Source organism: Miscanthus floridulus, chromosome 17 (assembly GCF_019320115.1).
Source record: "Miscanthus floridulus cultivar M001 chromosome 17, ASM1932011v1, whole genome shotgun sequence".
Taxonomy (NCBI): domain Eukaryota; kingdom Viridiplantae; phylum Streptophyta; class Magnoliopsida; order Poales; family Poaceae; genus Miscanthus; species Miscanthus floridulus.
Window position 1 is genome coordinate 76,748,293 of NC_089596.1, and position 142,671 is coordinate 76,890,963.

Here is a 142,671-nt window from a genome sequence, read left to right on the forward strand (position 1 = left end):
AGTGGTAGTAGAGACAACGACAATTTGTCAGAATCAGAGAGGGGAGGGAAACGGCGTGGATGTGTTTTGTCGCCATTTTTGTGGATGAGGAGTGAAGGACAGGCTGGAGGGAGAAAGAGAGAACAATGAGGAAACATAGAAATCTACGATGCCATCAATTACTTCAAGAGGTAAGGACGACTCCACACAGGGATGGTGCAACCGCATCTTTGTCTGCCATTTGTCACTGTCATATTGGCCAACGATAGTAAACAATATCTAAGAAGCCAGGGGACACAAATTCTCCCACGGTTTGGTATCCAACTATATATACTCATATTGTGTACAATCAATAGCCCATAGTTAGTTGTATGTTTCTCATGGGTGTAAGCATTTCGCTCTACTGAGGGCTCTTTTTTGAACCTTTTGTCATGGGTTGGCGAGTTTTTATCGTTGTGGTACCATAGTCCATCTTTGTACGGCGACCCTCTAAGTGTTTTTTTAATATAATGGGCAGCTCCCTTGCCAATTCTTTGAGATAAAAAGTTGGTTGAACGAGCACGGAGTAGACTTTATGGTTCTATAATTCAACCTTTCCGACTATAGTTATTGGTTACTAGTTGATACAACAGTATGTTTTCCTGAAAGTTTCCGTTCCATCTCTATATATGTTAGTGTATTTGAATCGTTTCGATTCCACTCTAATTTTCCGCTTTATTGTTACTGAGATTGTTTATGAGAAAAGAATAAATAATGTGATTCAAGAAATGATATCGAAAAAATATTGTTATCGTTCCTGAACATTTTCATGTTTCAGTCCTAGAGTAGTAGATATAACTCCGAATTCATTTGTCCTGAATCCTGATAATACATGGCAATGAAGTAATCTGGCAACGAATTCATAACAGTTGATGCTCGTCAGCATGACTGCTTCCCAGCCCAGATGAAATGGATGGGAAATAAATATATATGTACATTCCTTCTGCACAAAAGTTCAACGGGTAGTCAATATGAGAATTGAAGTCCTGTTACTGTTAGCATATATTGTGCACGTTTGGTCCGCCTTTAACAACATAATAAGACGTCAAAATCACTGCAAAACGGGACCTCAAGACCCGATCGAAGACAAAAGGACGACACATGGAATAATGAAAAGATTCTTCGTGTGCATGCATGGCCAAAACACGTTTTGGTCTCTCGCTGCATCAAAAGGAAAAGTTCAGCAAAAAGCCCAAGAGTTGACTAGCTTATCTGAAGTCTAGTCCACATTTTGAGTTCAAAAAATGTTCTTGTAAGTTGTATGTAAGTTTAGATTACAACAGGTGATCCACAGTTTAAGGTAGTATCTCCTAAAATTAATACCCAACGACTAGTCTATATTTTGGCAGTCGATCGGGTAAAAAATTCTTTAAAAAAAAATCTTCTTGTTGTAACAGAAATATCGCAAAATAAGAGCTCGAGCATGTTTTTACTCGTAGCGCGACGACCCAAAGTATCAAATCCAGTCGTCCAAGAACTCTAACCAGTCGGCCATGTCGTCCTCGATGAGCCCCTCACCGTCACCGGTCCCTCTCTGTGCCAGCCGCAGCCGCTGCTGGGTGGAGGCGTCGTCGCCGTCGTCGTAACTCGAATATGTGTCGTCGTCGCTCGGCGCAGCCCTTTTCCTCTTCTGTCCCGTTTGGTCACCGTTTGGCAACGCAGCCGACGACGGCGCCGGGTTCTCGCCGCCGCCGCCGCCGCCACCCGCCGCGGCTGGTACAGTGCTAGGCCGGCGGTCGAACTGCCGCGGGCACCCGGGCTTGGTGTAGAGCCGGCACAGGCTGTACTCGCTCCTCGTCTGCAGAGACAAACAGAAACAGCAATGCATGCACCTTTCAGCATCGCACGACGCTAGTCGCGCACCCTTGTGCGTACCCTCACGACTCGTGTGACTACAGTAGTCCAGTAGCTAGCAGGCATTAAGGCAAGTTGCGTGTTGGGGACTCTAGCTTATCGGCTGGATGGAGCCATCAGTTACCTGGGGAGCATGGCTCGGCGGCGGCGCCGGAGCTGTATCGTCCTCGTACTCGTACTCGAAAGCCTTGTACTCGTTTAGCTTCCACTTGGTCTTGGCCCCCGCCGGTGCGCGGCCGCGGTAGAACACCATAGTCTTCTTGGTCCCGATGGGGCGGCCGTCGGCGGCGTAGACCAACCCCGGGGTGCCCGCTGCCTTCCAGTAGCCCGACGGCGTGGTCCGGCTCGGGCGCCCGCCCCGCGCCTCGCGCTCCTGCCGCGGACAGAAGTAGAACCACGGCTCCTCGTTGCCGGAGTACGCGCCACGGTGCGCCGCATCTGCATGGATGCAATAATCGAACCATCGTTATTAGCTACCTAACTAACCAAAGAAATGCACTCGATCGATGGACTGCGCTTGTGCCATGCCTGAGAGCTCCCATGGGTCAAGGGCGCAGACGTCGGCGACGGGGATGACGCGCTCGATGTCGCCGCGGCGGGTGCCGCTGAGCTTGTTCCGGAGGTAGAAGCAGATGAGCTCCTCCTCCGTTGGGTAGAAGCGGAACCCGGGGGCTAACTCGGCCATGACGGAGGGAGTGACTCTCTCTTCTCTTCAGGGTATGTAGGCTTCGAAAAAGGTGTGTCTGCTGCTACAAGAACAGAGAGTGAGAACACAGGTAGGTAACGTCAGGTTTTATATAGGATGGCAGCAGGCTGGATGCGCGTTATTGTTGTCGAGATTTGACATGGTGTTGCATGGTTTAGTTTCACGCTTTATTGCCAAAGAATTTTATTTTTCTTGTTGTGGAAAAAAAAAGAAGGGAGTGGAGGTTGCATGGTGCGGTACTGCGACGTGCGTTGTATGGTGGGGAGGACCGGGTCAGTCTTCTTATCCTTCTTTCTTTACGCTCACCTAGCTTTTGCTTAGCATCTATTATATTAGCCAGTTGTGTTTATTCCGTCCTCATTTTTCCTATTACTTTATTAGGCTACTACGAGTAACTCGGTTGCTTTGATGATCATCTGAAAGCATGTGAGGATTGATATGCCCTCGGTGCTGAAGGATAACTCGGTATGTGAGAATCAAACATCATATCTGAAGGACCTTGCTGCAGAAAAATGGTTCCAAAAGTCAGTCAGTAGCTGCGGACAGCAGCATCCGGTTAGTTGTAATGGCCGCTTAGCTTCTTAGTGCCTAACGTCCGGCGACCCGGCCCTTTAGATTAGTTGCGGCTGCTAACAGGTTGATATAGTTAGAATCTGAACGACCTTGTTTATCTATTTGTTTATCATCTACTAGCGCAGGTCAAGGATGATCTTGTGTCCCTAACAGGTTTTTCCTTCATTTTTTATCAGTTCGACCTTGTTTATCTATTTGTTTATCATCTACTAGCGCAAGTCAAGGATGATCATGTGTCCCTAACAGGTTTTTCCTTCATTTTTTATCAGCGTTTTTGCGAAGTGGTCAAGGATGATCTTGTGTCCCTAGTGCGAGAGTTTGAGCACCAAACTTAAATCTCTCTAGGATCGAGTTATGTTGTTATTATATTGCACCCTAATTCCAACGGAATTTGATGCTAAAAACTTGGAAAAAAAATCAGATCCATCAGTCTTACTAGCCGTAGCTTAAGAATTATTTTCCTTCAAAAGACCTGAATTACATGTTGATCAAGATTTGACATAGGTTGGTTTCTCAAAATCAAACTGCTTTTATGAAATGCAGATATATTTTGGAAAACCTTGTTGCAGCTTGCGAGATTATTCATGGGGTTGCTAGGAATAAGGAGAAAGAAATCTCTATCTCTACTTTAATATTAAAGAGCGAATAGTTTCTTTCTATCTGTTCTTTTTACTCTCAAAATACCCTTGCGCTCTCCATGTCACATATGTCATGACCCGTGCTCGTATGAGTTAGAACGAGTCACATCCAGTGATGGTACAAAATCCGAATCCAAAACGTATTGCGTCCCATTGCAGCGTATGGACATATTTGCCATTATTTAGAAGTTAGATCACGAGAAGGCTTGTCACAGACTCTACTAGTTAGGAGATTCTTATTATATCTAGAAGTTGTGGGTTCAAATGGATCTCTTGGATCCAACAAGTAATATATTAAGTATGGTTCCATTTGCATTCAGATCAATGATCAGAATAGCCCCTTTTAAAACAGGAAAAAGCTTGAGGCAAGGAGGTCCTCTATCTCCTTTCTTTTGAAATTTGGTGGCAGATGCTTTAGCAAAAATAGTAAGTAAAGCTACAGACAATGGTTTAATTATTGGTTTGTTACATGATATATTTCCCTTAGCATCATCAGCCCCTATGCTGATGATACCATCTTACTTCTGAATTCATATGAAGAGAATGCTAGGTATTTAAAGTGGTCGTTAGCCTATTTAGAACAGCTTTCTAGGATGAAGATTAACTATGATCAGAGTGACTTAATGATTATTTGCTTAGATGACAATCTAGCGAATTATTTGGCTAGCCCTTTTCTCTAAAAGGGGATAATTTCCTTTCAAATGTTTAGCAGTGCCTTGCATTATGCAAAAAAATATATTGTGAATGATCCTATCTATTTTGTTGCCCTGAGCTGAGTACTTCTTCTTTTTATAAATGAGTTTTATGGGCTACTAATGCAACAAAAATGGGCTACATTTGGAAAGTGGGATATGGTAGAAATATTAGTTTTTTTTTGGAAGATTTTTGGTTTTAGAATTCTAGTTTAGCTGTTACTGAGGCCTAGGATGATATAGTAACTTGAAATCTACTTTTGGGGGGACTATGTCCCAAAATATGATGAATGTGTGGTTAGAATTAAGAGATTGCTAGTTCTAGTTCTTTCGCATATGACTACAATATGTTGTACTCCCTCCGACGTATGTGTCTGCACCTAATTTTCCAATCAGACGCTATCAATAGTGTGATTAATGAAGATTGTTTGGTAAATGGCAAGTATTGATATAATACTACCAAATTTATGCGACTATTTAATGCAAAATAGCTCTTGTCTCATAAATTCCTTATATTTTAATATAGTTTTTAATGCTAGAATACATTATATTACAAGTTGGAGGGTGTGGTAACATTTAAAAGTATTCAACCTGTGTATAGCACAATGATGTGGAAACTATCTGTTCCTCCTATGTTGCACATCTTTCTTTGGCTATTAAGAAACAATAATTATTAACCATGGATAACATGAGTAGATGAAGACTTGTAGTAGATAACACTTGCTTATTTTTGCAATGAGAAAGAGTATGTTTCCCATCTGTTATTCGAATGTTGCCTGTAGCATTTCGGCATAGTTCTAGTATTTTGGAGATTGATTTGGGCAAAAACTTTTAATATTTGGATGAATGATGGATTTCTAAGAAGGAAAAATGTTAGGAACGATTATAGTTTTATAACTATGTAGAGCTTATCGAAATGAAAAATGGTTTATATGCTTTAGGAATAGAGTTGGACAAACACAAAGATCCTGATAATTGCGACAAGATGATGAGAAGATGGAATGTGTTGATCAAGGGTGGAATAGGATAAACCGGAGTTGGTCATAAAAAGAATAGAATCAAGGGTGATGCAAACAAAGGGAATTTTATTGGTTGCCAACAGATTTTCAAGTTCAAAAGTTACAAAAACACACTAGAACTGATGGATGAGAGTCATCTATCTCTTCCTTTGCACTATGATAGTGCAGTAGATGAAGAGTTTGACCAGGCTATTTGGTTAGAAGTTGATCGTGTTGTGGTTCAAGATCATGTTAGGAGTGCATGCCTTGAACTCGCATAATGCTTGACTTATATGAACCTTCGCACTATGTTCGCATTATTAAAGTAGTAGTTGGGGGATATTTTATCTAAAAAAAAACTGTTTTCATCTAGTCACTACTACAAGAAGGTCATCACTGTCGGGTCGGAACCCTCATTACTGTTAGTTTCAGACCTCGGCGGTGAAATGTTGATAGTGATAGTCATGGTCATCACTGCTGGTTATGAACCAGCGGTGATAATCTGCTATTGCCGATGATTCGCCATTTGATCCAGTATCACAACTGCAAGGTCACCGTCGGTTCGAAGTTTGAACCGACGTTGCTGATCCAATAATAGTTGTCGATTTACAACATGATCCGGTGGTGATGATTATTCGATCACCGCCGGTCAGAGGTGCACTCCGACAGTGATGAGAATTTTGTCACCACCAGCCAATGGTTCAATCCGGCGGTGATGAGCGTTTGGTTATGTAAGTGCAATCAAGCCTTATTGTGGGTTTTGATGATGATGACCACATATTAGAGGACTAATGAGATTTATCGAGTTGACAAGCAGGTAAAATGAAAAGCAGGATAATACATGTGTTGGTAGAACCCCCAATTACAAAAGGATGTGGTAATCGACTCAATGGCGTTTAATTTGATTTTTATTTTGAAATTGAGTTTATGAAAAGCCGCACTATAAAGAGGATGCAATGTACAAGCTTCAATGTGCAACCATGTTACCAAATTCCCACCAAATATCCTAAAACCATAGCCAAGACAGCAAGCTTTGCAATCCCATCTTTTGAGCTGTCTAGGCAGGGCGGCACTGCTGGGGACTCCACGGCACTGCCGTGACTTAAAGTGACCATTGGGGTTGATGGGGTACTTTACCTCTCCCTCATCCCCTCCAACGGTTACCTTGTCCATTTCACGACTCAGCAACCAGAGCAGCTCCTCTCTCTCCATTGCAAGGCTCCCAAGCTCCCAAGCTTCTCTCCCTTGATTCCCTTCCAAATCTTTGAGAGATTGAGCTGCTCCAACTGATCTTCAACTCTTAGAGCACGTGGTTCGCGTTCAAGTCGGTGGATTGCATCTATTACTCTTGGAGCAAGGCTTCTAGCTGGCTAGAGCGTCGCCCATGGAGCTTGTCAACTTGTATGACAGCCCCGGGAGGTTTGTAATCATCCCAATCATCTAGTGAAATCACCCCTCATTTCAAGAGTTCATTCTCTTGACTTGAGAACGAGAATAGGGTTCCACGAAACCCAAGCCTTAGTGGCTTCCTCAACAACGTGGACTTAGGCAAGCCTTAGTGGCGAGCTAAACCACGGGATAAATCGGTGTCTCACTTGTGTTCTTGTGATTTGCTTTGTAATATTTGTATTTGTGGTGATTCTAGGGTTTGATCCTGATCTACTCGTGTGGGCACTTCCGCATTCATTCAAATAGTGAAACAGGCTCTACTCTATCCTAGGAAGCTGAGGAATTTTTCCGATCTAAATTTCGTTAGGTAGATTTTGAATTGTGATATATTTGTGTTTGTGTGAGCGACAGTGCCGCACGAGCGAGCCGCAGTGCTGCTGTGTCGAGTGGCAGTGCCGCGCAGAATTTGACAGCAATTTTCAAGTTTTTATTTTAACAGGCCTATTCACCCTCATCTAGACCTCCTAGTGATCCTACAGGTTACCACCGGTTAGTAGTTCAATATGGGGTGATGAGTAATTGATCAATGTTGGGTCATGCATTAACCCGATGGGGATCACTATTAGTTCACAGCCCGTAAATAGTTTGATCCGACGATAGACCTTTCACCGCTATAATGTTATTGCATCCAGCTATGATATTGCATTTCCACAATATTTACTGAGACGAAGCTTAGTAGCATATTGAACAAACCAAAATCATCAAATCCACACATCGTATCCAAGACCAACTTTAAGCTTTATAAGAACAACCCATGCTAACAAAGAATGCAAGGAAGGACTTGCCCGCTATGAGCTGATGTACTACCCAAGCTACTCTTGATTGCATAATAAGGCAGTGATCTCTATACATGGACTTACATGATGAAATGAGGTAGTTGTACTTCACCGGACAACTCCCCGGTATGTGTCCCTACTGGCTACAACGCAGAGTCAATATAACAAGTTCCAAACTGAATTGAAGCATTTAAATAAAAGTGATTTGCTCTTGATCAAGTACCTGGTGAATGTTGGTCATTAGGACTTCCTATGTATGATTCCCCTGTGCGCCATTGTGAAGAGTAAATATAATTAGATCCAAACTGAAATGAAAGACGTAAATTAAAGTGATTTACTTGTTCAATTATCTCGGCAATGTTGGTCATAGATAAGGACTATGTATGATTTTCCTCTGCGCCATGGTGACGATTGAATATATTTAGATCCAAACATAATGGAAGGATGTGAAATAAAGTATGCTTGTTCAATTACCTCGGCAATATCTATGTAATACCCAAGTTTGAAATAGTCTACTAGAAATGTCTAATCACAGCTATAAGACCACCTAGAGCGCTCATCAGAAACGTGTCGTTTGTATGGTTAAACTCTTCTTCTTAATTACAATGATACGCAATTTTTTTGCGTATTCGAGAAAAAAAATTACCTCGGCAATATTGCTCACAGGCAAGGACGAGCTATGATTCCCCTTATCATCCTTCTCTTGTGAGGATTAGCTTATGCCCTGACAAAAGATGTTTCAGAAAAAAAATACATTTTATTTTATCCATGTATGTCATATGTGAATCAATAAGATAAAAAGTGATTAAATTCAATGATTGTGTTCACGTTCAAAACTAGAGAAGAAACTGGATCGGCTATAGACATATATCAGTGGTCCTTCATTCTATTCTAAAATAATATGCATTTAAAATTGAAAGGAGTACCTTTCTTGAACTTCTGTAATGCTTACAAGTGGATCGACGCAATGATCCTAGACCCCTCGTTAATAAATGGGTACTATGAACTCACGTTGTTCGTCGGAGAATATGCTTGTTTCGCTTTTTATTTTTTTATTAGTAAAAAAGAAGGCTCTTTTGCCCCTCTTCGATACAAAAAAAAAAAGGTTGATCTGCCATAACAAAAAAAAAAAATCCAGCCACTTATTTCTTGACGTGTTCAATGACCCATAGTACATATGCGATCTTCAGTCTAGTTACGAGATCTTGCTAATAAGGGCGAGGATTATCTCTGAATAAAATGTTGATTCCACTGAAAGCGACAACCAAAGATCCAACCCGTTGACCGTAATAGGGACATGGAATCCATCCCTCTGGCAAACGTGAGGGAGACAGAAACAGAGGTGGACACCGAAATTAACCGATTTAGGGTCCGTTTGATGTACAGGGTTAATCGGTAGTCAGCTAATTTTTAGTGTTAACCTATTAAATGGAGGCTAATATTTTAACTAAGCCTCAAACTAGCTGTTAGCTAACTATGTGGCCAAACTAAGTTAATTTGGACTAATTTTAGTCTTAGCTAACAACTATCCTATCTGATCTAAACAGATCCTTATATATTATCTTAAAATCTGTAAACAGGGCACGTGTTAATTTGTCATGAGCAGTACTAGTATTGAAACCTTGAGATTCTTTCAGAGGAAATGGTGAAAGTTGACTTTTGCACAAAATGGTAAGCTACTCGAGGTCTCGTGTCAGCTGGTGATTCCAGTTATACCATGTTCCTGAAAATTTTTGTCTGCTTTACCTTGGAGAAAAGACGAAATTATGAACTTGACGTTGAACGACCATTCTGAACTGTTCAGTGTTGGACCTTTTCATGTTGCGCGCTCTGAGCAAGCAAAATTACTCTTGGCAGACCAAGAGACCATATATAATTACTGAATCCATTTGACCAAGAGACCATACAAAGTACTAAAGTGCCGTTATGATAGTCTCAGCGTGGAGTTTTATGACATTATTTTTAAGACTGTCATCCATTCTTACTAAAAAGTCTTGTTGGAATATATAAGCTTGGGGCCCAATAAGAAATTCTGGAATTTCTAGGAAAATCTCAATGGCTCATTCATCTGTGCAAAGAATGAAAGTGACAACTCTTTAGTTCTACCTTGCTTGAAGTGGATGCTTAAATATGGAAGTCCTCTCACTTTCTTACGACGACGAGTGATCACCGCGCGACGGAGTCATCCATCTCCATCCATCCACCCACACGACACACTCGGCAGGCACAAGTACGCAGCCTTTTTGCCCTTGTTTATCCTGGTCGCCGCCGGTGCCCATACACGGCCTGCACGGTGCACGCGTCATCGTCCCGTTAGGGATAGTAGCAGCCTAGCGGGCAACAGCTCACCCCGGGACGGCGTCATCGTCGCCAATTCGTCATCGGGCGCAGCACAACGACCACTCCGGCGGCCGTTGTCCTAGGCTCGGCGGAGCCGCCAGTAGTGCGTCGCCGTGGACGAGCGCGTAGGGGCCGCGCGGGCGCCAGCCAGTGTGCTCTCCGCTCCGGCCATGCCGTCGTGGTCGAGCATACTAGTGAGCATGTTCGCTTGTTCGTAAACGATCGTAAATTTTTAGCTAAAACCAGTGTTTTTTTCTCACACCAAACTAACCAGCAGTAAATAATCTATGATCATTTACGGCCTCCAAACAGGCTGCTAATATGCTAGCTCGCGTAATAATCAATGATCGTTTGCCTTCGTGCGCGTGACCGTGACCCAGTCTACGGTTTGTTCTCTTGGTTTCTGCTTTGGTAGAGAGCCATCAGCCATCAGCTCTCGCTTCTGGCTAGCTAGATTTGATTATCGATCGATCGATCGATGTGACGGGACAAGGAACGACTGGACGGAAGAGATGGTCGTTTCGTCGCGCAGGTAGTAGGCACGCTGCCGTGTTGTCCGGCGATTGCGGGGCTACTGCCGCTGCGTCAACGGGGAATAAACACAACTGGCAGTTGGATGCGTCAAGCAGCTGACCTTGACGAAACATGGAAAAAAAGTGCTACTACTACTACGAGCAGTGCCAGAGTGCCTCAAGCTATGACCGATCGATATCGATCTATTCTTGACAGGTTTTTGACGTACCTGGACTGGTACTGTTGCCGTCAATGGTGTACAATTGTACTCTACGTACTCAAGCGAAAGCTCTCCGGCAAGATTATTCTAGCTGTGCTCCTGTTCTCTCCAACAAATTAATTAAGTTTGCCGCTTCCAAGGCTGCATAGTGATAACAGATTAACACACACACACACACACATATATATATATATATATATATATATATATAGACACACCCACACACACCGGCGGGCAGCAGTTCTTTAAAGTTTAAACTTGTTCAAAAAAATATCACATGCTCCCTCCGTTCTAAACTATAAGTTGTTCTGATTTCTTCAAGATACATACTTTTGCTACCACACGTAGGTATATATCATGTCTAAACAGTTATTTATCTAAAAAAAAGTTAGAACAACCTATAATTTGAAATGGAAGGAGTAGATATCACATAATAAATGCATCTCAATAATCATGGTACACAAGCACACTAGTATTTTACACAAGTCATTTTTTTTCTTCCATCGCTTCTATGTTCTAGGAGTCTAAGTCCGAGCGTGTCGTCCACGAGGAATATTAATTACCATCTATATAAAAAGAATCAAGATTTTGTTTGGTCTTTTATATCCAAATCCCTCAGAGGTTACTAGTCTCTGAATCGGTGCTTGTACCAAACTATTGTGCTGCAACCCAATTTATCATGATGAACAATGCGGATATAAGGCACACACGAGCATCATGCATGCTACCACTTGATGGTGTCTGGAGACCGGTGGCGGAGCCAAGGCCCAGCCACCATTCAGCATGTTTGTTTGGCTGTGGCTTGTCGTAAATGATCGTAAATTTTCAGTCAGAATAGTATTTTTCTCTCACACAAATCAGCCAGCAGTACTTCTTCATGAACCAGCAACGATACGAACCAGCCAACCGAACAAGCTGATTGGCCGCTGCATGGGCTCCCCTATTGGTAACACCTTAGCCCAAGTGCCCAACAAGGCCTAGTATACCTACTTACAAAGATGAGCCGAGGGGCACCTCCATGGAAGCATAGAGATATAAAGGCACGTCGAATAGGCGGCCTCCTATAATATCTACGTACGTTCTATTTAATTGGTGCGTTAGATAGAAATTCCACGACTCAGATGAAGAGCGTCACAATCAGCCTTTCTCCGTGCATTCGGTAGTGGATAGATGAAACAAGTGGACGCATTCAATGAAGTAGGGTTTCCCTGGTGATTGTACGCGGCACGCAAATGGACGGTGACGCGTAGCAGGTGACGGTGGATTCTCGGCATGCATGGCCGGTGCCTAATCATGGTGGTCGGCACGCATGCGAGTATGCGTGCGTGCATGCTGCTGGAGCCTTGCTTGCTTTGCATGCATGCATAAGCTATCTGTGTTTTGTGTGTGGGTGCACTGCTGACACTTGCTCGCTTGTATGCTTGCTGCTACTACGTGCATGCATATGTGAGTCGCGGGTGACTTTTCCCCCTACGCCTCCTTCCTCCCTCCCTCTCTGCTCTCGACCTCCTCTCTCTCTCTTTGCCTCTCTCTCTCCACGCGACGGCGCATCCAGGCGAATAGGACGAGGCGGCAGCGCACCGGCCGGCCAGGCCGGCCAATGGCGCGCGGGGGGGGGGGGGGGGCGGTGGCGCCTCTCTCTCTTCCTCTCCCTCTCCCTCTCTCCAGATCTGCGGCCGCATCGGTAGGCCTCCGGCGCACCGAGGTGGCCAGGCCGGCGGTGGGCGCAGCCGCCTCCCCTCCCCCGCTACACGCATCTCTCTTGCGCGCCTTCGCTTTCGGGGTGGCGGCGCGCCGCTAGGCCACGAGCGCCGGCGGATCCCCGCTACGTGTGCACGGCGCACCAGCATGAGCACGCTCGGGGTCCGTGCCTCCGACACGGCGCTAGCTGCTAAGCGGGCACCGCCGGTGGCCACGGCTCGCCCACGGGGGCGGCTGGTGCAGGTGGTCTACGCGGCTCCACTGTTTGCTCGCATGTTGGCTCCCGGCCCCCTCCCTCGCTTTACCTTTATTCAACCCTCCTTCCCTTGCATAATTTTTCACTACATGTGAGATTTGGAGGGAGAATCTTAGTCAAAAGAGGCAAATGAACAAGGGAAGTTCAGTTTCAGCCTAGATCTATTTTTGTCCCCTTGTCTTACCAGTTTGCATGCTACTAAGGATTGTTTTGCGTTTTGTAGGTTGTGGCCTGCTCGGTTCGGTTGGATCTTGAGAGCATGCAATTATTGTGCCATGGATCTGAGCATGTGACCTTCAACACTGCAGTCGTGATGGTTTCTGGTTCGTTGTCTGCATTTTGGTCGCCTGCAATGATGAATACACTTTTCTCTTGCCGTTACATTTTACTTTGAGGGAATGGGCTACTGCAGTGATGATTATTGTAGTGTTTGATGCAATGATCATGAGCGATCTTTCCATGGTCTACATCTCTTCCTTCTTTCTCATGACTAATGAGGCAATGCTCATGAGCTATGATGATTCTTCCTTCGTTTTGCATCTCTTTGCTGTGTCCATAACTGAGGCAATGATCATAGGTTGTTCTATTTTTGCCATCTCTTTGTACATGTTCTGTGGTAATTGAGGCGATGGTCAATTGGTTGTTCCTGATTTTTAATGCATCTCTTCCTACCTGTTCTAATTTGTGTGGTTTGGAGACACCAATGAGGGGTAATATTTATTGCCTATTCAGTCACGGACTAATCATTAGGAATAGAGCATGTGCTCAGAACCAACCGTATATAATTTGGCGTGAGGAAGCAACGATCACAAACAATGATCACAAGGCTAGAAAGAACAAGAATATAACTATCAGTTCACAGACAGTAAACATAATCTCAGATTACACAAATCGTGTGTATTAACATCACAGACAAGATCATAAGCAAGTATGAGTGGAATATGATAGGCAATCATCAGAGTATACAAAGGAGGAAATCATCACAGGCAGCGTCATCAGAAACCGAGATTTCATAACAAAGAGATAATTGCAGCCGCCTGCTCCTTTGAGTTTTCTGTACAATTAAATTATGTGCGTTGTTGTTATGTGAACTCAGGTGGATTTTACATTGCTTTTGATCCACTACTTTTGGTTCTTTTATCCAACCCTTTATGTGTTTCATTTGCTTTTGGTGGTCTTCTAAAACCAGACATGGGCTGCGCCCGCTGTCTGAATACTCTGCTCCAGGAGAGCTGCTGTGTTTCCGATCCTATCCACCGGACTCAGCTTATTGCCTGATTTTACATTGATTTTAATTGCTTTCTTCCTGTGTTTATCTTGCATCTGATTTAGTCTCGTTCATTCACCTGCTGACCTTGCTGGCCTTGACTGCAGGTTAACACGGTACCCATGTAACTGTTCGTGGAGACCTGTTTTATTTTGCGAATTTTTCCCATTCCACATCCATCTAACTCTGTATAGTTAGATGGGTGTCGCCGGCAAGGAGGGCGCGCCATCGGCCGCCGCGGTGCCCCCTGGGACGCTGATGCGGGTGGTGGAGCGCGCCGGGCCCGGGCTGCGGGTCACGCGCATGGCCGTGCCGCTGCGGGACACCGAGGAGGAGGACCTGCTCGACCGCCTCGATCCCTGCCTTGATTTCATCGATGAGGGCAGGAAGGTCGGGAATGTCCTCGTCCATTGCTTTGCTGGAGTGTCGAGGAGGTAGGCGTCTGGAGCGTTGCCATTTTCTGATTTCGTTTTGTGGGTAAAGTTAGGATTTCTATTTTGGAACAGTCATGTTTAGCAATGGAATTAGGTTCGGCATGGTAGTAGTGGCATAGCAGTTCGAATTTGATTTAAAGGTGTGAAATTTGACCAAACCAATTGGTAGCGCGATGACACTGAATGTTTGGGAATTGTGACACAAACCACTTGGAGCAGGCTGCTGACTGCTTCACAATTGAGAATCGGAACTGGACTTACCTATGTAGCGTTTCTATTTAGTAAATTGATTTGCACAAACCTGTTCACTTGTAATATTGTCAATTCCTATTTGCATCTTTGTATATCTATTCATAATTTATGTCAAACTTACTGCAGCGCTTCCATCATTGTTGCTTATCTTATGAGATCAGACCAGAAATCTTTTGAAGGTCCGAACTCTCTTTTCCTGGAAAGAGAACATCTATCTTTTCATCTCCTATACTTGAATTTTACTCATGTTGCCTTTTTTTCTTCCCAGATGCATTAAAAGCTTTGAAGGAGATTTCTGAGTCGGCATGCCCGAATGATGGTTTTCTTGACCACGTGAGATTTGCTCATGATCTGCTGGCAGCAATGCAGCATATGAACTCCTGTAATGTTTGTTGCTTAGCTGAACGTTCTGTGCCCTGCAGCTGAAATTGTTTGAAGAAATGGGCTTCAAAGTTGATACTTCAAGTCCTTTGTACAAGAGATTCCGCTTAAAGTTATTAGGTTAGTCCTGATCCATTTTGGTTAAAGTGGTGTTTACTAGTTGTTGTGACATAATTTTGAGTTAATAGGCATTCTCCACTTTTCGCGGGGTATTCTCTATGTTTTATTTGTTTGGTCGCTCCTTAACTACTCTCACTAAGAATAGTGCAAGTTAGTTTCACATGTGTGGTTTAGGTAGACCAATAGACCAGATACATGCTTTCAAAGGAAACTTGCTGACACTGATCGTGAAATGTCTTCCTTATGAATTTTAATGGTGCACAATTGGCAATTGATAGAAAATCATTTTGTGTTCCAGAGCGATCCCTGATTCACGGTGCAGAGCGTTCAGATATTTTTTCCTGATAATTTGTCTCATGACCAGCGAGTTCCTACCTGCACTTATGTATCAATAAATATGAAGTGTTGTACGGTTAGGACTTTGGATATGTAGCTGCACCTGAAATAAATAGAAATGTGTTTCAGTATTTTTTCCCTCTCAAAATAAAAAAAGTCAAAATGTTCGATTGATCAGTCTTAATCTGATAGAAGTTTGAGCATTCAACAATACTATCAGTTCATCAAATAGAATTGGCCATTAGCAGATAGTAATCCTTATTCAATATGGAGCAGTTGTACTCTTTGTCAATCTTTTATCATGAGATTTTTCTTCCTATGCTAGGTTGTTACTCAGAAATCTGTTTGCTGCATGGTCATGAACATTCTTGATTTTTTTTTGCAAGTACAAAAGTACCTTTTAATTTCAATTTATTTCAACAAACATGTACTATGTAACCTAGCATGTGTTTCCTTTCGCAGGTCAATCCTACAAATTTGGGGACAAAATAGGCAGCTACTCCGTATATGTTTGAAGATGACCCTGGCCTTGCTCCGCAGTCTGGCTCTTGTCAAGATTCTTCAAAGGCTGAGCAACGTAAAACAGCTTACCGCTGCAGGAAATGCAGGAGAGTTATTGCTGTAGAGGACAATGTTGTAAGTCATGTTCCTGGTGAGGGTGAATCTTGCTTTGATTGGAACCGAAGGAAGAGTGGTCATCCATACAACAACAAAGAACAAGATTGCTCATCTTTGTTTGTCGAACCTCTGAAATGGATGACTCCAGGTAGGTTGTTGTTATTACCTTCCTCTTGGAGTATGAATCTGCATGGCCCATGAAATAGTTATTTGTGTTGCGGAAAAAAAATCATAGAAGCCTTGCACATATGGTTGTTTCCCATTGAATATAATATATTTTCATGATTTGATGCTTATAGGTCATCTTATAATAACTGAAACCTGAATAAGTGAATATACTTGATGTTTGAGCAGTTGTACACCTGTTTGGTCTTAGTAGCGATTTTATTGCCCCATCCTTTTGTTAACTAAACCTTACATGGTTTCACCTGCCTTTGTTCACCTAGCAGTGATAGGCATGACTAAGTTTGAGACGGTCAATAGGGCATCAGTATAAGTATTTGTCACTTTTACAGGTGGAGCAGCATTCCAGGAATCTCAGAGCTATCTTGTGACAAATTCAAGGAATTGTGTATTGTGTAAATATCAGAGACACAAGCACAAAAGAAAATATTAAAATAATTATTCTGAAACAATGATAAGATTGCATAGGATACACATACAGACTGACAAGTATTATTGGGGGCAGCGAGACTGGAAAACTACCTTCTAGATGAAAAATGGCCTTCTGAAGAAGGAAAGCCGTCACCTATACTGATCTTCTTTGACGTTTTCTTTTCCTTATTCCCATTACCATCAAAGTATGGGAGGACACTAACCATACAAATGCATTATCACTACCATATATATATATGGTCTAAGTACTACCACGTGAAACAGTTCCACATAGACTGATACCCCACGGCAAAGTCAGTAAAAATAATATTGCATATTACAGCCACCATAGTATCCCTCGTAAATGTTAAAGTGTAGCCTGCCCGAACTTTATTTGGTTATTACTGACAAGGAACTCACATGGATACCCAACACTGATACTATGCTAGCTACGTAAAAATTCAACCACAATGATAATTGCAAAGGACCTCGCATCACAATATAGCTGGTATAGGAATTGCGCCGCTATTTATTTGGTGAATGTAAGAAATAACTTAATCATGCGTAGTCAAGTTGTGGACAGGCCCTATGCCCCCGAAATTTGAATAAATCCACGAAACTTGAATATTTATCCAACTCTTCTTATTTCAACAATTATCTCAGGGCCTCTCGTAGGGTAGCGGGTGCATTACAAGGATATGCAATATGATTGATGCCACCATAGTAGGAATTAGGATAGCAAAGATGGTCATGGTGAGCTCATCTTCATCTAAGCACATCTTGAGAGTGTTAGCTTCTTGCTTCTGACAATGTACTCCGGCTCCTGCTTGATTTTTTCTTTGATAGTCTTCAGCTTGCAACACTTATCTCAGGCTTTTTCTTAAAATGTTGAAATAGGTTGGCATTTGAATAGGGGGCTTATGTTGGTGATTAGTGTTGAGTGTGGAGTGTCTTGTTGTGAAGGGGGGTATAGGCGATTGACGGCGGGTTTAGAGGGTGGGTGCGCGCCATTATCGGTGGCACTGAGCAGCATTAAGGGCCGATGGAATCAGGTTTGTGGGGACAGCAGCGGCAACATCGGGCCAATGGAGGTGACATCACAAGCGGTGTCGTGGGGCGGTGGTGCGACATGCGGTGGGTGGCGGTGCAGAAGAGACAACAACGTGACGCTGAGAGGACGGCACCAGTGTGCGGGAAAAGAGTGTGGGTGAGTGGCCACTGGCGGTGCACGCGGCTTTAATTTGCATGCGGTCTGCTGTGCGCTTTGCTGGTTGCATGGGTGTGGAGTAAATGTAGCTAACTCGGGCGCACCCAAGCAACCGAGAAGTGGAGGCGGCGTGGAAGGAAAACACAGGCGGGTCATGAGGTGGGGAGAGCGCCGGCCATGGTGCGCTCCCTGTGCGAGCTTGAGTGAAGGGACGAAAAAGGAGGGGAGAGGGGTTCGCTCGACGAGCAGGCGTGCGAGCGGATGTGCCCCAAAAGAAGAAAAAGGAGGGGTCTGGTACGGGGGCGAGGGCGAGAGTCGAGAGCCGACAGGGTGCGGGAAAAGGAGAGAAAACGAACCGTGCAAGTGAACAAGGCGAGTGCGGCATAGCCAAACGAGAGCTGAACGCAAGTGGGTCCCGGTATCGACAACGTCCGCAGGTGTCGATGCATGCGTAGCGCGGTCAAACCGGACACTGGGATTGGGACATGGCGTCAATTTAAGTGTTTCGATCACTCCAGACTACTTGAATAATAACTTTTCCGCACTCACAGTCCTCGTGCACTTTGCGCTTCTCCTTTTCCTAGCCTCTAGTCCGGTCTTGATCCTCGCCCTCGTCCCTGTACCGGACCTCCCTCCCTTCTTTCTTCTTTTGGGGACACAGCCGCCCGCACGCCTCCCTCGTCTAGCAAACCCTCTCTCCTCTCCTTTATTTCCCCCTCCGCTTGCTTGTGCAGGGAGCGCGCCATGGCCGAATGTATCCCCATAGCGTGAACCGGCAGTGTATCCCATCCATGCCATCTCCACTTCTGGTGCGCTGCGCCCCATCTCCGTTCGACACTATAAGATGCCCTTGGTCCTTGCTCTTCTTCTTCATCCCCATCCCTCTCGAATCCGAAGCAGAGCTACGAGATCCAGTCGTCATTGTGGAACTAGGTTCGTCTGACAGAGGTGATGGTGTAATCTGAGAAGGGATCTGGTTTTTGAATAAGTTCAAGTCTACCGTTGGTTAGTTTGGTCTTAGGGTTCACGATGTTTGACTTCTCAATCTCCTGTTTCTGGATCTATTGGTCATACGCCATGTTTTGGATAATCATTATCTTGTTGTTTCTCCATTGCCCTCGTCTATCCCGACTTCTGGAGTAAGCCTTGGTTGTATTAGGTTGCTCTTAACCATGTAACTTTAAATCTCGGTGTAATTTAGTGTTCGACACCGTGTAATTCTAGATTTACGAAATGTGTTGTAGCTTTGTCTAAGGGGAGTGGATACTAATTCACTCTTTTATAAACCCTCGCATTACGATATGTACTTGTGTTGTAGTTTTTGCTCTTTCCACCTATAATATAATCCTAGGCAAGTTGTGCTTTTGAATCTAAGTGTGTTAGTTGCTTGAGCCTAACTTCATCAAATACTTCTTTCCACTAACATGTCATTGATTTGCTGGCCTAGAATAGGCACCATGTAATGACAACCAACCTCTATGTTCGTTTACAACATTGTAATAAAAAAATCCATGTTACCTTTCCTTCACATATTTTCCCATTTAATGTACCAAATAGACCAACCTTTCATAGCAACGCGATGAGAAAACATATTAAACATATGAGCCATATTTTCCAAGATTTTTCCTATACCAAGCACATCACCCGTAGCGAAGCGCGGGCAGGAGTTGCTAGTAACATAATAGCGAGAGTGGAGACCGAGAATGAAGAAGTGGTGCCAAGGAGAGATGAGGAGGTCGAGGCAACGTCATCACTCCATGGCGAGGAGTTGATGCTACCTCTCAAAATAGGTTTCTATAGGTAGTAGATAATCACCTCTAGAAATATATCCCTACTCTGAGAGTAGGGAATCTAGGATTTTAACTTTAGGTATGCCGTCAAAAAAAAATTCAAATACAATTTGATAAATCTATTTTAGCAATTAAGTAACAATTGTAAATTTTACAACGTGATTTGGTATACATGCACTAAGTAACATGATAAGGCTTAAATTCAAGGATTAAGTTGAAACCATCTACTAAATACAATATAAATAGTTCAAAAGCCATACCGATAGTTTAAATATAGGCATAAAAGAGTACCAGAGGCTTACAATGCTATTTTTCCATATTGTTTTATTCGACGCTTTCCAAGGAATATGAATGTCTTACTATATCTTCTTCATTAACCAGATCAACCACCGGTCTTCACCACTAGTTCAACTTGATCAGGTGGAGGATTAGAGGTTCAACTGGCTATGAATGTTACCAAATAGCTACGAATGTAGAAAATAATTTTCTAAAAAACACGATGAGCAAAGATTAAAATTTACCTAACCAAAATAGCAAATCAAGACAATAAGTCCTGATTAGCGCCACCGTATATTCTGTAGACAGGACGTGGAAATTAGACGGCGATCCTCCGATCCAGCATTCAGAGCATGGCGGAGGGCGGCATGGCACCAGGGGCCGCGGCCGGCCAGGGCGTCACAAACTCACCTGTCAGGCGGCGACGCACATGTTCCTCCGTGGCTCCCCGTCTGATCGAGATTAGATTAGGAAATTCGAAGGGTCATATACGGAGCGCATATACCGGACGTTTGGACTTTGGAGAATTAGAGTTCCCTTGCCACATGGACCGCGTCAGTGCATCATATAGGCCTCCCGTCATCACGTGATGGTGTCCACGTATGTTTTTTCTTTTTAACAAATACAACGTATATACAATATAATAGTATATATACTACTGCTGTCTAGGTTTGCAGGGTATGCCGGTGCATACCCGGCATACCCCGTGGCTACGTCACTGTTTGTAAGGCGAGGTAGTTGAATGTGCTAATTGGATATTTTAGTGGGTGCTGATATGGACACTTTGCATGGCAAGATAAATCGCTAGTTGGACACGTACTACGTAGAGACTCTTACCTGTTCACAAACACCACCTATGAAGGTACGCATGTTCATCTTATCTCTATGATAACTTTTGAATAGCTGAGATAGAGTCGGCAGATTTCGAGATTGACAAAATGACTATATATTTCTTGATATCATTGGATACGTCCTGTACTATAATAATATCTTTATATCTTTTAGTAAATATAGGAAAATACGATCATGTGCTAAAAGACTTGAACCTAGATAGACAGATTTCGCCACGAGAAACCCAACCAGTTAAGCTGTACTCGCTTCTCAAACTATGATATACATAGCCAGGAGCAAAGCCAGGAATTTAACATTGGTGATATTATCAACAAGGTACGACAACAACAAACTTTTCAGCGATGAAACAATATTTTTCTCTTACAATATTTTAGCATAAGCATCAACATAAGTCAAATTTCTGCATAAACGAACAGGGTGAATGGAGATACATATAGAGAGAGACACACGCATGCGCTCCACTTTGATAAAGATTACAATAATGTTCTGTTACATAAACATAAATGTACTATGAAGATAAAATAATATACATGTTAATTACAATATCTAATTGTGATCTCTAAGAGCTGATACTGTAGCTCGACGAAGCTCGGCTTCAAAAGTTTTATTCATACTCCACAAACCTATAGATGTGCATGAGCCCGATAGCCCGACACGAGGCCCATTTTTTTTTGCCTGGCCCAAGCACGGTCCAGCCCGATGGCTAGCGGGCCCAGACTGGCATGGTCCGAGGGAGCAGGCCGTGCCTGGGCCTTACCTCAGGCACACGGGCTGGCATGGCCCGGCCCGTAAAATGGCCAAAGGTCCAACAACAGCCCAGCAGGCCAGCCCTCCTCTCTTAACCCTACCGCCTACCCTCTCCCTCCCCCGCCGCCGCACTCTGCTCTCTCTCGCCCAGTCGCTCGCCTCGCCTCCTCCCCGCTCTCGCTCGCTCCCTCTCTTCTTCGCGACTCGCTAGCGGGGTGCGCTGCCGTGGGCTCCTCTCCTCCTGCCGCCACCTCCCACCTCCACTCCAACCCGTCGCCGCACTCCCTACCGCTCGCGGTCGCGGTCGCGAGTCGGCGTCGCGACTCGCTTGCCATGTCGCCTCCCCGTCCCACTCTCTCTCCCGCACGACTTGCCTCCCTGCCGGCCACCGCACTCTCCCGACTCGCCTCCGCGGCCCCCAGCGGCGAGCCACCGACGGTGGCTACCGCCTCCTCACCGCCCCGCACTGTCGTCGACGGTGGCCGCCTCCTCCTCACCGCCATGCGCTGCTGTTCCTCCCCATGCCTCCTCTGCGCAGATTCGGCCTCGTTCTCCGTGGATCCGGCCTCCTCATCGCTCATCATCCGCGGATCCAGCCAAAGTCGAGGTGCGGAGAGGTTTGGGATGGAGAGGTCACGTCGTCTACGGCCTTCGCAACGACGGCAGCCTAGCCTCCCCCTCTCTCTGTCTCTCTGTCAGTGTAGTGGGCCGGCCCGGCACGAAAAACGGCCCAACAAGTCGTGCCTGGGCCGTTGGCTAGGCACGAAGCCCATGGCGGCACGTCATGCCTTGTCGGCCCGACCCCCATCGGGTCGTGCCGGCCCGTTGCCGTGCCGTGCCGGGCCGAGCCGGCCCGTTGGACATCTATGCACAAACCAGAGTGCACAGGGGACAAAAAGGTAGATGGTTGAAAATCTCTATTAAAATAAGAGAAATGGACCATGTGTTTTTTACTTTTGAGAGTTTATAGATTCAGATGAAAATCCTAAAAGATTTATTTATGGATCTAGAGGAAAATAGATGAAAACTTTAGGGACGTACGATACATTTTACTCTTTTAATAAAATGAAAAATTAGAAAAAATATGGTTGAAAATACCTATTATTAAAATTATTACTCTTTTAATAAAAAAAGAAAAATAGGAAAAAATATGGTTGAAAATACCTATTATTAAAATTTAAATTAAAAAACTTAACATGAGATATAAAATATGACAGCTGTGGGATTTGGACCCACGCCCTTTCAGACCAGAGACTAAATCTCGCGCCTTAGACCACTCGGCCACACTGTCACAATTGTACTTTATTTTGTATTATGGTACTTTTGTACGAATGAGTAACCTTGACATAAACATAATGCATAAGAACGATACAACGGAATGTATAGTTATTGTGCACTCACTGAACGATTTGTGGATCGAAGATTTATTCAACGACTAACATCTGTTCTAATATGTTTTAAATCGAACTTCATACCATCATTTGACGTGTGTTGGAACCATACTTCATATTATCACTAAACACATGTTGTTCTAATTTGTGTAAGCACGAGCCATGAATCCAGGTCACATTTAGAGGGTCATGAGGCCGTCCTGAGGAGTGAAAAGGACAAACATGAGAATATAGGCCCCGTTCGCTTGTCTTAAAGTTTGGCTTGTTCGGCTTGTTTTTTTAGCTAGAACAGTGTTTTTCTCTCACAACAATTCAGCTGGAACAGTGTTTTTCAGCCAGTTTCAGCCAAAGTTCAGACCAGCGAACGGGGCCATATTCTTTCTTTAAGATTAGACATAGATTCAATACACAAGGTTAGGTATTTAAAAATGGAAGGGCTAACTTCATATGGCCCTTAGACTGGCCTCGGTGACCCACACGTGTGCTAAGACTATTTTTTCCATAACTTAATTCTAGAATCCGCGAACTAAACAATATCTGATTTTTTGTGAAACTGTAAGTAAGTCTTCGATTCATCACAACACTCCTTAGCTGATGCATGACATGTTTATTGAAGTATTGGTCACATAGTGCATATGGGGATGAGGGCCTGTTTGGCCCAGTGGCATAGCCACGGGGTATGCCGGGTATGCACCGGCATACCCTGCAAACCTAGATAGCAGTAGTATATATATTATTATATTGTATATACGCTGTATTTGTTAAAAAGAAAAAAAAAACATACGCAGACACCATCACGTGATGATGGGAGGCCCATATGATGCACTGAGGCGGCCCATGTGGCAAGGAAACTCTAATTCTTCAAAGTCCAAACGTCCGGTATGTGCGCTCCGTATATGACCCTTCGAATTTCCTAATCTAATCTCGATCAGACGGGGAGCCACGGAGGAACACGTGCGTCGCCGCCTGACAGGTGAGTCTGTGACGCCCTGGCCGGCCGCGGCCCCTGGTGCCATGCCGCCCTCTGCCATGCTCTGAATGCTGGATCGGAGGATCGCCGTCTAATTTCCACGTCCTGTCTACAGAATATACGGTGGCGCCAGTCAGGACTTATCGTCTTAATTCGCTATTTTGGTTAGGTAAATTTTAATCTTTTCTCATCGTGTTTTTTAGAAAATTATTTTCTACATTCGTAGCTATTTGGTAACATTCATAGCCAGTTGAACCTTCTAATCCTCCACCTGACCAGGTTGAACTAGTGGTGAAGACCAGTGGTTGATCTGGTTGATGAAGAAGATATAGTAAGACATTCATATTCCTTGGAAAACGTCGAATAAAACAGTATGGAAAAATAGCATTGTAAGCCTCTGGTACTCTTTTATGCCTATATTTAAACTATCGGTATGGCTTTTGAACTATTTATATTGTATTTAGTAGATGGTTTCAACTTAATCCTTGAATTTAAGCCTTATCATGTTATTTAGTGCATGTATACCAAATCACGTTGTAAAATTTACAATTGTTACTTAATTGCTAAAATAGATTTATCAAATTGTATATGAAATTTTTTTGACGGCATACCTAAAGTTAAAATCCTAGATTCGTCACTGCTTGCAAAGTGTCAACATCATCCACTAACACATCCAACTAATACATGCCATTATGTCTTTATTCAAGCTATTCACATTAGCAAACCACATCATTTAACATATATTTAGTTGTCCACATCAGAATATTAAAAAACATCCACTAACCTGTAATATGATATTTATTCAATTATATTAGTAAATATAAGACGAAAGAATAATAAAGAGCTGCTCCTGTTTGATGAGCAATTTTGGGCGGGGCTGACGCTCACTCACGCTGGACGCAGCTCAGAAACGAGGAATTAGAGCCTCATCAACGCACGCCTAAAAATCGCGTTACTCGCCTTCCATATTCTCTCCGTTATCAAATGCTTGCCATTCCGCGCCACGATCGACCTGTGTATAAAATGCTCAGTCATGCGCCGCCTCAGTGCGTCACGGCCTTGTGCATTCTTCACCTTGTCATTCGCATCAAGGCCGTCTCTGCCCCCCTTTCTCGAGTTGCTAAGCGCGCGCAGAGAACGCCAAAGCTCCGATCCGCCATGGCACTGTCGCCGGCGAGAGTTCGCTCGGTTCTCATGCCCCTGCTGCTCGTGGCCGTGGTTGCTGCCGCCGTTGCTGCGGCGCCGGCCGTGACAGCGGCCGACTCGAAGTGGGCGGCGCCCAGGGAGCGCCACGGAGAGCACTCCCACAAGGCCCCGGCGCCCGCGCTGCCTTCGGCGGCTGCGCCAGCCGTGGCGCCACCCACCCCGGGGGCGGCGGCGGCGCCTGGCCCGGCGACGCCACCTCAGGGAGCGGAGGAGCCCGCCCCATCGCCTGACCACAGCGGCGGTGCGGCTGCTGTGCCGTTCGCGTGGCTGACTGCGCTCCTGGTCGCCGCCGGCGTGGCCGCTGCGACGATGGTCTGAAACTCCGAATGCGGCATTGATCGATTTGTCCGGGGGAGTAATTCCGCTGGTTCTACTAGCCTACTATCAATATAAGCATGCTTTCCTTTGCGGTGTTCGTGGTTTTTTTTTACTGCGGTGCAGTGTTGGTCATAATGTAATCACTACTCGGTATTATCTGAACAACTTGTGTTTGCCATGCTCTACGGTTATTACGTAGAATTTGATTGCGTTGTATGTGCAATAAGGAAGAATATTTTGCGCACGTATAGAGTTTCTCGCGGAAGAGGAACACACTGAAAACTAACTGAGAAATCGGCGAGGAACATCAGTCATGATTGATCGAGTTTTGCAGTGCCCATCCCCTACATTGCGTGCCTCACCACGTCCGCTGGATCATCTTTCTGCACACGGTAATTCAACAATGACAGGTCCTTGTTTCTAAAAAAAAGCACAAAACCATAAATTATGACATGCATGGATCGGAGAATCTCGCCAAACGTGTCGTGGTCCGCTTGATTCTTATCACCACACCAAATTCATATCATCGCGAAAATGAACTACAAACACGATTTTACGTATCGTGGTGGCCTCGCCACCGCTCGTTTTTAGGAACGCGTGGTGGGAGATCGTGATCTCAAACAGGATCTAAGTTGTGACAAAAAATAGAGTCGTTTAGTTGGTAGCCAAACTTTAGCTAAGTTATCGTAAACTGAGTATGGCTATTGCTTGAATCACTACGCAAATGCAGCCTACGCGGTTTGACGAAAATATGTGATAATTGTTTGGCAACTGGTAACATTGCCCCCTAGTTAACCTATATAGAGGATACCTGGTACTCTTAACTCGTAAGGATTCCTCATCGGATGGTTTAGGACGAAGAAACCTTTCAAACTTTAATGTTAGGGACCCATTTTTTATTCTTGACTTGACTTGATCTCTATGTTTTTCAAAGAGGTTGAGATTGACGACCTTTGCATGGATATATTTTTTTCATTTTTCTCTGAGATTTCCCAGTTTTTCTCTATGTTTTTCAACGTGTGTTGTGCTATTATAAAAATGATATTTTGAACATGATATTCACAACATTCTTTTTTAGGTTAGAAGAGATGCAGTTCCATGTTTCACAAAAATAGAAATTAAATAAAAAGTAAATTACAACTAGCATACAATATTTTGTATGGTGATATCACTTTGGTCAAAGAGGTTGCATAACGTGTAAAGCAATGCATGAATTTGTCGATTATGTGCATATACGGTTATATATATATGCCACCTGATAAATTTTGCCACCATAGCAAATGTTATGGACGATTTTATGCACGTAATCCTCTGATATATTTTGCCACCAGGCAAATATTGTGGACGGTTTTATGCACGTAATTCTCCGATATATTTTGCCACTATGTGGCAAATATTGTGGACGGTTTTATGCACGTAATCATGTATACCTTTGTTTTTCCTTCTCAACGGGTTTTATACGAACATAATAACTGGCGGTTGGTTTCCTTTTCTTGATGATCCGCTTGCCCCTTTTAACAGATCGCCGCCTGAAGGTAGCAAGCAGCACCTAAAATCGAATCGGCAAAGAGTTCTTAGCAACCTTTATCGTTGAGTAGAGCCATGTCGACGCGTACAAGATGGACTACCCTCCCTCTCGGTTAATGTTCGTAACTGTTCTTCTATTTTTATCCTTGCAAATTCAGTTTTGACCTATCAGACCTTCGGCTCACCGTGGTCAATGTCGACAGATGAAAACAGAAAATGCACGAACACAAGCAGGTGAATGGTTACGAACCGTAATCAAGGAGTCCATCTTGTATATGTCGACAGGGCTCCATCAAATCGAAGGTCGCTAGGAACCCTTTGCCGATCTGGTCCGAGCGTCGTTTGTTACCTCCATGCAACGATCTATTGAAAAGGACGCGCCAATAGAAAAAAAAAAACACTCAAAATCCCCATATGAGAAGGGAGAACAAAGCAAGGAGACTACGTGCATAGAACCGTCCACATCATCTACCATGCTGGCAAAATATACTATGTTTGCGTACATGTGACCATAGATACACTTATTTGACAAGTTCACACATTTCCTTACCTGTTTTGCAACTTGCTGGATCAAAGTGATACAACCATAAAAGTTGTATTGTGGATGCAATTTACTCAGAATAGACAGCAGCACTGGTATCAAAGTTTGAATTCTCCAAAAATTCAGACAGCCAGGTTCCCACGGTGTATTGTTTAGTAAAACTCGTCTCTTTTAGTATAGAGAGACAGGCCTGCTACCACTGTACCAGAAAGGCTTCTCTGACTAATCAAGCCTAAAGCATATTGACAGAAGCAACCATATACTAGAAAGGCTTCTCCTTTTATTATTCATTGACATTGCTTCTCCATTTTGGCTATCTAAGTTTCAGTTAACTAATACGACATTAATTAAGGTTAAAAGCATCCCAGTCGATAGTCTGCAGCAGAACCAAAAGGCTAATCCAGCTGAAACTAACTTCCAATTTCTTCCTGGATGATTTCTCCTGCAACATTCCTCACGCTCTCACGGAAGGCTACAAAACCTGAACCAGTTGTAAAGCCTGATCCATCAACATCTTGTTCTTCAATCAGATAGCTCTCAAACAATGTTGAATCATCATTCCCTCCATGGATGAATGTAAGCTTTGGGGTTATACATCTGTCCTGCTTCAGTCTATTGATCGTTGTTCTCAAAAGACCTACATGGTATGTAGAAAGAATCAGCAGCTGAAACAAGCAAGTACTAGTGCTTCTATCTATGCTCTCAACAACAAAAGGAAGACTTTCAAGAATATTATTAGCCACGACTACACCAAACAATATTCTTTGGAGCTTTATGCAATTCTTTTCTTTTGGAAAGCATATATGTACTACTCAAAACATGAACAACAAAATGCAAAACCATGTACTTACAGTCACGGGGTGGAGGAAAAGGAATTGAAGGATCAGCAGTTGACGAATAGTAAACAATAAGGTTGGTAAATGTGTCGAGAAGAAATATTGGGCTCTCGCTCATTATTAGAGCAGCATGGCTCAGAGTGTGTCGCGGGAACGCTTGCTTGTCAGGTGAGGAATACGATACTAAAACCGGATATATGGCTTTAGCTAGAGAAGATGGCTCCAGTGCACTGCAAAAAAAAAGGCTCAAACTTGTGAATTTGGAGTTAGAATATTTGTTCGCATTAGTTGAGTACGGGATAAGAGATCATCAAAGCAGGAATGGTCTACAATTTTTTGTTCTCAAAGTGAGCAACTCAACATGGAATGTTTTACATATTTTACATTTGTTTCAGAGATTCATGAATAATATTCTAACTAAACAAGCCTTCTTTGGAGTAAAACTAATCAAAGTTTAATATAAGGAAAATTCTATGCAAGATATGCTGCAAACCAGAACATAGCGAATTTAAAACACTATAAACCTGAAAAGGCATTGTAGATATATCCTGTAATCTGGGTGTACGCCTTCTTCATGCAGGCGAAGAAGAGGACTTCTCAACAATGCAAAAACAAGTTGAGGTATCGTTTGAAGCTGTGGGCACTGCGAGAAGTCAATGTCTATGCTCGATAGCGGAGTTCGCACATCAGAGCTCAGGGCCTGATTATACCGGGCTGCAAGGAGGGATAGCCAAGCATGCACTTGATGCCTGCCTTCTCTAACACCTTTATCCAAGGATTCTAAAATAACCTGGAAACAGTGTACGGGGAAACATTTAGTGCATATCACCATATGAAGATGAAGTAGTAGAAGGATCCATTTTTTAAAAAAATAAAAGGAATCATAGCGTTTTATTGCCTTTTATCAGAGTTTAATGCTTGCCAATATGCAAACATCTAAAATCATTGACTAATCTGAGAACATTTTTTATTAAGAAAATCATGTTGATACTACCAGTTAAAGATCAGCAAAGGAGAATCTCCCTGACAGAAGGTTCACTGGTCCTTGTTCCAAATTAATCAACGATATCACAGAATTTCTAATACTAACAACAAATCTTGATATTAATCACCTCTAATCAATTGCTATAAGCTGTTTTTTTCTATTTCAATTCATTCTGCATGACTTGTAGAGGAAATAATATACTTGATTTAAACCAAAAACAAACATAATTACATTATGTTGCTGGAACTAAATAAGATTACCTTATGAACAAGGATATGCAGTACAACCTCTGGATCTACACTGTCATAAATTTCACTGATATTACTAGCTGGACGGTACTGCAATGTTCTTATTCTCAACCGCCTCTTTAGACAGAACTTGTAACTGCAAAGGTATAACATTACAAGAACAGCAAGGACAGCAACAAAATAAAACTGAAGTAGGCGAAATTGTGAAAAGTAAAGGATGTTAATATGATTCACTTTATGTACTGTTCTCTTGTTGAGTTGCTGTTATTATGATAGTTAGTTTGATAAGAAACCAGAAATTTAATAGTTGCAGAGTCCAAAAAATAACTGGATAAAAAATATCGATAGTTGAAGAGAGAACGCATGTAACAGGCTAGTTATCAGTTGAATGGCCTGAATATTAGTTGGATCAAAAAAGATAATGATTTCTTTTTTATGGAAAACTTCATGGTAGGCCACTTCTCTGCATACTTATAAAATGTATAGGTAACAAATGCAGATGTATTAAGGATAGGGGTATGTGCAAGCCCAGTGACTAAAGAATTCAAATTGTTATAGTCCCTGATACATACTATCATTTTATTAATGTGTTAAGCTTGATGAGTGCCAGCCAACTAGAGAACATTTCTGCTTGAACTATCTTTTCCACTGAACATGAACACAGGTATAGTAACTGTAAGGCATGCAAGAACCTTGTTAACTATAACAAAGCAATTTCTTGTCTCCTATGTACCTTGCAGGTGATTGTGATCCATTGCCTGATGTCTCCTTGACAGGTTCAATCACACTGTACTGAAAAGCGATCTGCACAACAGCAGGATCTGTGTGCCTGTAAATATAAATCACATTAGTTAATCACCATTAACACGTACTCCCTCCATTCCAAATTATAAGACGTTTTGGCTTTTCTAGATACATTGTTTTTACTATGTATCTAGACATAATGACTATCTAAGTGCATAGCAAAAGCTGCGTATCTCTAGAAAAGTCAAAACATCTTATAATTTGGAATGGAGAGAATATGAAACATGATCATCAATTAATAGGATCCAGCAAACAAGGTTACCATGCCTTCATATATATACATTTGAGGAAAATTAGGGCTTCTTTTTTAAAAGAGTTGCTATTTCTTGTGAGGATTTTCTACAGGTGAACAGCTAAAATGCACATTTCATTTAACTATCATGCTCATAGAAATTATTTCTTCAAACTGTTTAGGCATGTAGCTTCATTTAGTAGCACACTAGCAGCAAACTAGATTAAGTGCAACGAGAAAATTCTGATTCTGGTAGTATCTTCCTTTTAAGAGATCAAATCATTCCTTGAACAATTACATATTTAGTAGCAAGTAACCAATTACAGGGTTAAGTTAAAACAATATACCTGGAGAAACCGTTGTTATGGGCAAACTCAAAGTCATATGCATAAGTGGCAAATGAATCACAGCAGATGACGTGTTGCACATTTTCATATTGAGGGTCAGGGAAGAAATGCCCATACTGTCAGAAGGATGAATGTATTACAAATTGGCTACACATATATAGTAGGGTTAAAGTGAACATAAATAGCTTGAGTACTTACAGAATTGCCTGGTTCAAAATCTGAAGATGTTCTCAGCCTTAGAACACAACCAAATGCATAGGGTCGACTTAGCAAGCGGTATCTGTTAGTGGGAGTTGCAAGAAAGAAAAGACCATTCACATTTATTAGGAAATTTGGCTGGTGGAATTTTCTGAATAGAACACATATAAAATATTCATTCAATCAAACATACATGTCCTGGGGGAGTGTTGAATCATCTGTATTTGCATAAAGAAATAAAGATCCACCACTTTCGATACTTAAAAACTTCAACGAAGCCAAATCAGTGTATTCATCAGTTACAGCAAATATGTCTATGCATACTCCTGATTGAACAGCAACAGCTGCCTGTTTCAATTTTTCAATAAGATCAATACATGGCAGAGAAAGTCAAATCAACTGTAAATTTTAGACTCATGCTTACTAGGTCTCTGTAGAAAGGTATCTGTTCAGGGAGTAATGCAAGGTCAGCATCTACCCCTTTACTAGCATATTGCTCCCCATATCTCCTGGTATCTAGCAGACCAGATCCATAATCAGGAGCACCAGACAGAAAAGCAAATACCCGAGCTGTTCTCCAACAAGGAACAAAAGTAAATTAGGCATAAAGCTACTGGTAACTAGGTTGTTTGCAAACATACAGCATCTTATAAGTTATGAAGGTTATTGCCTGATTGACACCAGATTTTCATGAGATCTGGAAAGTGCGTTGACCTACCTAAAGCAAAAGTAGAGCCATATTCTGAACTTAGGTACTCAATTAAAGCAGACATGGCTGTCCCAAAACCTCGTCCGCCAAGCAAAACAGTATCCTCTTCCTGCCCAGAAGCAGCCCCTCTCTCCCATGAAGATGTAGGTCGCAGTGTCTCCAGGGCAGCAGCAATTCGATCCTTGCATGTGTCAACCTGCACATAAATTATCTTGCCATTAGGCAATAAGTTAATGTCTAAATCTCTTTGTAATTCAGCTGATAGCTTTGTGACATACTGGGGCCAAAAAAGAGTGTAGGGGCATGGCATCTTCAAGGGCAACAGGCAGGCCATCTTCTTCTAAGTCCGGAGGAATAAAAACATTTTTCACGAGTGGAATCGGACCTTGGACATCATACAACCCAATCTTGTGGCTGAATGTCATAAGCCCAAATAGGGAGCCCGGAATAAGAGCTGTTGCATGGTGAAAACCCAAATGAAGGAGGATCAAACTGAATTCACAAATACCACAGTTATTCGATGAACCAAAAAATTCAGGAAGTTCAGAATGATCAGAATTCCATACCTTCTAGGGCCGCAAGAAGCGCACTCTTGATAAGTTCCAGGAACTCTTCGGAACCTAAAGGCATTCAGAGTTGGCAACAATCAAGTCCCAGATTACTTCATAGCACATCACACAAGATCAACAGACTATCTGGCGATCCAAAAGAAAAATTTGCTGAGTGCATGATTAGCATTGAATGATGTGCCAAACCTAGGCAATTATTTTTCCTCTTTCCGTTTTGTTGTTTGCTTTGGAATAGACAAATGTGAGAATTTAGCAAGGTCCGTTCATTGTCTTGTGTTCTTTTTATTCCGAAAACATATTGACATTTTTCAATCTAGTTGGGTTCTTTGGGTATGACCTAGAATTCACATATTAAGGTAACTTCCCACATCAAATGGACTGGGATAGAATTCCATGATCGGAAGACTTACATGCGAGATCCACTGCGGCAACATAAACAGGCAGCGCCTGCACGCCGTCTCCTCCGCCCTCTGCCTCATCCACTGCACGAATTCAACCTACAGGTCAAAATTCATCCCACATCACGCGGCGTGGAGGCAGCTGCATGTCGTAGTACCTGGGATCTCGAGGTCGACGAAAGAGGAGTTGAGCTCGGGGCACGCGCCGGGACGCTGGAACCGTCGCTCGGTCTCGTCGTCGAATCCGTTGAGCGTGCCGCAGAGCGCGCAGGTCCAGCCCCAGCGCTCCAGATCGCAGTGGCTGCTCAGGTACGCCCAGCAGTGCTCGCAGCGTGGGACGCGGTCCCCGCCGGCGCCGGTGGTCGGGGGCTGGCCGCGCTCGTCGGCGGCGGCGAAGGGCGTCACGGCGACGCCCCACTGGACGGCGCACGACTCCAGCGCCTCCGGCGTGGCCGGGAAGCGGGAGACCGTGGCTCGCACCGCCATGGCCGACGCAGCGGGGAGGTGGGCGATTCCGACGGGGAAGACCAGCCGGACCAGGCGGCCAGCGGAGGAGGCGAGGGGCGCGAGTCGTCGGGACTCGGGAGTTGCGGGCCTTGCTGCTGCAAACAGTCTGAGTGTCTGACACGCTGGGGCTACACATGGGGAATGGAGATGGATTCCCCATCACTGGTCAGAGATGGATCACGACCGTTCACACGCAATCGGACGCTTGTTCGGAGTTTAAGTTACGTCACCGAGGTCAAGGTAGCACACACCCACTGTTTTTCTGCCGGCCCGCCCGCCCGCAGCTGAAACTGAAAGAGTGACGTCACACAGAAGACGAACAGAAAATCTTCAACTTATGCTTTGTTTGATACGGCATAGGAGCTGTTTGAATCTATTAGCACTGAAAATAAAAATAAAAATAATAGGTTTAAACAGACCTAGTAATTATTAGCTAGAAGACTAATAACTATTAATATTTCCATTAGCGGTTTAGAGTTATTAAAAATGTTTTTGGTTGATGTGTGGTTTCTGAAAAAGTTGTTGTAAGCCGTGGACTATGAAAAAACTGCTGGGTTATGGACGGTAGAAAAGCTGAAAGTTATTTAGTTGTGACTTCTGGAAAAAAAACTATTGTTAGTGGATCCCACGTATCATTCGTGACCCCACATGTCAACCACTGAATGCATATTTCTCCTTTCTTTTCTAGGCTCCACACGAAGCAGCTGAGGCTAGCGAGGGGTGGTGCTCCGGGAGGAGCTCATACTCGGCCGTGCCAGTGGCGCTTTGGCGAGGAGTTCACACCTCGCACTCCACTGCGAGTGCGGAGCTCTTGCCTCTCTGCTTGCGGCCGGGGAGGCGGAGAGGGGAGTCGTCGCCAGCCGCCGATGAGGAAATTCTAGACGGGAGGGATACGACCGGGGCGAAGAAGGGAAGCAGATCACTTGCTTGGGAGAGAAGACACTTGCTCGAAAAAGAAAACGAATCTACCCTTCATAAAGATGGCAGGTGGGTAATTTAGACGAATCTTTCTCCCCCAAAGTCGGTGGATGCAGGTCCTCGTGCTATGAATTTTGTACTACACAAAAGTTGTTTTTATTGAAAGTCGGTCCTTAGGCCTCGTTTAGATTTTCAACTAAACTGTGTAATTAGTTATTTTTTTACCTACATTTAATACTCCATGCAAACGGTTAAAAATTGATGTGATGGAGAGAGAATGAAAAAACTTGGAATTTGAATGGCATCTAAACAAGGCCTTAGTAGTTCTTAGGTTAGCTTTTGGCTTTTGGGAGTCAAAATAGGTTGGAAAGCCAACTAAAGACACCGTAATAAGTGCTAATAGTTTATATATACCTTCAACTCGCTATTCAACTATCTATTAGCAGGTGGATCCAAAGAGCTTCTTACTAAACGTTGCTATCTATTGCTACACCCTCTATCCTAACATATAAGGTATCTATAAATAATTTTAGATATTACGTGATAAGATAAATGACGCATATAACCTTCTCTTATTTCTATATTTAGGTCGGTGATAGACATTTAAGTGTGCATGTGAGAGCATCTCTGAGAGATTAGCCAAATCGTTTTCTAAAAGTAAATTTGGTTATTATTAAACGAAAAACGTCTTCAACAGACTCTGTAAATGACTCTCTAAATTTAGTAGCTCTCCATCCCACCTTATTTGCTCTTTATTTTTGGATAGCCTACCTCACTAGCCATCCAGCCTCTTGGTTTTACAGAGTCTGTTGGAGTACTATAGTATTTTTTTATCAAATCTATTTTATAGAGTAGCTAAATCAGTAAATTTGGTTAGTGTTTTTGGCTAATCTCTTAGAGATGCTCTTAGTATTGCTTTTTAGACTGTTTGTTCAACTAAAATTCCTTACAATTTGTTACTAATTTTGTATTTAGGACGGAGGAAGTAACTAGTTTTTAGCATTATATTGGATCCAGCAAGTTCATAGGCTTATCCCAAGTTAGAAACTACGTTTTCTAGGATGAAAAATGTCGAAAACGATCAGAAGCGGTACTATAATATGGAATCTAAATAGTGAGTATGGAATTTTCCTATTTTTATCAAATATGAAATATCTAACGAAAAAAGGATCAAAAAATGGTTGAGCAAAAATCAAAAAGCAGTTTAACTTTCATATTTTGATAATGTGGAAAACGATATCGGACAATATGAGATATTCCCATAACACTCTCACCCCTATATTGTTCTGATGACTTGGGCTTTTGAGAAATATGGTTTTGGCTATTGGTTTTGGTTTCGCAAGCGGTTTTCAGGTATTATTGGGCCAATGTAGGAAACCAAAAAATACCAAAGAGGGACTTTAGACTCGCGAAAGCGAATACTTATAGGGAAACCCAAATACTCCATCTATGTGAGGTATTGCTCTCAACATTATGACTAACTATGCTAGGGCTAAATAAAAGATTTTGGACAGATGAATGTTTTTTTTATGGGAGGGCAGATGAATGTTGGAGCGTGTGTGCTCGTTCAGTGTGAGACAGGAAGGGAATAAGCAACGTCGGGATCTAATTTTGTTCTAGCTTATCATCCCACTACTCATGCGCATGTTCTTCTGCTCTGTCAAATACACCAACGTAAGCCATTAACACACCAGTATAACTTCATCGGGCTGATACCACTTACCCCCATCAATGGTCTATATATCGTCCTTCTACCTTCTTACAACCAGTGGCATCCCTGTCACCCATTTATTGTGGCGTGTATTCCTCCGCTATCCTTGAACATATCTCTAAGCTAGAGGGCAGTGATTCCAGTGAAGCCCTTGGAAACCCAACACTGAACCAAAAAATATGGAGCCTAGCCATGCAGATGCAGTTAGGTCTGGTTGAGTTCCTCACCCTAAAGTTTAGTCTCTATCCCATCAAAAGTTTGACACATGTATAGAGTATTAAATATAGACTAAAATAACTAATTGCACAGATTGCGACTAATTTGCGAGACGAATTTTTTAAGCCTAATTAGTCCACGATTTGATAATATGGTGCTATAGTAAAGCTACACTTCATATGGATGTTTCTAAAGTAGATCGGGTGTTGCACATGTTACAATGACGTCGTTGGCTGGCGGACAGGGACGCGACGGGACTCGGTGTGGACCTCGACGGAGGAGAAGCTGTCCAGGGACGCGAAGAAAGCAGTGCGGTAAGGGATGGGGCGCGGTGCTGCACGGCGTGGCAGGGGCCTGTGAAGGGGGAGTGGCAGGGGCTTGTAGAGGGGGCTCGGCAGGGGCGCGCCTGAGATGGCAGCACAGTGGCGGAGGGTATAGGTAGTCGTGGATGGGGGACATGGGCGCGACAGCTTCTGGGACTACCCTTACCTGCGTCCGAACGTGTCTGGGCCGGACGTCCGAGCGCTAGTGTCGCCCTTGCGTATAAGTTTCTTCTGTCTTCCTCCCATTCTCAAAAGTTCTCTAATCCAATTTCTAGAGATCAATTCAGAGTGGTCCGTGCCGTATATAGTGTACCTCGCATGTGTTCTACAGTTTTTGTGATTGTAGCCTATGTACTTGTTGTATTCCTTTTTTTCAGTTCAAGACTGCAAGTTTTTTTGTCTATGGTGAGACAATACAATTTGGGAAAATTTGAGAATTGAAGTTTACAGTTACACGAGGGATCATGACCGGCTATTGCAAACCTTGGAAAAAAAAAAGTAGTGCTATGCTATCATTCAGTTCCTTCACCCACACAAGACACAACGTATAACCGAACAAAACCACACCAAGAAAGATCTGATAGACTCCAATGATATAGCGAAAGAACAAAACAAAACGAACACCCGATGACCTCAGTCACATGCTCGCTGCCTCTAGAGAACTAATCTGGGGCGCTTCTACATTCTATTCCAAATTCAGCTCATGTTTTCAAAAACTTTACAGCGGCTTGACTGCCTGGCATGAAAAAAGGTGCGTCGATATGAATATCAGAATATATGATGCCATACATCAGCTTGCTTCCTTCCTAGTATTATTACAACCTTACAATCCAATCAATCGATAGGGTACAAAAATTCTTGATAAACCTGCACATAAAGTACAAGAGCCGTGAGATCATTGTTAGAACTTTTCAGTTGTGTCAAACAGACCAAATGAGGAATACATCAACAGATGACCATGTATCATATAGATAGAGAGCAGTAGCAGCAAACAAAGAAGCGTTAATCTTATTTTGACCTAATTTTTTTTCGTAGACTGGTAAGTTCATTTTGAAAAGTTAGTTAGTCTAGACCTCTCTCAGTCTCGGCAGAAAATGCCCTGTTCTCAAGGTTTAACGACAACAGCGAGCTCTCAACGGCAGCAGGCCCCAATTTGGCCAAAGCAACATTTGCTTCTGAAAAGTAGCTGTCAAATGGAAGAAGCATGCATGCTCTCGCCTGCCCAATCTTGTTCCCTCCTGTGCTAATTCTTGTTCGATTCTTTTCTAAGATGACGCGAGCAAGGCGGGTCCTCTTCGGTTGGTCGGTGTGGAGCTCTCAGGGCATTGGCAGCGAAAGCAAGAACCGATCAACCACCGGCCTGCCCCTCCCTGTCGTCCCTGAGGGATACGCTACCTGAAGAACCGTCGCATGGCGCTCCTGAGGTGGAAAAGGCCAAACATCTACATGTTGCCTCCAGGTTCAGGATGACCGACCACCTAACATAATGGAACATCTTTGGCTGACAGAGGTTGACAAACTACTCGATTCATGGCTCAAACTTTTCTCAACAAAAGTCAGGAGATCATAACTGTATGATATACGTACTGACGTACTGTATGACCTGGTTAGAATAATCTTGCTACTTCTACTCGAGGTTTTGAAAATCGACTTTGATGCTCAGCCGATCGATGACCTCCCATACTGATTGTGTATGGTCCAGCAGGGAGGGAAATCCATTTTCAAAACATTGCTTATAATATCTACTTTCAAGTAACAGACGTGCATATAATGAGAAAAAAAGTGGTAAAGAAGCCAGGTGATTCTAATTTTTGGGCAAGTCTTATGGACGTCAAAGACCTTATGCTAAAAACATGGGAAGTTCAAGGTTAATAGTGGCAATGAAGCTAGTTTTGGAAATGACCTGTGGATTGGTCGAGAACAGCACAACCCCTTTGAACATATCGTTTAGAAGGGCGGTGAAAGTTTGGATGATTGGCTGAATTTGGTCTCCTTGTGACCATCAATTTGAATGAGAATAAGGATAGGTTTTTTGTGTCGGTTGAGGAAAAATGGTGAATTTTCGACTCAATCTTTATATCGGGGGCTCATGAAGAAAGAGATGAATGGTGGGAAAGATTTGTTCTGAAAGGCAAAGCTCCCATTGAAAAATAAAGATTTTCCTCGAGTATTTAAAACGAGGGATCATATTTATAAAAGATAACTTGTTAAAAAGGGGTGGAAAGCGGACCCTAGCTGTAGCTTTTGTGGTTTAAAGGAGACAGTGAAACCTCTCTTTTTCGAGTGTTGTATGATGATGATTCTTGTGGAATGCATTGTTCATCACTTTCAACCACCCAAAAATAATATTCACATGTTTGGCTCATGGCTTAGGAATTTTATCCCAAGTTTGAGAAAGCCGGATAATGTTGGGTCGTTTGCTGGTGATGTGCTGGTTTTTGTGGTTGAATAGAAACGATATAGTATGTGATAAGAAAAAATTTAACTCATTCATACAGGTAGTTTTACTGGATGAGACAATGATCCCAGTTATCTAAAGAGAAAGAGAGGATGGTGCTGAAGAGAATGGATGCATGTGTTTGGAAGTTATGCTGTCAAAGGTTTTTGGAAGAGCGGGTTGGAAGCAACAGAGAAGTTTGGAGATCTAAGCGTCTTTGTTTTTTAACTTCTGTGATGACTTTGTTGTGTGCGCGCGCTCTACGTAGTGGAGAGTGGTCGTTCGGACCTTTTTATGTACTGATCGGTTGTACCTGTTTGCCGGTGAATGTGGAAGGCCCGAATACGTTTTATTTCTTAATTAATTGAAAAAATATAACGAGAGAGAAAAAAAAAAGTCTACCATGACGCCAAACAGAAATGAATATTTAAAATTTCACTTTTTGACACAAGAAATATGCATTATCAAGTCAGCTGAACAGGACTACTGTCACATAAGCTTATTACCTCAAGTCAGACTAATATGGACTCTGGTAACTAGTCTGATGTCCAAGTCCAATGAAGGCACAGATGGGGTTAGTCAAAAAATAGCAATAATCTTCACGCACGGTACTGTGTAGGATGTATGGTCATAGGAAGAAGCCGGCGAGTAGGACAACAACCGCCATCTGAAATGTAATCTGCAACAGTGAATACAATGGATAATTAATTAAGCTTCTTGTGATGACAGAGATGTAATAAACTTGATTCATAGTACTAGTTAATTTAGCCACTGATAAAGCTCAGAATTTCCTTACCGCCGCCAGCTTGGAAGAAGAGGAGTACGTCGGCGATGGCGGGTAGAAGGACGCTCTGTCGAACCCGAGGTTGTACACCGGCGTGCCGTTAGGGTAAAACAAGCCGTAGTTCCTCTCCGACGTTGGGCCGGGCTTCATGTCCTCGTTGAAGAGCGCGAAGACGAAGACGTCGACGGGGACGTGCGGCTTGAGCGGCGTGCCCTGGCCCATGGCGATCCTCTTCATGAGGTTGCCGTTGTAGGCGGCGGCGTTGGCCACGGTGGCGCCCACTTCGTCGTCGTCCCCCTTGGACGGCCACCCGGTCTCGGAGATCCTTACGGTGAGGTCCGTGTGGCCCATGGCCTTCATTGCCGCGTACACGGCGTCGATCTGGGCGTAGAGCATGTTGTCGTAGGTGAGGTTGGTGTTGGGGTCCACCACGCCGGGGTTGGGCTCGAACAGCACGTACGGCAGCGACACGGTCCCCGGGCTCGCCATGTAGGCGAAGAACGGGTACGCGTTGATGAGGAACGGCGACCCCACCTCGGCGTGGAAGTTGAGGATCGGCTGCACGTACTGCGCGAGCTCCTCCCGGAATGCGCCCGACGACGGCGGGTAGCTGCTGGCTAGGATGTTCACCGAGTGCGCCGTCGAGACGTTCACCTGCCCCGCGAGGCCCAGCGCCACCACCGCCTGGTACACGGCCTGCATGGCCGGGAGCAGGCTCTGCATGGCGGCCGTGTCCTTGCCGGAGAGCACCTCGTTCCCCACGGTGATGCAGGTGATGCGCGTGCCGGGCAGGAACGGCTGCACGTGCTGCGCCACCCAGGCCCGGGCCTTGCGGGCGTCCGTCAGGTTGAAGAGGTCCTCGTTGCCGACGATGAACTCCACGCCCGTGCCGGCGAAGGCCGTCAGCACGGCCGGGTCGGCGTCGTAGAGCTTCACGCGGTTCACGTTCAGCGACTGCAGGAGGTCCGACACCTGCGTCGGGTGCGGGAGGTTGTTCGCGATCTGCCCGTAGTTGATGCCGAACTTGAGTGGCGCCGCCGTCGTGGCCGCCGACGCAACGTCGATGCCTGCAATGCAATCAACAGGCCCGGGAAAGTAAATTAAATATTCAGATTTAGTATATTTAGTATTCGGGACGGGCCTAAAATGGCAAGGAAAATTTAAGTTAACAACGACATACATTGCTGACGAAAGAACTTCATCCTAATTAATCCTAGTGATAATTGGGTCGGCAGGATATACTAGTAGTACATCTGAATTGAAGAACAGAAATATCAAGGGGTTCCTTTCACACGTAAACTGGCTTGTTGTGATACTCATTGTGGGCAGGATGGACGCCGATTTCACAACAAGCTTCCGTGCGCACAGCGGAATTTCATCAGCATCGCATGCGATCGGTGGAAAAATTCACGGAAATGTCAAATCATGCATTCGTGATTTCAACAAGGGCTCGCCGTATGACGTGGACATTTAATTCTTTTCTTTGCCAAACCCACGTCGGACCGGCCGACTGAAAATTAGCTCAAGTAACCGGCGAAAACGACCTCGCGATGCAGCAGCAATGCTCGTTTGCTCGATCGGGGCCACTGTGGAAACATATAGAAGTAGAACAGCTGTTTTGCTGCGTGATACAGGAAGGACGGTCTCATCTAACATGCTAAAAAAAGATCAGAAGTATGAACTCAATGTCTAATTCGCTCCTAGTAACTGGTGATAGGAAACGGAGAACAAATATTAACAGATACAGAAGGAAATTCAAATTTGTTTCCATGCATGTGGATGGCCTGTCCGTCAATCACAAGGGGCCCAAAATCTCGACAATTCAAAAACCAGGAACGCATCTACTACTGCAACTGCAACAGGAACGCCATGAACATGAACAGCGAGAGAACGTACTCGGCTCGGCGGCAGCTAGCAGCTAGCCGCTAGCACCCGTACCTGAGAAGAGCGAGAGCAACGGCAGCGGCAGCAGGAGGAGGACGCAGCGCGGAAGCGGGGAGGAGCGCATGGTCACGGTGCGGAGCTCCGCCCGCGCCATGGCTCGCCTGGGGCTCGCTCCCCTTCGTCGCCCTCGTGCCTCAGGGCAGCGATGCGGGGGGCCGGGCGCTCCTCTGGGCCGGGCCGGGTCGCGCTACCTGAGACCTGAGTACATGTACACCCCTGCTCTTTATAGGCGTAGGCTCGCTGCGGCGTACGCCGTGCTCTGCCTGGTCTTGTCATACATACTACATGCACTTTCTATGTATGTATATACGTTCTAAATGGTTCCAAGTGACGAAACGCATCGCTTTCGGAGACGGCTGCTCGTCCCAGGCACGGCCTGCCTTCCGTGGATAAGCAAAACAAGAAGGCATTCCGACAAAAACAATCAAATGGATGGAAGATTTCATGTATTCCAAACAGGTAGCAGAATCTTTCTTGTTTTTCTAGGTTGCTAGATATACATGCATTATGTCTAAATACATAGTAAAAGTTCTGTATTTAAAAAGCCAAAACAATACAATTTAACTGAATGAAGGAGTATTATTTACGGATTGATTGGTCTTCGCTCTGCTTGTTGGTAAACCGGAGAGGGGAATATCCATTGTTTTTTAGGAAGGAGAGAGGAATAATCCTATTAAAACAAAATATATTACTTTTTATTACGTAATCAAGACATATTGTATATCTAAATGCATAATAAAAATTACGTATGTCCTATAATTTGGAATTGCAATACAAACGTATCGGCAGAAGGGGTGCGTGTGCGTGTCACGGCGACGGAACGCCGGGCGCCGGCTACTGCACGCGCACGGTGCAGCGCCTTTCGTGGCATCGTCGTCCGCAGTTTCGTCGTTGAGTTGGCTTCGTTCGTTCCGGCTCCGGCGGCGGGCAGCAGGAGCAGATGAATGACAGGTAGTGGTCGCTGACCAAAAATTAAAGGCTCCACGTCATCCCGTCACACCTGATGGAGGCCTGACAGCGAAAGCTTGCGTCCGTGATCTCAGGTTCTTGATCTTTTTGTAGACGCCAGCACGGTTGCCAGGAAAAATTTCCTTCTTTTGCTCATCGGGTATGTAAACATGCGAACATAGTTACTGAATGCGACTGTGAATGCTGAACGTTCAACGATCAACACGACGGAAGGAAGAAGTTTAGTTTCTATACGACTATACCTTGTCGGATCCAAGCTATACGATTCTTGATTCGTTGGAGGGTTTAAAAGTCCTCACGCCTCCGAAAAGGCACGTGGGACATTGATTTGAATTGTAAAATTTGATGTACCTATTTATTTATCTCCAGCATTTTCCTGCTCATTTTTTTTCCCGAAAGATCCATTACCGGCTTTCATTGATAAGGGAAGAGCATATTATTTACAAAGGTTTGGCACAAGGATCGCCAAATTGCATGGCTTTCACATCCCAGTGAGAGTCATGCCAATCCTACGTTTTAGAGTTGCATCTTACATAGGATTTATAGCATCAACAGGAGGCTGCTCCAGTGGAGGCAACAGTTCTTCTAGTCCTCTATTTCCTGCCCGTACCCACGTCCTTGCTTCGTCTTGTATGGCTCTGAAAACTTGCTCCAGCGTTCTCGAGGATCTTTGAAACACCCGATTGTTCCTTTCCTTCCATATTTCCCAGGCTGTCAGCATGATCATCGAGCGTATCCCTTCTCTTGCATATCTTGTTCCACTGTTGGCCATGTCAGCATACCATTGTCCCAGATCTTCCGTCTGTGTCCAGTGTGTCGGCCTTAGAGCAGCCGCCGAGATCCAGGAGCCCACCTTGTCCCAGACACTCCTCGAGTAGCCGCATTCTTGAAAGAGGTGTGAGACCGTCTCCAGGTTCCTCACACAGAGTTGGCAGAAATAGTCATTTGGCCATTGCCTAAGCATTAGCCTTGCCGCTGTCCAAACGCGGTTCTGTAGCATAAGCCAAGTGAAGAATCGGCATTTTGGCGGCGCCTTTGTTTTCCATGTGATTTTAGCTGTCATGGATGAGGCCATTCCAAGGAATTGTATTCTATATGCCGATCTTGCAGTGTACTGGCCATCCGCTGTGTGTAGCCAGCTCATCGTATCCTCATTTGCCGACTGGACAGAGATTTCTTGTAAGCAAGTCTAGAGTAATATAAATTCCTCGATCACCCGCTCTGTCATGCTGTAGTCGACATCTCTGATCCAGTTATCATCGTCCAGGGCATCACAAACTGTTCTGTTCTTCCTCTTGCTATGTCTGAACAAGGCCGGGTATAATGTTGCAGGTGCTTGACCATGTAGCCAGCGAGATGACCAGAACTTAGCCTTTTTTCCATTTCCTAAGACCACACTTGTAGCAGCATTGAAGAGTGCAATGTCACTATTGTCAACCGGCAGCTCCATTCCTTTCCACGGTCTGTCAGTGTCGTCCCACGAGAACCAGAGCCACCGAAGCCGCAGGGCACGACTGAACCTCTCTAGTTCGATGATGCCTAGACCACCGTTGCCTGTTGGCGTACATACTTTGTTCCATGCAACCTTGCATTTCCCTCCAGTTAGCTCCTTGTCGCCAGCCCACAAGAATCTTCTACGAAGTTTGTCTAGTTCTTTCAAGAAAATTTTGGGTACCTTCACAGCCGTCAGCATGTAAACTGGCAGGGAGCTAAGCACAGAGCGCACCAACTCCCTGCGGCCAGCAACATTCAGCAGTCGCCCTTGCCAGCCAGCCACCCTACCTTTAGCTCTATCTTGGATGTATTGTAGGTGCACCATTCTTAACCTTCCAAGTGTGAGAGGCAGTCCTAAGTATTGCATTGGAAAAGCCACTCTTGGTCCAGGGAAGTCTTGTAGTATCTGTTCCATATCTAGGTCCACACATCTAATCGGTGCCACAGTGCTCTTTTGCATGCTTATCTGTAATCCAGTGGCTGCACCAAAAGCATTCAAGATCTCCATGATGCAGGTAATGTCCTGTCTTCTTGGGTTACTGAAGATTACCGCATCATCAGCATACATCGATATTCGGAGGCCTGCATGTCTACCTTTTAGTTTTGATAGGAAGCCTTGCTGCGTGGCAATGTCAAAGATGTTATTAAGTACATCGATTGCCAATATGAACAGGTAGGGTGACAGTGGAACACCCTGCCTAAGACCTCTCCGGTGCATGATGTTGTCACCTGGGCAACCATTGAGTAGTATTGCCGAGGATGATGTACTGAGGATCGCTGCCAGCCAGTCCAGCCATCTTGTCGAAAATCCCCTTTTGGCAAGCAGCTCAATCAGGTATTCCCATGATACCGAGTCAAATGCTTTGGTTGTGTCGAGTTTGATGAGGCAGGCAGGTGTTCTTGTGCGGTGGTAGTGCCGCGCGAGCCCCCTGACATACAAGAAGTTTTCCTATATGCATCTCCTTTTAATGAAAGCACTTTGAGAGGCAGAGGTTAGCTTATCTATATACATCGCCAATCTATTCGCCGTCACCTTTGTCAGTAACTTTGCAAAGGAGTGGATGAGACTTATTGGTCTGAAATCATTTGGCTCCGTCGCAATTTCCTTCTTGGGGATCAGCACCACCTGTGCTCAGTTTAGGTGTTCCAGAGCCCCATTGTGGTGTATGTAGAAAGCGTGAAAAGCGGCGAGAACATCCGGCTTGATGATTTCCCAGCAATGCTTGTAAAAATCACTGGTAAAACCATCCGGGCCAGGCGCCTTCTCACTGGGAAGATCTCTTATTGCCTGCTGAATCTCATTTTCTGTGAAGGGCCTGTCAAGTTCAAGGCCAGGTAGCTGGACCAGTGTGTTTAGCTGCAGCTGTGGCCATTGGAAGGTTTGTGTCCTGTGTATCTTCTTTCCAATTAGGTCTTGGAAAAAGTCTTGGAGGACCCGTTGTTTTTCATCGTGAGCCCACACCAAAGGTGCCATCCTGTTTTTTGAGTGAAGGTATGTATTGTCTTCTCTTCCTGGCTACCATCTTCAGGTGGAAGAATCTTGTACATGCGTCTCCTGCCTTGATAAAGTTCAGTCTAGACGCCTGTCTTCTTCTTCTCCTCTCAATCGCCGCTAAGCCCAATATCCTAATTTTGAGGTCTTGTCATAGAATATTCTCTTCTTCTGATAGTCGTCTGCTTTCTTGGGCAACATCCAACCTGAAAATGACCTCATTTGCAATGTACAGCTGCAGGCGTGCATTGCTAAAAAGTAGTTTGCTCTAGGTTCTTAGCGCCCGCGCCGTCTCTGCTAGCCGTCTGTTCAGTATAGTGTGCGCTGAGCCCCCTTGTGGTTTGCTCCAGGCATTCATGACCACATCCCGGAAGCCATCCACCTTGAGCCAATGGTTTTCAAATCTGAACACGGCTTTCCTGATCACTCGATCTTGTCGGGTGAGAAACAGTGGACAGTGGTCTGAGGCTCCCGTTGCCAGAGCATTTGAGGCGAAATTTGGAAAGGCCGCCTCCCACTCATTGCAAAACACCCTATCTAAATGCACCAAGGTAGGGTTCTCCCTTTCGTTTGACCATGTGTACTTCCTATTCTGCAGTGCAATCTCCATGAGTTCGCATTCATCTAAAACTCTTCGAAACTTTCCCATCAGCCTTCTATTGAGGTTGAGGTTGTTTTTGTCACTGGCTTGGTAGATTAGGTTAAAATCTCCTAGGATGATCCATGGTACCCCAGCAGTTGGCTTGATAGCATTCAGTTCAGCAAGGAAGTCCTCTTTTCTGCCATCATCCGCTAGGCCGTAACATGTAGTCATTAGAAACTGGGTATCAGAGGAGGCAACTTTGATCATAGCTGAGATGGTGAAAACTCTATTCACTGCATTTGACATTGAGATCATATCCTTATTCCATGCCAAGAGTATGCCACCTCTAGTCCCCTGGGCCCCCAGCTCAAGGTAGGAGTCTAGATAGTGCCCAAAGGTCTCCATGGCAATGGTATTACTAAAACTGCTGAGTTTAGTTTCCTGTAGGCACACTATCATCGGCCGCAAGTAGTTAACTGTCTGTCTGACAAGCTCTCGGTGAGCAGCATCATTTAGGCTTCTTACATTCCACGTCAATACAGAGAGGTCACTGTTATCCATAAACAGACATGTAGGCAACTAGGATTAAACAAGTGATAGGTAGCAACACACATATACTCCCCTGGCCCCGTTGTTCTAACATTCCAAGGGCGCCAGGCACATTCCAGTTCTGAGCACAATTCAACCTCAAGTTCTGACCAGGACCAGCCACAAGACACTGCAACTAGACCATACCACTCTCCCAATCAGGACACAAACAAAGGGCTACTCCCTTGACAGACTGACCCGATAACAGGCAGGACATGATCCCTCCGACACCACTCTATAGTGCTCCCTTACACATAACACTCTACCGATTAACATGACACATCCTTGCCTTGCATGGGCTCCAGTGCATACCCCTTCAGGCTCCACCATCATCCATGGCCTCAGCTCCCTCGACCGCCGCCAACTGTGCTGCTGCTTTAATCACCGGTCCGTTGTCCAGCGAGGTAAGCTTCTGCACTGCTGCAATCTGCTCTGGGGATAGCATCATGGCAAAGCGGTTGGCAAAGGCCGCCAGCGTCTCATCCCCAATCAGCTCATTTGGCCCCACTGTCTAGAATGCCTTAATCAGTCTATGAGTTGCACGCTTGTGCACCAGCACTGAGCAGCCTTTTGCCAGCTGCCTGGTGCTCCTCCTCAGGCCCCCCACTGTAGTCTTCATCACCTTCGTCCGCACAGCAGCCTTGCTGTTCTACTTTGGTGCAGCCAGTGTCGCCAGGACAGGCTGCTCGCAGGGGACAAACATGCTCTCAACAATGGCATTCCTGCGGTCTTCCAGTATGAGCTCCGCGACCTGCTTAGTGATGCCAGTGGTGATCACCTGGCCCTCAATCTCTTGCTGCACCCCAGGTCCAAAATGGATCACATTGCCATATCCTAGGGCAGCTGCCTCCTCGTTCAGCTCCGCAAGCTTGTCCTAGTTGGCTCTGTAGTTGGCCACATAGACCAGAGATCGCTGCTCCTCCAGCGACGGGCTTCTAGGCGGGGAGAAAGACAACGGCTTGGTCATCGCAGCCTCACACGCCGCCAGCGCCTCCTCGATCATCGGGTCGTAGTCTCCTAGGGGGCTGGTGGGTGCAGACCAAAGGTCACCAGTGCACGTCTCCTTGTAGAAGTCCAGCATTGGGTCCGGGTGCCTTGGTGGCGGTGGTGGCGCTCCAACCGCTCTGGGAAGTGTCCCCAAGAGCAGAGCAGAGCCGAGGTCCCCCTTGCCGAAGTCCATGGCCACCTCCCCGCGTTGAGATTTGTCCATAGGGGAGCGTGATCTACGGCGCTCCTAGACAGCATCCTCTCATCGCAGCGGATCACTCATGCGCGAGGAGTTGTGGCCGTCGCGCACCAGCTGCCTGCCATGACCGCCATGTTCCGATGTCTCAACACCCTCATCAGCATTCCATTGCCTGGTCGGTGGTGGAGAGCGGGTGCGCTGTCTGTTACCACCCCCATTGGTGGTGGAGTCTCCAGCGCGGCGCAGCAGGTTGAGTGCCTGCCTGCCCCGATCAAGGAAGCCCTGAGAGTGGCGCCACTAGCCATCGCCATCTCCGTTGTCACCATCATGTCCTCTGGCAGGTGCGGCCCTAGGAGGTGGGCGGCAAGCATCTGCCCTTGGCCTTGCGTGGAGGCCGCCCAACACGCCAGGAGTCCAGTCTTCAAAGTTGTAGATCCTGGGGTACTCATCCGACTCAGAAGAGACAGAGGAGGGAGCCCCACTCTGGCCCGAGCTAGGGGTGTGGGTCCTGGGGGGCTCCAGTCTTCTACCAAGTCGAGGTGGATGAGCAGGTTGTGGCTCATGCCACGCGGAGGTGGAGCCACCTCACTGGGCCGCGCCTCTGTCCCGGCCACCGGCGGCGCCTGGCCCGTACCGTGCATGAAGAAAGTCACCGTCTTAGCGCGCGGCAGCAGGTCAGGGTACCACATCCAGGCCCAGCAGTATAGCATGTCCGAATCCTGCTGTCGGAACATGGCGCGGTCAATCTTGTCGAAGAGGCAGACCTCGCCCAGCATCTCCCTGAGTGCCGCAAGGTTCTAGGCGTGCCTAGGTAGGTGCTCAATGGCCATCCTGACGTGGTACCACCAGGTGACCTCCCCGCCATGTGCATGCTCGTGCCACATAATGACATTGAAGAGGACGCCCTTCACCCACACAGCGCCAACTCGGAGTGCCAAGGTCCTCTGGTGAGCCTGCTCGAAAACGATCATGAAGTCCTCTGGGCGGTGGCGCGTCGTGCGCATCTTGTTTGGTGGCATGCAAACACAGCCGGCCACGACTCTGCTAACGTCACCAATGTTGATGTCAACATGCGACGGTCTGGCCCGCGCCACCAGGAGCACAGCATTGGTGCGGAGCCTGGTGGCCTCCGCCATCATGTCCGGCGAGGTAATCATCGTCGCGCTGCCCGAAGCCGGGCGGTTCTCCGGCATCCCCGGGTACCAGGCCATTAGGTCCTCCTTCGCCGGGGTTGGCGGCTCCTTGGCGGCTTCCTTTTCGCACCCCTTGACTGCGTCCGGCTCACCTTCCACCTGCGCCAGCGCAGGGAAGACGAGACGGCTCTGGATGGTCGGCGCTACTTGCTTATGGAAGGAAAGGCGGGAATGGATGGAGGATCTAGGGGGCTTTAGTCTGGTTTGGATCGGTGGTCGATGGAAACCCGCCCGCTTTGCAGGGCAGTGACGGGCAAGGTGGCCGCTGCGGCGACAAGCCAGACAGTGGATAGGGTCGCGACAGTCAGCGAGTTTATGGTCTTGCCCAAGGCATCGGAAGCACCTGCCGACGAAGGAGGTTTTATAGCCCGCCGGCGGTCTGGACCTCCCCGCCACAAGCAGCGGCCTCCATTGGGGCTTTACTCTGCTCTGCAGATGGCTCAGATGGGCATTAACCCGAGCAGTTGGTGGGCGTGAGCGAACCGCGTCGCAGTAACTCCGTTCCCCCCTCGGCGCACCCCGAATGGGATCGTTCGGCACCTTGGGACGGTGAAGCTCAGACACAACAACACAATTTTGTGAAAGTTTGTCGATTACCTCGCCCTTGCCGTGGCCATCCATGCGCGCCTCCATCGCCAGCGCAGCAACAGAGGGGTTAATGTCCCTGGCACCGCCGCAGCGCGTCGCATCGCCTACGGTGTCCAACCAGGCTCCCTCAGCGCGCACCAGCTGTGCCCCCCTGGTCCGAGGCACACGTCGATGTTGAAACCAGCTGCGGGCCATTGATGATGTGGTCCGTAGCGTCGCACCACACGCCAGCAGAGCTCGGGGCAGGGCCATGAAGAGCGCGCTCTCCCACTCCTCCCGACCCACCAGTAGCCATAGCCCGTCGGCTATTGGGGTAGCCTTGCCGCATGGATGATTCCGGCGCCTGGACGGAGGCCGGATGGGGTGCTTGAAGAGCGCCCATGGGGAGTAGGCGCTCAACCGCAGCAGTGCCACCGGCGTCGGCGGTAGTAACTGCGCCTGCACCCCCTGCATTTCCTCGCAACCCTTCCTTATCGCCGCGCAGGTCTCCAGCAATCGAGATTTGCCGGTCGCCCGTGTGCATAGCTCCTGAGCCCGCCGGATCTAGATCTTGGACCTTCCCCCTCCCCGCCGGATCTGGATCTTGGATCTTGCTCGTTGACAGCTGGCCAAAGGCGCCCTCCTCGTCTTCAATGGATCCCCAGTCGAGGAGCTCCGGATCTGCCTCCTCTCCCGTACCTTCCCCTGGTGGCAGCTTCTTGGGGTCGTCGTCCTCCGGTCTGTGGTCGTGGCCGCCAGCGGCGCGGCCGCCCGCTGGACGGAGCGCGTCTCCCATTCTCGCTTCGCGGGCACGGCCCACCGGCAAGGCGGGCGAGCTCACCAGTGAAGACTCCGCTCCTCTCTCCTAAAAGCTGGAATTCCTGCTCATTGTTTTCTTTCTCTGGTTGTGAGCAAATGTTCTGTGGATTGAACAGACGGAATCCGCAATTGATGCTAGGGTGGTTCAAGACCAGATGCGTGAGCGCACAGTGAAAATGACCAAAAAAAGAGGTACGTTAATAGCTTGATGCTGATCTACAATTAGGATGATGCGGAGCGGAAGTGATTGATGCTGGCTGCTGCGCTATACTACTCTCAGACGGTGCCGAACTGCAGATGAACACTTGAACAGAGAGCAGTGCCGACTGAATAAAAGTGGAGAACGCATATAGCCAGGTTAATTAACCTGAATCAAGGCGACAGATCAACATTCACTTAGTGAGGGTAGCTTACCTAAATAACATATATAGCGCAGAGGGCCGCCAATATATCGACGTCCTGCATCTGAGCTCTGAACCTCTGAAATTCTGAAAACTGAAGGTTAAAGAAACATTAGTGAAGAACAGTTTAAACAAAGAACAGCATACATTCAGCATTCAGAATTTTCAGAGAGGTTCCACGTTTAGACTTCACTTTAGGAAAGGAGTTATCATCCATCCAGACAACGCAATGGCTCTCGGCCCAAATAAAATGGAAATATGTTTCTGAATGGTGATGACGACAGTGACATAGTGCGCTCATCTGGAGTCACATTCGTCTTCCGGACCAGTATGCACAAAAGAGGACAAGCCAAAAAATCGGTTGTTACTCCGGAAGTGTGATCGCAGTGGGAAGCGTAAAAAAAAATAACCAGCCCGAACACTACTTGCTAGCAACGTGAAATATGAACAAATATGCACACATATGACAAAGAGGGAATACCAAATAATTGTCATTAGATTCGTCGTATATATGTTTATATAAGTATACTTAATATTGATGTTAAACTTTAGAAAGCCTGACTAAAGATAGCTCTAGAATTATATCCTTTTCCGGTACATTAATAGTAATCCAACCTGTTTCTCACAGAAAGAAATAATCTTCGCCCGGCTCTAGCCACAAGGCCATAGCCATGTTTAGATGGTTTCACCGTTTATAGCAAAAAAAGAAAGGACTTCTTCTCTAGAATTTCTCTCGCGATATTATTTTTTGAGCTAGTGTTTTTTTTTAAAAAATTACATAGTACAACGTAGACGTCCACACACGCACGTACACTCACTCCTATGAACACACGTACGCAAACCCTACTCCTATGAGCACCTCTGTAGGACTGAGCCGGCAGATCTCTCGTTGTTGACTGGGACGTCGCCTGCCATTGAAAGCATAGCGCCGGTAAATCATAGAATAAATCTAAAAAAATACAAGCACCCTTGCCAAGTCGAGAACTTGAATCCGGATGAACAGGTTCCACCATAAGGAACCCAACCAACTGATCTATGATCAGTTCGTAGCTAGTGTTTGGTTGGACTTTGCTTAAAATGTCAGAGAAGCTAGAGCAGAAGGTCGTCAATGAGCATTTAGCATTGTCCAAAGAGTGAGAGCGACTGGAAGACTTTGAATGAGCTGAGAGAGTTGTGTAGCCGTCGGAGGTACTATTTGGGGACAAGTTGCATGAAGAAGGAAGATGATATGGTGACAGCAATGCTAGGAATACTACCGCTAGAATTCTGTCATAAGAATGCAATTGACAATAACACAAAAGAGGCGAAAGCTCGAGAGCACGGGACTCTTACTGTGTGCTCATTCGCTGCCATTGGCCATACAAGGAAATTAATCAAAATGATGAACTAATAAGAGATATTTATAAGACATTCATGTAAGAAAAGAGAGAGATTAAACAAAAGACATGCAAGTAAAAAAGATATATTCATGGGAAAAAGGAGAGTTTAATTAACAGAATTGCTAACAGTCATCCGGTTGTTTTGCAACCAGCTAACAACCGTTTTTTTCCCGTACGATTGGCGTACGGGTCGCTTCGGTCTGTACGCGTCTGCCGCCCGATCGCTTCGGTCTGTATGCGTCTGCCGCTGCCGCTGCCGCTGCCGCTGCGTCGCAGTAGAATACGAGTACCGAGTACGTATGGTACGGCAACACCATGGATCCAGAATCCTTCGGTTCGTTTGGCAACACAAGTAGTCACGTGGGGGCCATGGTCGACTACGTATGGTACACCAGCATGGCCTTGCGCGTCGCGTTCACGGCGCCGACGCCGATCATGAGGGAGGCCACGGAGACGAGGCCGTCGTTGGCGCCGAGGACGGCCGCGCAGAGCTACTGCGCGCGGGCCATGTAGTCCACGCCGGCGTTCTCGTCGAGGCGACGTCAGGCGGATCGAGTGCCATGAGCTTTCTTTGACATTTGACATTTATGAATAATTTGACATGTATTTCTTTGATGTTTGGAATCTATAAAAATAATTTATAATTTTTTTTTGAAAATTTTGGTTTATATTTGTGTTATCCTCAAATTGCATCATTCTATCCAATAAATTACGTTGAAGAAGTTATTATAAATATAGTAATAAGGCGGTGTAAATATAGCTATAAGACAGTGTAAGTGTATGGACAAAAATCTGGTTGTTGGGAGAGGCTAAAACAATCTGTTGTTGGCTAGACAGATTCTAATTAACTATGCAAGCAAACTAATCAGTTATAACAGTCATGAAGCAACACATTTTTTTTAGATAAAGGATAGAAACTATCCGGCTTCATCTACCCGTGGGTAGAATCAGACCAAATTATTACAGCATCAAAAATTAAAGAAAGAAATTGACCGAAGAAAATACATCCCCAACAAGGAGCTCGAGTAGTCCTACGTGACCTCTGACTTCCACCGTGATGTCAATTCCACAGAATAAGATCACCAACGTCAAGACGAAGCCGCCAAACACGTTTGTCAGACCTAATAAAGGTACTGAAAACGTTGGACACCGACCACCATTGAAGACTGTATGCTTCTTCCTTGGCAACAGCACGAAGCACTTGGTGTAAACCACCAAACGCCGAGCTGTTACACCAACGAATGCCGCCTCCGCCTTGAGCTGAACACCGAACAGGGTAACCACACAGGAAAACTGCCCGGCCTTGGCGATCAAGAACTTCGACGACGCGCCTGCGCCATCGCCGCCGGCCCGGAGAAACCAGGCTAGGTTTTCACCCAGTTATTGAACGCCCGCGGATGCAGCAAGGGACGGACTGACCAACGGCTTCAGCGGCGCCTTCAACAAGGTGCGTGGCACAGAAGTTCCATCGCCGCCGGCCCGGCGTAACACGCCAGGCAAGGATTTCGCCCAAGCCGCCGCCACCACCGTCGACACTGCGCCCGGCCAACGTGGAAGACCGCCTTCACCGGAAGGTCACCATCAGAGACGCTCAGAAGGCGGGCATCCCCGGCGCTGACCGTGGATCAGATCCAGACCCAGGAGGCCCAATCCTGACCCGCCGCCACCGCCGCCAGACGAACGGCACGCCAGCCGCCGCCGACGATCCACCACCACACAGAGCAGGGTACTGCCGGCAGAGGGACAGCACCAGCCCAGACCGAGGACGCCAGATCCAGGCCCGCAGGGCCCAAATCCGCCCGTCCGCCGCCACGGCGACTGCACACCGATGACGGAGAAGTCCGCCACCGCCGCACCGCCCTGCGCCCGCCGCGGTCGTGGTCGGCGACCTCGCCGAGCCCCACGTGGCTCGGGCGAGTCACCCCACCTGGCCGCGTCGTCCAGCGCCGCCACACAACCGGCTGAGAGGGCCACGCCGCCGCCATCCCGGCCGGCCGCGCGGCCTTGCCAGCGGACCGCTCCGGCGGCGGTGCGACTGGAGATTGGAGGGGAGGGAGAGGGCGCGGCGGCTAGGGTTCGGATCAGGAAAACAAGGACCTCTCACCTACTGATCATGAAGCAACACATGTGCGCCGAATAAAGATTGTGCCGTGCCTACTGTCAAATATGATGGCTTTGAAAAGATGTTCATTTTCTCTTGTTGTAATGCAATAGGATAATTCGGGATTAATACAGAGTTTCAGGTAAACGGTGATTTCAGATGAACTTACTAACATTTCTAGAAATCCGAATTACCAGACCTGAAATTTTTAGGTAATCCGAGCGATCACCCCTAGACAACACTCATATAAGTGGGCTTCCATCTAGCAACACTAAGCACCAACTTTGGGCCCAAATGACCTCCAAATGGAGGTGAAAACTGAAAACCCGAGCCAAACTATCCAATTGAACACAATGCCAATTTCACAAGTTCCCATATGGTACAGTTTTTGCCACTGCTGGTCACATGCAGATTGAATTGCGAAACCATATTTTGCCATAGGCTTTGTTTAGTTGGAGTGAAAGTTGAAATTTGGGTAATATAGCATTTTCGTTTTTATTTGATAAATAGTGTTCAATCATGGACTGGCTCAAAACGTTCGTCTCGCGATTTCCAACCAAACTATACAATTAGTTTTTTTTGTCTACATTTAATGCTCCATACACGTATCGCAAGATTTAATGTGACAGGTAATGTAGCACTTTTTAAAACTCTTTTTGGAACTGAATATGGGCATAATTATTGCCACAACTCATATGCCATGATCTCATCGAACGACTGAAACTGATGACAAGGCTGGTTGACTGGTTCGTATCGTTGCTAGTTCGTGAAAAAGTACTGTTGGCTGGTTTATGTGAGAGAAAAATATTATTCCAACTGTAAATTTACGATCGTTTATAACAAGCCACGGTCAAACAAGCAGGCTGAACTAGCCCATTTCAACAACGAAACCCCCATTCCCCTGCCATGGAACATCAACGAACGCGCCACCATTGGAGCAAGCACTGAAGCATCCATAAGCAACTCAATACAGCTCCTCCTCCTTGTGGGTGTGGATGACGCAGTCTGCCTTGGGGTAGGAGATGCAGGTGAGGAGGTACCCCTGGGCCATCTGGCCCTCGTCGAGGAACGACCCCTCCGACTGGTCGACGGCTCGGCGGCGGCTGGCTGGCTCCGTCCCCAACCCAACTGTCACTGGCCGCGGCCGCGGCTGCGACGCCTCTGCTTTGCCCTGGGCTGGTCGGCACACGGCTGTGCTCCTTGAGCGAAAGGTGCGTGGTGGTGTATTATCCATCTCAAAGCCTTGATAGACATCATGGTTCGGGTACACTTGGTGTATTTTCCCCTTGCCCAATCGCAAAGCCTTGATAGACATCAGTGATTCATCTCTCTCTCTCTCTCAAATCAACTTATGGTGTATTATCCAATTGTTTATGCATAAGCCATCTGCAGCGGGTACACATGTGATCTCTTTTAAGTCAATAAATAAAGTTAGTCAATGATATCAGACACTGTTAGCTATTTAATTTTTTTAATCATGGTTCGGTTAGATGCTTTTGTTTGGTTTTGAGACATGGCTGATTATTCAGATTTTATTACATGCATACTTTTGTTGGCGATGCATACTACTATGTCGTTTAGAATACCCCCTCCAGATTGCTTCAAAAGAGGGGAAAAAAAAGATACACCCCAAATTAATCTGGTGATTCTCAATTAGCTGTTCTTATTAATGTTTTTTATTGGTTTAAACAATGAACATGAATTAGCTGCCATCGCAAAGGCGGAAGGTCCATATCTGCCCATCAGTTAAGTTTGTCATTTTCTAACATATATGTTCTTATATTTTTCTCGTGCCGTTGGATCCTTCCGGAACCATTTCTACAGGTTGTTTTTTTTTCTGAAGAAACAATATATCTTTTCTTTACCATTATGATCGGCTATCTTCACGTTGGTGTAGTTTATGCAGCTCAAGGATTTCCAAGATTTGCGTTTGAGCCATCTATAGAGACCAAAATAATAACACTTTTCTTATATAGTTAACATAACTAAAAGCTATCTTATATATACTGCATGTAATAAGTCTATTATTTAAGTTAGTAATATATATTTATTGGAGATCACAACAATAGAGGGAGACTAGAAGAGTCAGACTAGGAGAGCAAGAGTGTGGGAAGGTCGAGAGTCCCCTCCCCAAGCCCATTTCTCTAAAGTATTTGTCCATTTCGTTTCTGGTAGTGTCGGTTTCTATTGTGTAGTTTCCAAGTCGTCATTAAACCCATGACGAGCTTCCTTCATTTGAGAAATAATGCACCATGTCACGCTCTCAGGAAACTCCAAATTCTCTACATGTCTCCATAATCCTTCATCTAAAATATTTTGCTTCTTTCAATGATAACGTTTTCTTAAATTCCGCAGCAACGGGCGGTGAACTCACCTATTTCATACAATATCCCAGGTAGGGGCAGTTACAAACTATAGGTACAATACAATGAATCATTTCTATTCAATCCGGCCTTCACTTTCATAACAATATATTAACACAAGGTACCGCACCCCAGAAAATTCTACACTCCGGATCCAGTCTCGCTGATCTGGCAATTCTGAGTTATATCTGATGTGTGAGCAAAAACTATTACAACATGTAGAGGCTCTGAACAAATACAGGGATTAGTGAATTTCTTTTTGAGAGGTGCTGGTGACAGGTCATGCCAATGACAGAGCAACCAAAGCTATCAACCGCAAAAGGCCGTTTCCAAACCTTCATCTGCAGGGCATGGCAAATTGGAGTGCAACATTGAAGTTCTTCGAAACAATGATGGTCCTCCAGAATCCATGACAGGGCACAAGCATGATCACTATGAGTACAACGTGGACTGTGGTAATATGTAACACAACGTGAACCAAAACTAGATTCACGGGATTCAGTCATTTCACATGGGAAACCAGCAAGCCTGCAGCAAGCAGGAAATAATCTCAGATAAATGGGAACAGAACAGATTGCACGAAAATTTATCCTGGTCAGATTCCAGTTAGATCTCCAACAGATAATCTACAACTTTGCTGATCAAAGTAAAGAGTTCGCTAAACATTAGACAGTAAAAGAATATTAAACACATAAAATGGCATTTCAAGAATCACATAGGCAGTTCACACCAATCTTCTAGCAGTTCTATGTTGTCTTAGGGCCTGTTTGGATCAGCCAAGGGGCTAGGGCTAGTTACTAGTTGGGGCTAAAAATGAGCCCAAATTAGCTGGGGTTGGCTAGCTAGGTGCCTGAGCAACTCTAACAGCTTGGCTAAAATTAGTAGCCAAATTCCATAGTCGTAGCTATTTTGTAAAATAGGGAACTCCTAAAAAAAGAAGAGGACTACAACAGCCTTGCTATTTCTCATCTCCAGATAGCGAGCGCCCGTGGTTGGCTTTTTATGGCAACCGAAAATCAAGGGATAGCTAGCTTCCTATTTTACAAAGGCAGCACATCTGTTGGAGCCTACTTTTTGCTATACAAATTCTAAAATAGCCTCCAAAACAAAAATAGCCAAGCTGTTGGAGTTGCTAATAACTAGTTGAATGCTTGGCTAAAAAATTAACCCACCTATTAGCTCTCCTATTTGGATGCGCTAGGGCTATTTTTAGCTAGCTAACAATTAGCCCTTGGTATCCAAACATGTCCTTAGTCAAAAGAAATAACTAACAGTGTGTTATGAATCATATGCAAAACGAATACTAATGGTATTAAAGAGTTATCAACCCTGGACCTTTCATTTCCAGCAATCCAATTTTCAGGAAAGCTATCAGTTACCACTAACTGATGACAGTATATTTGTGAGGGTCTGAGGGAACATAGAACAGCACGAAAATAAGGGTGTTCTGTTCTTCATTTTTCTTCAGGTCTAAACAATAAACATCTGGCTTAATTTCTTCTGTTAATTTAACCGTTTTGTTCCAAAACAATGTGATCAATCATCATATTTAAATGCTTAAAAAGAACAGATGACCCATGGAAGAAAGAAACTTACAGAGAACAGCAAGTGCAATCAGTACTGCTGTCACTAAACGGATTTGAGGACGATTATGATCTGTAAAATACTCAGATCTACATAATCTCCTCTTAATGACCTCGGGCCAGAAATACATAACCTGCAACAATATAAACATAAAGTTATTATATGTAAATATTAGTGCACAGAAAAAATTACTTGAAAGCGCCAGAAAACTTTTAGCCTAAAATAGATTACAGCATGCAGAGAATCAGAAAATGAAACACGTGATTAAGAAAGAGGAAACTACCCTTCCAGATTGAGGTAAATTGAAAGAAGGTAGCATGTTTCCATTTCTCAAGCTATCCATATCTTCTCCATCCTTCCTCCTCTTCGTAAAGCTTTCACGACCTTGTTTTGCAAACCATAGGTTTCTTATAAAACTACGGTATTGTCTGATTAGTTTGTTTTTGCAAAAAAGCCTCCAACTCATAGAGTCATCAGCATCCAAAACATACATATTCCTATTGTTATGATCTCCTTCACATGCACTCCCCGCTCCTTCCACATCTTTATCTGAATTCCTGTGTTCGTATGTTGTATATTCTTGGGTGGAATGATAGCCATTTACTAAAGGAACATTGTCGAGCTTAAGCTCCACAATTTCATCTGTACCGGTGGAATGATATGCATGGTCATCCTTGCTGGAACCAGAAAGAAAGGATGCCAGCCCATCTCCATCATATTCGCTTGAGTATGAATGTTTTGGAGTTCTACTAGAACCTAGCCTAAGACTCTCCAAGCTTTCTTCCACCTGAGAAATCTGGTCCGCTATAGCTCTAATGAATTGCCTAAATTTTAAGATTGCATTTTCTCTTGACTTTGACTTGTCAGAGAATGCAGCTGCATTCACCTCCCTCTCAAATTGCTCCAGCTGCAAGTTAGAAAGTAAATGCCTTAGAAGAAACAAATGCAAATGTTAGTCTCTAAAATATTGATAAATCATACAAGACTCGGAGTGGTTGGAGGCTATATATGGAAAGCTTGACTGTTTGAACCTGCCATTTGGTAGTTCCAAGAGAAGTAATCACATCTCTCTCGTATTGTATTGGAGCATGAAACTTTGCATCGGAAGTACCATCCTGCATAACTTTCCTTTCATGCAAAAGCAGGCGGTAGACACCCTCCATTCTGTACACCAATCGAAAAGGAGATATCAATACAATCAGCAAGCTGCCGCCCATTACTTATTCTTTGTCGACGTGTTTTACCCTCCGTTGTAGAGAGAGAGGGGGGGGGGGGGGGGGGGGGGGGGGAGAGAGAAACTGGCGTGTGTTCTGTGCTTTGGGTGTTTTTTTTTTTTTGTTCTGGTTTCTGTAGGGGCTCTTTATCCCCTTTACCTCTTCTTAATATAAAGTTACGCAGCAGTACTGCATGTTTAAGAAAAAAACTATTCTTTGTTAAATGTAAGCAAAATCTTTATAGCCTGACATCCACTTATACACTTCGACTACTTAGGGCCAATTTAAGGTTGTAGTGCTGCTACGCTGCAAAACCTAGCTTTTGCGGAAACCTTTACAAATCCCAGAAACAGTTTGCAGTGACAGGTCCTTAAAGAGATGCTTCTGACAAACCACACCATCCAAATCTAGCAAAAAAATAAATACTTTTGAAAAGCCACAGCAATGCAAAGCCTTAGAGCATCTCCAAGAGATTAGCCAAAAAGACTATCCAAATTTACTGATTTAACTACTCTCTAAAATAGATTTGACAAAAATATACAAGAGTACTCCAACAGACTCTGTAAAACAAGAGGCTGGATGGCTAGTGAGGTAGGCTATCCAAAAGTAGAGAGCGAATGAGGTGAGATGGAGAGCTACTAAATTTGGAGAGTCATTTACAGGGTTTGTTGGAGACGTTTTCTTTTAATAATAGCCAAATTTACCTTTAGAAAACGATTTGGCTAATCTCTTGGAGATGCTCATGCAAGATTGAACACAAATACTTGGTGGTGGCATTTAATGAACTGTACCTCAGTACCTCACCAATATTAAAACAACTAAATTGCACATTTCTTCCTAGTTCCTTCTAGAAAAGGCATATACACATTAATTCTAATCTCCCAGAAGGCACCGTATTAACATGAGGAAGCGAAAAAGCCATAGGTCTGTAATTAGAAATTTCCAAATTCTAGTCAGAACAAAATCTTCACAGCTTGTTAACACTGAAATAAGCAAGGGTAAGGCTGCCTAGAAATTCCCTTCCCAAGACCCTACACCTTGCATGGGAGCTTTCAACATTGGAAATGCCCTCTTATCATTAACCAAAGCGGAAACAGTGCCCAGGGGACAGGTGTCCTCGACATCTTGGCCATCCAAGTAGATGGAGTGAAACAGAACCGACTTCCTCACCTCCAATAACCAACGCAAAATGATGGTTCCTGCTCCAGCAGCCAAATCTGCCACTGCTTCCCACCTCCACACAAACCCAACAAGATGTGATGCCCCCGCCCTGCCAGCCTTCATTATCTCTCGCAGGTCTTGCTACTGGATCTGCCGCTGCTTCCTGCTTCCACACGAGCCGAGCCACGCATGGTGCTGCCACCCAGGCACCGCCTGTCAGTTTGTCTTGAGCCTCCTATGGCTGGCAGCATACCCTCCGCCTCGCCGACTGCTGCCGCCATGTCTGCACCATCATCACTGACCAGCCTCCCCCCCCTACTGAGAATTGTATACTCTAAACCCCAAACCACCATTAGAACGAATCTTTGACAATCCAAGGTGCATCAGGATGCGCATCCTCATGGGAGCCAAATAATTATTGTTCATTAACACTGAGAAAGCACTATTCATTTTCTGCAGCCTTTGGGGACACAAGTAAATGTCCCACTGGTAGAAAAGCTAGTTTAGTTAAAACATAAGTTATGGCCGGACAAATAGAGTAAAAGCGACGGTCAAAATAAGCTGGTTTGATCCAGCTTCTGCTTTTTAGTACGAACGAGGGTGGTCAGAATAAGTGTGGCCGAAATAAGCTGCAAAAAAGCATCTCGTTTGGCTGTTGATTTCAGCTTATTTTGGCCGTAAGCAGCTTATAAGCTGTACCAAACAGTCCCAATACTTGTAACCAAGTAACCAACTAAAATTATGTGTACCCATCGGATACAGATGAATAGAACAGGCCCGATACAGATGAATAGAACAGATTCGTGCCACCAGAAAGGCATGCCTCAGATATACAACCACGATCTTCTCCCTGGAGGCTCCACCTCAGTCGTGACAGTGCTTGAATGCCTCTCGGCCACTTTTTATATAGAAACAGACTGTCAAACTCATGTTCTCATAATTTCGCCATCATTTGTCATGAAGAGCAAAGGTAACCGAAGGATCTCCGACGTTCATACTCACCTACTATTCTAGTCCTAGAGGTCTAAAATTCTAATTCGCAAATAATTTAGACAAACAGAAGAAACCACACAGACAGATTCTGGGGCTCCAGAATGGGTCCAGTTCCAGAACAGGCAATGAATTTTCCTAAACGGCCACGAATCTCACGAGGCAAGAACTACCAACCTAGCGTGCAACTCCGGCGCCAGGCAGCAAGCAGATCAAGGAAGAAGCAGGCAGCAGGGCGAGCGGAGGCCGTACCTGTCGGCAGAGTCCTGCACGCACTCGGCGGCGGGGAAGAGCGGATCCGACTCCCACCGCCCGAAGCCCTCCGCCATGGGGCGGGATCCGGTCCGTCCCGCCGACGAACTGACTCCAAACGGCCAGGAGGGAGGGACGAGGGACGAGGCGCGCTGCGAGACAGCGCGCGAAGGCGAATTCGTGCGTTGGCGTTGCGGCTCTGGAGCTCGTTTTTGGAGGCGAAATTCGTTTGGTTGGTGTCGCCAGTCGCTTGTTGCGGTTCCGTTGCGCTCCCCGTTGCGCTCCGACTCCGTCGGTCTGGCTCCTCCTTTTTCAGTTTTTCCTCTTCCGGGTTGGTGCTTCACTAACAGCCAGGTTGTCTTTCTGGTTGAGAATTTTTTTTAACATTTTTTTTAAAACTATCTTTTTAATATGACACTGTTTATTTTTTTCTTCAAAGCTAATCCTTTTAGTCGCGTCTATTCGCATGACGCGGCGAAATTGCGTTGCCGCACCATGCATGGGGGCGTAGTAGGAGCGATGACGTGGCCGCGACCAGGACCGCTGAACGCTGAGGTGGCCGGGTGTGCCGCGTCGCGGATCTGAGCGCGGCACTGACACGCCATAAAGAATGGCGCGGCGAGGCAAAGCTAGGCATGGTCGGAGCATAGGCTTGTCCGCATGGCCTCGTCATGGCATCTAGGCCTGCTCATTGTAGCGGTGACGCTGACGGAGCATGCGATGCCTTCCAGCTACGTGTCCGATGGACGATGGAGAGAATTAATTAAAGAAGCCTTCGACCATCAATGGATAATGGATTTTTCTTCCTTCCCTAAGAATCACCAACAATGCAACCGTTACAGTCCAGTCCAGTCCACCACGGACTCCCTCCCTCCCCGCGTCTCCCAGAGGAGAGAATGGCCTGGCAGGTGACGTGGCAGAGTTCCCGCAAATCAGGTCATGTCGGTTTTGTTTCAAAGTTAGTCCACGTGTCTGCTTTTCTATCGATCGACCTCTACTGGAGTACGTATTTGTCGATGTTTTACCACCGATAGCCTGCCACGGGGTACCCGGGACAGTTGTTCGGGCTTCGACGAATAGTGGAACTCGGCGGTTACACAAAGAGACTCACGATTTATACTGGTTCAGGCCCTCGACTTGGTCGAGTAATAACCTTACGTCCAGTTTGGCGTTAGCCTGTTTGCGTCGTGTTGCTTTGAGTATTGGGTATGTTCAGTCGTTTACAAGGGATATCCTTACCAGCCCTTTATAGTCCAGGTGCTGAGAGGAGTTGTTTGTGTTCTACTCAGATACAAGGTCAGAGTTCTAAGTTATGCTTCGGGCGTCTTTCCTTGTATAGTCCGAATTGGAGTTTTGGTCTTGCACGTTGCTTTGCTCCATGTTCTTCTTGACGATTGGGCTGTGGGCCTTGTTACCAAGGTCCACTTCCCTATAGTACGGTCTATGGGGGGCCCGTAGGGTTCCCCATCGACAAGCCCCCGAGCATTTCATGATTGAGCTTCAAGGGCCGAGTTGTTGTAGACTTGATCCGAGTTCTTCTTGAAGTGAAATCTTGAGATGGTCTTCTTTGATTCTTCTTCTGACTAATGTGCACTTTTGCTGAAAAAAGTGCACTCAGTGTGTGCAGCCCCCGAGCCTCAGCTGTTTGGCACAAAAAGCAAGAGGGTCTTGATGTCCTCCGAGTTCTTTTCCATTGAGTGCAGCGAGTGCAATTTTTACAAAAAATTGCACTCATTGAGTGTAGCCCCCGAGCCTCTTGTTTTTGGTAAAAAAAACTAGAGGGTCAAAAAATTAAAAATCTACTTTTCTGTGGTGGGTACTTGCAGCCCCCGAGCCTTCTCCGGGTTCTTCTCTGTTGAGAAGAAGCCGGTAGAAGGTTCTTGATTTGTACTCCTTTGGTCCTTGTCGTTTGCTGGTCTTGGTTTGAAGGTAACTATATCAGTGTGCTTGTCTAGAACGTGGTTGTCTCCCTGTTCATAACCCAGGATTTGCTTCATCCTCTGTAGTTGTGATGTATCTAGGTTGTGTTTATTCTGCTAGTTATATCGAATCTTGGTATGGAGGGTTGCAACCTCTAATTCCACTAGGTTCTTTGCTGCCACTCTAGAATGATCTCCTTTGCTTTCTTTTTTGAATTTATCAAATCTTGTACTCCATTGTAATCTCAATGTTCTTCGAGTGAAAGAAATAATGAATAAGATGGTTTCTGCTGTAGGCCGAGTTGTCTATTACTGTATCCGAGTTCTTCTCTATATCTGCATGCTTTGGCTGTAGTGTAGTATTGTTGCCGACTTGTTGTATCCTTTTTCTGCGTTGCTTCCTTGTGAACGGTTTTGGCATCTAACCATTGAGATCTAAATGGACCGTTGCTTTCTTTTTCCGTTGTGCATGTCATTGATTGCGGAACGGTAATTTTTGGTGATCATTTTCACTTGGGTCGCGTGGGCCGTGTATTTTTTCCCTTTATAAAAATGACTGCCCTGTTACTATTGCTCCACTTGCCTTTGCGGTGAAAAATTCCTCAATCCTCGTTGCTGAGAAAACCCTAGCATTGCATCCGCCGCCTCAAATCTCTTGCTGCTGCTGCTACTGCATCTGGCCCTTGCTTTCGATTGATGGTGAAGAAGAACAAGGGCAAGGGTGAGTTTGTTGACGAGGAGAAAACTCTTAAGCAAATTGACAATCCTGAGTTCATGGCCATGAGACGGATGCAAAAGCAGTTCCCGAAACCGATGACGCAGGAGGCGGAGCTAGACTTGCTAGTTGCCCACGGGCTCATCCAGGAGAAATTTCTTTCTAATTTCTCTTCCCCTGGTGAGCATTTGATTCTGTCACCTTCTCCTGATCAGTCTATTCTTTTTGTTCCTTTTGTGCGGGCGGGGCTCTGTTATCCCCCATCTGACTTCTTGTTAGAGTTTTTTTGGATCTTATCAGATTCAAGTTCATCATCTTACCCCAAACGAGGTTCTTTTTCTATCTGCCTTCACACATTTTTGTGAAGTTTTTCTTGGAATTCCACCTTGTCTTCTTCTTTTCCGCTACTTCTTTTGTATGTGGCTCTCTGATTCTAAGAATCCTCCCCTCTTTGGTTGCTGCCTTATTCAAACCCGTCAAGGGGTGACTTTTCCTTCTCTTACTCTTTCTGATTCTGTTAAAGATTGGGCTGAAAAATGGTTTTATGTCCCAAAGCCAGCTCCTTCTTTTTCTTCTGATCTTTCTGTGACTCCGAGTGCTTTACCTATTTGGAAGGATAAGCTTTCTGCTGCTGAAACTACTACTCTCAAGCATGTACTCGCTCGAGTTAAGGTTTTGTAGCAGTTGAGCTTAACTGGTAACTGCATAGTTGCTAGTTTTTTTGCATCACCGGGTGCAGCCTCTTATGCAGAGGGTGCACTTTGGTTTTGAGTACACTGGTTCCCCAGATCCTTCTCGGCTTATTCTGGACACCGAGTTGTCTGAAGAAATCGTCCTTGAACGGTTGGGGCAAATTCTTAGTGGTGTCTCGGTGATGCCTGCCCGTGTGGATGAGTATGATGCTGCTCATCCTCCTCCTGAGGTATGTGTATGCCTTCCCGAGTTCTTTTGTATTGGGTCTTTTTGATCTTATACTGATTTTGTCTCTTTTATGCAGGACTATGGCCGGGCTTTTAAGCTCGTTGTCCCTACTGCTGCTGATGATGATGTGGCCGAGGAGGAGGCTGAAGAAGATGAAGATGATGTTGTCGCTGCTGCTAGCAATGTGGTTGAAACCGTTGTTTTAGGGCCGGGTTCTTCTTCTGCCAGGTTGTCTATTGGCTTATTTGAAGGTCAACACTCCTATGTTGAGTATGTTCCTGATCCTCGGACTGCTTGATATATCCTGTTATCTAGGAAGCGGCGGACTGAGGCTGCTTCTAAGTAGTCTTTGCCCAAGAGGCGATGTTCAGCTCATCAACACCCTCCAACAGGTAATATTCTCGTAGGTGAGCTTGCGCTGAGCCTTTCCCAAGTTGTTTTCCTGGCTTTGTCTTGATTTGACCTGCTTTTGTGTATTCATCTGAGTTCTTCTTGTCTTCTGATAGATGGTCAGTCTATCGCTGTTGATGAGGAGGTGACTGATGATGAAGTCCCCCTTAATCTTTGTTCGTAAGTTTTTACTTCTTGAGTGCCCTTGTATTTTGTAAGATTTGCTCTGACTGAGTTCTTTTTTCTGTAGTCGTGCACGGGCTCCTTGTGTCCCAAATGTAACAATTGCTTCTACTTCTGTCCCGGAGGCCATCCCAATCCCCTCCTTTGAGGTGGTTGAGGATGATTTGTTTTCCGTGCCACTTCCCGACTTCATTTTCTCGGAGGTGGCTGGTGATTTTAAGAAGGTCATCAAGTAAGTTTTTCTCCTGGTTGTTCTGATTTTGATATCTTATTCTGTTTTTGATAGACCCGAGTTCTTTTTATTGTAGGCCTTCTGAGGATGCCTTGTCTTCTCTGGCCCTTGGGGCTAAAAAAGCTTTACAAGAATCTACTATTGGTGAGCTCTTGTTCTTCCTTGCCTTTCTGTCTCTTGTATAATTTATGTATTCTATATCTTTGTAGACTTATAATTCTGCTTTTTGTAGGTTCTCCTCCTTGTGTTGCTCCTCTTGAGCCACATGTTGAGGAACAGAATGTTGGGGCCCTGGTGTCCTCTCAGACGGAGCACCGGGTTATGGATAGTCCCTCGGGCATTTTTGCTGCTGCTCGTTTACCACTTGGGTCATCTCTGTTGTACTCCCTCGAGGCTACTGCTTGAGTTGATGCGGCAGTGGATGAGGGTTCTGATAACTACCCTCCCCCTGCTTCTACTGCTAATGCTGACCGGCCGTCAGCATCTAGGCCGAGTACTCTTCTGCTAACTCGTTCAGGAGAGGAAATGGCTCAGCTTGGCCGAGTTGAGCGGTTGGCCAAGTTGGCTTCTTCTTGGGAAACCTTTTCCGGTGCTTATGGCGCTAAGCTTAAGGTATCCGAGTTCTTTTTTGACTTTCGATATTGGTTTCTTCTGCTTCTGTCTCACATATTTTTGTTTTGCAGTCTTTACTTCAAGATCAGGATGTCTTATTCGGTCCTTATGAGGCACAATTTATTGCCATTGCTGAGGCTAATTTGAAAAGAAAGGAAGATGAGCTGGCTCAGGCTAAAGTTGTCCTGACTTATGAGAAGGAGCAGCGTGCTCTGACGGAGGCCGCCCTTAATGCCAAGGTGCTTGATGCTGAGAAGGCGCGTGATACCGCTCAGGCTGAGAATTCTGACTTGAAGGAGAGGCTGGCTGGTAAGTTAATCTTTTGTTGATCGATTGCTTTTCCTTAGTTTTGCTCTTTTTTCTTTTCTGAGTTGTTGATTTGCTTTCTTTCAGCTCTTGCTCGTGAAAAAGAAAACTGGTTGAAAGATAGGGAGGTGATGACTGACACCCTCCGTACTTCACAAAATCAGGCTGAGTCTATAAGTACCCTTGTTGATTTAAAACTGAAAGAAACCCAAGATATTCTTGCTCAGGCAAAATTGATACGATCTGGCGCTAACTGAGATCTTGTTCAGGCCATAAAATCTGTTCGAGATCTGCAGGCGAAGTTGAAGGCTACCCATGAGCAATTCTGGGCTCTTTATGCTGCAGTTGCTCCAATCATTGCTTCAGTCTGTCGGCAAGAAGACAGAGATCTGGGCCTTGGAGGCATAATACCGGTGCTTTCTTCCCGGTTTTATGATTTTGTAAGGGGTGGCTTTCACCGATGCATCAACAATGTGGTTTCATATGTCCGGGTTGTTGCTCCTGATGCCCCTCTTGAGCGGATTACTAAAGCTTTTGTAACGGCTGAGTTTTCAAGACAGTGGGAGGAGGCCAAAGTAGAGCTTAGTGGTCTATCAGACCAAATCTTGGAACAGGTGAATGTGCTTCCTGCTGTGTCTCTAGCTCCTTAGACATTTTGTGTAATGAACTTGTGGTTTCTTGTAATATATACTTGTTTCTGTGAATATGATCAGGCTTTGCCCTGCTTTTGAATCTGTCTTTGACTGCTATGAGCAGGCTTTGACCTATCTTTCTTTTACTGCATTTGTGTAATTTCTGAGTAGTCCTTCCACTTTGTGTGACTGGTTTTGTCGCTCTTCGGATAACAATAATCGACTGCATGTTGATATCTGGTTTGTAGAGTTGTTTTTTGCCACCCTTTTGGGCGTGGGATTTGATCATACTGCTTTCTTAAGTAGACAGCCATCCTTGTAGGGTTGTTTCCTGCCGCTTTTGGGGCGAGTTGGTCGGCCATTCTTGCTAGATTGTATAATTGTTTCGGCTGCTCTTGGGCCAAGGCAGTTGGTCATGCTGTTCTTGGAATATGTAGCCAAGTTGACTTTGATCATGCTGCTTATTGGGCGAAGTTTGTCGATCGTACCGCTCTTGGGGTAGGCGACCGAGTTGTAAATTTGTAGATGCCGCTTGCTGGGCGAAGTAGTCGATCGTATCGCTCTTGAGGTAGGCAACCGAGTTGTTGTAGTGATTGTGCTGCTCTTTGGGCGAAGTAGTCGATTGTACCGCTCTTGGGGTAGGCGACCGAGTTGTTGGAGTGATTGAATCGCTCTTGGGGTGAAGTAGTCGATTGATTAAGTTGTAGAGTTGACTGCGCTTGTTCTTTGTGTGGAGTGCTTGATTATACTGCTCTTGGGGTCAGCGACCAAGTTGTTGGAGTGCTTGTGCCGCTCCTTTGGCGAAGTAGTCGATCGTACCGCTCTTGGGGTAGGTGACCGAGTTGTTGGAGTGCTTGTGCTGCTCCTTGGGCAAGGTGGTCGATAGTACCGCTCTTGGGGTAGGTGATCGGGTTGTTGGAGTGTTTGTGCCCCTCCTTGGGTGAAGTAGTTGATTGGCAATCGAGTTGTTGGAGTGCTTGTGCCACTCCTTTGGCGAAGTAGTCGATCGTACCGCTCTTGGGGTAGGTGACCGAGTTGTTGGAGTGCTTGTGCCACTCCTTTGGTGAAGTAGTCGATTGTACCGCTCTTGGGGTAGGTGACCGGGTTGTTGGAGTGCTTGTGCCGCTCCTTGGGCGAAGTAGTCGATTGTACCGCTCTTGGGGTAGGCAACCGAGTTGTTTTTGTAGATAGCGCCGCTTGTTGGGCATAGTAAACGATCGTACTAGCTCATGGGGTAAGCGATCGGACCCGTATAGCATAACCGTTTCTGGGTTGGCTGTTTGCAGGGTAAGTAAGCAATCGTACCAGCTCTTGGGGTAAGCAATTGCGCCCGTTTAGCAACAACCATTTCTGGGTTGAGCTGTCTGCAGGGCTGCCCCCTTTTCCCCAACCTGATTACAGGTTGGTTCTGTCCGTTGGACAGGGCTGTCAGTCGTACCATCTCTTTTTATGGTAGAGTGACAAATGCTAGCTTGGGTCTCCTTACCCAAGAAGCTATTTGGCCATTGGCCGTCAGTCAAACTATCTCCATATGGTTGAGTGACAAGATTGCCCGTGTAGCGCAACCATTTCCGGGTTGGCTGTTAACAGAGAAGCCCCTTTTTCCCCAACCTGATTACGAGTTGGTTCTGTCCGTTGGACAGGGCTCATATTTGAAGTCATTCTTCTTGAAGAATTTATGCTTTATTTCTCTTGAAGCTTGAGTACAATATGTTGTACTAATTGTAGAATCTTTTGAGTTGGCTGATATGCCAAGTATTCTTCACTGGTATTTCATCTGGAGTCATCAACTCGTATGTGCCGGGTCCTGTTGCGTTTTTTATGATGAAGGGTCCTTCCCATGGACTGAGTAGTTTGTGTCATTCATCTTTCTTCTGGATTAGTCATAATACTGAGTCCACTGGCTTTAGTGATCAGGGCTAAGTACTTTTGTCATAATGTCTTTGTAGTCCTTGCTGATATCTTGCATTTTGGATTATTGCACTGTCTCTTATTTCTTCTATTGAATCAATTTCTAACCGCCTTGTTTCTTCGGCTTCGCCTTCTTTGTATTGTTCTATTCTTAGAGATAGCCATATCAAGTCGGCTGGTAGTACTGCTTCTGATCCGTAGACCAGAAAGAAAGGTGAGTAGCCGATAGCTCTGCTGATCTAGGTTCTTAAACCCCATACTACTTTTGGTAGTTCGTCGATCCATTTTCCACCATAATCTTTCAAATCTTCATATAATCTTGGTTTTAAGCCTTGTAATATGAGTCCATTTGCTCTTTTGACTTGTCCATTGGCCTGTGGGTGTGCTACTAATGCAAAGTCGATTTCTACCCCATAATCTTTTGCCCAGTATTGAAATTCTCTTGCTGTAAATGATGAACCGAGATCCGTGATTATTCTATTGGGCATGCCGAACCTATGCATGATGTCTTGTATGAATTCCACTGCCTTTTCTGCACTGTATTTGACCAAAGGTTTATATTCAATCCACTTTGTAAATTCGATTGCCACAAATATGTATTCGAAGCCTCCTTTTGCTTTTTTGAGTGGTCCTACTTGATCCAGCCCCCAGCATGAGAACGGCCAAGCTAGTGGTATGCATATCAAATTATGAGCGGGCACATGTGATTATCTGGCAAACATTTGGCAATTTTTGCATGTTTTGACGAGTTCTTCTACATCTTTGAGTGCTGTTGGCCAATAGAACCCGGTTCTGAATGCTTTGCCGACCAGTGTCCTAGAGGCTGCATGATTTCTACAACATGCTGAGTGGATTTCATCCAAGATTTCCTTTCCTTTATCTGTTGGAACACATTTAAGTAGTACTCCAGATGATGATGCTCTTTTGTATAGTTTGTCTCCCACCAGAACATAGTTTTTGCCTCTTCGTATAACCCCGGTTGCTTCTGCTTTGTCTTCGGGTAGTTTCTTCTCTTTGATAAAATTAATGTATGTTTGTCTCCAATCATTTTGTATGACCATGATCTGTCTTGATTGGCCTGGTTCTTCTGCTTGATCTATTTCCATTGGATCTGTTGTCTCCTTCTCCTTTTCTGTGTTCCCGGGTTGTTTGATAGATGGGTCTGTGAGTTCTTCTACAAATATACCAGGTGGTACTTTTGCTCTATCTGATCCCAGTTTGGCTAGCACATCTGCTGCAATATTGGAATCCCTTAGTACATGATGGATTTCGAGCCCTTGGAAAATTTTCTCCAATTTTCTGACTTCTGCATAGTATGCATCCATATTGTCTTTTGTACAATCCCAATCCTTGTTGACTTGATTGATTACTATAGCTGAATCATCGTAGACAAGTAGCCTTTTGATCCTAAGTGAGCTTGCAACTCTTAGACCATGTATTAACGCTTCATATTCTGCTTCATTGTTAGTTGCCTACCAAAGTATTTGTAGCACATACTTTAACTATCTTCCTTCTGGTGATATGAATAGAACTCCTGCTTTGGCTCCTCCTAACTTTAGGGAACCGTCAAAATACATTTTCCAATGATCAAGTATTGGTTCAGGTTCTTTTTGACTGATTTCTGTCCATTCAACAATGAAGTCGGATAATGCTTGAGATTTGATTGCTGTTCTTGGTTTGAAGTCTAGGTTGAGAGCACCGAGTTCTTCTGCCCATTTTGATATCCGACCTGTTGTATCTTTGTTGCGTAGAATGTCTTGAAGTGGAAAATTGATTACCACTGTAATCTTGTGTTCATGGAAATAATGTCCCAGCTTTCTTGATGATATCAACACTGCATAAAGTAGTTTTTGCACGTGTGGGTATCTCACTTTTGATTCTGTTAGTACTTCGCTTATGTAATAGACTGGTCTCTACACTTTGTAAGCATGTCCGGGTTCTTCTCTCTCAACCACAATTGCTGTGCTGACAACGTTCTTGGTTGCTGTAATATATAGCATCATGTCCTCTTTGCCTTTTGGTGGTGTCATTACTGGTGATGGTGCCAGGTATTCTTTTAACTTTTGGAATGCTTCTTCTGCCTCTTCTATCCATTCAAAATTTTCTGCCTTTTTCAATAATTTGAAAAAAGGTAGCCCTTTTTCTTCTAGCCGGGAGATGAATCTGTTGAGTGCTGCCATGCATCTTGTAAGCTTCTGTATGTCTTTAACTTTCTTTGGAGGTTTCATATCCATGATGGCTTTAACCTTGCTTTAATTCCTTGGTTGCTGACTAGAAATCCAAGTAGTTGTCCTGATGGGACCCCAAAAACACACTTTGTGGGATTTAGCTTCCACTGCCATGCTTTTAGATTCTTAAAAGTCTCCTTGAGGTCTTCTATCAATGATCTGGGTTCTTTTGTCTTGATTACCACATCGTCAATGTATACTTCTGCGTTCCTTCCGACTTGATTCCCTAAACAAGTTTGAATTGCTCTTTGATATGTTGCTCCTGCATTCTTTAGCCCAAAAGGCATTGATTTGTAGCAATATGCCTCAAATGGTGTAATGAACGATGTCTTGCTTTGGTCTTCTTCTCTTAGCGATATTTGATGATAGCCTGAATAGCAATCCAGAAAGGATAATAGAGCTGATCCTACTGTTGAGTCGATGATTTGATCAATCCTTGGTGGAACATATGGATCTTTTGAGCAATGTTTGTTGAGGTCTATGTAGTCAATGCACATGCGCCATTCTTTTGAATTCTTCTTCTCAACTAGGACCGGGTTGGCAAGCCAATCCGAGTTGATTATTTCTTTGATGAATCCCGCTGCCATGAGCTTGGTGATCTCTTTTTTGATTGCTGCTTTTATGTCTAGAGCGAATCTTCGTAGCTTCTGCTTAACGGATTTGGACCCTTTGTTCACATCAATTATGTGCTCAGCCAACTTTCTTGGGACCCCTGGCATGTCGGCCAACTTCCAAGCGAAGATATCTTTGTTGTCCTAAAGAAAGTTGGTGAGCGCGAGTTCCTATTTGGGATCAAGATTTGCACTGATGATTGCCGTCTTCTCTGGGTCACCAGTCAACAAGTCAATAGTCTTGGTAGCGGCTTCTTTCGATGGTGCAAAGTTGCTTGGCTTCTTAGCCGGTATTTGAATCTCATCCGGGTTCATTTCGTTGGCTAGTATTGCAATCTCCTTTCCTTCCTTTATGTCTTGTAATCTTTCGGATATTTGTACTGCTTGTACATCGCAATCATGTGCTTTCTTTAGATCTCCTTTCAATGATAATACACCCTTTGTTGTTGGCATCTTGAGTAGTAGGTATGGATAGTGTGGCACTACCATGTATTTTGTTAAAGCTGGTCTCCCAAGTATTGCGTGGTAGCATGATTCAAAGTCTGCAACTTCGAATTTGATGAATTCCGTCCGGTATTTGTCTAATGTGCCAAAGGTGACTAGTAGGGTTATCTGTCCGAGTGGCATAGCTGCTCTGTCGGGTACTATTCCATAGAATGGTGTGCTTGTTGGTGTCATTAGTCCTTCACAATCCAAATTCATCCTTTTGAGAGTATCTGCAAAAATTATGTTGAGCCCGGCTCCTCCGTCGATGAGTACTTTAGTTACTGCCACTCCTACGATAGTTGGACCTAATACCAGCGGGTAGCATCTTGTGTTTGCTGCACTGGTCTATTGGTCTTCTCTTGTGAAGTGGATGGGGTACTCTGACCAATCTAGATATCTTGGGGTGGCTGGTTCAGCTGCCATGATGGCTCTGTGTGCTAGTTTTTCTTGCCTTTTGCTTCGTGTGTTAGGAACACCTGAAAATATAACTGCTAATTAGCGTTTGGGTTCTTGATAATCTCCTTCAGCTTTCTTTTCCTCCTTGGATTCTTCTTGCTTTTGCTCCGAGTTGTTTTGATTCATGTTTTCTCTCTTCATAAATTGCTGCTGAAAAGTACTGCATTCAACTAACTTGTGTCTAGTTCCTGGGTGTATGTGACATGACATGTTCTCTATGTTTTTTGGTGCTCTTCCTTGGTAGTTGTTGCTCCGATAGTTGCTATTACTATTGTACCCGCTGTTGTTACTATTGTTGTTATTGTTGTAGTTGCCATTGTAATTGCCACCATTGCTGTTGTCATTGTATCTTCTCTTGTTGTCTGTGGTTGCCACCATGTTGTCCTGCCTCGACCTTTTGTCTTGCTGTCTGTAATCAGGTCTTCTATTTTCTAGGTTGTCCCTAGCAAACCGATGCCGGGTTCTTTCTTTTGATGAAATCAGCTTTTCAACAACCCTCTTGGAATCTTCATTTGTTCTTGGGTTCTCATTGAAATAGTCTTTCTATTGCCAGTTTGCTAAGATTCCTTCCGCAAAGGCTTCTATCACTTCTCTGTCGGTAATGTCGTGGACTTGAGCCCTGAATTCTCTGAATCTTCTATAGTATTCCCTTAGACTTTCTCCTCTCCTTTGCCTTACTCCTTTCAACTCGGCTACGGTCATTGGATGGGTAATAATGCCTGCAAAGTTATTGCAGAAAGCCTCTTGCAAGTCTTCCCAATATCTTATTGATCTTGGCCTCAATTTGTTAAACCATTATAGTGGCATTGCTTCGAGGGCCATTGGGAAAAATAGAGCCTTGATGTCATCATCTCCTCCGGCTAACTCAATAGATTGGGAATAAACTCTTAGCCATTGTCTTGGTTCTACTTTGCCATCGTACTTGGAATGATTTGCTGGTTTAAATTTGTGTGGTAGCTTCAATGTTTGTAATCTTCCTGCGAAACAAGGGAATCTGTCGTATGGTTCCGTTCTTCCATAGTCTAGCGATCTTGCTCTTCTGTAATAAGACATGTCTTCTTTTAACTCGGACTCTTCGTAGTCATCTTCTTTGTCAAATCTTCTTGATATTTCTTGGTAGTGTTGGCTCAATTCTGGTTTGCCTCTTTCTTGTTGCTTTGAGTAATGTTCCTGCCTTCCATTAACATCAGCACTCTCTACTGGTCCTAGCCTTGAAAACTTGATTTTTTGGGTGGTTGCTCTCCTTGTGGCTCCTGTGGAACTTCTTCGCCGGGTTGTTTTTCTGATCCCTCGACTTCTTTCTTCTGATCTTCCTTTGTTTTTCCGTTATTCGTGAGGGTGTGCAATTCCTTTGTTAATTCTTCAATTCTTTCCCTTTTTGTACTTTTTGCGGCTTCTCTTTCCACCATTTTTCTGTTGTATTCCGTTAGTTTCTCCTTGTACTTATTCTAGATTTGCTTCCTTTGTTTAGCCCTGTTCCTTTTTCCAGCCTTCAATTTATTCTTCTTTAGTCTTGCTAGCCTTTGCTCATCATTTTCGTTGTTGTCGCTTTTCTCATCCGGCGAGATGTTGCCTTTTGATTCATCTAAAGATTTTATTTCTGGTATCTATGGTGGTTCCAAAGGTTGTTCTAACTGCTCTACCATGTATACAGTGTACTTCTTTCGAGCTCTTCTTGTACGGTACTTCATCCTTCGTTTGGTTGAGCTGTCGATAGTTTCTGAGCTGGATCCGAGTTCTTTTCCCTCTTGATAAGGTAGTTCTTCAGTTTATGTGCTAGTCTGGGCTTTGCTTGAGGTGAAAGAATCCGACCAATGCACTACACAGTCTTGTGGGGTAACTGTCATGATCATCCCTTCTTGTGCTCCCTCCAGGAGTATTTTTCTTGCTGAGTTCATCTTGTCTTGGGTAAAGTGTTGGTAGATTGATGCCGTGTTGTATAGTCCGTACATTCCCGAGTTCTTTTTGGAGTCGTACGGGTTGTATTCCTTCACGATTGTTGTTGCGTCTCCGAGTCTAATTAGGCTTGGCTCTTTTGCTGTGAAGATTGTCTTGGAGTCGGGTTGTATCTCTTTCTCAGAGTCGGTTTCGTATCCGCTTTCTTCTTCATTCCGAGTTGGATCCGAAGTTGAAAGTTTCATCATCTTCTTGGCGAGTTCATATTCAACTTTGTCGTCGAGTTCTTTTTCTTCTCGGAGACGGGTACGTAGTTTGCCGTCGCTGTCAGCCTCACAGATCCAGGCTCCGAAGACGAAGGTTGTTCCCGCCGGAAAAGCCATCTTGAGGTTGAGGTCCGCCGAGCTCTCGAGAAAAAATTCGTCGAAAGCCCCTACCTGGCGCGCCAGCTATCGATGTTTTACCACCGATAGCCTGCCACGGGGGTACCCGGGATAGTTGTTCAGGCTTCGACGAATAGTGGAACTCGACGGTTACGCAAAGAGACTCACGATTTATAATGGTTCGGGCCCTCGACTTGGTCGAGTAATAACCTTACGTTCAGTTTGGCGTTAGCCTGTTTGCGTCGTGTTGCTTTGAGTATTGGGTATGTTCAGTCGTTTACAAGGGATATCCTTACCAGCCCTTTATAGTCCAGGTGCTGAGAGGAGTTGTTTGTGTTCTACTCAGATATAAGGTCAGAGTCCTAAGCTATGCTTCGGGTGCCTTTCCTTGTATAGTCCGAATTAGAGTTTTGGTCTTACACGTTGCTTTGCTCCGTGTTCTTCTTGGCAATTGGGTTGTGGGCCTTGTTACCAAGGTCCACTTCCCTATCGTACAGTCTATGGGGGGCCTGTAGGGTTCCCCATCAACAGTATTGTATGCGTTACGTGTTGGGCCAGCTGAAAATGACATTGTGGGCAGCTTTCCGTCCCCTTCGACGTCCATCGGACTACCGAGCGGGCGGCAGCCTCGATCCCCGTGAAAGGCTAAACGCGAGGGTCTCATCGACTAGCTACTACGGAGTACATCTACAAGACTCTCTGGTAGATGCTACTAGATCAGACTACAGCTAAAATGTTTCAATTCATAAAAAACTAGTCCATCAACTCGTGCTCTCGCACGGGTTAGAATTTTTCTTTCACAATAAAATAGCTTTAGCCGATCTATCAGTCAACTTTAATACCAGCCGAACAGGCCTGAAACGAGTCCAGACAAACAGAGAAGGCATGTTTCGTTTTTTGGGATGCGGGCTCACAGGTGCTTTAAAGCGCCGTGCTGGCTAGGCCTAAAACGAGTTCAGACAAACAGAGAAGGTGATGTGCAGCCCTTGAGCCTGCATATGGCCCTCGTTCAGGCAAACAAACATACCCTAGAAAATGCAAGCCGGTTCACACAACGCTTGGACACACCCACACCACAGTAGTATGACAGTATTGCATTTATATATATGGGACACGTACAGTATAAGGACGTCCTCAATGGTTTTCAAATGGCTAGTTTAGCAAGGTTTTTTTTTGCCATTAAGTAGAGGTCAAATAGCTAACGATTTTTAAATAGCTAGTCTAGCATGATCTCTCAGAAACACCTCTCTCATACCTCACGTAACTCTCCACTATAATATTTCTTTTTTATTATTTTTATGTCTCATCTAGCTAACTATTTAAAAATTGGCATGGCGGACGTCCTAACTACACTCTGACTTGACTGCCTGCCCCCGTGAGCATGATTCATGTTATCAGGGGCGGAGGACCCGTAGGGCACTCGCCATACCTTGACTCCACCGCAAATCCCCATCCCGAATCACCGCCTGCTGGCAGCCATGGATGCAAGGTCAGCAGTCTGTTTGGTTGGCTAGTTCGTATCATTGCTGGTTCGTAAAGAAATACTGCTGACTGGTTTGTGTGAGAGAAAAATACTATTTCAACTGAAAATTTACGATCATTTACGACAAGCTACAGACAAACGAACAGGCTGCAGACTGTCAGGGACTCAGAGTAGTCTGAAGATGAACGCGTAGCTGTGAGGAAGATGATAGCTGCGACTCAACTCATCGAAGCGTTACTTGGGCCATGTGGGCCGTGGCTCAGGCTGGCACTTATATAGCCATATGGGCTTTCATTCCGTAGGCTACAGTGCCGTCTGTTAGCCCGCCTATTAAATCCTTTCCTCAACGCAGTGACGTTTCAACATACTTCCAATCACGAATTCACCAGTGCGGTGCGGCGTGCGAACAGCCAAATCCGCAAATTGCTCCTGCTGTCCTCTGCTAGTCTGCCCTGATTCTACTTGCCAAAGTAATGTCTGAACCTCTGAGGTGACCGCCAAGGCCGAGGAGGCGAGCAAAATCGATCAGTAAGGCCTAATGACGATAACACTTTTGTGTTTGTTCATTCACTTATTTGTTTAATTTATGGATAATTACTTAATTTGGATTGGTAAATTTATGCCTTTTTTCCTTAATCGACTTCGCCATACCTCAATTTTTTCCGTCCTCCGCCATTGCATGTTATCCGTTGCCGGAAACTGCAGCACTCGGCGGGATAATTCGAGGTGACATGCTACGTAAGCAATGACGAAACGAACGAGTACTTTTCGAGAGTAGCTTCAATCATTCAATGTGCTCGAACATTTCTTCACCGCAGATGAAGCGGAGTAACGAGGCAGAGGCAAGCTTTGGTGGGGGTCTGAAGGAGGTCACGAACGGGAGAGGAGGCAGTCGATGTTTCGTTATCTGAACTTATGAAGCATCCCTTACGAGTTATACGAAAACTGCAAATAAAGTCTGTCCAATCATGCTACTTCCGCCAAAAGTTTCCAGATTTCTTGCTACTCCGCTTTCTAGCTACGCCCTTAAAATTCGTGCCGCACTCCCTTCCACCTGATCTACTCCCAAGAGGCAAGAGCGCAGCTGCGTAGGCGCCGGCACCGGCACCGGCACCAGCACGCTGCCAGCCATGGCCATCAAAGATGAGGAGCAGCCGCTGCACATCCTCTTCTTCCCGTTCCTCGCGCCGGGGCACCTCATCCCGATCGCCGACATGGCCGCGCTCTTCGCCACCCGAGGCGTCAAGTGCACCATCCTCACCACCCCGGTGAACGCCCAAGTCATCCGCTCGGCGGTGGACCGCGCCAATGACTCCTCCCGCGGCACTGAGGGCGCCCTGGCCATCGACATTGCCGTCGTGCCCTTCCCCGACGTCGGGCTACCCCCCGGCGTCGAGTGCGCCCCGGCCCTTAATTCAGCGGCCGACCGTAAGAAGTTCTTCCACGGGGCCCGGTTACTCCTCCGCGAGCCGTTCGACCGGTTCTTGGTGGAGAATCGCCCCGACGCCGTCGTGACCGACAGCTTCTTCAACTGGTCCGCCGACGCCGCCACGGAGCACGGCGTCCCGCGGATAGCGTTCCTCGGCAGCAGCTTGTTCTCGCGGGCCTGCAGCGACACTACAGTGCGCAACAACCCCGTGGAGGCCGCCCCCGACGACCTGGACGCGCTCGTGCTGCTTCCGGGGCTGCCGCACCTCATCGAGCTGAGGCGCAGCCAGATGACGGAGCCCAAGAAGCGGTAGGAGCACTGGGCCTTCTTCCAGCGCATGAACGCCGTGGACCAGAGGAGCTACGGCGAGGTGTTCAACAGCTTCCATGAGCTGGAGCCGGACTACTTGGAGCACTACACCACGACGCTCGGGCGCCGCGTATGGCTTGTCGGGCCGATCACACTCGCCAGCAAGGACGCGGCGATGAGGGGCGACCGCGGCTTCATCATCCGGGGCTGGGCTTCGCAGATGCTGATCCTGACCCACCTGGCGGTGGGCGGGTTCGTGACGCACTGCGGCTGGAACTCGACGCCGGAGGCCGTGAGCGTCGACGTGCCTATGGTGACGTGGCCGTGTTAGAATCGAATGAGTACCTCTGTGTAACCGTAGATCGGAGTAGACTTCTTTAGGGTTCATCTATTTCGCCCTGGTTGCGCTGCAACCTCGCGAACGCCGGTGTCGAGGCAGCTCTGGCTCGGTGGCGAGGTCCAGTGGTGATCCCATGTCCTGCAGAGGCGAGGCAGAGGTCACGGCGGTGCGGTGGGGCATCCCGTCGCTTGCAGCACTGCTTTAGATCGGTGTAGGTTTTCTCTGTGGGTGGGATGGCGGCGGCTCCGTTGAACCTCGTAACCCAAGCTCTGATCCTCACTTTATCTTTTATATGTGCTGTGCGACAGGGGCCCACCAACCATATTAGGGTTGGGCTCCCCCGATCAAGGAGCAAAGACAAAGGTCCAATAGACTGTTGGGCCTATTGGTGGAGATCAACTAACATTCTTCCCCTTGATCTCACTATCATCTTTTAATTTTATATCATTTACTTTTGTTCATTCCATTACAGATTAGCGCATAGAACATGTCTCATCGTTACGGTCCATTGCCGATAGATTTAACAGCTACAACACACTACTCTGTTCTGAAATAGATACTTATCTTTGGGTCTTTTTTGTTCAGGAATTTTAGGCTTTTCCCTTAAACCCATGCTAGCTACATATTCTCTGAATACCATGTTCTCTGAACATGTTGGGTGGTAAGCCTTTTATAAGCGAATCCACGAGCATTTTTTCTGTACTTATATGCTCAAGACTTATGACTTGATCCCGGACTTTATCTTTCACAACATAATACTCTATGTTAATGTGTTTGGCAGCACCACTTGACTTATGTTGTGAGCATACTATACTGCCGGATTATTATCGCAGTATAACTTAAGTGGTCCATAGATGTCGTCAACCACCTTCAAACCGGTATGAACTTCTTTAGCCAGTTCACCTGTCCATTGCCTCATAACATGTTACAAACTGTTATATATTGTGGACGATGTATTGACGGTTTGCTTTGAGCTTTTTCATGAAATAGCTCTCCTTGCGAGAGTGAATACATATCCAGACTTGGATTTTTTTATCATCTTCCGTATAATCAGAATCTGAATATCCCACTATATAGAGTGAATCAGATCTTCTATACGTCATCATGAGGCCTTTCGTTCCTTGCAAATAATGCAAGACTTTTTTTTATCAATTTCTATTGTTCTATTCTAGAATTGCTCTAGAATCTACCAAGTAACCCGGTAACAAATGTCAAGTCAGGGCGCGTACATACTTGAGCATGTTGCAAGCTTCCGACAGCTGAAGCATATGGAACCACTTTCATTTGATTGAGCTCATATTAGTTCCTAAGGCATTGAAAATCCCCATATCCGTCGCCCTTGACTATAGGAGCAGGTGAGGGACTATATTTGTGCATACTGGATTTCTTTAAAATTCTTTCTATGTATGCCTTTTGTGACAGTTCTAATACCCCTTTTCTTCTATCTCGGTGAATTTCGATCCCTAGAACGAACGAGGCTTTACCAAGATCTTTCATATCAAATTTTGAGGACAAAAACTTCTTTGTCTCCAGTTGTAGACTGACATCACTACTAGCAAGTAAGATATCATCCACATACAGGACAAAGAAGATAAACTTCTCATTCTTAAACTTTGTATAGACACAATTGTCCTCTACATCTCTTTAAAACAAAAAATTCTTTATTGTCTGATCAAACTTCAAATACCATTGTCTTAAAGTTTGTTTTAATCCATAAATGGATTTCTTTAGGTGGCATCTCGTTCGTTCTTTTTCTTCCATGACAAAACTTTTTGGTTGTGCCATGTAAACATTTTCCTCTAAGTCCCCGTTGAGGAATGTCGTCTTTACATCCATCTGATGTAATTCTAAATCGTAATGTGCTATTAATGTCATTATGATTCTAAAGAAAACTTTACATGAGACTGGAGAAAAGGTCTTGAAAGCATCTAGGCCCCTAGTAGGGTTTTAGTGATTAATGACAATACAAGATTACTATGTCTAACGTGTGTTTTGGAAAGGAAATTAAGTTAGGTCATGGTAATGGAGACCGATTGGGCAATCAAGGTGGTCATGCCCCTATGATGGAAATCGTTTCGATTTTCAAAGGATGGACGACAAGGTTAAGGATGACTAGTTCTAAGTGTCGATTAGAGTTGGAGAGACACTTAGAGTAGTTTAGGACTTTGTTTTTTCTTTGGCCGTACTATTAAGGGGGGTATGGATAGGTAGCTTGATGTAGGTGAGTCTAGTGAGTTAGGTGTGGTGCACACTTATTAAAATTAGTGCTAGGTAGCTCCTACATATGCCTCAGATCTAATGGAGCAAACTTCATTCACGTATGATCGAGCATTGGAAGTGAATGGAGGATCAAATACTGACCGAACACTGGCTTCAGTGTGACCGGACGCTGGCGTAGAGTCCGATTAGTGCATTTGACTAAGGTGAAATCGTTTGGTGTGACCATACACTGGAAGATCAAGTGACCAGACGCTGAAAGCCAGCGTCCGGTCGACTTCATTAAGGTTCTAGAGAGGGAAATCATGACCAGACACGTCCGGTCACACTGTAAACACTAGAGTTCGGGGTATACTGACCGGAGCGTCTGGTCACCCCGCAGAGGCACATAACGGTTCATTTTTCAGCCGATGTTATAAATACCACCCTCCACTCATGTGTGGGGGTACTTTTGCTCACTTCAATAGCTGAGAAACACCTTAGAGAGTGCTAAGAAGAATAAGGTCCTAGTGAGGTGATTGAGATTTGAGAATACCAAAGAGAGCCCTCGTTAGTGAAGATCAAGAGTAGCAAAGTGTGCATCCACCTTCTCATTAGGCTTGTCGTGGTTAAGTGAGAGTTCGTGCTTGTTACTCTTGGTGATCGCCATCACCTAGATGGCTTGGTGGTGATTGGGAGTTCGGTGATCACCCGACAGAGCTTGTGGGTAACCCAACTCACGTTGTGAGCGGTTGTGGGTGATTCACCACGACAGAGTGTTGAAGAATCAACCCATAGAGAGCACTTGATCCTTATGCAGATAAGGGGGAGCTACACTCTTGCGCAGGTGCTCCAACGAGGACTAGTGGGGAGTGGCGACTCTTCGATACCTCAACAAAATATCGCTGCATTCCTTTCCTCTCTATTTACTTTGAGCAATTCAATTCATGTCTTTACATTCTTAGAATTGCCATGCTAGAGTATGATTAAAACTTAGGTTGCAAGTTATTTGTGCAGTAGAACAATTAGGAACACTTTCTAGGCACAAGGGGTTAATTGGGCTAACCATAGGATTTAATTATTGCGAAGAAAGTTAGAATTAGCCCAATTCACCCCCTCTTGGGCATCTTGATCCTTTTAATTGGTATCAGAGCCTCGTACTCATGTTTTTAGGCTTAACTGCCTAGAGCAAGATGTCTCACGGGGATGGACCTCCTCCTATCTTTGAGGGAGATGATTTTCCTTATTGGAAAATTTGCATGGAGGCGTATCTAGAGGCTCTAGATGTTGGTATACTTAGAGCCGCCTCACAAGGCTTCCCAAAACCTTGGGATACTACTAACCTACAAGGCAATGAGGTGAACTATAAGAAGTGGAATGCAAATGCTTGAAACACTATCTTTAGAGGCCTTTGCAAAGATGTGTTCAATTGTGTGAGAAACCATAAAGACGCCCATGCACTATGGTCGAACGTTTGTGCGCTCCATGAGGGAACTAAGAGTGAGCGTGAGGAACGCTATCATCTTGTCATAAAAAAGCTCAACTCTTTTGAAATGCTTCCTAAAGAATATGCTAATGAAATATATTCATGATTGAATGTTCTTGTAGAGGAAGTTAATGGGCTTGGACTCACTCAAATGCAACCATCTAATGTTGTAAGAAGGATCTTGAGTGTCCTTCTCATTGACAAATATGGGCATATTGTGACCGTGCTACATCAAGATGATCTTTCCACCGCTACACCGACATAAATCTTGAAAAAGATTAATACTCATGAGATGTATATGCACATCACACCTCAAGATGGCTCATCCTCTACAAAGAAGAAAGAAAAAGATTTAGCATTCAAGGCTAGCCAAGAGAAAGGCAAAGCAAGACTTGAGTATGAGAGCTCAAGTGAAGATGAAGTTGATGATGAAAGTCTTGCCCTCATGATAAATAAGACCGCCAAGATGCTAAAGAAGCTCAACAAGAGTGGCATCAAGTTTGATGGCAAGAAGAAGAAGTTCTTCACAAGCTCTAGAAGGAAGCCAATCTCCGAGGTGGATTGCTATAATTGTGGAGAGCTTGGTCATCTAGCTCATCAATGCACAAAGCCTAAGAAAGACAAGTTCAAGAACAAGAACAAGGGCAAGAAAGATGACTCAAGCAATGAAGATGAAGATGAGAAGAAAAAGAACAGGCCATATAAGAAGAGAGATGACAAGAAGGACTTTCACAAGAAGAAGAAGAGTGGAAATGCTTATATCGTCGGTGATTGGCTCATGGACATTGATTCATCTAGTGGATCATCCGATGATAAAAGTGACAATGAGAAGGTGGCCGCCATTGCTATTGATTCATCATCTTCATCGCCACCACCGCCATCATCCTCTATACACCTATGTCTTATGGCCAAGGGTGAACGCAAGGTATCATATGATGATGATAGTAGTGGTGATGATCATGCTCATAATGATGATAGTGATAGTGATAGCGATGATGAATATGAGTCACCTACCTATGATGATCTTGCTAAATTACTATAGAAATACACTAAGATCATTATAAAGACTAGAGCTAAAAATGAAAAGCTTGAGATTAAGAATGATTCTCTTTTAGCTAAATGTGAGATAGCCAAAAAGGCTAGTGTTGAGCTTAGAGAAGCAAATGATGCTATGTCATCCAAACTCAAGGAGCTCAAATCTTCTAAGAAAGAGCTTAAAGATAAATATGATAAACTTGAGTGGGTGCACAAAGAGCTCATCACTAGCCATAACAAGCTAAAGGATGAATATACTACTCTTAAGGTTAATCATGATACCCTTGTTATTGCTTTAGAATTTTTACTTAATGAGCCACATGAAGCCACTAATGATGTTGTTAAAATTGATATAGCTACATCATGTGATGATCTTATTGATGAGAGCATTGAGCAAGGATCTAGTGGCAAAGGCAAGCAAGTGGTTGAGTGCAATGACTATGATGAGTATGTCAAGCTCAAGCATGACAATAAAAAGCTAAAAAAAGAGTTTGAAGAGCTCAAAACCCACAACACCATTGTGCTAGAAACTCTTGATCATGATGGCAACTTGATTCTTGAGAATAAGAAGCTAAAAGAAGAAAACAAGAAACTCAAGGAAGAAAGAAGCAATGTTGCACTCAAGGAAGATAAAAGTAGTGATGCACTCAAGGAAGAGAACAAGAAGTTCAAGTTAGAAAAAGAGCATCTCAAGATTGAATTGAGCAAGTTCACTAGAGGCAAATATCTTCAAAGTGAGCTCCTAATAAACACCGTCATAAAGATGAATAGAAGTGGCATTGGGTACATGGCAAACAAAGAGAAGAAGGCTCAAGCTCAACAACAACAATCAAAGCCAAAGCCAAAGAGATATTTTGAGTGTGGACAAGAAGGCCACTTTGCTCATGAGTGCCAAACTCCACCACCACAACCCTTGCCTAAGCATGCTAGACCCTTTGCCTTCAATGCTCACTATATGCTTAGAAAGGATTCTAGTGGAAAGATGAAAGTGATATTCTTAGGACCTCCAAATAAGAATAGATCTAAGAAAATTTGGGTTGCAAAGTCACTTGTTGAGAAGGTGAAGGGCCTCAACAAGTTTGGGTTCCTAAAGCTAGATCTCTTGTATGTAGGTGAACTACAAAACTGGTGGAAGTCATTGGGTTATTGATAGTGGTTGCACACAACATATGACCGGTGATCCTCATATGTTCACCTCACTAGATGAAGAAGTAGATGGGCAAGAAACAATCAAATTGGAGATAACTCAAAGGGCAAGGTTAAAGGATTTAGGCTATATGTTGCTTCATTGAGTTTCAACTTGCTATTCATTGGACAATTGTGTGATCTTGGCTTCAAATGCTTGTTTACTGAGAAGGAGGTTGTTGTGTCCAAGAAGGATGATGATCATGTGATATTCAAAGGATTTAGATACAACAACCTATATCTAGTGGACTTCACCTTTGAAGATGCAAACTTGAAGACATGCCTATTCACTAAAACAACACTTGGGTGGCTATGGCATAGAAGACTTACTCATGTTGGGATGAGCTCACTCAAGAAGCTTATGAAGAATGATTTGGTGAGAGGGTTGAAGGATGTGAAGTTTGAGAAGGACAAGCTTTGTAGTGCATGTCAAGCCAGTAAGCAAGTTGCAAATACCCATCCAACAAAAGCTTTTATATCAACCGCAAGAGTGCTAGAACTCCTTCACATGGATTTATTTGGACCAATAACATACAAGAGTTTGGGAGGAAATCTTTATTGTCTTATGATTATTGATGATTATTCAAGGTATACATGGGTATTCTTCCTTCATGACAAATCTGAAGTTGCATCTTGCTTCAAGAAGTTTGCCAAGAGAGCACAAAATAAATTTAAAGTGAAGTTTAAGAAGATAAGAAGTGACTCATGCAGTAGAAGCAGTAGGCCATGCATCAGCAGTAGATACTCATGCAGCAGTAGCTCCTTGGATTTATGCAGCATGTTGTGACTGCTATTGGGGCTCCACCGCCACAGCCTTTGCCCCAGCTTGGTCAGACTGCCACTACCTCGATGACTCTAGCATTATAGCCTAGTGGGCTTCAGAGTCAGGGATAGCCACCAGCACAGTTTGCTTCTCCTACAGAGCAGGTGTCATAGTATTTTGCTACATCACTGCTAGCTCCACAGTTCACACCGCTTCAGATGGGCTTTACACCAGATGAGACACCCTCGCTGCTAGTGCCAAAGACCATAGTGTCTAGGAGCCTTAGTGCTTCCTTTAGTAAGTTGATAGGGATGCCTACTCCTCCATATCTACATGTCCCAGGTCCTTCTACAGTTGCACCTGTTACCGGGACTATAGAGACGCTCCCTTTCTCAGTGGCATCATCAGAGCCTACTATAGTTCTACCAGCTCAGTCTACAATAGCTCCAATTCCTAATCCGACCTAGACTGCTACAACACCAATTACAGCTATAGAGGGTCAGGCTGCTCAGAGTTCCAGATCAGATGATGATGCTAACCAGTTTCAGCTTGCTCCTCATACTTCAGCGCCTGGCTTGTCCGCTGCAGCCCTGCCGACCGACCCTTAGGTTTTGGTGTTTGACGTCAAAGGGGGAGAGGGTTCGAGTATGATAGATTTAGGGGGAGTGACATATTTAGGGGGAGCTTAGTTATCTTATTAGCTATGTATTTAGGGAGAGCTTAGTTATCTTATTAGCTTATATATTACATTTGGAGTTTTTATGTGTGATACACTATTATGCATTCATCGTGTGTTTACTTTCATGCATTGAACTATATATATGTGATAGTGATATCTACGTGTCCGTGATATATGACATATGTGCTCTCTACTTTGAATTATTTATATGTCATATCACTTGTGTTATGCTCATTTGCCTTTACTTCCACGTTTTACTCTAATGCAAATGAGCTTTATTACTTGTACTCATGCTTATTTCATATCTTTTGAGTACATCATGTTGGCTTGGTGAAAGGTCCTAATATGGCTAGAGGGGGGTGAATAGCCTATTTAAAAATCTATAAATCAACTAGAGCAATTTGATTAGTATGACAAATAGCGTAAGCAAACTTGCTCTAGCTCTACAAGGGTTGCAAGCCACCTATCCAACAATTCTAGTTGCAATAATTACTTAGGCACACAAACTTGCTATGTAATTACTCACTAAGAGCTCTCAACCTTGCTACTCTAAAGAGCTCAACTAGATGAATATAAATAATAAAGCAAGCTCTCAATTCTAATTACACTAAAGAGCTTGTGTCAACTAGTTTGCAAGAATATAAATAAGTGAGTAAGGTGATTATACCAACGTGTAGGGGATGAACCAATCACAAGATGAATATATAGCCAATCACCGGGAGAATACCAAAGACAAGGGACAATTGATTTTCTCCTGAGGTTCATGTGTTTGCCAACATGCTACGTCCCCGTTGTGTCGACCAACACTTGGTGGTTCGGCGGCTAAGAGGTGTTTCACAAACCTCATCCACACGATTGGACATCGTAAGAACCGACCCACAAGTGAGGTAACTCAATGACACGAGCAATTTACTAGAGTTACCTTTTGGCGCTCCGTCGAGGAAGGTACAACTCCCCTCACAATCACCGGAGACGGCCACGAACAATCATCAACTCATGTCGATCCTCCACCGCTGCTCCAACCGTCTAGGTGGTGGCAACCACCAAGAGAAACAAGTGAAAACCACAGCGCAACACGAATACCAAGTGCCTCTAGATGTAATCACTCAAGCAATGTGTCGGGGACCTAATACCAGGCTACCCCAGGGGGTGGAACCGATAACCACCAAATGTAGAAAACTTCTGGACGCATAAGGGCGCCATGTCATCCCTTGTTTGAGTGACAGGAGTTCGGTTCCGCCTCGCCCGACACCTTTGGCACGGGCTCGGTCTCGCCCGAGGGCTGAGGGATAAACTCCGTCACGCCCGACGCCTTGAGGACGGGCTCGGTCTCGCCCGAGGGCTGAGGGATGAGTTCCGTCTCGCCCGATCCCGGAGGGGTGGGGTCAGCCTCACCCGACGCCTTTATGGGATAACCCTGCCTCGCCCCAAAGGCTCAAGGCTAATCTCCGTCTCGCCCGACGCCTATAGGGCGGGCTCGGTCTCGCCCGAAGGCTAAGGGATAGATTCCGCCTCGCCCGATCCCAGAGGGATAAGGTTAGTCTCGCCCAGGAGATAGGGATTGGCCTCCGCCTCACCCGACGGCCCAGAACGAGCCTCGCCCTGATCGATATCTATCCTTGGTAACAATGGGTACAGGACGAGACAAGACGTTCGGGTCAACCATGACTCCAACGACCATACCCTGCGCCCTGACAGGAAGAGAACTGTCAGGGAACGACAGGACTGATGCTTAGACCCTTCCGGGCGCCGCAGAGCCCAAAAGGTATTACAGGTGCGTGCACCTCACTCTGTAGAGTTGTAGGCGCCGCCTTCAGCTCTAGGACACGGAACCCAACGAAGATATACGACAACCGCTACGCTCCAAGAATGGATTTGCTATCTCCACGAACGACGGATACTCCGTCACCACGCTATGGACCCAAGGGAGCGGGGGGCCCTCTTCCCGACCCCTCAGGTCCTCCAAGTCAGAGAGCCTTGGCCACGGCGCTACACCAGACCCCGACCCCGAATTCTCATCATGGGAACCAGAAGGCGTGAGGAGCAAGGCTGGGGGGAGGCCCCTAAGTCAAAACCACTGTACCACAACCCATACCCTGGGGGCAGCATGCTGTGACTAATCTGACATCCTATAGAGATATCGACAACATCGTAAGCACTTATCTTCCTGCGCACTCATCAGAATGGGGGACCTGACCAGGTAAACAGGAGCCACAAGACTAGGTAGTGTACGAAACACTGAAGCTCTCACCCTTGTAAAGCCAGCCCCTTCATCTATAAAAGGGGAGGCATGTCCTCCATCAAACGGACGGGGAAAAATAGGACCGAACAATAGAACGCACTCACACACATTCAAGCAGCTACGAAGCTCTTGACCACCTTTCAATCCTTCGATTAGAGACTTGGGACCAGTCCCTCTCTCGGCAGTTTGTATCCCTTACTACAGATCGTTTACGGTGCTAATAACACAAGCAGCAACAAACTGGATGTAGGGACATTCCGCCCGAACCAGTATAATTCCTGTGTCCTTTAGCGCACCATCCGAACCTAACACGCATTACTATAAATTTACTTGCCGGTGCTTGTACGAAACACCGATAGTTGGCGCGCCAGGTAGGGGCTTTGCGCGTTCCAAATCAGGTCTCGGATGGCCACCCACGCAATCACCTGGGCCCCGGGCGCACACGTGCGTTTCGGTGACCTGGATTTCATCATCACGCTAGGAGGAGAGCTGGCGCTGACTCATTCAGCCGCCCCCTCTCCCCCTTCCATCAACCTCAGCCGTCTCAGGCTTGAGGGCCCACCAGACAACTCCCGAGGAGTCCCGTCACCCAAGGGGGCTTCCCACGACGCCACCATGTATCCGGAAAGGTCCGTATGGAGCGCCCCGACAGCGTTTCCATTCGGTCTCCGCAACGCAGCGGCGACCGCCGGCCGCCCTTGGGCGCTACGTGTGGTTCAATCACCCACGGACATCGAGTTCGTGGGGGTGATTGAGCGCGATACGGAGACCCTCTACGAGCTCCTCAATGAGAAGCCTGTATCGCTCTCCAGCTCAGATTCTAGTAGGGGGAGCCACCATCCTTCCCGAGAGTGCTACATGACGTAGACCCCCGAGGGTCACGTCGAAAGCGCCTCCAGGGAAGAGGCCACCCCTACAAACAATCCTGACGGCAGATCCGGGGAAGGGGGGACAGCCCCATCTCACCTGAGGATGGAGCAGCTAAGGGCTCGTCAGCAAGAGATCGACGAGGCCGGGCAAGGGCTCGCACGGGAATACGCGGACATCAATCGCGAGATTGAACGCCGCAAAGACGGGGGGCGCGCGCGCGCCATAGCCCGCACCATACATCAAAGGATCCTCACCGACGATGGGGCCTTTCCTCACTTTGCCCGAGCCAGCCAGAACATCGCCACAGCGACCGCTTTGCTGCATGGCCTTCCGGAGGCCGTGACGTCCAAGGATCGACACGCTTATCGGGAGATTCGCACGTTGCTCGAGCGTGCAGCAGCGCAGCAAGCGGAAAGTTCGTTGTCTCGATGACGCGAACCCGACACCAGCAAGCACGCGCCCTCAGTGCGTCCCACCAAGGACGCATCCGTACACCAAACACCGCCAGCCGGCGGGCAGCCTTCCGTCGTCCCTGTACATCAACGCCTCGGCCGTGGCCGCGACGTACGCAGCATCATCGACGCCCGGAGACGTGCCCACGGTGACGAGGGAGAAGCAGCGCGCCGCGGCTATCATCCCCGACGTGGAGGGCGCTACGACAGCAACGAAGACCGAAGCCCGAGCCCCGTTCTGCCCGGCCCTTAGGCTTTTGGCCGGCACATCCTCAACGCCGCATTCCCCCTAAGGTATCGACCGCCTACGAACATTCCTAAATATTCTGGCGAAACAAATCCCGGGCTTTGGCTCGAAGACTATCGGCTTGCATGTCAGGCCGGTGGTGCGAGTGATGATAATTTTATTATTCGCAATCTCCCGCTGTTCTTGGCTGACTCGGCACGAGCATGGCTGGAGCATCTACCGTCCAATGCTATTCAGAGTTGGGCGGATCTAACTGAGATCTTCGTGGGTAATTTCCAGGGCACGTACAAACGCCCTGGAAACCCATGGGACCTCAAGAACTGCCGTCAGAAGGCCGATGAAACCCTCCGCGGGTACATCCGGCGCTTCTCCCGACAGTGCAACGAGCTCCCAAACGTCGCCGACGCCGACGTGATAGGAGCCTTTCTGTCCGGAACGACCTGCGAGTCCCTGGTCCACAAGCTAGGACGCAGGGGCCCGCGAACTACCAAGGAACTTCTGGACATCGCCACCAGTCACGCCTCTAGAGAAGAGGCGGTCGGAGCCATCTTTGATCGCTCTGACGGAAAGACAAGGCGGGACGAGGGCGCCAGCGAAGGCGCCTCCAACCGTCCCGCCAAAGGGAAAAGTAAGAAGCAGCGGCGCGACAACTCGCTCGTGGCCGCAGCCGACCGCAAAGGTGGCCGGAAACCCGCGGAGGGCACTCCGAACCACTTCGAGAAAATGCTCGAGGGGCCATGCCCAAACCATGCCTTCCCGGCCAAGCACCTATACAAGGAATGCGGCCTTATGCGCAAATACTTGGCCGGGGGCCTGAGCAAGGAGGAGAAGGGGAAGGAGCCTGTTCCCACCATTGACGACACGGAGGAGAAGGACGACGCCTTCCCAACACCGACCGGTGCCCTCATGATCTTCGGAGGATCAGCGGCCTACGACTCCAGGCGCCGCCAGAAGGTCGCACGTCGAGAGGTCTATACCGCTGGACCGGCTATGCCAGCTTATCTCCGGTGGTCGGAATCCGCCATAACCTTCGACCGGTCCGACCATCCAGATGCCATCCCACACCCGGGGAGGTATCCGCTTGTCGTCGACCCGATCGTCGGTCCAAAGCGGCTCACCAAGGTACTGATGGATGGGGGCAGCGGCCTCAACATCATATACGCCAAGACGCTCGACGAGATGGGCGTCGACCGAACGCACCTCCGTCCCGTCCGAGCACCTTTCTATGGCGTCGTGCCTGGAAGGCAAGCTGTGCCACTAGGGCAGATTGACCTGCCCGTCACTTTTGGGGATCGATCTAATTACCGGACTGAGACCCTCACCTTCGATGTGGTGGGATTCCCGGGGACTTTCCACGCCATTCTGGGGCGACCATGTTACGCGAAGTTCATGGCCGTACCCAATTACACATACCTAAAGCTGAAGATGCCAGGTCCCCGTGGGATCATCACCATCGGCACCTCCTTCCAGTGCGCTTACAAGTGCGAGGTCGAATGCTGCGGACACGCATCCGCGGTCATCGCGTCCGAAGAGCTCGCCACCCTCAGGGAGGAGGTCATTGAAGGGACACCCGACGCAAAGAAGTCGTCTGGATCGTTTGAATCAGCAGAGGGTTCTAGGGACGTCCTCTTGGATCCCAGTAGTTCCGAGGGCAAAAAAGTCCGAATCGGGACCGCGCTCTCCTCCGCATAGGAAAGCGCGCTCGTCGACTTCCTCCGCGCCAACAAGGACATCTTTGCGTGGAAACCCTCGGATATGCCGGGCATCCCGAGGGAGGTCACCGAGCATACCCTCCAGATCCTCCCGGGCTCCAAGCCGGTGAAACAACGCCTGCGCCGCTTCGACGAGGAGAAACGCAGGGCCATCGGCGAGGAGATAGCCAAACTACTGACCGCAGGATTCATTAAGGAAGTATACCACCCAGAGTGGTTAGCAAATCCTGTTCTTGTCCAAAAGAAGAGTGGGAAATGGAGAATGTGTGTCAAAGGATCCATTTCCTTTGCCCCGAATAGACCAAATAGTCGATTCCACCTCGGGGTGCGAAACCCTCTATTTCCTTGACGCATACTCAGGCTACCATCAGATCGCGATGAAAGAGTCCGACCAGCTCACGACATCTTTTATCACGCCCTTCGGATCATTTTGCTACGTTTCAATGCCGTTTGGTTTAAAGAACGCTGGGGCAACGTACCAGTGCTGTATGCTTAATTGCTTCGGGGACCTCATCGGGCGAACCGTTGAGGCCTATGTCGACGACATCGTAGTCAAATCCAAGCAGGCTAACCACCTTGTCGCCGACCTTGAACGCACCTTTGCGAAACTCCGGGCGAACGGCATCAAGCTCAATCCCGAAAAATGTGTTTTCGGGGTCCCGAGGGGCATGCTGCTCGGCTTCATCGTCTCCGAGCGTGGCATCGAAGCCAACCCAGAGAAGATATCGGCCATCACGAGGATGGGCCCGATCCAAAACATAAAGGGGGTTCAACGGATCACAGGGTGCCTTGCCGCCCTCAGCCGATTCATTTCACGCCTCGGCGAACGAGGACTCCCCCTTTATCGACTTCTGAAGAAAGCTGACCACTTCGAGTGGACAGCCGAGGCTCAGGAGGCACTTGACATGGTTAAACAATTTTTAACTAAGCCGCCGGTCCTAGTTCCTCCACGCGATGGAGAATCTCTCCTACTATATATATTAGCCACCACCCAGGTGGTTAGCTCCACCTTAATAGTAGAGCGAGAGGAGGAAGGGCACACCTTCAAGGTGCAGCGCCCTGTATATTTCATCAGCGAAGTGCTATCCGACTCCAAAACCCGCTACTCCCAGATCCAGAAACTCCTCTACACCGTCCTCATCACCAAAAGGAAGCTACGCCACTACTTCGAGTCACACCCCGTGACAGTAGTGACGTCATTCCCCCTCGGCGAGGTCATTCGTAGCCATGACGCTACGGGAAGAACCGCAAAGTGGGCGCTCGAGCTGATGGATCAGGGCATTTCTTATGTCCCCCGAACGGCGATCAAATCTCAGGCACTGGCTAACTTCATCGCGGAGTGGACCGAGGTCCAGATACCACCAGCAGCCGTCGATCAAGAGTACTGGATAATGTACTTCGACGGATCGCTGATGAAGAAGGGCGCCGGAGCAGGACTAGTCTTAGTATCCCCCCTCGGGGTCCACATGAGGTACATGGTTCGGCTTCATTTTCCCTCGTCAAACAACACTGCAGAATACGAGGCGCTCATCAACGGCCTACGAATCACCATCGAGCTGGGCATCCGACGCCTTGACGTTAGGGGCGACTCTTAGCTGGTCGTCAACCAGGTCATGAAAGAGTCGGGCTGCCACGATACCAAGATGGAGGCATACTGTCAAGAGGTCCGACGTCTGGAGGACAAATTCGATGGCCTCGAACTCAATCATATCCCCAGGCGCCTCAACGAAGCGGTCGACACACTCGCAAAAGCGGCATCCAGCCGAGAGCCGGTTCCAATAGGCGTCTTTGCCAGTGATCAACACAAACCCTCGGTACGCTACGCGGGGTCGGAACAGGCCGACGATGGCCCTTCTAGTCCGACCCCTAAGGCCGATCCGCCAACTGTTCCTCCTGACCCCGAGGTCATGGAGATTGAAGAAGACCCAGCAATGGAGTCCGATCCTCCCAATGACTGGAGAACGCTTTACATCGACTATCTCCTCCACGATGTACTACCAACCAACGAGACAGAAGCCCGACGGCTCGCGTGACGCGCCAAATCCTTCGTTCTTGTAGAAGGCGAACTCTACAAACGAAGTCACATCGGAATTCTTCAGCTTTGCATCCCTGGCGAACAGGGAAAACTCCTACTGAGCGACATCCACGGTGGGGCATGCGGACACCATGCCGCACCAAGAACCTTGGTTGGGAAGGCATTCCGACAGGGTTTCTATTGGCCCACCGCAGTAGCCGATGCCGAGCAAATTGTACGCACCTGCGAAGGGTGCCAATACTACGCTCGGCAAACACACCTCCCGGCCCAGGCTCTCCAGATGATCCCCATCACGTGGCCCTTCGCGGTCTGGGGGCTTGACCTGGTCGGGCCTCTTAAAAAAGTGCCCGGAGGCTTTACCCACTTGCTTGTCACCATAGACAAGTTCACAAAATGGATTGAAGCTCGGCCAGTATCCACAATCAAATCCGAGCAAGCTGTGCTGTTCTTTCTCGACATCATCCATCGCTTTGGAGTACCGAACTCCATCATCACAGACAACGGCACGTAGTTCACCGGTAGGAAATTTGTTCGTTTCTGTGACGAACAACACATCCGAATCGATTGGGCAGCCATCGCGCACCCCCGGACAAACGGACAGGTCGAGCGCGCAAACGGCATGCTCCAAGGCCTCAAACCCAGAATTTTCAATCGGTTGAACAAATTCGGCGCGCGTTGGCTCGCTGAGCTCCCGGCTGTGCTCTGGAGCCTAAGGATGACTCCTAGCCGGGCCACCGGCTACACACCCTTTTTCATGATCTACGGCTCTGAGGCCGTTCTCCCGACGGACCTCGACTATGGAGCGCCAAGAATCAGAGCATATGATGCTAAGGGAGCCGGGGCATCTCACCAAGACGCCATGGACCAGCTGGACGAGGCCCGCAACATCGCCCTCCTCCATTCAGCCAAGTACCAGCAAGCGTTGCGGCGGTACCACAGCCGATGGGTGCGGGGTCGAGCCTTCAACGTCGGAGACCTCGTCCTCCGTCTTGTACAGAGCAACAAGGATCGTCACAAACTCTCCCCGCCCTGGGAAGGGCCCTACATCGTCGCGGAAATACTTCGCCCAGGCGCCTACCGGTTGAAAACCATCAAAGGCGAGGTCTTCACCAACGCCTGGAACATTGAGCAGCTACGTCGTTTCTATCCTTAAAATAAGCTTACACTTTTCCCTATCAGTTTTTGTCTTAACAGAACTCCGATCCTTAGTAACTACCGACCCCTGCAAATCGCGAGGGGTCAGACCTCACTCGGGGGCTGGCATGTGATCGTAACATATGTCATGTGTAGTACAAGTATCGCGCTTGCAAAAAATCCCTGTGTTACACTTACAAACATTCTATAGATTTTCCATTCGCCTCGTAAATGAGTCTCGAGGGCTAAGATCTTGGGAGCTAATTCTGAATACAACTGGTAGGACTGCGAGACACCCACGCCCCAGCGGCTGCAACCTCTTTGCTCACCAGTTCAATCAGAATTAGTTTGCCCACGTTCCTAGCCTCCTATGACTTAGACCATGAGAAGAGTTGGAAAGCGCTAAAATGACTTGCCACAAGCAAAGGATGTAATTTTGTTCATTTTTTGCACGAATTCACCACTTACAAAGCGATGTCATTACAAAAAAGGAACAATATACCCTGAAGATTGTTTACTCGGGGGCTTCCCCACAACGTTATTTCATTACAGTCTCGGCTCAGCTCTACCACAAGTGCTACTATGATCGCCGTACCACGCTCTCCATCGGCGACGTCGAGGGCATGTACACGGGCCAGTTCGTCCACTGCGGCCGCCGTGCCACGCTCTCCATCGGCGACGTCGAGGGCATGTACACAGGCCAGTTCGTCCACTGCGGCCGCCGTGCCACGCTCTCCATCGGCGACGTCGAGGGCATGTACACAGGCCAGCTCATCTACTGCGGGCGCCGTACCACGCTCTCCATCGGTGACATCTTCGCTGGACCCTCGAAGGCGCCACCATCTATGACGCCTCCGCCGGAGCGTCCGGGGACTACGCCATCGTCGTCAGCCGCAACCCCGGCAGCAACGCCACCGTCATGGCGTCTGGGGACTACGCCATCATCCCCAGCCATAACCCTGACAACGACGTAGGGGTAGGAAACGCCTCCAGCCAAGGGAGGAGCGCAGCGAACGACGACGCAGTCGACGACGTATGACGCCCACCGGCGCCTCCTCTCCTTCGGCAGCAGCGACTCCTCAGCAAGGGCCGCGCACACCATCTCATCTACGTTGGATAACCACCGGCTCGACATCACGCACCAGAATCACGAGCAAGTTTGTAAGTTCTCTATCTCTCTCTGGCATTACTCTTCCTCACTTAGGAACCACCGCGACGCACGGACGCGTTGGACGGAAAGGAAGAAGAAGGAGAGATAGTGGCTCGGAGGCAGAAGGGGAGGTGGGATGAGAACTCCTCTCCCCCTCCCTATTTAAGGAGGAGGCGCAGTAACTAAGGAAAGGCGAAAGGTCAGACGAAAAACCCTCTCCCTTCCCCTTTTTTAATACGCAATCAATGCTGATTGATATCTGAGGGGACGCGCCGGAAGTGACGGGACGAACCCCGGTCTACGAAGCGTCCCTCTTTGGTCAAACTGAACACTGCCTGGGTATGGCCCGCCACTGACCCGCTCTGGACGCGGCGATTAAGGCACCCACATAGGCAGACAACTTTTTTGCCTTCCCATGCAGGACCACGGACGACCCGATGACGGGACCCTTCAGATCTCCTGGGTCGACCGTTCAGCTCAGAAGACACGAACAAAGAAAGATAAGCCTCTCAGCTTTCTCACTTTATACGTTAAAATTCGTTCGCAAGATTCCGACCCCGTCAAATAGCAGGGACGCGAGCATGACTCGGGGGCTATCGAGGATGACTACCAGTCTAGACATCCTCTTCACCCGACCCCTCCGTACGCCCGAAACTAAGGGCGCGACATACAGGCACAAAGCTTTGAGTAAAACTGGATGAACTAGCAAACCCTACGCCCTGGTAGCTACGGTGTTTCTGTTTACCAGAAAAATCCTACTCAACGCCCCTCGCGTCTCTAGTTTCGACGTCGGCCCCCTCAATGAAGGGATCGGAGGGGTCCGCCTACAGAGTCTCCCCCAAAGGAGAAGCTGTCAGGCTGCCCAAGTTAATCGAACGGCTCGGATCGTCACCGAGACACGAAAACAAAGAATAGCAATTCTTACGCAGGTTTTTTCAACCTCGTCACAAACGTCGGGGCCCGAACCCATCTGCTAGGAGCTTTTCCGCCACTCACATCACCAAGGTAACGTTACCGACCCCGCCTTTATTTTCAATTAAATATTGCATTCAAAACATTCTCATTCGATATAGGCAACCATAGGCTGAGGTTCGAAGGCCGGCCCGCGAGGGCTCGAGGCCGCCTCACGCCAAACAGGGCCAGGGAGAGATAACCAAGACGAGCCCCAGCGGCCCTGCCCGATCCCGCTCAGAAGCGAACCGGGACGTCTCGACCTTCTCTCGTTCGATTCTAACCTCGAGCCAAACCCACAGAATCTCCATCGAGGAGAGGCCATCGGGCCCCCTGAGCTTATCGAACGACTCAGGCATCTGCCGAGAGGCGGGTTAAGAAGTTGTGGAGTGCCACCAGAGGGCTCTGCCGATCCCATCAGCAAATGATGGACCCGGATTCCACACGAACGTACCCGTTAGCGAGCTCGTTGAGCACGGTACTCAAGCCATCGAGGCAAGTGTCGTTCACTCAGCCCCTCCGATTGCGAAAACCGAGGACGGGGTAACACGCAAATAACGGCCGACCCCCATCAGACCCTGACAAGGCTCGAGGGCTCGGGCCAAACAATGCACGAGCAAAGGCCCCACCTTGCCGAGCCCATAGAGTCCCCAGTTGGGATTTCTGTTGGAAGGCAGGGCAGGGATTATTGCGAGGACATCCATTGTCACCAAAACCACGATTCCGGTCTCCAGTAACACCCGACCCCAGCCAGGTGCGGGGGTCGGACCTTACTCGGGGGCTGTTAAGGTACGGCTACCTCCTCAATCTCCTCACATTATAATCAGCGGCATAATTCAGGGGAACATATTGGTAAGACCGTAAAAAATCAAATGGCAAAAAATCAAACAAAACGAAATTAAGACGCAAAAGCACGAAAGGCATCCAGACTCGAAAAATACCGACACTTGTCCACATATTACATATAAGCTATTCTCAAAATTGTTCGACTAATTACTCCCGCGAAGGGAGAACCATTTCTTTCAGACTGTCTGCCAGGTTCTTCGCAAGAGGAGCGACCATCTTCTCCATTTCCTCTAGCTCTTCATCCTCGTAGGTGGATGGAAAGCCTTCGCTCATCACCCTCAGGTTTATTTCCTTCTCATAATGGGCGTGGGCGACGGTGAAGGCCTGGGTAATCCCGGCGTGAAAGGCACTCTCCTCAAGTTGGCCCACCCGAGCCGTGATACCTCCGACACGAGCCGCGAGCGGGCTGGTCTCCACAGGCTCCGTCACATTCAGGGCGTTAAGGACCACCCCGACCGCAGCTTGTAGAAGATCATGCTCATCGCTCTCCGCCTGAAGGGCCCTGCGCGTATAGGCAGCCTCTTTCTCCAGCTTGGCGGCGACGTTCTCGGCACTCAACTTTCCTTTCACCGCGTCATCAAGCTCCGCCCGGAGAGAGCGGACCACCCCGACGTCCTCGTCCACCTTCTGCTGGAGGGCTGTGGCCCTACTCTCGGCCTTCTGCCGGAGGTCCCGCTCCATCTCCAGCTCCTTCAGGATTTCACTGGCCTTCTCATTAGCCGCGGCATTCCTCTACAGCAGCTCGTCTCGTTCTTTTTGGAGTTTGGCAATCTCCTCTCCATCCAGCTTGGACCTCGCCGACAGGTCCTCGAACATCCCGTGCGCCTCCTCCGCATCCTGACGCGCCTGGGCCTCCCGCTCTTGGACGATAGCAAGCTGGGCGGCCATGTTTGCTCGCAGCCGGGCCTCCTCGGAGAGGCGATCCCACTCTACCTTCTGCTCACAGAGGAATTGGGATTTTTTCCGGCTACGAGCAACAAGAATCTGAAAAAGAAGAAGACTGATATCAGAAATGCGAGAATCCACAAACACACGAAGAAAGAAAAAAGAAAGTCCAGAGAATACCTGAGAGGTAGGGATAACGATCTCACGGAGGGCTCCTCTGGCCTGATCCAGGGCGTTCAGCATGGTCGAGATCCCGATGTCAAGACCTTCTCGCTCCATACTCTCGGAATGATCATCGAGCGAGAAAAGAGTCGACGTCGGGTCCTGAGCAGCCATCCACTGGAGCGGCGGCTCCCCCCGCGCAGGGGAGCGGCTTCCTCCCGATAAGGGGGCCGGTGGCGGCTCCCTCCTGACCCTGTGTGGCACCACCGCCGCACTCAAGGACCCTCCGGATGGACCCTCCTCCGTCTGGACCGCTTCGGGCGCCACGGGCGGATCCACATGGGCACCTGGTGGCGCGGATTGCACCACGCCCTCGGGTGCCACCACGACCGCGCCCGGCTGATCCTGGCTCGGCGCAGTCACGATCACCTTCACCGGCGGTATGCGGTCCTCGGCCGGCTCTTCCACGCCCGCCGCGGAAGAAGCCGCTCGCTTAGTGGCCTCCGCGGGCGTGGGAGCCACCATGGACGCCGTCGGTTCGGCCAACGCGGCCCCAACGTCGGCACCACCCCTGCCCGAAACAGGGGTGACTCCAGGCGACACCGTCTGTCCTGCTTGAAGGGCGAGACTCTTCTTGGGCGCCAGCCCCAGGGGGTGACCCGTCCGCAAGAACCTACACGGAGGTAATAACCGTTAAGTCAAAATAAAAATGGAAAAAAGATGAAAACAGAGGAGTCAAGAGCTTACGTTGACGTCCTCGGCCGACGGAAGCATTTTGGGGATGGATCCCCAGACCCCTGCCCTGACTCGTCCGGACAGGACCGTTTCATACCTGCCCCCTGCCCCGAGGCAGGGGGGTTCATCTCGTCGGGCGCAGCACCGGAGTCGCTCCCCTCCATCATCTCGCCGGGCGCGGCACCGGAGCCATCCCCCTCCCTCGTCTCATGGGGCGCAGCACCAGAGCTGCTCCCCTCCATCACCTCACAAGGCGCGGCACCAAAGCTGGGCGCGGCTCCAATACCACCCCCCTCCACGATTGCCTCAGGGTCGGCGACAGCAAGCCCGGTGTCCCCCATCCACCGATCCTCGGCCGGCGCGCCGTGCAAAGCGGCGGACTCGCCGGCCTCCACTGACCTCATTGATTCACTTCCCTCTGCGTGAAAAGCGAAGGGCCCCTGCACGGGTGGGTGGCCACTTGTCAGCGTTTCCTCGTCCGCCAGGACACCCCAATCCACGTCGACGGCTACCTCGTCGTCGTCGTCATCATCATCATCATCGTCGTCATCCTCGCTGCTCACGTCCTCTCCCCAGTCCCATGCCTCCTGCTTCAGCCGTTTCGCCTTCTTCATCTCCTCCTTTGCCTTCTTGTCCCGCTCGGCCGCGAGTCGATTCGCCGCCGCCACAGCCCTGTCCTTCGGCAGTGGAGCCGGACTATCCTTGAAGACTAGCCCCCTCGGCTAGCCCCAACATCACAAAAGCAAGTATTAAAAAGGGAGATTCAGGAGAAAGAAAAGAGTGCAGGGGAAGAGGGCTTACGAATTCGAAGAACCCAGGCTCCGGCCACATTGGAGGATGCCCGGGCACCGGATACACGATGTCAAGGACCATGCCGGCAGAATCTTTCATCGGCTCCGTCGCTTCCTTGACACGCTGCGCCACTTCCGAATAAGGGAGCGCCTCGTCAACGAGCACCGTTCCCTCGAACGACATCCCTGGCATCATCCGATGCAGGGGAAGCACGCGCGCCATCAGTGGCGCCACCCTCCTCGCGTGGTAAGCACCGATAATCTCCGACCCCTTTGCACCCCGACCCTTCAGGGCATGGAGGGCGGAGAGAAGGTCGGAGATGTGCTTCTTGTCTTTAGTCTGGACACCCCAGCCCCATGACGCCGGAGCATCCACAATAAGACGTCCGGTGTACTTCGGTAGGGGGGCACTCGCATCATCCCTAACATAAAACCATTGCGAATGCCATCCCTTGTTGGAAGTGGCCAGACGCATGTACGGGTAACCCTTCGATCGGGTATGGCGCAGGTGAATGCTGGCACACCCCATCGGTGCGTCTACTTCTTTCCCCCCAATCTTCCTCCTCGACAGACTAACGCTAAAGAAATGCCGCCACAGATCAAAATGGGGATCGATCCCCAGGAAACCCTCGCACAGGGCAACAAACGCTGCCATATGCTGTATCCCATTGGGAGTTAGATGCTGCAGCTCTACCTCATAGTAATCTAATAACCCCCGAAGGAATCTATGCGCGGGTACCCCGAATCCCCGCTCATGGAAGAGGGCAAAGGAGACGACATACCCTTCAGGCGGCACCGGCTCACCCTCGTCACCAGGAAGCAACCACTCCTGGACGGCGGATTGTGGGCGGAGAAGGCCACGGCAGACGAGGCCCTCCAAATGTCGGGAAGTGATGCTTGTTCTGCCCCACAACTCCATTGAAGCAGTAGGGGAGAAGGGCAGGCGCGAGCTTAACGGCGGCTGGAACACGAACGCAGGCCGGTCGAACGGTGGCGATGCGGGCGTGAGAGGCAGGGAAGATTGGCGGCGGATGTCTCAGAACGCCAAGGAAGGGGAGCGAAATACGGAACCCTGGGGGCGAACCCTGCGGTTTTATAGGTGGCGACAGACACGAGAAGGGCAACCGTCCGCCTCGATCTCCGGGCCTGCCACGCGCGCCCCCGCGTCACGTCGCGGGACACGCGCCCGCAGTCCCTATCTTCTTATCCCAAAAATCTCGACGGATGGTTCGCCTTCCCCAAGCGAATCCGGACCCTCTGCCCACCGAGGAAGCGCAAGCCACAAAGGCCTGTTTCTCTTCTCTTTAGCCCACCTAGGGTCCAGCAACTCACCGGCCAGCCCAACTAAGAAGGAATTCACGAACGATCCGCCATCAGGGGCAGAAGCACCAGTTATGACAGCCCCGAGTCAGTCCCCAGCGAACGGGACGCCACGACCCACTCGAAAAAACACCCAGTTGATGAAAAACTAAGTCCTTCAGCCTTACTCGCGCGCACCCTCCGGCAAATTAGCTTCAACGAAATCAATCAACACCCTCCAGGCGGTTCTACCCAAATCACCTAGAGTCTCGGGGGCTACTGTCGGGGACCTAATACCAGGCTACCCCAGGGGGTGGAACCGATAACCACCAAATGTAGAAAACTTCTGGACGCATAAGGGCGCCATGTCATCCCTTGTTCGAGTGACAGGAGTTTGGTTCCACCTCGCCCGACACCTTTGGGACGGGCTCGGTCTCGCCCGAGGGCCGAGGGATAAACTCCGTCACGCCCGACGCCTTGAGGACGGGCTCGGTCTTGCCCGAGGGCTGAGGGATGAGTTCCGTCTCGCCCGATCCCAGAGGGGTGGGGTCAGCCTCACCCGACGCCTTTATGGGATAACCCTGCCTCGCCCCAAAGGCTCAAGGCTAATCTCCGTCTCGCCCGACACCTATAGGGCGGGCTCGGTCTCGCCCGAAGGCTAAGGGATAGATTCCGCCTCGCCCGATCCCGGAGGGATAAGGTTAGTCTCGCCCAGGAGATAGGGATTGGCCTCCGCCTCACCCGACGGCCCAGAACGAGCCTCGCCCTGATCGATATCTATCCTTGGTAACGATGGGTACAGGACGAGACAAGACGTTCGGGTCAACCATGACTCCAACAACCATACCCTGCGCCCTGACAGGAAGAGAACTGTCAGGGAACGACAGGACTGATGCTTAGACCCTTCCGGGTGCCGCAGAGCCCAAAAGGTATTACAGGTGCGTGCACCTCACTCTGTAGAGTTGTAGGCGCCGCCTTCAGCTCTGGGACACGGAACCCAACGAAGATATACGACAACCGCTACGCTCCAAGAACGGATTTGCTATCTCCACGAACGACGGATACTCCGTCACCACGCTATGGACCCAAGGGAGCGGGGGGCCCTCTTCCCGACCCCTCAGGTCCTCCAAGTCAGAGAGCCTTGGCCACGGCGCTACACCGGACCCCGACCCCGAATTCTCATCATGGGAACCAGAAGGCGTGAGGAGCAAGGCTGGGGGGAGGCCCCTAAGTCAAAACCACTGTACCACAACCCATACCCTGGGGGCAGCATGCTGTGACTAATCTGACATCCTATAGAGATATCGACAACATCGTAAGCACTTATCTTCCTGCGCACTCATCAGAATGGGGGACCTGACCAGGTAAACAGGAGCCACAAGACTAGGTAGTGTACGAAACACTGAAGCTCTCACCCTTGTAAAGCCAGCCCCTTCATCTATAAAAGGGGAGGCATGTCCTCCATCAAACGGACGGGGAAAAATAGGACCGAACAATAGAACGCACTCACACACATTCAAGCAGCTATGAAGCTCTTGACCACCTTTCAATCCTTCGATCAGAGACTTGGGACCAGTCCCTCTCTCGACAGTTTGTATCCCTTACTATAGATCGTTTACGGTGCTAATAACACAAGCAGCAACAAACTGGACGTAGGGACGTTCCGCCCGAACCAGTATAATTCCTGTGTCCTTTAGCGCACCATCCGAACCTAACGCGCATTACTATAAATTTACTTGCCGGTGCTTGTACGAAACACCAACACAATGCACTTGGATTCTCTCCCAATCTCACAAAGATGATGAATCAATGATGAAGATGAGTGGGAGGACTTTGGCTAAGCTCACAAGGTTGCTATATCAATGAAAATGTGCAAGAGTACTCCCTTGAGCCGGCCATGGGGCTATAAATAGAGCCCCCATCAAATAGAGCCGTTATACCCCTTCACTGGGCAAAACACGTTCTGATAGGACGCTCCAGTCATACTGACCGGACGCTGGCCCTCAGCGTCCGGTCACCCGATGGACGCCATGCGTCACCAGCTTCAAACACTGTTCATCAGATTTCAACGGCTACGAAGCTGACCAGATGCTCCGGTAAAACTGACCGGACGCTGAAGCCCCAGCGTCCGGTCATTTCCAGTAAGCTCCCCGAGGCATATTTTTTCGACTGGTCACGTCTGGTCCACCTTGACCGGACATAGACCAGCGTCCGGTGCTCAACCCTAGCCACTGTGTTGTCTGACAGCTCGACCGGACACAGCCTTTCAGCGTCCGGTCGCTGAGTGACCCAGCGTCTGGTCAGTAGACCGACGCCAGCATCATTTCGACCAACTCCATTTCAACTCTAACTTCTTCACCCTTGCTCAAATGTGCCAACCACCAAGAATTTTGCATCCGGCGCAATAGAAAATAGGCATTCCATTTTCCCAAAAGCGCCGAACACCACCTCCTTTGTAGATGTGCCAACACCACCAAGTGTATCACCTTGTGCACAAGTGTTAGCATATTTTCACAAACATTTTCAAGGGTGTTAGCACTCCACTAGATTCTAAATGCATATGCAATAAGTTAGAGCATCTAGTGGCACTTTGATAACCGCATTCCGATACGAGTTTCACTCCTCTTAATAGTATGACTATCTATCCTAAATGTGATCACACTCGCTAAGTGTCTTGGTCACTAAAACAAAATGGCTCCTACATTTTATACCTTTGCCTTGAGCCTTTTGTTTTTCTCTTTCTTCTTTTCCAAGTTTAAACATTTGACCATCACCATGCCATCTCCATTGTCATGATCTTCGCCATTGCTTCATCACTTGGGGTAGTGCTACCTATCTCATAATCATCTTGATAAACTAGGTTAGCACTTAGGATTTCATCAATTAATCAAAACCAAACTAGAGCTTTCACTTGGTTCATATAAGCTTGACTAACACCTTTGTTCTTATTGACAAAAGCTTATATGATCCAAGCTTGTTAAAAACCTCAACTCTTTCATATACTCGAGGTGGTATTGTCATCAATCACCAAAAAAGGGGAGATTGAAAGCATCTAGGCCTCTAGTAGGGTTTCGGTGATTAATGACAATACAAGATTACTATAACTAACATGTGTTTTGCAGAGGTAATTAAGTTAGGTCATGGTAATGGAGACCGATTGGGCAATCAAGGTGGTCATGCCCCTACGATGGAAATCATTTTGGTTTTCAAAGGATGGACGACAAGGTTAAGGATGACTAGTTCTAAGTGTCGATTGGAGTTGGAGAGACACTTAGAGTAGTTTAGGACTTTGTTTTTCCTTTGGCCATACTATTAAGGGGGGTATGGATGGGTAGCTTGAGCTAGGTGAGTCTAGTGAGTTAGGTGTGGTACACACTTGTTAAAACTAGCGCTAGGTAGCTCCTACATATGCCTAAGATCCAATGGAGCAAACTTCATTCATGTATGATCGAGAGTTGGAAGTGAATGGAGGGTCAAATACTGACCGGACGCTGGCTTCGGTGTGACCGGACGCTGACGCAGAGTCCAGTTAGTTCATTTGACTAAGGTAAAATCATTTGGTGTGACCAGACACTGGAAGGTCAAGTGACCGGACGCTAAAAGCCAACGTCTGGTCGACTGCAGTAAGGTTCTAGAGAGGGAAAATTGTGTCCAGACGCGTTCGGTCAGTGCTAACCGGACGCTAGCAGTGTCTGGTCACACTGTAAACACTAGAGTTCGGGGTATACTAACCGGAGCGTCCGGTCAACATGACTGGAGCATCCGGTCACCCCGCAGAGGCACATAACGGTTTGTTTTTCAGCCGGTGTTATAAATACCACCTCCACTCGTGTGTGGGGGTACTTTTGCTCATTCCAACAGCTGAGAAACACCTTAGAGAGTGCCAAGAAGAGCAAGGTCCTAGTGAGGTGATTGAGATTTGAGAATCCCAAAGAGAGCCCTCATTAGTGAAGATCAAGAGTAGCAAAGTGTGCATCCACCTTCTCATTAGGCTTGCCATGGTCAAGTGAGAGTTCGTGCTTGTTACTCTTGGTGATCGCCATCACCTTGATGGCTTGGTGGTGATTGGGAGTTCAGTGATCACCCGGCGGAGCTTGTGGGTGACCCAACTCACGTTGTGAGCGATTGTGGGTGATTCACCGTGACGAAGTGTCGAAGAATCAACCTATAGAGAGCACTTGATCCTTGCGCGGATCAAGGAGGAGCTACACCCTTGCGCGGGTGCTCCAACGAGGACTAGTGGGGAGTGGTGACTCTCTGATACCTCGGTAAAACATTACCGCGTTCCTTTCCTCTCTATTTACTTTGAGCACTTACTTTGAGCAATTCAATTCATGTCTTTACATTCTTAAAATTACCATGATAGAGTATGATTGAAACTTAGGTTGCAAGTTATTTGTGCGGTAGAACAATTAGGAATACTTTCTAGGCATAAGGGGTTAATTGGGCTAACCATGGAATTTAATTATTGCAAAGAAATTTAGAATTAGCCCAATTCACCCTCCCTCTTGGGCATCTTGATCCTTTTAGGTCTCATTGTAATCAATCCCTTCTCTTTGCATAAAGCCTTTTGCCACAAGTCACGCTTTATATCTCTATATTCCCTTGAGAGTCAAGTTTTGTTTTGTAGACCTATTTACAGTCTACTGTTTTGGTTTCTTTATGAATTATATCCAAATCCTAAACTTTATTTGCATTCATTGATTTCATTTCATCTTCTATGGCCTCAAGCCACTTTGATGAATGATCACTTCTCATTGCTTCTTCAAATGAGGTGGGATCATCCTTCATTTGAAATTTCTCAGTGTTGTACACTTCATAATCAGTAGGAATAGCTGCTTTTCTAACTCTTTGAGACCTTCTAGGGGCCTTCACATTTGGCACAACTTCTGTTTGAGGCTGTTGTTGCTCCCCTTATGTGTGGCAATATGTTCTATAGGATCTCGAAGAACAGGTTCCTCATCGTCATTCATTGTTGCCATAGGTGGGATAACAACAGGTACTGGCACCACAATATCTAGCACTGTCGGTGCAGCTACAGCAGGTAGTGAGAAAATAGCTCATGAATCATTGGAGTGGGCGCTTACACCCGCTTTACTTCAAGGTCAATTTCTCAAGCTACCATGCTCCCCCTTATCAATTCATCCTCTAGGAAGACAGCGTGTCTCGTTTCCACAAACTTTGTATGTCTCTCTAGACAGTAGAAAACGAAAACCTTTTGACTTTTCTAGGTAGCCAAACAAATGGCAACTTACTGTTTTGAGATCTAACTTTCTAATGTTTGGGTTAAATACTTTAGCCTCAGTAGGGCTCCCCCACACACACGCAAAGGGTACTCTTTCTGTCCACAACTCATATGGTGTTTTGGGCATCGACTTTCTTGATACTCTATTGAGAATATGAATGGCGGTTTTAACGCCTCCATTCACAGGCTCAACTGTAAGGTGGAGTAACTTATCATACTATACACCATATCCATTCATTGTACGATTGCGTCTTTCAGCTACTCCATTCTGTTGAGGTTTGCCTGGTATAGAATACTGGGCTACTTTGCCATCCTATAAGAACCCTGCATAAGGTCTAGGAACTTGGCCATATGGGGTATGCCGACCGTAGTACTCCTCCACGGTCAGACCTGACTATCTTTATGTTTAAATTACGTTGGATTTCAACTTTTGCCTTAAATATCTACATTTATCCAATGCTTATGTTCTTTCTTTGATTGGATAAATATAGACATAACAGGAGTAATCATCTGTGAATGTTATGAACAAATCATTACCATCCACACTCTTTACAGGAAACTGACCACAGATGTCTGTGTGAATAATCTATAAAATTCCTGCGCTGGGTTTGTCATCTTTCTTACTTTTCTTTATACACTTTCCTTTTATGCATTCTCTGCATTGTTTTAAATCTAAGAGCTCTAATGGAGGAAGAATATCATTCTTAACTTGTCTTTCTATTCTCCCCCTTGAAATATGGCCTAAATGACAGTGCCATAATTTCGACGACGCATCGTGAGCTCTCTTATGCCACCATTTTCAGAGTGACTCTCTATCACCAGCTGCTTTATCAGCTGGGTAGCATATGTCTTTGAAGAGCCAGTGAACTAACTCTTTATTCTATCGGGTATTCGGTGACCATGTCATACTCTGGAATTGAGCCCACAATTACAGGCTCAATCGTGTTCTTTATCACAACCAAATATTTCATGTTAGCAGTGACCCACTTCCTATGCTCAAAGTCATAGAACATCTTTTGGGATTCAAAATCCCTTTCTTTAGTTGCCCAAGTGGCATCATGCTCATTTGTCTCCCTCACCGGTACCACAGAATCAGTGAGACACGATGAGGTGACTACCCAGTCCATCTTAACCAAGATGAAAACTAGGTCAAACCTTTTCTTAATATATAAATAACACCATTTACATGCCTTGATTCCAACGTTGATCAAAATCAAAACATACAACTATTCTTATACACTAATTCTACATCACCGTTGGGCAGAAATAGAATTAATGCATAAATCTTTAACTTTCACAACTTTCTTACACACTAATTCTATATCACCATTGGGCAGAAATAAAATTAATGCATAAATCATTAAAATTTACAACTGTTCTTATACACTAATTCTACATTACCGTTGGGCAGAAATAGAATTAATGCATAAATCATTAAAATTATGATATTGTTATTAACAACGTTGGTCAGAAAATAACAACATCATAATCATGTCAAAACTCTTTTTCTCCAATTAAATACCACATTGGTTCAAAATAACTGGAGAATCAATAATTTCTTTAGCAGCGGAATAACTTTCCTTTTTCTCCAATTAAATATCATGAGGGTACAAATTAACTGGAGAATAAATAATTTCTCTAGCAGTGGAAAACATATACTAAATTTCTTCAATTTTACCCACAGGGAAAAATTACTTTTTCTATTTTCTTTAAGCCATTAATCAATTTCCAAGAAATAAACATTTACTGGAAAAAGGAAAAACAAAAAACTGAAACATTTCTTACTGTGCATTCAGCCCAGCCGGGAAAACGGCCCAGCCCATCTCCTTTGACGCGCGCGCTGGGGCTCCTAGGCCGCAACCTGGGCCTGGGCCACCAAAGCTACATGGCCGCGCGCGCCCGCCTGGGCCGATCGCTGGCCCACTCGATCTGAGCCGTCCGATGGAGATCGACGGCTGCGCGTCGATTTCGCATGAACAAAAACGCGACCACGGCCTCTGACCCGAAAACCCTAGGTCATTTGCTCCTTTGCTCTCTCTCTTCGCTCTCTCTGTCATCGCTCTCCTCTTTCTTTCTCTCTCAGCCGCAGCGAGGTACCGAGCGACGCAATGAGCGAGAGTGAGCAAAGCCGGTGGAGCGAGGCGGCCATGGCGCCATCGCCAGCCCCCTCGCCGGCGTGCGTGCTCCCCAATGGGTGAGCACGCCGCCATCGAGCGGCCTGGTCACGGCGCCCCCTTGGCCGAGCCCGGTGAGCAGCTGCCCCCGGTTCGGCCCTTCTTCTCTCGCGCCGGCGAAGGGTTTTCCCGACGCACGGCGAGGTTGGTCCGTTCCCCCTTCCATTTCTCCTTTCCCATCCCCTTCTTCTTTTCGATTTGGATTGATCTTCTCTTTTTCGAACCGGAGGTGGGGATTAGGATTAGGGTTAGGGTTTCTTTTCTAATTCGATTCGACCGATTTAGTTTTTCTCTTCTTTTGATTTCTTTTCTTTTTGGAGTTCATCCGAATCGGGATCTAGGGTTAGGGTTCGAGTTCCGACCCCTGTTCTTCTTCTTTGTTTGGATTTCCTTTCTTTTCTTTGATTTCTTTTCACGGTTTTGATTCCGATTGGGATGAGGATGGGTTAGTTCATCCGAATCGGGTTCACTGTTGTTCTTCCCCATGGTTAGGGTTCAGCTTCGTGAGCCGAGGGCCCTTCCTCTTCACCCAGTTAGGGTTAGTGTTGGGGAACCACTGTATTTCTTTCCTTAGATCCGAACTGGGTCTGTTCTGTTCTTGCTGTGCGCCGGTGAGAACGGCGATGCAGCATCTTTTCCCCCGCGCGTTGCGGTGGTGACCGGTAGACAGTGACATCCGCCACCCCGGTCTCTCTTTCTCTTTGCTTTTATCCGGTTAGGGTTAGGGTTACACACTGGTAACCTGGCTCCGGTACCAATGTTAGCATTGTATAGGTGTACCTTTCTGTGACCGTAGATCGGAGTAGACCTCTTTAGGGTTCATCTATTTCGCCCTGGCTGCGCTGCAACCTCGCGGATGCCGGTGTCGAGGCAGCTCCGGCTCGGTGGCGAGGTCCAATGGTGATCCCGTGTCCTGTAGAGGCGAGGCAAAGGTCACGGTGGTGCGGTGGGGCATCCTATCGCTTGTAGCACTGCTTTAGATCAGTTTAGGTTTTCTCTGTGGGTGGGATGGCGGCGACTCTGTTGAACCTCGTAACCCGAGCTCTGATCCCCACCTTATTTTTTATATGTGCTGTGCGACAGGGGCCCACCAACCGTATTAGGGTTGGGCTCCCCCGATCAGGAAGCAAAGACAATGGCCCAATAAACCGTTGGGTCTATTGGTGGAGATCAACTAACAGGCCGCGCTACGCCGACCAGTTCTACAACGAGAAACTGGTAGTGGAGCTGCTCAAGGTCGGTGTCGGCGTGGGGTCCGTGGACTATGTGTCAAAGCCGGAGACCCGGCGCGTGATCGGCGGTGAGCTGATCACGGAGGTCATCGGGAAAGTGATGGGTGACGGCGAGGAAGCGGAGGCAATACGGGAGAAAGCCAAGGAGCTCGGGGAGAAGGCTAGGCGAGCGGTGGCCAAGGGTGGGGTCCTCTTACGATGATGTCGCGTTTAGTGGAGGAGCTGATGGCTCGTAGGAGCTCCGTCGATGTCTGATTGGGTCATCGGTGGAAGCACGTTTGGTGTGTACAATGAATGAATTGGGACAGTTTGGTAGGAAGAGCACGTTTGGTGTGTACAATGAATGAATGCACCGATTTTTACCTCTTGTATTCTACATCCTGCAGTCATATCAACAACCTTTCTCCAGCCTATGTGATGGTATTCTATAATAGAGTAAAAAGATACTTTTAAAAAGTTTAAAGATATCTCTTATACTTACATGTGAACAATGACCACCATATGTAGTATGTAGCCACGTGAAAAACCTTTAATCTGCTAAGGTTGAAATCGTTTTTGCATGGTTGTTGTCATCCCTGTCGGCATGCAAATACAATTTTTATAAAGCAAAAGGAGGGAAAGGTGACTCAAGTAGAAGTTACACTGTAGCGATAGGGTGACGCGAGTTACTACAGCATCGTGGGACACTGTAGCTATGGGAATTTAGTCCACATCGGAACCAGAGGCAGTACCGAACTAGCTTAAAAGCCTGGATCTGAGAGGCTGTTAACTCCGGATTGATCCTTTTACGCGAAACGAGGACAAAAGCGTAAGTGAGCTAATTAGCAGGCCTGTGGTCCATTCAACGCGTAGAGTGGATCTTAACTGTCATCCTAGGTTGGGGCGTTACAATCTCCAATAGTTTGAAAAAATTCTTGAGGACATGCTTGTTTTTTAAAAACTCTTGGGATGCTCTAAAATAAGGATAAATGCGAACCAAGCCGAAACATGAATGATACGTCACGCACTGCAAGTGAGCAACAACATGAGTACACGACTCATATGTACCAAACTTTGAACGAAACAAAAATAACAAATGAAATCAATCAATCTACTGTATGCCACTTGCCACGCGTCATATAATCATCGGATAGAGGTTGTTACTACTGCACCAGAAACACAAACACATGCCCTATTCGCTTCGCTAATAAACCATGACTGTTGCTGATTTATTATGAGAGAAAAATAATATTCGTTAGCTAAAAAAGTATAACTTATAAGCCAATCAAATAGGACGATTCAACGCAAAGGAAATTGGAGTTAATCCTTCACACGGAACATTATAATTTGATCTCAGCGCTGACTTTTATTCATAACTCGCAAATTGAGATCTCAGATCCGGATTCACCGCAGGTTCCTGAGAAGCAAATCCGCCCAGCCAATCCACTCAGCTGGCGTAGTTCGCACACAGATAGGATACGGTTCACGAACTACAGTTAGGATTCAAACATCTGCTCTACCTTGCTAACTAAGAGACCTAGAAACCAAACCTGCATAGTGCCAAACTACCATAAAGAGCCAAGGGGAAAAAAACCATGACAAGAAAAACAATAAACCAAAGTGTGTTCAGACTCGTGGAAACCCTGAACGCCCTTTCCTCTGTAGGAACTCTGGGATCTGCAATGCATGACCTTCCTCCTGGGAAGTGGGAGAAAACCAACCTGAGCGACCGCGGTTGCTGTCTCCTCCAGCCTGGGCAAGGAGTGTCATGACTCATAACAATACATAGAAGAAATAAGGGAAAGTAGACAAATGAAGTCGCAATAGGTACCTGTGAAGACCGGCTTTCACTTTCCTCCTGGCGTTTGAAACCAGTTGCAATTAGAGTTATGCTCACCTGAACAGATGTATAATGTTATTGACACGGAGAATAGGATCAAGTACAGTTGTGAAATTTACGGGCCTCTAAGTTTTGATACATAAAACAACTTTAACCACAAAGTAGAAACAGTGACATACTTGACCAGTGTATGACGGATCTATAACAGAGCCAAAAATCAGATTTGCACCAGGGTCAACAAGATCATAGATTACTTCAGCTGCAGCATTCACCTGTAGAAAAGGATGGCAAGTGGAATTCAGTTAGAATGTATTCTTCAAGAAGTCATCTGTAACAACTCAAGAGAGCTGCATGTTATCTAAATAAGTCTCACTAAGAAAAGAGGCAGTACAAAATGAACAAGAGAACGGGAGAAGCTACAACAGGCCCTCCCAACACACCCCACGCACACTGATAGACAAGCAGAGAAAAGAAGCGCCCCCGCAGACCAGAACACGATCACGAGTCCATGACCTGCTTATCACACAGGCAACTAATGACCTGCCGTAAGCGACCTCGGGAGAAACTCCTGAAATGCTGAAGCACTGGCCAAACACCAAAAATGATATATATGAATGTATGTTACCTCTGTCAAGGTTAGATCATTCCCTCCAGTGATATTCCATACAATTCCAGTTGCTCTTTCAATACCAATATCAAGTAGAGGAGACTGTATGGCATTGAGTGCGGCATCTCTGGCTCGTGTCTTGCCTACAAAGAGGTCAACAGGATTGGCAGGTGTGGGTTATATTAATCTTTTCAATAGCATAATATGCATGTATGTATTTGATTCTAAATAAACATGGTTCTCTGAATTCTGAAATTTAACCTGTTGCTGTTCCAATGCCCATCAATGATGAGCCAGCATCTGACATAACTGATCGAACATCAGCAAAGTCCACATTCACCAGACCTGGCACCTGCAAGCAGAAGATGAAACATAGAAGTGACCACTCTAGCCATGTAGGTAGCATACAATTGTCATCATCTAGGTGAACATTATGAGAAAGCAAGTGTTAAAAATGTTTGAATTTTCAGGCGCGTGAGTTTTCCAATTTCCAAATGGTGTGCCAATAAACCAAATTCTGCAAAAAGGATGACTCAGGAAGAAACCAAGTGCAGAACAATGTTATTCAACTTTTACTTTGTTGTTGGTTCTGCATCAATGTAAAAAGAAAATTAGACAGTAAAACCACCGTTTTCAAACCGAGTGCAGCTGCATTGAATACCACTAAACGAAACCCATACCATGGGGCAGTGCATGGTCAAGAAGGAAAAGGTCATATCGCTAGCATAACTTATATAACATCATTAATTCAGTAGGATTTGTTTATCTGGGGTCTAGGGAAGGGATAAACCGAGACTCATGTGGGAGCCTCCGGCACTGGGTCTGCCCTTTTTTTTATTGTATGCTTGTCTACGACGCATAATATTTCAACAACAGGAGTGTTTGGACAGAACATGATTTAAATTATTCACAAAAGGATAAGATTGATGATATAATAACATATAGCATTTTCTCTTACAGTGATTATATCTGATATCCCACGAACACCTTGACGAAGAATATCATCTGCCAAATTGAATGCTTCTGTCACGGGAGTATTTGGGGATACAGCAGTCAGTAACTTGTCATTTGGAATTACAATCAGTGTATCAACATTGCTTCTCAATGATGCAGTTCCTTCTTGTGCCTGAAGAGCCCGCCTTCTTCCCTCAAATGAAAATGGGGTTGTGACAATTCCAACAGTCAATATACCCATGGACTTTGCAATTCCTGCAATAATAGGTGCCCCACCAGTGCCTGTCCCACCTCCCATTCCAGCCTGCAAAATGAATTTGATGATCAAAATAGAGGTTACCAGATTCTTCTCAAGAATGGATAGATATCATTATATCGGTCATTCAATCGAAGGAAAAACATGGTTTGATTATACAAATCCCTATATATTATCTAACTACCATGATGACTAGAAACGCACACCATTCTAGATCAAACTGAAATGTGTAATGCTTGACAGCTTGAGCAATATGTACTTACCGTCACAAAAACCATATCAGCACCAGCAACTGCCTGTTCTACCAACTCCTGGCTTTCCTTGGCTGCATTCATGCCAATTTCTGGGTTCCCACCAGCACCAAGACCACGTGTCAATTCCTGGCCAATCTGTAGCCTATTTTCTGGTTCGATGGGTGACATCCGCATAGCCTGAAAATCAGTGTTCACAATCCAGAATTCCACACCCTTCATGGAGCTTTCAATCATCCTGTTCACAGCATTGGAGCCACCACCTCCAACCCCTATGACTTTAATCCTGGGCTCATTATAGCGGTAAGAGGAAGAAGTGTCCACCAATCTTTCAGCTGCAGTGTCAATACCCTGCTCTTTGCTGGATACAGTAGCTGCACCATTATCCTCTCCATAAAGCAAGGAGATCTCAGGGTGAAGGTCATATAAGGTATCCTTGGTACGCCTTGGCCCAGCTCGGCGGGAGTTTGCAGAGCACTCAAGTCGAGAAAAGCGATAGGAACCACCAGAAAACAACTTCTTTCTCTGGAAACTTGCACTTTCACCAAGAAGTGACTTCCCAACTTTTGATGGCGAAATGCCTAGTGGGCACTGGCAACTGGAAGCATTGGAGAAAACTAGCTGTGTTGCCATCCTTAGCACTGGAATTTGCTTGCACTGGCAAATGCAATTTCCAATGGCTCAATAATTAATTCCAGGAGAGTTTTTGCCTTGAAACTGGCAAAAAAGAAGAAGAAGGGAACATTAGCTGTGCTTTGTTGATGACCAGAAAATGGCATTACACGTAAGAGAACACAACAAATACAGGCTAGATTGCAGGTGTTTGGATAGCAGCCACATTAGTTCTAAAATCTGGAGAAAACAATCAGGCCACCATATGGTTTCAACTTCCAAGCCAACTGACTTGGCAATTTCATTTACCAAGTGTTTGGTTTGATTATAATTCATACTTCAGATTTTGAGATGAAATAATTTGAACGGAACGAACCAAATGAACTAATAATACATGACAACAAAATGGAATTGAACTAATAATACATGACAAATGGAATTTAGGTACAAACATTCCCCCATAAAATGGATCTGGAATCCTATTTAGAGAGGCTCGATAGGGGGATAGGGGAGCAACAGCAGCAGTCAAAGATTTAAGAATAACCCCAGTCTCACTTAGGAAAATAATCTCCACCAAAAATTGATAGACACAGAAGTAAAACCACTATTCGAGAACGGGTCAAGATAGATTTATCACTAGTAGTACATAAAGATCGCTTATTTTACTTGACCCGTTTCACTGGAAGAGTGGGGTGGGGCAGTGCAGGCGCAGGACACCGGAGAGCCGCCGCGGCGCCGCCTATGAACGGCAACGTCGGCAGATCCTCCCGGCGCTTTTATAGAGGAGACGACCAGATGGATTCTGAAGGTTGGGGGATCCGGGACGAAGGGTTTCTGCGCCGCGCCAGGGATTCGGCGAGGTTTTCGGCGAGTAGACGACGCCAACGGCCGGAGGCGCGGAGCCAAGCCAAGCCCAGGCGTGAGCGCTGGCTGAGTGGCCAAAGCCCAGTGGCGAACGGCGACACGGGGATCCAATTTTGTTTTTCCTTAAAAAAAAGAAAAAAAAAGTTAAAGGCAAAAAGGAAAAAGTTGCGACTGGGGAGGCTTGGAGCTCATGGGCCGACCGAGTGAGCCCAGTCCGACCTCCGACACGCTGACTGGCTGGGCCTCACCTAAGGCGGGCGAGTCACGTTGGCGCGACATGTTGGGCTGGTATGTCACAGCAACCTCGCGGGCCGAGGGGTTCGCACTGGGGTAAAAAAAAAAAAAAAAAAAAAAACGCAGGCACCACAACACAGCGGGCGGGCGGACGGGGGTGTTGCAGTCCGGCCGTTCGGACGGAATGTTTCCCGCTCGCCCACTCGCGCGTCGCGCACGGAAGCCATAAATTATTTTCTACGCCCCATGTGTCGCATCTGGCTGGCCCACGGCCCACCTCAACTCGCTCTCCGCTGCGCATGGCACACCTAGGTTCACAAAAAAAAAAAAATAATAATAATGTCACACCCAGGTTCACCAAAAATAATAATAATGGTACTGTTGTTTTATTAGAAGCTCCTCCTCCACATGCATGCATGCTGCTGAAAAAGAAAATCACGTTGATAATAGGCTTATATAAGCATTTGCTAAGTTTAAAAAAAGTTATACCTGCCATACCAAACATTCAAATTAAATTATGATTACACCATCGTGTTTCTTGTAATAAATCCTTCAAAATAAGATCCCACATGCATATATTTAGATAAAATTTTATAACGGATATTTATCTTGTGAAGATAGAATATATTTTTACTGAGTAGAAGTAATGTTCTAAGTTTAGAAAAACAGCATTAAATACTATAACTATTTTTTGAATGTGATGTAACCTAGACAAAAGCATCACGAAAGCATAACAAATGCATAGAACAAATCGCAAGAGAAAAGAAAAAAAATCCACATAATAGAGGTAAATTAAAAAAGATCATCACATGGATATTACTTAAACAATCTAAAATATACCATAAAATATTTCATGGGAACTCAAAGATAATGGTGGAACATGCATTTATAATATATGAACATCCTAAAATACATGGAGCATCCCATGTATAGTATGTGAATATCACAAAAAATATATAGAACATCACATGTATACTACATGAACATTACATGCATACTACATGAACATTATAAAATACATCATAAACACATCACATATATACTACGAGAACATCACTGAATATATCATAGAACATCATATGCATATTATGTGAACACCACATGTATATTACGTGAACATCACAAAAAATATATCATAGAACATCACATGTATACCACGTGAACATATAAAAAAACATGATAGAACATCACATATATAGTATATGAACACAAAAATAAATCATAGAACATCACGTTATACCACATGAACAACACAAAATATATCATATAACACCAGATGTATACGACGTGAAATATATCATAGAACATCATAGAATACGACGTGAATATCACAGAACATCACATGTATACTACATGAACACACAATACATCTTAAAACATCATAGAATATCACATGTATACTACATGAACATCAAAGAATACATTATAAAACATCACATGTACTAAGTGAATATCATATAATATATCATAGAACATCACATGTATCTCATAAAATAGTGTAAAAAATTAAAATTAAAATTATCAAATTAATTAATTAGAGTAAAATAACAAAAAAATACACATAAAAATAAAACAACAAATGATAAACTATAGAAAAATAGAATGAATGAATAGTTTAAGTAAGAAAGAAAAAAAATCAAAATCACATGTGTACTATCGAACTTACCTTGTATCTCATATAACATATAAAAAACTTGAAACAAAAAAGTTCACATAGAAAATTAAATAAAGAAATAGAAGGAAGGGAAAAAATAAATAGAATAGAAGAAAAAATACAAGAAATGGTTAATTAGGGTAAAGTAAAAAGAAATAAATGAAGATAAAAAATAAAAAAATAAGGCAAGAGTAAAATACCACAAATGAAGCCACGAAAGGAACATAAAAAAGAACAGGAATCTACCCAGCGAGCAGATAAGCATCGGGGGCATCCTCTATCGTTCTGTGTGCATGGGCCCCTACACTTGTGGCCCTGAGTCATGACATGGTTGCCGCGCTCGTCGTCCAGTTCCCACGCTCCTCGTTTGGTGCACGGTCCTATCCGAATGTTCAGACGGGATGATTTCCGTGGGTGGATGGCCCAGCAGTTGAAATGAAGCATCTCCCCTTCATTGCCATTGGACACAGCACCACCACTCCACCGTGTCTCCCTTCCATATGTAGAACGCACACCGCTGGTGTGCGGTGCACCGTGCGTGTGCTACCTCAGTCCACATCGAAAAGGAACCGAGTTCCATGGGCTCGGCTCGTTCGCTTCTTCTTGTAGCGTCCTGCCTGCACCTCCACACGTATTCATCCCCTTTACTATTGTGCCCTAATCGCGTTCGGTCATGGAAAGGTATGAATTTCATTTCCGCATCGAATTTTGTTGCATTTGTCATGCTAGTGATATCCCAATCGAAATTAACATGGATGTTGGGACAAGCATTCTGAACAGGGTTGAGAGTAGAAGGCTCCTTAGAGAATGCTGGCTAGAGAAGATCTCCTGGAGAAGGTCGGTGGGAGAAGGCCTCCTAGAGAAGGCCGATAGGAGAAGGCCTCTAGGAGAAGGCGGGTAGGAGAAGGTCTTCCGAAGAAGGCCAGTGGGAGAAGGTCCCTTAGATAAGGCTGACGGGAGAAGGTCCCTCGGATAAGGCCGGCAGGAGAAGGTTTCTTGGAGAAAGCCGACAAGAGAAGGTCTCCTAGAGAAGGCTGGCGAGAGAAGGTCTCTCAGAGAAGGTTCTAGACGAAGGTTTCAGGCAAAGGCCTGATGATTATTCCATACGAAGGCTCCGCGGAGAAGACTCCATGACGAAGGCTTCACAGAGAAGGCTCCATAACGTAGGTCTGGTGTGAAGGCTCCACGAAGAAGGCCCTACGACGAAGGCTATACATGAGATGGGAGAGTAAGGCGGTGGCTAGGGTTTGCAAAAAATGAGTGGGAGAGGAGAGAGCCCCCCTTTCCCTCATGTTCTTGGCATTATATAGGCAAGCAAAAATTTACAAGCGACCCCTCGATAGGGTGGGTTTTACATGCCACTCCAATGACGTTAGTTGGGCCTCTTCTAGAGGACTTGGTCCATATGAATATGGCATGTCCTAACAGTGGCCCCTCATCTACTAGGTTATGGTCAATACTACATGACCTAGTAGATGCTTATACTAGAAGAGACACAATACAACTCGAACCTTGGTTGCGAGGACTACCCTTCACAAACCACACGTGCATTCCTCACTAAAAAATTCATCCGAAAAACCCTGTGGAAAAAAAGGGCATGGAGAAAAGAGCACGCGCATGACTCTAACCTATACATGTTCTAAGTCCTAAGGCGTCTACCACTGAGTGCCTTGTTCTTCTAGATGTCTTCACCTTTGGGCTATGGCTTCTTTCTGCACTTCTATGACATGGTTCATTGGCCTTCTCCTCCGATATCTTCTTGATGTGAAGGTCTTCGGGTCTGAGGTGTTTTTGGCACGGAGGTCTCCATCTTCGAGCCTTCTTGGCATGGAGGTCTTCATCTCTAAGCCTTCTAGGTATGGAGGTCTTCATCTTCTAGGCCTTCTCGGCATGGAGGTCTTCATCAAGGCCTTCTCATGAGCGCCAGGCAAAAAGACTCCGCATTCCGGGGTTGTTAGTTTTTTGATATGCTCCCCTAGCCCCTCTTGGTCGGTGCTCATCACCAAATCCTCCATCTTCCTTGGTGTAGTTGATGTAGTCATAGTAGTGGAAGTACATATTCGGACTAGAGTTGTTGATGAGCCCCTTGAGTTGAAGTGGTTGACGAAGGTGTGGTAGACCTTGGTGTCCAAGGAGTTGATGAAGCCCATTGATCTTGGCGATGATGATAAGTCATTGTGGGCATTGATGCTAGAGGTGCTAACGAAGGCTCTCGAGCCATTGTGGTAGGTGAAGCCCCTCCCGCCGAGGACCCTCCTGCAAAGGTGTTTGGTGGAGTAGATATTATTATTGACGATGAAGGTATTGGTGAAGCCCCCTCATGACGATGCATTGGCAGAGCGATTCATCCTAGTTCACCATGACTGTTTGCAAAGACCCTCCTGCAAAGGTGTTTGGATGAGGCGAGGTTGGTGTAGATGCCGAAGGTAATGGCAAAGGCCCTCCTGCAAAGTTTTTTTGGTGAAGGCCCTTCTAAAAAGGTGCTTTGGTGGAGGCGATGTTGGTGAAATCACTGAAGATGGTGGCAAAGCCCATCATGCCGGTGGTGATGTCAAAGTAAGTAGCGACGCTGTGTGCCGAAGGCTAGAGAAGTCACGTGAAAATGCACCTGAGTTGATCTCCTGCATTTTTAGGGACTTAGGTTGGGCATTATAGCTTCATCGAATATCTACTTGCTTGCAAGTCTTTCGACACTCAGAAAGACACTGGCTTTCTACTTGCTGTAAAAGATGGTTAGTCATTTCATATAATATGAAAAGGGTGAAGTTTTTTTGAAGCTTTTGAAAGTGTGAAGGTCCTGATGCCTGATTATGGGCAGGTCTTTGTTGGGAAGCTTTTTAAAGTTTTTGAGAGTCTCTGAAGCTTTTTGAAGCATTTTAGAGTGGTGGTTCCGATGCCTGATTATGGATAGGTCTTTCTTGGGTTACCGTAGTGCAATGCATTTATGCAATGCATGTATGTATATGATGATGCTAGTGAATGCATTTGCACAAGAATATTAGAAGGGGTAAACATACCATGCACCCTACAAAAATGATGGTTATGCTTGAACAAAAGATAAACTATGCATATAAGAAATAATGTCCTCGAATGAGAGGGTTGTAGTTTGGGATGGCTAGCAAAGGCTGCCATTCAAGAATCTACATGGGTATAGATGTGACTTGTAATATTGAATGTAAAAAGGATTAGTTCCCTACGAAGGTTAGCTCAAATGACATTAGGGTTGATGCATATTATAAAGACCTAAGAAAGAAAAATTGAACGATACAACCTGTAAAAATGAGAAGAAGTGTTAGCGTTAGAGGGTTTGAAGGTTTGGTGGCTGTTGAAGGTTGATTGTTGATGGAGGCCACTGACTAATGAAGGTTACTAACTAAGGAAGGCCACTGACCGATGAAGGCTGCTGATAAACGGAGGCTACTGACTGACGAAGGCTGCTGGCTGACAAAAGCCAATGACTTACGAAGGCTGCTAGCTGACGAAGGCCAATGACTAACGAAGGCTGCTGGCTGACGAAGGCCAATGTCTGATGAAGGCTGCTGACAGACGAAGGCTAATGACTATGGGGGTATTAACGCCTATACCCTTACGGCTAAGCTTGGGCCGGCCCGGATCGATGGGTTTGGTCCACCCGAAAGACGATGTGCGGCCCAGCCAACCTGATCGGAGTCCCGCACAAGGAGTCAAGACGGATTTGGCGATCAAGTAGGATCCTGGTCGGTTAGAATAGGAATCCTTATCCGGCCACATATGGCAATTGTAACTGACTAGGATTAGTTTCTAGATCTATAACCCTGCCCCCGGGACTATATAAGGTGGGCAGGGGATCCCTCTAAAAAACATCTCTCATTGACATACAGCAATACAAATCAGACACAGGACATAGGTATTACGTCTTCTTGGCGGTCGAACCTGGATAAAACCTCATGTCTGTCTTGCGTCACCGTCTTGTTTGTGGCTTGCGCATCTATCTGCCGATAATCTACTACCTTGGGCATACCCCTAGGTAGACTGCCGACCATATTTCGTTGATAGTGGTGTGTGAAAGTGCATCTAGCCCTTTAGTGGGTTTTGGTTGATTGAATGACAACGTGATTAAAGGACTAACCCATTTGCTAAGTGTGAACAGGTAATAGGTTATCTCACAGGTACTTAATGAAAGCCAAAATGGTGTGTTGTTGTATAAACAATCTAGTTCAAGCACAAGACAACAATGCAAATGGAATTCATGCTAAGGCTTAATTATTGTGGGATTTCCATGTACTATGTGAAAACAAGCTCGTGATTATTAGTTAATGAGACATGAGGAATTGCATATGGATTGGTCTCATATTTGAAGCTTGCTAGATTGAAATGAAAATGATAACAATACATGAATGGATGATTCAACACAAGATATGACTTGATGGCTTGAGATGGTGAAGATAGCAAGGAAAGGCTTCGAGGTACTAAGCAAGGGTGAAGGGCAAGCGACGGCTTGGCGGCCGAAGAACCTAGCTAGGGTGAAGAAGAAAGTACTTGCATTTAGTTGAGGTACTAATCAAGCTAAGATGGTCATATTAATGTGAAGGATCAAATCTATATTGGACAAGTTGATTAAAGTGACTTGATGCATTTGGAGTTATTCATATTTGATGAATGGAATCAAGTCACATGCTCAAGATGGCTATGCTCAAGTGAAAAGATCAATATTGACATGTTGGCACTCTCACTTGATGAAGATTGAAAGACACGGCATCAATTTAAAGAAGATCAACTCAAAAGGTTTAATTTCGTTTTTATTTTGATCTTGAGTTAGTAGGTATGCCGTACTATTAAGAGGGATGCAAGTTTAGGTGGTCTGAGGAAGATAGAGTGCTCAAGCATAATAATTAAATCAAAAGAGAGACACTCTAGTACTTCACGAGCACAAAGAATAATTTTCTGTGACTGTCGGTGTCGGAAGTCCCGACGTAAGCCGGAACTCCCGACAGTCGGAAGTCATGACTCTTGTCAGAAGTGCTGACTCCCAGTCACTGCCTGTGCGATGACTGTGGACGTCGGAAGTCCCGATGTGAGTCGGAACTCCCGACAGTCGGAAGTCCCGACCCAAGCCGGAAGTCCCGGCATCGATGGTTCTACTGACCTACTGACTATGCACGTCGGAAGTCCCGACGTTCGTCGGAAGTTCCGACCGTCGGAAGTCCCGACGTTCGTCGGAAGTCCCGACGTTGGCTGTCTCGAGTGGACTTTGACCTCGCATGAACAGTGTTTTCTTCATACGTCGGAAGTCCCGAGATCTGCGTCGGAACTCCCGACGTAGATCTGAACGGTTAGATTTTGCCTTGGAGTATATATACCCGTCTCCTCCATTCTAACCGTGGCCCACTCATTTCATTGCAACAAACACTCGGCCAAAACAGCCCCCAAGCATTCTAGGCTCGCCACTCTTCTCTCCTTTGCCTCCAACTTCAATTCCTAAAGGGTTTGAGTGATTGGAGAGTGGATTGAGTGAGAAAAACACTTTGAGCAAGCTTGAGCACTTGATTTCTTCGTCAAGCCGGTTTGATTTGCATTTGTTACTCTTGGGGATTTTCCCCTAGCCGGCGAGGCATCGCCCAAGAGCTTCCATCTTGTGGAAGAGCCTTGGGAAGTTTGTATTACCCTTGTTTTCTAGTGAAGAAACTCAAGTGACCTTTGTGGTATCCTTGAGTGAGGCAAGGAGGTGGAAGAGACTCCAACCAAAGTGGTCACCTCAACAACGAGGACGTAGGAGCTCCTTTATGGGGCTGCCGAACCTCGGGATAAATTCTTGTCTCCCGCGTGCTTGTTGTTGTTGTGATTTGCTCGAATTTACATGTATTTGGTTATCTTCCTCTCTCTAGCTATTTCTTAGGGTTTGGGCCTCGATCTACGGAGTGGTGGCTTATCAACATCAAGAGAGTGGCCCAACACCTTACCTTACCACTAGGAAGTGGGTTTGTAAGTTATCGGCATCACAAAGTTCATTTTAGCACTTGTAGTTCATTTCCCACAGGGGTCGGAAGTGCTGACAGTTTGCGTTGGAAGTTCTGACCCAAACTATCAGGACTTCTGACACGTCGGAAGTTCTGACCCAAACGTCGGGACTTCTGACACGTCGGAAGTTCTGACCCAAACTGTCGGGACTTCCGACATTAACTGACTAGTGCATTTTGATTCAATTCTTTGGTTGCCGCTGTTTGGCTCCCTAGGTTTATCTAGTATCTTTTATATACTTTGTGGCTAACTTGTGAGGGGTTGTATTACTTTGATTTGGAGTTTCCATTGTGGAAACTCCTATTACTAATCGTTTCCGCTTTTAAAGGTGTTGATTTTTCAGAAACGCCTATTCACCCCCCTCTAGGCGACATCCTAGATCCTTTCAATTGGTATTAGAGCAAGGTTCTCACCTAAAGCTTCACCGCCGTGAGAAAAGGATGTCGACGCCTATCGAGTTGGAGCCGATGCTTCTCCAAAATGATGGTTCAAACTTTCTATCTTGGTCAATTCATGTACTCAATGCTTTTAGAGATATTAGTCCTCTTGTTGAGCATATTGTGTTTGCAAGCATACCTCTTCCTATAGTTGATTGGAGCAACTATAAGAATTTATCAAAAGAGGAAGAGATATGCGTGCAACTAAATGCTCAAGCTATTAATATCATTTTGAGTACATTGAGTGCAGAGGTTCAAGATGAGGCAATATTCAATGGACAACCACCTCCGGAGAGTGCTCATCTCATTTGGAACAAACTCATTGAGTTATATGGAAAATCCAAATGCGATGATGCACTTGAGGTCGATTCAATGGAAAATATGTCCATTATGTCTTCATGCAGCGAAGAAGCCTCACAAGATCTCAAGAGCGCCGAGCCGGAGCAAGAGGTGCAAGCCGAGGTGACTGCGCTGTCTGCAAGCACATGCCGGACGTGTCCGGTATCCCTACCAGACGCGTTCGGTATGGCCAAGGCAGTCAGACAGCAGACAGTCTGTGATGATGAGGCTCAAGCCCGGTGGTGGCCAAGTGATGAGTCAACCTCAGTATCTCATGATACTCATCACTTGTGTCTCATGGCCAAGAAAAGCAAGAAGAAGGCTAGCAAGAAAGATCAAGCCAAGGAGATAGCACGAGTAGATGATCAAGAAGAGAGTGATATTGAAATTGAAGATAGCTACACTCTTGATCATCTAAGCAACAAAGACAAGCTCATTCTCATGAAGCTAGTTGAGAAGAATGATGAGCTAGAGGAAGAGAATGAGAAACAAGAGCAATCTCTTCAAAATCAAGAAAAGTTTCTCATCTCCAAATTGCAAGAGCTAAAGGGCATAAATGAGAGGTATGAAAAATTATCAATTGAGCATGCTTTAGTTACTAACTCCTCTTCTAGTGTTTCACAACTAGAGAAGGAAAACTTTGAGCTCAAGGCAAAATTAGATGAACTCTCAAGCAAATATAATGTGCTACAAGCAAACTATGTTCATCTCAAGTGCTCTCATGAAGAATTAGTAGAATCAAGCATCATGCTTGAGGTGGCTCATGAGGTTGTGATTACAACGGTAAAATCATCTCAACCTCCTACTCACACACTCACTTGTACACAATCTCAATTGAATATTTCTTGTGCTAATGAGTGTGCTTCTCAAGCAAGCCAATCTTCGATTGAGCAAAAATTTATAGAAAACATAGAGCTCAAAGAAGAGGTGAAAAGATTAAAGAAAGATGTGATTCGATTGAAGGGTAAGGAGAAAGCACAACCTTCTCAAGATAACCGTGATAACATGGTGAAGAAGCTTGAGAAGGGTTCAAACCTTGCTTCCTTCAAAACCCAACAAAGGAATCACATTTCAAGCAAGGCCAACACAACCAAGAGCAAGAAACATGGAAAAAGTATGTGCTATGGTTGTGGATTGTATGGACATGAGTGGGCTATGTGTCCACATAAGAATTGGGCCGACAAGGTTGAAGCCGCCACTCAAAAGGCTTCAATCAAGGAGGCCAAGCAAGTGAAGAGTGATGGACAAAGCGCTTGTCTCATGAGCAAGAAATTGGGGCATCCTACCAAGAAATGCCCAATATATCAAGAGTCAAGAAAGGTAGCCCAAGTTGCAACAAGAAGATGCTATGGATGCAATGAGATGGGCCACAAGGTTGATAGATGTCCATACAAGCAAAACAAGCATAAAGCAAACAAGGGTCGCATATGCTATGCTTGTAAAAGAAAGGGGCATCTAAGCTATGATTGCCCAAATGGTAACATCCCTAAGCCGAACACATTTGTTTATGATAATATGCTTAGGAAGACCACAAAAGGAGTTAGCACTAGCAAGGTGATGTGTTCACCACAAACTAGTACTAAGGCCATTTGGGTGCCTAAGCACTTGTTGACTAACCCAAAAGGACCCAACAAGAGTTGGGTACCAAAATGTGCTTAGGTTGATAATGTAGGTACTTGGTGGTGAGATGAAAGCTTCGGGGTGGTTGAGCAAGTAAATTGAAAATATTCACTCAATCTATCAATCAATTCTTATCATAATCTCATATATGGTTGACCCGAAGATAAATCAATGACCATATCGTTTACTTCATCTCTACCATTGGTAACAAGTATCTAAAGACCTTATAGGATAGCCACTTTGTGTTTAGTGCTCAATGGCTCACAAATAAGCATATTTGTGAAATAATTGGAAGTGACTAATTAGTTTTATTTAATCATTATCATATTTGCCATGTGATGCTTTTAATGGCTCTCTAGTAGAGCAATGCATTTGTTCAGATGCAGGCATACAAGAAGTACTAGAGCTAAAACGAAGAATCACAAGCAGCGCTTCAATTGTTTCTGTCCTATGCCAACCAGACATGTCCGGTATGGCCAGGACAGAAAGGAAAAGTGTTTATGTTCTTCACATGCCAGACGTGTCCGGTATGTCTACCGGACATGTCTGGTATGGCAGGAACCAGAGCACTAATTGGGATGTAATTGAGGTTTGATCCATACGATTTCATATATCCTTAATTTGCTCAGAAGCTTGTGATCTATCAAACCTAAGTGGGTTGTGAGTATGTCTCAATGAAATTTAAATATGGCAAATTACTTTGTGTTGGTCAAAATAGAAAATTGACTCCCAAATTCTTAAAAGAATAAAGTGCTTGTTGAAAGTCATTCAAATTACTTGTGGTACTTATTTAGGGGGAGCTTAGTTTCTATTTTGCACCATTGTGGACTAACAAATCTATCTAGTATTATTTGTAGTCCTTTGGATGAAAATTGATTTCATATATGGTATGATTATTTGACAAGTGAGGTCAACATGATGTTGTCATGCCATGTATTATCTCAGTGGTGATATTGTGGGCTCAAGGCAAAGGTATGTATTTACATACATGCATTGTAAGTGCATCTAAGGCCCTTTATATGTTAGTGTGTGCATTTGTGTGATATAGGATAGATGTTTTTTTCAAAATCCCTAACTAGCATGTGTAGGTGGTGTGGTTTTTTGAAAATCATAAATTTGCCAAATATTCGTAAAAGAGAAAATCAATTCTTGGCTAATTCATGTCCCCTAAGTGAGAATCCTAAGCCTATTTCAATTGATGCAAATATTATGCCTAGGAAGGTTTGTTATTGTACCTTATTGGTTAGTATTGCAAAAATTCCGCTATTCATACTAAGGCTATGCCTAAGTATGTTGCATCTAACATGAGAGGACCCAAACTAGTTTGGGGTACCATCGAAAAGTGGATGATCATTTGTAGGTACCATGGCATTGGAGACTTGATTCAATGAAATTATTATTGTTCATCTTATGTTGAGTCAAGTATTAAAACCTAGTGCAATTCTATCCCAATGCCAAGTCAAAATTGATTGAAGTCCATATGCTATCAACATACAAGTGTCATATTCAAGTTGTGGGAATTTATTGATGTATTTGAAGGCCTGCAAATAAGTGGAGTTGCAGCTTGCAAAGATGATCATAAGCTATCAAGGTATATCTCTTGTTGATCAAAGTTTATTTGGGTGCATATGAGTTAATTGAATTGGATATATATATGCATATGTTGCTTGCTATGAGATGTTTGAATGGATTAAATGCTTAAGTAATCAAGTTTGAAGTTGGTTTGATTGGATATGTTCATAAGATTTCTTCTAGTAAGTGGTTTGAATGGACATATATCTTGTGAGAGTATTCAAACAAGTTGATTTCAAGTTTGGTTCAATTTGGAGAAAAATAGCTCAATTATTGAAATCTGTCCAATATTGAAAATCTGAGCTAGCAGTGATCATTGACATGTTTGAGCAACCAAATCTATTTGTATTGGCTTGAAACTTGGTCTGCATGCTCTACACTTATGGTATTAGTTGCTGTGCAAATTTCATGAGATTTGGATAAGTGATACTTCGGATTTGGAGTAGATCTTGTCAGCTATAGTGCAGCAGTTTTCAGCATGTAGCAGTGTGGAAAGATATGAAATCTGGTAGAAATATAGAAGTCAAAAGAAGCTAAAATTTTTACAGCTACTAGAAGGCTTAGTGTGTCACATCTTCACCAAATTTTGTGGTTTTTGGATATGTACTTTGGGAGATATGATTTATTCTTTGAAGAGTATAGAATCTGCCAGGAAAGTGACAATTATTGGATTGATCAAAAGTCACTTAGATTCAAAGGTCCTCAAATTAGAATCATATCTATAAGTGATTGAGGTACCTATGTTTTGGTTTTGGTTTGAGATAGAAGCATGACAAATGATGAGTACAAGATAATTTGTTTGAAGAGTGTATCTGGTACACATTTGGTACTCAAGCTAGAGATCAAGACCAAGATGAAGATGAAGATGGAGTTTAAGTTCTAGTGATAATTGGAGATCTTTTGATAGAAAGAAAAGGACTTAAACAAGTAGAAAGAAAATGACTTAAAGAAGGATTCAAAGTTATTCATCAAATTAAGTCCAACAATATGGATCAATCAAACAAAATCTTTCAAGTGGATCAAGTGATTTTCTTTTAAGTTATTTCAAGTGAGTATCAATGATGGTTCTTTGGAGAGAGGTCACTTTATCCTAGGCTTGGATGGCTAAAATCAAAGTGGTAATCTAAAGGGACATTTGAGGTACTTGGTTGAAGAAAATCAAGAGATTGGTCTAGAAAGCAAGCAACACCCAAAAGAGAACAAGTCATGAAATTCTAAGTGGTATTACAAGTGGTGCATCTTTTTAGTTCTCTCAAGCAAGCAATGATCAAAGAAGAAGCAAGCCAACCACAACAAGAAGAGTGCACTTGATCATTAGTGATTCTCAATTCATATGGGTGAAGAATAGGAATTCAAAGAATTGGTATCTATTGGTCTTCACCAAGCTTATAATTGGACTTTATGGTGCTATTGGAGAAATGAATTGAAATCTATATGACTATCTTCCTCTCCAATATAGCAAAGGTATCATTGTATTGTGCATGATCATTTTTCATCCCTTACTAGTATGCGGTTAGTGCATATAGTACATGCTTATAGGATCATGCATTATAAATGAAATTTTTTTGATTCATAGACTACCACTATTGCTTGAATGATTATATGATCTAGTGGTTAGTGTATGAGTTTGTTCATGAGCTAGTAAACCCATGTACTTGATCTATTTTGAATTGCAAACAAGTGACAAGTACAACCTCTTTAAGATGACAAAGGGGGAGAGTTTAATACAAAGGGAGAGATTAGTACAAAGTTTGAACCTTAAGCACCCTTTGTGCTTTGTGTGACAGCTTGTAGCCCCTTTGTCCTTAGTATGTCATTGTTGGACCTTTGTGGTGATAGATGACAAAGGGGGAGAGAGACTGATTAAAGCTTTAGGATAGTTTCATTTGCTTATCTTTGTACCTGAAGATATGTACTGCAGGCTGTCGGTTCTTGTTTTTGAGCTTCATTGATGTATCTTGGATTTGAGATAGATTGTATCATGTGAAAGATGAGACTCAGTGTGACAGCTTGTAGCCCCTTTGTCCTTAGTATGTCATTGTTGGACCTTTGTGGTGATAGATGACAAAGGGGGAGAGAGACTGATTAAAGCTTCAGGATAGTTTCATTTGCTTATCTTTGTACCTGAAGATATGTACTGCAGGCTGTCGGTTCTTGTTTTTGAGCTTCATTGATGTATCTTGGATTTGAGATAGATTGTATCATGTGAAAGATGAGACTCACTTATGCTTTATCTATGTATCTCTTGAGACATGATCTTTTTTATATATCGGTGGTTTCTAGACTTGAGAAAATGTGTAATGAGTGCTATGTGTGAATTACATGTGTTATATTTATTTTCATAAGGACTATGCATGCTAGAATGAAAATATTTGATGTGATGCCTTTATATTTATTCTTGTGTGATATATCTTATCATATACATCATGGTTTCACTTTGTCACACACACATGCACCCCACGGATGCAATGATTTAGGGGGAGTCTCCTATATGTTTTAGTATGTGCAATTGACATTTGAGGTCATTTTGTGAATTCTAATCTTAAGCACATATTAAGGGGGAGCCTCTCATAAATCATTGAACCCAAAAGCTTAAATGTTTATATCATTTTGTAAGCTTTAATCAAGTTGTCATCAATCACCAAAAAGGGGGAGATTGAAAGTGCATCTAGCCCTTTAGTGGGTTTTTGTTGATTGAATGACAACGTGATTAAAGGACTAACCCGTTTGCTAAGTGTGAACAGGTAATAGGTTATCTCACAGGTACTTAATGAAAGCCAAAATGGTGTGTTGTTGTATAAACAATCTAGTTCAAGCACAAGACAATAATGCAAATGGAATTCATGCTAAGGCTTAATTATTGTGGGATTTCCATGTACTATGTGAAAGCAAGCTCGTGATTATTAGTTAATGAGACATGAGGAATTGCATATGGATTGGTCTCATATTTGAAGCTTGCTAGATTGAAATGAAAATGATAACAATACATGAATGGATGATTCAACACAAGATGTGACTTGATGGCTTGAGATGGTGAAGATAGCAAGGAAAGGCTTCGAGGTACTAAGCAAGGGTGAAGGGCAAGCGACGGCTTGGCGGCCGAAGAACCTAGCTAGAGTGAAGAAGAAAGTACTTGCATTTAGTTGAGGTACTAATCAAGCTAAGATGGTCATATTAATGTGAAGGATCAAATCTATATTGGACAAGTTGATTAAAGTGACTTGATGCATTTGGAGTTATTCATATTTGATGAATGGAATCAAGTCACATGCTCAAGATGGCTATGCTCAAGTGAAAAGATCAATATTGACATGTTGGCACCCTCACTTGATGAAGATTGAAAGACACGGCATCAATTTAAAGAAGATCAACTCAAAAGGTTTAATTTCGTTTTTCTTTTGATCTTGAGTTAATAGGTATGCCGTACTATTAAGAGGGATGCAAGTTTAGGTGGTCTGAGGAAGATAGCGTGCTCAAGCATAATAATTAAATCAAAAGAGAGACACTCTAGCACTTCACGAGCACAAAGAATAATTTTCTGTGACTGTCGGTGTCGGAAGTCCCGACGTAAGCCAGAACTCCCGACAGTCGGAAGTCATGACTCTTGTCGGAAGTGCTGACTCCCAGTCACTGCCTGTGCGATGACTGTGGACGTCGGAAGTCCCGACGTGAGTTAGAACTCCCGACAGTCGGAAGTCCCGACCCAAGCCGGAAGTCCCGGCATCGATGGTTCTACTGACCTGCTGACTATGCACGTCAGAAGTCCCGACGTTCGTCGGAAGTTCCGACCGTCGGAAGTCCCGACATTCGTCGGAAGTCCCGACGTTGGCTATCTCGAGTGGACTTTGACCTCGCATGAACAGTGTTTTCTTCATACGTCGGAAGTCCCGAGATCTGCGTCGGAACTCCCGACGTAGATCTGAACGGTTAGATTTTGCCTTGGAGTATATATACCCGTCTCCTCCATTCTAACCGTGGCCCACTCATTTCATTGCAACAAACACTCGGCCAAAACAGCCCCCAAGCATTCTAGGCTCGCCACTCTTCTCTCCTTTGCCTCCAACTTCAATTCCTAAAGGGTTTGAGTGATTGGAGAGTGGATTGAGTGAGAAAAACACTTTGAGCAAGCTTGAGCACTTGATTTCTTCGTCAAGCCGGTTTGATTTGCATTTGTTACTCTTGGGGATTTTCCCCTAGCCGGCGAGGCGTCGCCCAAGAGCTTCCATCTTGTGGAAGAGCCTTGGGAAGTTTGTATTACCCTTGTTTTCTAGTGAAGAAACTCAAGTGACCTTTGTGGTATCCTTGAGTGAGGCAAGGAGGTGGAAGAGACTCCGACCAAAGTGGTCACCTCAACAACGAGGACGTAGGAGCTCCTTTGTGGGGCTGCCGAACCTCGGGATAAATTCTTGTCTCCCACGTGCTTGTTGTTGTTGTGATTTGCTCGAATTTACATGTATTTGGTTATCTTCCTCTCTCTAGCTATTTCTTAGGGTTTGGGCCTCGATCTACGGAGTGGTGGCTTATCAACGTCAAGAGAGTGGCCCAACACCTTACCTTACCACTAGGAAGTGGGTTTGTAAGTTATCGGCATCACAAAGTTCATTTTAGCACTTGTAGTTCATTTCCCGCAGGGGTCGGAAGTGCTGACAGTTTGCGTTGGAAGTTCTGACCCAAACTGTCAGGACTTCTGACACGTCGGAAGTTCTGACCCAAACGTCGGGACTTCTGACACGTCGGAAGTTCTGACCCAAACTGTCGGGACTTCCGACATTAACTGACTAGTGCATTTTGATTCAATTCTTTGGTTGCCGCTGTTTGGCTCCCTAGGTTTATCTAGTATCTTTTATATACTTTATGGCTAACTTGTGAGGGGTTGTATTACTTTGATTTGGAGTTTCCATTGTGGAAACTCCTATTACTAATCGTTTCCGCTTTTAAAGGTGTTGATTTTTCAGAAACGCCTATTCACCCCCCTCTAGGCGACATCCTAGATCCTTTCAGGTAGGGGGTGTGCGTACTGCTCTCCAAGCAAACAAGATGGTCATCGTCTCTGCCTCCATGGCTACGCCAAACGGCCTCACATTCACTGTCAGCCAGATCACCTGGACCACCGGCTCTAATGACTTCATCGCCATGACCACGGAGGAGGTGTGGATTCAGTCTGCGCCGACCACTGCTTCACCTGCATTGGCTACGGCTCCGACCACGATGGGTATGGCTCCGATCACAATGGATCTAGCTTCGACCATAGTACATCTAGTTCCGACCACGCCTGCATCATCTTCGGCCACGCCGACAACTCATCGTCCGCTTCCTTGCTACAAAGGGAAGTAGATCGACGACACCGACCTGCTCGACTCCATCGATCGGGTCGGCACCAAACTTGTTGAAACCCTAGCTCTGGTAAGTACGATTCAAAGTCAACCTAATGAGCAGGTAACTGCTCCCCACAATAGATCTACCCGACCAGCTCGGACCAGTCATCCTGCACGACTTGGTACAGATCTCGTGGTCATATCTACTCCTAAAGGGCGCTCCACTTGTCGCCGGCCAGCCTCCACGATGGGTCTCTAGCTCTTCGAGTATGAAGCCTTGACGGAAAACCACCAGGTCCAGCCCTACGGCCTACGAAACGCTACCTCCAGCTACATGTATAACCTACAACGCCGTTTGGATTTGTGTTTTATGCACCGACCTCTCTTTAACATGATCCGGACTGAAGATTATCAAGAAGGATCCGTCCACACAGTACAAGAGGGCGACTCTAGCTCCTCGTCTGGCATCGCATCTAATGCATCTGTCCACACCAAGCTTCAGCATCACGAAGACGACGGCGCCAAGTACGATCTAGATCTGCCAGACCATGCCTTGGGGTTTTCACAATTCCCGTCTTTCCCGCCAAGACGAGGGGATTTGATCCATGTTGTCAGCAATGACGAACTGCCAGCGGTTGGTGAAACAGAACAAGAAAGGACTGCGCGCGAAGCATGCAATATTGACCGATTTAATCGCCGACAAATCAAAGCCAAAGCAGACTAGGAGGCGCGACGCATAAGGGTCCAGCCACGCGACCTCAACAATGCTTTCGATAGGGTGGGGGACAAATAGGTCTTTAGGACTCCAAGTGCCAACATAGCCGTCGCCATGGCGATAATGCAACGGCTACCCAACACCCCGGAAACCCAAGCGGTTCACGATGAAATACAAGCCTATCTGACGGCTGCCATGGCCCAGACCGCAGAGATTGTAAATCAAGTTCAGGCTCCATCCGTCTCAGTCAAGTCAAGCCACAGCCGCCAGCTCCCAAGTCGCTCACAACCACTCAACCCACATGGCTCGCGCAACAACAACCCATCAGACAATCGTCAAGGCAGAAACGGTGGCTGCGATGGTGGTCAGGATGACAACCGCCGTCGGGAGGACAACCATCATGACGTCCAGGATGATAATCGCTGAGACAACCGCGACAATCACCGCGATAACTGCGGTCGTAGGGCTAATCCGGATGGCAATCGAGATCGCCACGATGGCAATAATGATCTCCACCATTACCTCGGTGGACGCGATCTGCGCGCTCGCATCAACCAGAGAGTCGATGATCGAGCATCCTATGAAAGCTATCGCCGTATGGAGTATGACACTGCCCATGGTCCACCGGGTTTGAAGCAGTTTACTCCACACCTTCGCCAAGTCATATGGCCCAAGAATTTTAAGCTTGAGAAACTTTAGAAGTACGACGGCAAGGAAAACCCCGAATTATGGGTCATGCTCTACGAAACTACGTGTGGATCAGCCATGGCTGACGAGCACGTCATGTCTAACTACTTCCTAGTCGCTGTTGGCCATGCAGGTCACCAATGGCTGGTCAGCTTGCCGGCGAACTACTTTGATTCTTGGCAGGAGCTTAAGCAAGCCTTCATCGACAATTTCATCGCTACTTGTGAACAACCGGGCAACAAGTATGATCTGCAACGGATCTGAGATCGAAAAGATGAGCCACTGTGTGAGTATGTCTGGCGTTTCTCAGAGATGCGCATCAAGGTCCCATCAATCTTCGACAATGAGGCAATCAAGGCTTTCATCACTGGCCTTCGCTTCCACGATGCCCTAAGAGACAAGCTCCTCCGGAAGAGACCTAAATCGGTCACAGCGCTCCTATCCACCGCTAAGAAATATGCGAACACCGACGACACTAAGAAGATAATTATTGAAGAAGCAGCAAGGGTTCCATGCTCCGACCACCCCCACACCACGACGACTACTGCGGCAACTATGGTCGGAACGACAATTTTGACCGCCACAACCAGCGCAATGACTCCCGTGACCACTGCGACCAATGTAATTAGTGGCGTAACCACCGTGACGATTACAGGAGCAAGCGTGCTCAGGAAGACGACGGCGAGGTCAATACCATTAAAAAGGGTGGCAGATGTCGTAATTACGAAGACGACTACGCCAAAACATTGAAGGGGCCCTGCCAGCTCCATCCAAAGTCAAACCATACCATGGAGAATTGTCGCGTTCTCAAGTCTATCTATACGCATCAATAGGCTTCGGATACATCCGACAAGCCTAACGATGCAGGGGAACAGCGCAATGAGGATAACGACAATGACGATGCAGACCCTCATCACAAGTATGTCAAGCCAACTGATCGCGTGCACACCATCATCAGAGGCAAAGTGTCCATCGAGACCAAGCGGGAACACAAGCTGCTCACCCATGCTTGCTTGAACGTGGCCAACGCCGACAACCTCCTCGCCGATCCGCGGCTCCCTCCGTGGTCTCACCAATCTCTTTTAGCAGAAAGGACCAATGGGCCGCAATACCTGAGCCAGGATGTTTTCCCCTAGTCCTCGATCCTTGTATCAACAAGGTCCAGTTCGACAGAGTACTGATCGATGGCGGTAGCTCCATCGATATACTATTCAAGAACAGTCTGCCCGCCCTGAAGATAGCTCAGGCGGATCTTAAGCCATATGAGGCATAGTTCTAGGGTGTTCTCCTTGGACAGAGCTCTACACCTCTTGGGCAGATCATGCTACCTGTGCAGTTTGGGACCCTGGACCACTTCTGCACCGACTATGTCAACTTTGTGGTCGCTGACTTCGACGGCACCTACCATGCTATTCTTGGTCGACCGTCGCTCACCAAGTTCATGGCCATACCTCATTATAGGTATTTGGTGCTCAAGATGCCTACCGAGAAAGGAGTCCTAACCCTCCGAGGTAACGTGTACGCCGCTTACACCTACGAAGACGATAGTTTCAAAATAGCAGAGGCCCATGACCTCTCTATTCGCATGGCCGAGACCATGCTCGACGCTAAGAAGACCTTAGCTGACCACCTAGAGATCCCAGAGCTCGAGGCTCCATGCAAGAACATCAAGTCAAAGGAGCACAAGGTGATCCAGCTGGTCGACGGCGATTCCAACAAAATGGCCCTTATCGGGGCCAACCTGGATCCCAAATAGGAAGACGCGCTCATCGGGTTCTTGAGGAACAACGTGGATGTGTTCGCATGGAAACCTGCCGACATGCCCAGTGTACCTCGGAATTTGATCGAGCACTCCTTGAATGTCAACAGCAAGGCCAAACCTATCAAGCAGAAGCTACGACGGTTCGCTCGCGACAAAAAGGAGGCGATTAGGGTAGAAGTTACACGGCTTTTGGCAGCTAGATTTATCAAAGAAGTGTATCATCTAGAGTGGTTAGCCAACCCGGTTCTTGTACACAAAAAGAATAATGAATGGAGAATGTGTGTTGATTACACTAATCTCAACAAACACTGCCCTAAGGACCCCTTCGGCTTACCTCGCATAGACAAGGTCGTAGATTCAACCACCAATTGCGAGCTCCTTTCCTTTCTTGATTGCTACTCTGGTTATCACCAGATCGCTCTAAAAAAGGACGATCAGATCAAGACGTCTTTCATCACGCTTTTCGGCGCCTACTGCTACACGACTATGTCGTTCAGGCTCAAGAACGTTGGGGCTACATACCAACACGCCATTCAGGCCTGCCTCATAGACGAGATAAAAGACGACCTTGTAGAGGCCTATGTGGATGATGTAGTTGTCAAAACCAAGGAAGCACATACCCTTGTTGACAACCTAAAACGCACCTTCGCAGCCCTCAATACATTCCAATGGAAGTTAAACCCAAAGAAGTGCATCTTTGGTGTTCCTTCTGGTATATTGCTAGGCAACGTCATCAGTTACGATGGCATACACCTTAATCCAAAGAAAGTCAAAGCTGTCTTAGACATGAAGCCCCCCAAAAAGGTGAAGGATGTCTAGAAGCTTACCGGATGCATGGCTGCTCTTAGCCGTTTCATATCAAGATTAGGAGAAAAAGGACTACCGTTTTTCAAACTACTCAAAGCATCTGAGAAGTTTGAGTGGTCAGAGGAAGCAGACGCTGCCTTCACACAACTAAAACAATACCTTACATCACCTCTAGTCCTCACTGCTCCCAAAGAAGACAAAACTCTCCTACTTTACATTGCGGCAACCAATCGGGTGGTCTCCACTGCCATGGTGGTCGAGCGCGACGAGCCAGGCCATGCCTATAAGGTATAGTGGCCAATTTATTTCATTAGTGAAGTACTCAACGAATCCAAGACTAGGTACCCACAGATTCAGAAACTGCTCTACGCCATACTGATAACATCCTGAAAGTTGAGACATTACTTCGACGGATATCGTGTGGTGGTCATGACCGAGTATCCTTTGGGAGACATCATTCGCAATAAGGATGTGAATAGGTGCATCGTCAAATGGGCAATGGAGCTATGCCCCTTCTCCTTGGAATTTGCAAGCCATACTACAATCAAGTCTCAGGCACTCATCGATTTCATCATCGAGTGGACAGACTTAAGCACGCCTGCCTCTCCAGGATCCGACGAATATTGGACAATGTACTTCGACGGCTCTCTCAACATTGACGATGTGGGAGCAGGAGTTCTTTTCGTGTCACCATCCAAGGAGCAGCTCCGGTACGTCCTCAGGATTTATTTCCCGGCATCTAATAATGCTACCAAATATGAAGCATGCCTGCATGGTTTATGCATTGCGGTTGAGCTTGGTGTTAAATGTCTCTATGTCTATGGAGACTCGGCTCTGGTCATCAACCAACTCAACAAGGACTAGGACACAACCAGCGAGAAGATGGACGCATACTGCAAATTGATTAGAAAGCTAGAAGGCAGGTTCTATGGCATCGAGTATATACACGTGGTTCGGGACAAGAATCAAGCAGCGGATGCACTATCAAAGTTAGGATCATCCCGAGCCAAAATTCCACATGGCGTATTCGTCCAAGACCTGCTCATGCCTTCCATCGAAGAGGAAGTTTCCACGGCAGGCAAGCCTCCAGACCAGCAATTGGTGGCTATGGTTCCGGTGTCGAGCACCATCGGGCCACCTCTGACCACTCATGAACCCGACTGGAGAATACCTTTCATCAAGTACTTAACAGATGGCAGCGGTTATACTGATCGGATAGAAAACGAGCGCCTGATGCATCGCAGTAAACAGTATCTGCTCGTTGATGGCAAGTTATGGCGCAAAAATGCAAAGGAGGAAATCTTAATGAAGTGTATAACCCAGGAGGAATGTGAACATCTCCTGGACCAAATCCACTTTGGCTCCTACGGCAACCACGTGGCCTTAAGAACACTAGTCGGTAAGGCTTTCCGAGCAGGGTTCTATTGGCCGTCAGCAGTAGCCAACGCAGAGAAGCTAGTCCGCCACTGTGAGAGTTGTCAGTTCTTCGCCAAGAAAATCCACATACCAGCACATGAGATCCAGACGATACCAGCCTCTTGGCCCTTTACATGCTGGGGACTGGATATGATCGGGCCTTTCAAACCGGCTCCTAGGAAATTTACATGCGTCTTTGTACTGATTGATAAATTTTCTAAGTGGATAGAATACATGCCTTTGGTACAGGCATCCTTAGAGAAGGCTGTCATGTTCCTCGACCAGGTCATCCACTATTTTGGCATACCCAACAGCATCATTACCGATCTGGGTACTCAGTTCACCGGGAATGCTTTTTGGGACTTCTACGATGAAAGGAGCATAGTAGTAAAATACGTTTCGGTGGCGCACCCTAGAGCTAATGGACAAGTTGAGCGGACAAATGGCATGATCTTGGATGCATTGAAGAAGAGGATGTACAGAGAAAACGACAAAGCTCCTAGAAGATGGCTCAAAGAGTTACCAGCCGTGGTCTGGGGCCTCAAAACTCAGCCCAGTCGTAACACCGGCGTCTCACCGTACTTTATGGTTTACGGTGCTGAGGCAGTCCTTCCAGTAGATATAGCTTTCAAATCAGCACAGGTTGAGAACTTCGACGAAGGAAGGGTCAATGAAGTACGGGAACTAGAAATGAACAGCGCAGAAGAGAAACAGCTCGATTCTTGTGTACGTATGGCCAAATACCTTGCTATTTTGCGTAGGTATTACAACAAGAACGTTAATGAGTGGTTCTTCGTGGTCGAGGACCTGGTCCTGAAGTGGAAGACAAACTAGGCTGGCGTCCATAAACTCGCAACCCCATGGGAGGGTCCTTTCATGATCAAGGAGGTCACACGACCAACGTCTTACAGGTTATCTCACCTGGACGGTACTGACGTACCAAACTCGTGGCACATCGATAAGCTTAGATGTTTCTATGCTTAACTACTAAGATATGTACTCCTCTTGTACTTTCGATTTACTTCAATAAAGCAATTATGATTTCTCCGACCATTCTAATGTGTCACTTCAAATTTTATGGTTATTCTAACTTAGCCAGTAAAAGCCGACCACCACTCCTTCTACGGTTTTCGGAGCAGGCCCTGTCTCTGGTTCCTCCCAACATGTGCATGGGATCTGCTCTCTATGTTACAGGTGATCGGCAGGTCCCCCTTGGTTTGACTTGTCCACGTCTATGTGTGCACAGGTCATCGTACCTCACACTCCGACCACATGGCAAACTAGGGCCGCACAAACTTTTCGAGATGATGTGTCAAGCAAAATGGTACAACTAAACAGAACGTTAACACATTCTCACTTAGTTACACCAAGATAAAGTTTCAAGCTTAAATACGTTTTATACAAAGCAAACAAGCTTATAATGATATACAGTTACGTTATTACAAGCTTGCCTGAAGAGGCTCAAGTTTACAATAACACAAATATGTTCTCCTTCTATAGCTCTAAGCCTATTACATTGGCTGGTCGGGGCGCGTGGCATTTACTGCTCACCGCTTCCGATATCCTACTCGAGTCTCGGGGACTCTTGTGCTAGTCGAGCTGAAGGGGATGGCCCCGTTGGTGCCTGGCTGGTCGAGACCGCAGGCTTCGTTGGTTGGCTTGCAACTGATGGCGTTTCCAGCTGACTTGTCGATGGCGTACCCTGTACAGGTGCTGTCCCACCTCCACACAGGTTAATGTCGCCAATTATCTTTGACGACAAGTCCAGCTAGGCCGTCCGAAGCTCCTCCGCCTTGTCTGGGTCTACCTCCTTTTGGTACCCAGCCTCCAGGCGCTTGAGATCGATCAGGGGGTAGTGGGCATGCACCATGCTTAGTACATGGGCACCCGTGTACTCACCCGCCTCCTTCACGAACTCTTGGAACCATCCCCACGCTTGTCTGCATCTCTCAACCAGTCCAAGCTAGGGCGTCCTTGGCTCTTCCTCTATGAGCGCCGGGTCGATAAGGTCAAGGACGGGCACAATGCCAGTTGCCACTTCTTGGCACCGGTTCTTCCACGTGTCCCGCTCCTCAGTGGCCTCGAGGCATCGTGCTTTCCAGCCGTCATGCTCTTTGATCATGGCCTCTAGGTGCCTCTTGGAATTGACTTTTAAAACTGAACACCGTACAAGACGTCAAATGTAATGACACGACAAGACAAGATGGGCAACAGAATGAGAAAGGTGGTCTGGAATACTTACTTTTTAGTTCCTCCTTCATTTTGGTGGTGTGGTCCTGGAGTTGAGACTGGCTGCGTGCTAGTTTCTCGTTGTCCTCCTTCAGACGACCACACTCTGCGGTCACGTGGCTTTTCCCCTCTTGGAGGCGGGTTACTTCAGCTTCTAAGCCCGCATTACAGCTGTCACTACTAACAACACAACAATACGTGTTACACACCTGCTGTAATAAATTGACAACTTACTTATTTTTTCTTGCTCTTTGTTATTAAGCTGGCCGACCAGGTTCTGGTTCTGTGCCTCTAGCTCTGCCCTCTTCTGGTCAGCGACTTCAAGTTGGCGGCGCAAGTGTTCCACCTCGGCCACCAGTTCTTTGTTATTCGTCATGATTCCCTCAATCTGGTCAAAGCACATCTTTCGGTACTTCACGGTCTTCATCAAGTCCTGCATATAAACAAGCTAAGTCAGACAGATCGACTACATAACAGGGTCAAGCGGTTAAGCCAAACATACCTGGACTTCTGTCACCAGACGCTTTGCTGCCCGTTCGACTCTTAGGGTCTCTTCGACCTCTGGGATTTCTTCATGCATAACCCACTCGTTGTTCCGCCAGCGCGACACATATACATGTTGTCGCTTATCTTGGGCATGGCCCAGGACCTCTTCTACTTCGTCCTCTATAGCCTCCTGTTTAGGGGGCGGCACTAGTTTAGAATCTGCAGTCTCTGCGACCACCATGGCTTTCCCATGAGCCATTGCATCGGCAAGAGTGCTCTGTGCCACCTTCGGCTGTTGCTCCTTGGCTTGGTCTGGCTCCCTTGGCGCCAAGGTATCCACCTCAGCAGGGTTAGTGCTCAGAACACTTGCACTTAGCTTGGCTATCTTCTCGACCAGCTACTCAGGGACTGTCATCGGGCCGCTCGCCAGCTAAGGTTCCGGTAGAGTTTCTTCTATAGGTTCCTCCATGTCTGGCTGCTGGGCAGTTTTTTCTGCCATTGCTAGCGAGGTCGTGCCGCACCCGGCTAGCTGGTCAGGATTTTGGTGGACACCGACCTAATACATCAGAGAAAAGTTCAGAAGACAATAGTATTCAATACAAATTATAAGCTTACATCAAAGTTACAGATACTTACAGCTTGGACGCGCAGAATGATGTGGCGAAGGAGCATCTCTTCGACCGCCCCTGCTCTGCGTGCTCGGTAGGTTCCACCAGATCTCTTTCCACCATTGGTACAAGCGCCGGGGTTTGATGCTCGACATTTCCCCCGCTTGTCCTCTATGCTGCAGCGGTCGGTGATGCGATCACTGCTGGCATAGAGGAGCCACCCTGCTCTGTCGACACCATTTGCCTCCTCCTCTTTCGAGGGACGAGCCGGAAGATGTCCGCATCCTCTGCTTCGTCGTCTGAAAGGGGGAAGATGGCTTGGCGCCGTTTGTGGGCAGCTGGCCACTTGCCAACAGCTCTAGTCGATGCATCCTCCGCAACCTCGAGTGCCGCCCAGTGGACATCTTCGGTCCTAGCAC

At 46.2% G+C, this 142,671-nt stretch overlaps 6 protein-coding genes and 2 pseudogenes across 9 annotated transcripts; 3 read left to right on the top strand and 5 right to left on the bottom strand.

The window, feature by feature from the left end:
• Window positions 1-1,297: 1,297 nt before the first annotated feature.
• On the bottom strand, window positions 1,298-2,613 carry LOC136518832 (NAC domain-containing protein 90-like). Its single transcript, XM_066512523.1, has 3 exons — window positions 2,401-2,613; window positions 1,997-2,310; window positions 1,298-1,816 (listed from the first exon to the last, which is right to left on the bottom strand). Exons 1-3 carry the CDS (start codon window positions 2,555-2,557, stop codon window positions 1,475-1,477), a joined length of 813 nt encoding a protein of 270 aa, XP_066368620.1. The 5' UTR covers window positions 2,558-2,613; the 3' UTR covers window positions 1,298-1,474.
• Window positions 2,614-14,030: 11,417 nt separating this feature from the next.
• Window positions 14,031-16,862, top strand: LOC136519065 (uncharacterized; annotated as a pseudogene).
• An 8,214-nt stretch (window positions 16,863-25,076) lies between these two features.
• On the top strand, window positions 25,077-25,517 carry LOC136516428 (early nodulin-like protein 18). The gene has a single exon (XM_066509822.1). It carries the CDS (start codon window positions 25,128-25,130, stop codon window positions 25,491-25,493), a length of 366 nt encoding a protein of 121 aa, XP_066365919.1. The 5' UTR covers window positions 25,077-25,127; the 3' UTR covers window positions 25,494-25,517.
• Window positions 25,518-27,654: 2,137 nt separating this feature from the next.
• On the bottom strand, window positions 27,655-33,518 carry LOC136516241 (protein transport protein SEC23 D-like). Of its 2 annotated transcripts, none has more exons than XM_066509600.1 (14): window positions 33,046-33,518; window positions 32,900-32,971; window positions 32,487-32,540; window positions 32,199-32,374; window positions 31,930-32,116; window positions 31,636-31,781; window positions 31,405-31,559; window positions 31,212-31,293; window positions 31,014-31,129; window positions 30,364-30,459; window positions 29,643-29,766; window positions 28,922-29,187; window positions 28,413-28,627; window positions 27,655-28,198 (listed from the first exon to the last, which is right to left on the bottom strand). In XM_066509600.1, exons 1-14 carry the CDS (start codon window positions 33,371-33,373, stop codon window positions 27,972-27,974), a joined length of 2,244 nt encoding a protein of 747 aa, XP_066365697.1. In that variant the 5' UTR covers window positions 33,374-33,518; the 3' UTR covers window positions 27,655-27,971. The 2 variants fall into 2 exon arrangements, with proteins under 2 accessions (XP_066365697.1, XP_066365698.1); XM_066509601.1 differs by having other exon boundaries at window positions 32,199-32,412; window positions 33,046-33,111.
• Window positions 33,519-36,971: 3,453 nt separating this feature from the next.
• Window positions 36,972-41,897, bottom strand: LOC136518515 (glucan endo-1,3-beta-glucosidase 14-like). Of its 2 annotated transcripts, XR_010774523.1 has the most exons (4): window positions 41,722-41,897; window positions 39,796-40,850; window positions 39,506-39,678; window positions 36,972-37,429 (listed from the first exon to the last, which is right to left on the bottom strand). XR_010774523.1 is itself a non-coding variant. In XM_066512180.1 (3 exons), the coding sequence occupies exons 1-3, from the start codon at window positions 41,819-41,821 to the stop codon at window positions 39,628-39,630; spliced, it is 1,206 nt and encodes a 401-aa protein (XP_066368277.1). In that variant the 5' UTR covers window positions 41,822-41,897; the 3' UTR covers window positions 39,443-39,627. The 2 variants fall into 2 exon arrangements, 1 of the variants encoding a protein (XP_066368277.1); XM_066512180.1 differs by lacking the exon at window positions 36,972-37,429 and having other exon boundaries at window positions 39,443-39,678.
• Window positions 41,898-56,829: 14,932 nt separating this feature from the next.
• LOC136516265 (uncharacterized) lies at window positions 56,830-62,372 on the bottom strand. Its single transcript, XM_066509622.1, has 5 exons — window positions 62,064-62,372; window positions 59,478-59,610; window positions 58,730-59,353; window positions 58,459-58,579; window positions 56,830-57,390 (listed from the first exon to the last, which is right to left on the bottom strand). Exons 1-5 carry the CDS (start codon window positions 62,138-62,140, stop codon window positions 57,365-57,367), a joined length of 981 nt encoding a protein of 326 aa, XP_066365719.1. The 5' UTR covers window positions 62,141-62,372; the 3' UTR covers window positions 56,830-57,364.
• Window positions 62,373-78,557: 16,185 nt separating this feature from the next.
• Window positions 78,558-111,266, top strand: LOC136515819 (scopoletin glucosyltransferase-like; annotated as a pseudogene).
• A 1,070-nt stretch (window positions 111,267-112,336) lies between these two features.
• On the bottom strand, window positions 112,337-116,453 carry LOC136516264 (cell division protein FtsZ homolog 2-2, chloroplastic-like). 2 transcript variants are annotated; one of them, XM_066509621.1, is made up of 8 exons: window positions 116,177-116,453; window positions 114,911-115,615; window positions 114,396-114,695; window positions 113,699-113,789; window positions 113,456-113,580; window positions 113,010-113,102; window positions 112,822-112,887; window positions 112,337-112,688 (listed from the first exon to the last, which is right to left on the bottom strand). In XM_066509621.1, the coding sequence occupies exons 2-8, from the start codon at window positions 115,529-115,531 to the stop codon at window positions 112,617-112,619; spliced, it is 1,368 nt and encodes a 455-aa protein (XP_066365718.1). In that variant the 5' UTR covers window positions 115,532-115,615; window positions 116,177-116,453; the 3' UTR covers window positions 112,337-112,616. The 2 variants fall into 2 exon arrangements, with proteins under 2 accessions (XP_066365718.1, XP_066365716.1); XM_066509619.1 differs by having other exon boundaries at window positions 112,337-112,742.
• Window positions 116,454-142,671: the final 26,218 nt, after the last annotated feature.

What these genes read in the sequence shown, in the direction of transcription:
- LOC136516428 (XM_066509822.1), top strand. Translation starts at nt 25,128, where the DNA reads ATGGCACTGTCGCCGGCGAGAGTTCGCTCGGTTCTCATGCCCCTGCTG.
- LOC136518832 (XM_066512523.1), bottom strand. Translation starts at nt 2,557, where the DNA reads ATGGCCGAGTTAGCCCCCGGGTTCCGCTTCTACCCAACGGAGGAGGAG. An exon ending in TGACCCATGGGAGCTCTCAG is followed by an intron (nt 2,311 to 2,400) that starts GCATGGCACAAG and finishes GCATCCATGCAG; the next exon opens with ATGCGGCGCACCGTGGCGCG. An exon ending in CGCCGAGCCATGCTCCCCAG is followed by an intron (nt 1,817 to 1,996) that starts GTAACTGATGGC and finishes TTGTCTCTGCAG; the next exon opens with ACGAGGAGCGAGTACAGCCT.
- LOC136516264 (XM_066509619.1), bottom strand. Translation starts at nt 115,531, where the DNA reads ATGGCAACACAGCTAGTTTTCTCCAATGCTTCCAGTTGCCAGTGCCCA. An exon ending in GGGCATTGGAACAGCAACAG is followed by an intron (nt 113,581 to 113,698) that starts GTTAAATTTCAG and finishes ACCTCTTTGTAG; the next exon opens with GCAAGACACGAGCCAGAGAT. An exon ending in GTGAAAGCCGGTCTTCACAG is followed by an intron (nt 112,743 to 112,821) that starts GTACCTATTGCG and finishes CTCCTTGCCCAG; the next exon opens with GCTGGAGGAGACAGCAACCG.
- LOC136516265 (XM_066509622.1), bottom strand. Translation starts at nt 62,140, where the DNA reads ATGGCGGAGGGCTTCGGGCGGTGGGAGTCGGATCCGCTCTTCCCCGCC. An exon ending in ATTTACCTCAATCTGGAAGG is followed by an intron (nt 58,580 to 58,729) that starts GTAGTTTCCTCT and finishes ATATTGTTGCAG; the next exon opens with GTTATGTATTTCTGGCCCGA. An exon ending in GATTGCACTTGCTGTTCTCT is followed by an intron (nt 57,391 to 58,458) that starts GTAAGTTTCTTT and finishes TGCTTGCTGCAG; the next exon opens with GCTTGCTGGTTTCCCATGTG.
- LOC136518515 (XM_066512180.1), bottom strand. Translation starts at nt 41,821, where the DNA reads ATGGCGCGGGCGGAGCTCCGCACCGTGACCATGCGCTCCTCCCCGCTT. An exon ending in GTTGCTCTCGCTCTTCTCAG is followed by an intron (nt 40,851 to 41,721) that starts GTACGGGTGCTA and finishes ATTGCATTGCAG; the next exon opens with GCATCGACGTTGCGTCGGCG. An exon ending in CTTCTTCCAAGCTGGCGGCG is followed by an intron (nt 39,679 to 39,795) that starts GTAAGGAAATTC and finishes TCACTGTTGCAG; the next exon opens with ATTACATTTCAGATGGCGGT.
- LOC136516241 (XM_066509600.1), bottom strand. Translation starts at nt 33,373, where the DNA reads ATGGCGGTGCGAGCCACGGTCTCCCGCTTCCCGGCCACGCCGGAGGCG. An exon ending in GCTTCTTGCGGCCCTAGAAG is followed by an intron (nt 32,375 to 32,486) that starts GTATGGAATTCT and finishes ACCATGCAACAG; the next exon opens with CTCTTATTCCGGGCTCCCTA. An exon ending in GGATCACAATCACCTGCAAG is followed by an intron (nt 29,767 to 30,363) that starts GTACATAGGAGA and finishes ATACCTTTGCAG; the next exon opens with TTACAAGTTCTGTCTAAAGA.